Genomic DNA, 131,728 nt, shown 5'->3' with positions numbered 1-131,728 from the left:
CATAAAAGGGAACTATAAAGTTTGGAAAGCTCTAACAGACTTTAGCCAAATGGTCAAGGTCAACATCACCATTCTGATAGTATGCACCTGGAAGTGATGTGATGAAAATGGCACTTTACTTCTATGGTCTTCCTCCTAAAAACTCCTAACAACAACAACCAAACCATTTGAGCAAAACAGGAGATAAATTACAACAGAGCAGTATTCTACAAAATATCTGAACAATATTCCTCAAAACTTGTCAAGGTCATCGAAAACAAAGAAATTTTGAGAAACTGTCACAACCAAGGGGGGCAGAACTTAATGTAATGTTGTGTTCTGGATGAGATCTTGGAACAGAAAAGAGACATTAGGTAAAAACTAAGGAAACCTGAATAAAGTATGGACTTTAGTTAATGATGATATATTGATACTGGCTCATTGATTTTAACACATCATACTAATGTAAGATGTTACTACTAGGGGAAGCTTAGTGGGGAGTATATGGGAACTCTGTATTATTATCAAGTTTTCTGCAAATCAAACACTTTTCTAAAAAATAAAGCCCACTTTTTAAAAAAAACTATACAAAGATAGAATTTAAGTTAAAATTTAAAAAAATTTTAACATACAAAAGATCTAGTTTATTCAAAAATTTTAAAAGAACACAGGATTCCCTTGGCTAGAACTGATATATACTGAATATAAATCTTGCACTAACGATGTGTTTGGTTGTTGTAGATGACCAGATAGTGGTGAAAGTGAAAATGCGATTTGAGCTACTTGAGTGAAGCTGATAAGCAGACCTTTCTTGTGTGCTCCAGGAGCTGACCTGCCATCAGCTCAAAGACTTGAAGCTAAACCCAAGGAGAACTTAGCCCAAGGACAGAAAAATGAAAGTTTTAAAGAACCAAATCCCTAGAATTAAAATTTTCATATTAAGAGGGAACCTGTGCATATTTAACATTTATGTATTTCTACAAGAATTTTTTGGCCTATCAGAGCACTTCTACTAATTTAAAGCGTATGTAATTTAAAACTTATGATGATTTTAAGTTGAAATCTTACTAAATTTATGCTTAGCATCAAAACATTTAATCAAACTTTAAACTTACTGTATTGTAAGTTTAATTAGATTGGTAATAATTATTTTGTTCTTGGGAAAGGTACTTAAAAGAAATAATAAATGTAGTTTAAAATGTTGCAAGGTGTTCAATGTTGTAAATGAAATCAAAGGCCCCCTTAGCTTGGCGCCTGTAGCATAGCGGTTATAGCACCAGCCACATACACCGAGGTTGGAGGGTTCGAACCCAGCCCAGACCAGCTAAACAATAATGACAATTGCAACGAAAAAATAGCTGGGCATTGTGGTGGGCGCCTGTAGTCCCAGCTGCTTGGGAGGCTGAGGCAAGAGAATTGCTTATGCCCAAGAGTTTGAGGTTGCTGTGAGCTGTGACATCACAGCACTTTACCGAGGGTGACATAATGAGACACTGTCTCAAAAAAAAAAAAAAAAAAAGAAATCAAAGGCCCCTTAAAAGCAAATGATAGAATTTAGTAGACTTGCAACTTGTAATGGAATAATAAAGTCTTTAAGGCCAACTGGAAAGCTTAGAAGAGCATCCCTAGACCTTCACTACCCTGTGGCATACAGTGCTGAGACTCATCAAGCCTCCAAGAGCTTGGCATGGGGAAGCCCTAAGCCACCAGCCACTGCAGAAGAACCCAGCTTTCTACTCCACCCCATGCCATCTCTACGTTTCAGTGAGGGAAACAAATTTAACTCCTGGATGGGCCTAGGAATACCCCAGTGAATAAACAAGTATACTTAAGGTGATCATGTAACTTATTGTCTAAACCAGGACACATGTGAAAGTAAAAGGTGGCTGTATGGGAAGAAGGTAAAGGACTCAGCTTCCATCATAAGCAAGTGCTGAGTGTCAAGGCCTGGCACGGTGGCTCATGCTCATAATCCTAGCCCTCTGGGAGGCCGAGGCAGGTGGATTGCCTGAGCTCACAAGTTTGAGACTAGCCTGAGCAAGAGAGAGACCCCATCTCTAAAAATATCGGGTGTTGTGGCGGCACACGTAGTCCCACCTACTAGGGAGGCTGAGGCAAGAGAATCTCTTGAGCTCAGGAGTTTGAGATTGGTGTGAGCTATGATGACATGGCACAATACCGAGGGTGACAAAGTGAGACAATGTCTCAAAAAAAAAAAAGTGCCAAGTGTCAACAAAACACCAGATTCTTTAGTGTTCTATTGAAAAGTCCTAAATGCCTTTTCAAGTGTATGTTATCATAATACTGTCAGAGAGCCTTTTGTTAACTCAGGACTGCCCCTGTGTCTGAGGTTTCTTTATACTGGGGGTATCTGTCATGAGATGCTTTGTCCTCCACTGACTACAGGGAATTCTTAAGTGTCAGCTTACACCTGCATATAGAAGTCAACCTGTGGTTCTGAGTTAAGAAATGGAGGCTGATGGTTGCCTAGTTGCTGACTGGGTTCAGTTTTCCCCAAATGCAGATTCTCATAAATGATCAAGCCTTGTTTTATTTTATTTTATTTTTATTTATTTATTTATTTTTTTTTCTTTTTTTTTTTTTATTAAATCATAGCTGTGTACATTGATATGATCATGGGGCATCATTCACTAGCTTCACAGACTGTTTACCGAGTTTCACATATACCCTTGTAAGCTGCACTGCTGGTGTAATCCCACCAATCCCCTTCCCTCTACCCACCTCCCCCCTCCCTCCCCTCCCTTTCCCCCTTCCCCCTATTCTTAGGTTGTAACTGGCTTATAGCTTTCGTGTGAAAACCCTAAATTAGTCTCATAGTAGGGCTGAGTACATTGGGTACTTTCTCTTCCATTCTTGAGATACTTTACTAAGAAGAATATGTTCCAGCTCCATCCATGTAAACATGAAAGAGGTCAAGTCTTCATCTTTCTTTAAGGCTGCATAATATTCCATGGTGTACATGTACCACAATTTATTAATCCATTCATGGATCGATGGGCACCTGGGCTTCTTCCATGACTTAGCAATTATGAATTGGGCTGCAATGAACATTCTGGTACAAATATCTTTGTTATGATGTGATTTTTGGTCTTCTGGGTATATGCCCAGTAGAGGAATTACAGGATTGAATGGCAGATCTATTTTTAGATCTCTAAGTGTTCTCCATATATCTTTCCAAAAGGAATGTATTAATTTGCATTCCCACCAGCAGTGCAAAAGTGTTCCCTTTTCTCCACATCCGCGCCAACATCTCTGGTCTTGGGATTTTGTGATATAGGCTAGTCTCACTGGAGTTAGATGGTATCTCAAAGTAGTTTTGATTTGCATTTCTCTGATGATTAAAGATGATGAGCATTTTTTCATATGTCTGAAGGCCGCACGCCTGTCTTCTTCAGAGAAGTTTCTCTTCAAATCCCTTGCCCAGCCTGCGATGGGATCCCTTGTTCTATTCTTGCTAATGCGTTTGAGTTCTCTGTGGATTCTGGTTATTAAACCTTTGTCGGAGACAACCTGCAAACATCTTCTCCCATTCTGAGGGCTGTTTGCTTGCTTTACTTACTGTGTTCTTGGCTGTGCCGAAGATTTTTAGTTTGATCAAGTCCCAGTAATGTATTTTTGAAGCTGCTTCAATTGCCCGGGGGGTCCTCCTCATAAAATACTCGCCCATCCCGATTTCTTCAAGGGTTTTCCCTGCACTCTCCTCTAGTATTTTTATAGTTTCATGTCTTAAGTTTAAATCTTTGATCCAGTGAGAGTCTATCTTAGTTAATGGTGAAAGGTGTGGGTCCACTTTCAGTCTTTTACAGGTTGCCAGCCAGTTCACCCAGCACCATTTGTTAAATAGGGAATCTTTTTCCCACTGAATGTTTTTAATTGGCTTGTCAAAGATTAAATAACGGTAAGTAGCTGGATTCATCTCTTGATTCTCTATTCTATTCCAGACATCTACCTCTCTGTTTTTGTGCCAATACCATGCTGTTTTGATCACTATTGATTTGTAGTATAGTCTGAGGTCTGGTAGCATAATTCCTCCTGCTTTGTTTTTATTTCTGAGTAATGTCTTGGCTATTCAAGGTTTTTTCTGATTCCATATAAAACGAAGTATTGTTTTTTCCAGATCTTTAAAGTATGACAGTGGAGCTTTAATAGGGATTGCATTGAAATTATATATTGCTTTGGGTAGTATAGACATTTTAACTATGTTGATTCTTCCCAGCCATGAGCATGGTATGTTTTTCCATTTGTTAATATTTTCAGCTATTTCTTTTCTTAGAGTTTCATAGTTCTCTTTACAGAGATCTTTCACGTCCTTTGTTAGATAAATTCCCAAATATTTCATCTTCTTTGGCACTACTGTGAATGGGATAGAGTCCTTAACTGTTTTTTCAACTTGACTGTTGTTGGTATATATAAAGGCTACCGATTTATGAATGCTGATTTTGTAACCTGAGATGCTGCTGTATTCCTTGATCACTTCTAAGAGTTTTGTAGTAGAGTCCCTAGTGTTTTCCAGATATACTATCATATCATCCGCGAAGAGTGAAAGTTTGATCTCTTCTGACCCTATATGGATACCCTTGATCACCTTTTCTTCCCTAATTGCAGTGGCTAAAACTTCCATTACAATGTTAAAAAGCAATGGAGACAATGGGCAGCCTTGTCTGGTTCCTGATCTGAGTGGAAATGATTCCAATTTAACTCCATTCAATATGATATTGGCTGTGGGTTTGCTGTAGATGGTCTCTATCAGTTTAAGAAATGTCCCTTATGTACCAATTTTCTTAAGTGTTCTGATCATGAAGGGATGCTGGATATTATCAAAAGCTTTTTCTGCATCGATTGAGAGAATCATATGGTCTTTGTTTTTTAATTTGTTTATGTGCTGGATTACATTTATAGATTTACGTATATTGAACCAGCCTTGAGATCCTGGGATAAAACTGACTTGGTCATGCTGTACAATTTGTTTGATGTGTTGCTGGATTCTGTTTGTTAGGATCTTGTTGAATATTTTTGCATCTATGTTCATTAGTGATATCGGTCTATAATTTTCTTTTCTTGTTGGGTCTTTCCCTGGTTTGGGGATCAGGGTGATGTTTGCTTCATAGAACGTGTTGGGTAGTCTTCCTTCTTTTTCTACCTTTTGGAACAGGTTAAGTAATATAGGTACTAATTCCTCTTTAAAGGTTTGGTAGAATTCAGACGTGAAACCATCTGGTCCCGGGCTTTTCTTTTTAGGGCGGTTTTGTATGGTTGATGCTATTTCCGTACTTGATATGGGCCTGTTCAACATTTCCACTTGATTCTGGCTAAGTCTTGGAAGGTGACGTGCTTCCAAATATTGGTCAATTTCCTTCAGATTTTCATATTTCTGAGAATAAAGTTTCTTGTAATATTCATTAAGGATTTTTTGGATTTCTGAGGCGTCTGTTGTTATTTCGTCTTTGTGGTTTCTGATTGATGAGATTAGAGATTTTACTCTTTTTTCCTGATTAGGTTGGCCAAAGGTTTATCTATTTTATTGAGCTTTTCAAAAAACCAGCTTTTTGATTTATTGATCTGTTGTATCATTCTTTTGTTTTCAATTTCATTTAATTCTGCTCTAATTTTGGTTATTTCTTTTCTTCTACTGGGTTTGGGGTTGGAATATTCTTCCTTTTCCAGTTGCTTGAGATGTCCCATTAAGTTGTTGACTTCCTCTCTTTCCGTTCTCTTGAGGAAGGCTTGCAGTGCTATAAATTTCCCTCTTAGAACTGCCTTTGCGGTGTCCCAGAGGTTCTGATAGTTCATATCTTCATTGTTGTTTTGTTCCAAAAAATTGGCGATTTCTTTCTTAATCTCATCTCTGACCCAGCTATCATTCAGCATAAGGTTATTTAACTTCCATGTTTTTGTATGAGTATGCAGATTCCTGTTGTTACTCAGCTCAAGTTTTATTCCATGGTGGTCCGAGAAGATGCATGGAATAATTTCTATTCCTTTAAATTTACTGAGGTTAGACTTGTGACCTAAGATGTGAAAGATTTTGGAGTAAGTTCCATGGGCTGATGAGAAGTATGTGTATTCAGTTTTGTTGGGATGAAATGTTCTGTAGATGTCTGCTAAATCCAAATGTTGGATGGTTAGGTTTCAATCTAAGATTTCTTTGCTCAGCTTCTTGTTGGAGGATCGATCCAACACTGCCAAAGGAGTGTTGAAATCTCCGATGATTATGGAGCTGGAGGAAATCAAGTTGCTCATGTCTGTTAGAGTTTCTCTTATAAATTGAGATGCATTCTGGTTGGGTGCATAGATATTAATAATTGAGATCTCATCATAGTGAGTATTACCCTTAACAAATATGAAGTGACCGTTCTTGTCCTTCCTTACTTTTGTTGGTTTAAAGCCTATTGTATCCGCAAATAGAATTGCAACACCTGCTTTTTTCTGATTACCATTTGCCTGAAATATGGATGACCATCCTTTCACCCTGAGTCTGTATTTGTCTTTTAGGTTAAGATGTGACTCTTGTATGCAACAGATATCTGGCCTGAGTTTTTGAATCCAGTCAGCTAACCTATGCCTCTTTAGAGGACAGTTTAAGCCGTTCACATTAATGGAGAATATTGATAAGTCTGGTGAAGTTTTGGATATCGAGTTTTTCAAAAGTCCAGTGGCCATTTTTAATCCTTTCACCAGTGTGGAAATTGGAGTTTGATCCGAAGTTTCTGAGTGAGTTTACTTTTGTGATATAGGATTGGGTTGGTCATTATGGAGGATAGGTCTGAGAATATCCTGAAGAGCTGGTTTGGTTATGACAAATTTCTTCAACATATGAATGTCATTAAAGTATTTAATTTCTCCATCATAAATGAAACTCAGTTTAGCTGGATACAAGATCTGGGGTTGAAAGTTATTTTGCTTTAGGAGATTAAAAGTCAGTGACCACCCTCTTCTGGCTTGAAAAGTTTCAGCAGAGAGATCTGCAGTCATTCTAATATTCTTGCCTTTGAAGGTAATGGTTTTCTTTCTCCTGGCAGCTTTGAGGATTTTCTCCTTCATATTAACTTTAGTGAAGTTAATTATGATATGCCTTGGGGATGTCTTATTGGGGTTGAGTCGTGCTGGGGTTCTGAAGCTGTCTGCTATCTGAATTTCAGAATCTCTAGGCATGTCTGGAAAATTCTCTTTCATAATTTCATGCAGAAGGGCCTCTGTGCCCAGCGAGGCCACTTCATCTGTTTCTGGAACTCCTATGATTCGGATATTCACCTTCTTCAAATTATTCCAGAGCTCTCTGAGAGAGTGATCCATTTTTGCTCTCCATTTCTCTTCCTCTTTGAGAGTTTGGGAGCGTTCAAAGGCTTTATCTTCAATGTCAGAAATCCTTTCTTCTGCTTGCTCCATTCTGTTACTGAGGGATTCTACTGTATTTTTCATATCTTTGAGAGCTGCAAATTCTTGCTTCAGTGTGTCTGAGTCTTTGGTGGTTTTGTCTTTAAATTCGTTAAATTCTTGAGACAACTTTTGAATTTCTCCTCGAATTCCTAATTCCACTTTGTTAATCTTGTCTACAATCCAAATTCTGAATTTGATTTCTGACATCTCAGCCAGTTGTTTATGAATGGGATCTTTAATTGCATCTGCCATATCTTTCCTTGGGGGGTTGATCGATTCTGGTTATTCATGTTACCAGAGTTTTTCCGCTGATTCGGCCCCATAGTTGTTTTACTCCCTCTGATTTTTTCCCCTGGGGCTTTGTCGAGGGCCCGTACATTGTTGTAGCCTGAGAAACTGGGGCCCTGTCTGGTGTGGTGGGGCTAAATGGTTCTGCCTTGTTTTCAGCTGGTTTCTGTTCCACCCTAGTGAAACAGATACTTTGGATTGAAGTCTCAGATGTGGAGAAATAGCAGCAATTAAGTCACCCTGCCCCCCACCGGCAAACAATTGGAAAAGAAAAATCAAACCTTCCTACCACCGTGCACCTAGGGCACCACCTGATTTTTCCTCAGGTGATTGGTTCAGTTCAAAAATGTCCAAATCAATTGTCTCAGTCTGCACCTGTCTCGGGTGAGAGAGTTTAAGAGGTCTCTGGGAACTGGATCACAGGGGTCTGGTGACTACTCTGGTGTGGCTTGCTCCAGTGCTGCGTGGAGTCAGGAGAAGCCACCCAGCCTATAAATCAGTCTGGGAAGGTTGCTGCCTCCTTCCCCACCTTGCACCACTTCACACCCAGTCACTGATAGCCCTGCAGTTGGCTGACCCAGTTGCTTGTAGTGAATAGGTACTCTAGGAGTTTGTACCTGCCTGAATCACAAGGAAGTCTGCCAGGCCGCTGCGCTCTGCCTCTCTCCAGCAGGAGGAGGTGAGGCCTGACAACCTCGGGCACTAGATGAAGGTTGAGGGGTTTTCACTCAGGTCCAGTCTCGCCCCTGATTGTTACTGACAGAACAGAACAGAACAACTCTGTGTTTCCCCTGCAGAAGAGAAGCTGAATTGAGTTCCAAATCAGCTTGTCTTTGCTCTTGTATTGTCTATAGGCTGACGATCCCCTGCGGGCCAGGTACGTCTTAGGTTTAGTAAAGCGGACCTCTGGGTCAGCCCCGCCCTGGGAGTTTCCCCGGTTTGCAAGTTGGAGTAGCTTCAGGCAAATCCTATAGTCAGAGTCTCTGGTTGCCCAGGGAGACAGGGGGTATGGCTTCAGAATATTCTGTAGTGAGCCGTATTGCTAGCAAAAGAGGGCTGCTGCCTTATGGCTCAGGCAACCGTTGCTCTGGTGTAGCTCCCCTCCAGCCAACCGTCCTCTCTCCGCTCCCGTATCCCAGAGTCTGCACCGACCGGCTGAAGCCCAGCACTGTCTACACCCCTCGAGCAATTGCCCAAGAGTCTGGACCCCTGGGGAACAGGCCTCCAGAGGGGGGCGTGGGGGAGTGCTGGAAGCCTGGGGTTGCGGGCAGAGAACACACACAGCTTTACACAGTTTTATGCCTGGCCGTATTGTCACCAAAAGACAGCTGTTGCACTGTGCCTCAGGGAACTGCCACTCTGGTGCAGTTCCCTCTCCGCTGACCGACCGGGACTGGCCTCCAGACCCCAGTGTGAGTGAAGGGGAGCACTGGGAGCTCAGAATTCCAGGTAGAGACTATATACAGTTTATACAGTTTTATGCCTGGCAGGAGGATGCCGTGGCACCCTAGTAGGGGAGGTAGGTCCAGTTTTTAGAGGGTCTCTCCCGTGGAGTGTAGTGGGAGGACCTTTGAACTCTGCCCGGTTGTTTGTGGGGCACTCTGAGCCGTTCTCATGGGGGAGGGGACTCCCGTCCGCTTGGTGATGGATTTTGTACCTTTTGTTTGTATCCTTGTGGTCGCAGCTCGCCTCAGCGGGGTTGACGTGCATTCTACAACCTTCTCTCTTAGTGCAGCTCAAATCCACCAGGTTACTTGCTGAATTTTTGTCCTTTAACTCTCCTTCTGAATGGGAGCCTCTGTGGAAAGCTGGCTTCAGTCAGCCATCTTGTCTCCTCCCCCAATATTCAGTATATTCTTAACTGCTGCAGGATTCCTCATTTAAAAGTTGTATTATAACAATTGTTCTATCAATGAATAATTGTTTCCAATTTCCCAACAATGTAAATAATGCCTCATAATCTTGTGCACAGATTCCTTTAAATTTGTTAAGGTAGTTCTTCGTATTTCAATAATAATAGTATCCTTAAAACTTATTTCAAATTTAAATACTTCAAATAAACCTATCATGGTCACTGGGTAGGTGGAGGCAGCCGGGAAGGAAGGGACCTCCAAGCTTTGTTTTAAAGTCTGTCCGTGGTCTCTTACTACATACATGAGAGACCACAGGTAACTATTACTTATTACACCTGCATATGTACAAAGGCATCCTGAGTCTTCCTGGGTACCTTTTTCTCTGCAGACTGCCTGATACCACACACACATGGTGTGCCAAATTTGTGGCCATGGGTTTTTTTTATTTAATTTTTTTCAGTCAAACACAGTGGATTTTGGGCAGTTAATCCTATTCTGGTGTGCTTCTATGCTAACGGAAAACAGGGTACTGGAGAGATTTTGGCTCAGTACATCCCAGGGACTTGGCATCCATCTCAAGCCTGCCCACAGTGTTCACACCTGGCTTAGAAGCCCCATCAGAGCCTGTACACACAGCCCATGTCATTACAGCCGAGTGCTTCACCCCAGCTGCAGGACTCTGGTGTTTCAGCTATGGCCTGTTATCTGCAAAAGGGCTGCTAATTTGATGAGAGTTCCCCTGCCACCAATATTCCCTCCCCCCCCATGTAAAATTTCCTCAAGAGGGTTTCAAATTTTGATGTTAAGAAATAATTACAAGTGAAGTGACCCCACAGTACTAGAATTTCACTCACTCTTGTATGTGATCTTATGAGGCCATAGTTCCAGCAGCAAAGGATTCTACTGAATGGAGGGAGGGCTATGGATTTCCAAAATGGTACCCAAGACAATAGGTGACCAAAGATAGATGGGGGAGGGAGAAAGTCTAGTTTTCCCTTTTCTATCTAATGCTGCCTTCTAATTCATTTCTGTTTCAGATAAATTAGCAACCTTGTTCCAGGGAATCTGGTACCAAAAAGTTTGATTTTGTTCCCCTGAAAAATTCTGGAAATAAACAGCACAGTGGATCTCAGGAGGGTTGACTGGGTAGCTGTTGGCCACTCAACATTTTTTTAAAAATCTCCAGACTACTCTGGCAACCCAGTGAGCTGCCACCCAATGGGAGAGATGAATCAAAGCTGAGTTTCCTTAGCACTGATGCCTCATCCCAGCCACTGCAGAGGCCCCCTGCCAGACTCCCTCTTGGAAGAAACACAACAGAGACCAAGTGAGAAGTAGCTACAGTTTAATACAAACCTGCACCAGAACACAACGTGTTGGGCTGTTTTGTTTTTTGCCTCAAACAGGTGGCCAAAGCACAGGACCATGTGTCGTCTCGGGTGACACAATCTTAGCACCATGACATTTACAGAGGAGTGGGAAAATTGCCTGGGAGCTGGGGAGCAGGTGGCTCCCCACTGACCCCAGGCTGTGCCTGCCGCCTCAGCAGCTGGAGGGGCTTTGGGTTTCTGCGTGGTTCTGTGGCTTCAGGGTCAGTATCGGAAAAGCCCTCATCACGACACTGGCTTGACAGAGACCTACTGTGGACTCCTAGCACTACGCACACACACGCACACACACACACAGTAGCACAATTTTCTGGTAACTTAATCCCACAAACCTAGAGAGCAGCTAAGGCAAGAACAACAGTATTTATTCAGCAAGTACAAGACCAATTTGAGAGCTGCATTCAGTGCAACCAGAGACTCTTTTTATTCCAACCAGGAGCCAGTGATGGAGCTGGTGATGGAGCTGGCTGGAGCTCTGCATGGGCACGGAGTGGGTGGTGGGGGCTGACCGCTCATTTGGCTCCTTGAACCTCCTGATTTCCATCTAGAAGCTCCTGGGCAAAGGCAGGGTCTATGTAAGGACTAGGGGTGGATGAAGTGGAAGGTCTACAGAGGACCACGCCAAGACGTGGCCTCCCAGCGACACAGATCATGCATCTCTAGGGCGGAGGCACTCAGGGAAGGTAAAGCTTTCCTTGCCCAAGCAGGACGCTCTGCCCAGCTGGCAACCACCACTGCTTGGCTCTTTGGCATCTGCCCAAAGCTCATGACCCAGCAAGGGATGAAAGGGATAAAGATGATGTGCATTGCACCAGGAGTCAACGTCACGGTTTCCCTCATCCCCGGTGGCTTTCCCAGGCCCAGATCCCTATCCTCTTGTCCCCATGGCTGCCACATGCCATGAGCCCCTTCACTGTCTTCACTCCCTGGGTTGCCACCTCTGTCCTCTCAGCCCCTGAGTAAGGAAAGTGGGAGTGAAGGGAGAAGTAAGGGTGTGGATGCAGCTCAAACCACGTGGCAAGCCCCCAACTTGTGACTAGTCCTGGCTCGAACAGAGAATATGCATTAGTATGTTTACAATAAAGATGAGAAAACTCTATCTACCTGTGCAAAACAAAGCAGAACACCTACCAGGGAAGGTAAGTCTTCTAGCTGGTTAAACTCTCAAGTGGGATCTATAGTGGACACCCCCACACTTCCCTTCCATAGTGGGAGTAGACAGTATGGACACTTCTAGGGTCAGAGAGATCTAAACTTTCTGGGCTTCAGTTTCCTCATCTGTAAAATGGGAATAATACATGCTCCATTGTCATGAGGACCAAAAGGGAGGGCGTATATGAAAGTGGTCTGAAAAAACATGAAAATGCGCAGGGTATGATCATTAGTTAAGAGTCCAGGAGTGTTGTGCAAGCCTGGGGTGCTCAAATCAAATGTGCAACATGAAATCACTTCCCGAGGGGGAGACAAGGCTTCATTAACAAGTGCAGGCGCTGATCACTTGGGGTGGGTGGAGCTCACCCAGCCTCTAGTGTTTCTATGGAACTGTCTGTGGAGCTACAGAGACAGGGAGGGCCCAATTGGACTTGGAAGGAGATGAAGCCACAAGCTGCTGAGGGTGTGGAGCTGACCGCAGGAGACCACAGTGCCTGTGCAGCAATGCGGGCTCTGCCGCTAGGTCCTGTGGGCCTGAGGTCTCCCTCCTGGTGTCTGGCCAGTTCCCTTCCCACTCCTCATTCTCAGCAGGCACAGAGGAGCTCAGGTCTTCTGTCCAGCAGGGAAGTTATAGAAGTTGTGTGTGTGTTTATGTGTGTGTGTGTGTTGGGGGGGGGGGGAGTGTTAGTGCGGGCAGTGACCAGGGGCAGAGATGGGGAAAGTCACCTTGCTGCCTGAAGGGCCAGTGTCTTCAGGGCTAGCATTCCAGGCACACTCTTGGAACGCGGGGACCTAGACTGGGAAGGGAAGACAGGGGACAGGGCCTGGGCCAGAGTGTCTGGCAGCCTGGAGGACCCCAGGTGGGGAGAAGAGGGGCCTGTGAGGCCAGCCCCCACCGTCTCTGCTCTGTGCTGTCTGGCTGGTGTCGAGTGCAGCATCTCCTAAGGACCACATCTATTCCTGTTGCTATTCTATGCTAGTGACACGAAGCACCGTTATTTTTCACAGGATGCACAAACAAGTCAAACCAAACCACTGCGCAAACCAAACGTGCAAAACAAAACCATTTACACGCGCCTGGCACCAGCCTCACGCCCCGCCCAGCTACCCATCCGTCCCCTGTGACTCCCAGAGGGGGTGGGTGGGGAGTGGAGGAAGCTGGCAAGGGGCACCAGGGTATCCCAACCACACCCACACAGGGCCAGAGGTGAGGCAAGAGGACAGGACGTCCAGGGCATGGCTGGGAACCTGACACCTGTCTGACTTGGGAAATGTCACCATGGGGCCTACAGGAGTGGGTAGGAGGCCTTTACTTTTAAACATGTCTGCTAAAGTGCTCTGGACAACTGGCCAGTCAGCCAGGGGGCAGGGCACTAAATCTGGGCTTTCCCAAAGCCAGCACATGGAGGCAGGTGTGAGAGGAGGGGCTGGCCAGGGCTCTATGCTGTGGGCTCTGTGCATAGTGTGGGCTTCCTGGACCCCAGAAAGGCCTGCCAAGGCCAAGACAGGAAAGGACCAAGCAGGAGGAAAACATCTCAAAGTGCTTGTTAGGTAGGGTTGGCTCAAAGCACAGTGAATCACGTTTCAGACATGGGGAGGGCTCCTGGGGTCCTGGGGCCCCCTCAGGTGGTGTCCTGCCCAGCCCAGCCTCTCCTGCCCCCTGCAGCTGTGGCCGGAGGCTGTGCGGGCTGGTGGCAGCGGTGCATCCTCACGTGGGGGGCTAGGCAGTGCCTTTACCAAATGCCACTTGATCTGCCTCCGGGGGGAGCGAGGATCCGAGCCGAAGCTCGCTTTGGAACATGGTCATCAATCTGAGAACCTGCAGGGAAGGAAGCACAGAGGGTGAGCTGGGGTCTCCTGCCAGGGCATCAATCCTTCTCCTGGGGTCCACTACTTGCAGGGGCTGAGTTAAGCTATCCTGTCTAGTTTCATCCTCACAATACCATTCCTTTGTACACAGGAGACAACTAAGGCTTATCAGTGTTACAGTGTGCGAGTTACATTTGAACCCAGGTTTTCCTGACTCAGAGCCTACAATATTAACTGCCCCACCATGCCAACTTTACTGCCCCAAGCCTGGCACATGTTCTCTTGTCATGCACGTGCACCATGGACCAGCCTGTAAGCATGCAGGCCTTGCTACATATGCCTCAGTGAAGTAAGAGAAAAGGGAGGGCACTTTATTGTTTGGAAAATGAATGAACCATTTGTGAAAGGCTTCACATCTTGAAACCTCAAGACCTAGTAAGAAAGGGAGGGTATGGTGCTCCAGAGGAAATAGTGAGACTGAGACTTTCTTTAGCCTTTCCCACCAAGAACAGACAAGATTTGGGGTGGAGGGGAAGTGATAGACTGTGTAATGTTTCTGTGTCTGGGGTGGGGTTCTGTCCAGTCCTCACTCTTGGGTAGGAGAAGAGGCCACAGGCCAGCGAGTGCCCCTCGGCTCTGGGGTCTTGTTGCTGCTTATGGGGCTGGCTGCTGCAGGGAAGGACCATGTCCATTCTTGCTGGGCTGGCAAGGCCTGAGTGTCCACATGAGGGTCCCTTTGTGACTTCTAGCATTCAAGTCTCATTGCTGGTGGGAGTGGCAGTAGCCCTGGGGGGGGGGGCACTATTCAGCAGTGAGATTGGCTCTGAGGACCCCTCTCTGCAGGTTACCAGCACCTCCAATAGGAAACTCCTGTCTTCTGGACACACAGGAAGGTCACCAGGAAGGTCCTACACCCTCGGCACCCCATGGGTTAGCTCTCTGCCTCTCATGTGAGGAGAGTTTGTGGTTGGGTCTCCCCTCCTCTTCCCAGTACACTCCATGCTCCAGGTGGACAGACCTAGCTCCTGCTTCTCCCGGTGTGCCCGCTTGCACACAGCCCTTAGGGTGGACATTTGGTTCCTCTCTGGACTAGTCCTGAGAGCAGCCCAGCTGGTCTTCAGGGAGACCCAGGCTCCCTCTCCCTCCCATGTGGTGGTGACAGATTTCCACCAAAGGTGCCCGAAGGCCCTGGCCATCTTAATAGCCTCTTCTTGTTCTCCACTGAGGGTCACCACTTATGAGGCAATGACCCCTCACCCCTCAATTTCTGCAGAGAACCTGAGATGTGTGTTGAGACAATAATAAAATCCCCCCACACAGACAGCTGCCACCTATCGGAGCTGATGGCTGGGCGTGTTGGAGTTGGCCAGAGGGGCAGGAAACAGCAGATCTTGGCATTAAGAGCTGGGACAGGCCATTCCCAAGGAACCCAGAGATTCTGTAAATGGACTGGTGCCAGGACATGACCCAATGGACAGAAAGATAAGAAACTGGGAATCAGAGGTCAAGAGAGAAAATGTTTTACTCCAAGTTAATGAAGGCCCTATAATACAGTTCCTGGTGAAAAAGGTGAAGATGGGGCAAGAGCAGAGACAAGTGCGGAAAGGGAGGAGGGAGGACAGGAGATACAGAAATAGTAGGGTCCATGGACCACAAAACAGCTCAGCTCAGCTCAGGGGCACCCTGTGCACGTGACCCTTCAGATGTTCCAAGGGACAAGAAACCAGATGTTTCATGGTTTCTGCCCTTAGAAACCATGGAAGAGCCATGGTGCCCACGGACAAGGAGAGCCCACCCATCCTCACTAATATTGAAAGCAGCACTCATCATTGGACGTGAGGGAGGGATGAGATGCAGAGAAAAGCAGGCCCAAGTTTGCTGCCTCCCCCCACAACCTGCCTTCCTCCCACCAGGGCCCGGTTCTCACCAGAGAGGCTGAAGCTGGATTCATGAAGGTCCCGCATGCCCCCGTGTCGGGTGACTGGGCGGGTAGGAGTGTCTGCAAGAGGCGTTCCCATCTCTTTTTTCCCAGGATGCACAACAACAGCGACATCCCCCAGGTAGGGAGTGCGGTCCACTCCTCTCACCTTCAAGGTCTAGTGAAGGATGAAGAGCAAACGGAAAGGACAGCAACGTCAGAGCCGAGTGATAGCACTGCTGCCTCCTTGGTGGCTGACAGGACGTAGACGGTGCCACTCTGCTCAGGACTCAAGTCACTGCAGGTGACAAAGCCTTCTTACACCTTGAGCCCAGGGTCTGGAAAGTTCTTTTCTTGTATACATACCTCCTAAATAGCATGTGCATGTGTGTATCTGTGGGCATGTGTGTGTGCACCTGTAGAAAAGAGATACCCACTGGCTCCCACTTGACACTGGTGGACCCTTCCCAAGGTAGCAGGCAGGCTTCTGAGGTGCTCAGCCATAGCCAGCACCCCTCACACAGGGCAAAGTCATCTCCTCCCTCAGGCCCCAAGAGGCCACACCCTTCACTGTGATCTGACCACTTTGTGGGAACTGAAGCTAAATGTAGCTGACCTGGAGGCCAGAGTTCCCCAGGAGCAACTCTAGTGAAAGCAGGCAAGTTAGGACCCTATCTGTGCTCTGCGACCAGCCTGCCGGGGTTCCAATCCCAGCTCCGCCACTTGTAAGCAGTCCGACCCTGGTGAGTTACCTAACTTTTCTGTGGCCATTACCTTATTTGGACAATAACAGCACCTACACAAGGAGTTACTGTGAGACCACAAGTGAATTAATAATGAATATATAAAGCTCACAGAACTTCTCTGGCACATGAGAAACACAGAAGTCCCAGAGGTCGTGTGTGGTCCTGCACCATCTTACAAAGTGCAACTGCGAGCAGTGTACCCCTCGCTGGCACCCCTCAGGTTCACAGCCTCAACCTTGTTACTCAATGCTAATGGAAAATCTTGTTGAGAGAAACAACAGGTGCAGGCGATTTCTTGAAGGCTATTATCTATACATTCTTTCACGTTCTCTGACAACAGATCTGTCGTGAAGCTCCACCCTCATAACACCAAACCGAGTCTGAATTGCTTTGGCCTTTACCAGGCCACACTTCAGCATCCTGGTGAGGCCAGGTCCTGGTGGAGAGAGGCCAGAGCAGACCCTCCAGAGTGAGTGACGGTGGCACTTCCAAAAGCCCTATTACTTTATCCTGGCTTTATACGCCCAACCCTAAACTAGAGCTGTTCTCTTGCCTGATGGCCTCACTCTTGAGGGTTTACACATGTATAATTTTTGGAAAAATGAGGTTTGGGGATAGCTTTCTTTCCCTGCACGCATGTATTGTGCTATCTGAGGGCTGTAACAGAGAACAGGAGATATAACTGGTTGCTTCTTAGGAATCTGAAGTTGTCATTGTAAGTGCCTTAGATAAAAGGACTGGGTTGAATTTGTATCAGCCCAGTAGTGTACTCATTGGAACGTTCTTCCTAATTTTTTTCAATCAACTTGTTTCCTCATATTTTTTTCCTCTTAGAAATGGGGGAGAGAGTAATAGTAGCCACCATTTCTCAACCACTTATGGGCTAGATGCTGTTCTGAGGACTTCACATGGGCTAATACATTTAAGTCTCACACGACTTTATGAGGGAAGTGTTATTACTTCACATACAGAGGTGGAAGCTGAGGCCCAGAGGGGTTAATCAACTTGCCCAAGATCACACAGCTGCTAAATAGCAGAGCCAAGTGTCCAGTCCAACTCTAGGGCTTGCTGGCTCAACATTGTAATGCAGTTCATGACCTCCATATGCTACAGAAAGAAAGGAAGATTCTATTTATTATTGATTCCAAGGATAACTTAGCCTTTCCTCAAAGTTATTTTTCTTGTTTTTAATAAAATACCCTCCTCAACCATCTATAATCTTTTGACTTTGCCAAACTTTCTATATTGTGTTCTGCAAAAGTAACCCCATCTGCTTTAAAGACCTGAGTTCTTTTCTAGAAGCTGTAAGCACCAAGGCCAGAGAGATGATCCTGCTCTATCCTCTGGGCTTTCTCCATGAGGGAAGTGACTTGCTGCAGCTTCTGGGCAAGTATCACCTCAGTTTCGTCACCAGGAGGGCTTTCTTGCCTCCATTTCTTAGGACATTAAAATTTGCTTTAATACTTCTTTGAGGAAAAAAAAATCACACTTGTAGTGAATGAACAAGAAACATTTTTACACTATTATTTGTATCTACCATGCCATGAATTCACAGGGAAGAGGTTCCATAGCTCAGGGAGGCACTTTGCCATTGAATGTGACTAAGTGTTGATTGACTTTTGAATTTGTGGGAAATAGGTTCCAGCACCTTGTATCACTGTTACATAGGGGCTACTGGTATCCTGTGTGCTATGCTGTACACATATTATGCCATGAGCTCATGGGGAATAAATAGGTTCTTGCACCTAAACACATGGGTCCACTGTACTCCTGTGTGCTATGTTATATGCTTATTATGCCATGAATTCATAGGGAATGGGTTCTAGGAGCTCAGGCTCCTTTCCGTTGGTTCTCACAAAGTGGGCTTCTCTGGATGGTGCAGGCTGGTGCTTCAGTTGAACCCAGGTACCTTTCTCTTTGGCTTCCTTCTTTTTCTGATCATTTTCCTTCACACGTTTCAGGATGCTATCTAGGCTCTTGGAGTGCTTAATATGCTCAATACGAACCTTCATCCTCTTGGCAAGGATCTTGCCCTTAACTTGTTTGGTTACAACAATGCCAACAGCAGGCTGGGTAACATTGTAGACTCTTCCAGTTTTGCCATGGTAACATTTGAGTGGCATGCCTTTTTGAACAGTACCCATTCCCTTGATGTCTACAATATCACTTTTCTTGTAGATTCGCATATATGTGGCCAAAGGAACAACTCCATGTTTTCTAAAAGGCCTAGAGAACATGTATCGGGTGCCTCTCCTCTTTCCCTTTGTGTTTGTCATTTTGGTGAATTACTGGAAGATAGCGTCTCCGGCCGAAACGCCTCCATTTCTTTAGCAAATTCCCTTGGAAGTGCTCGGATTGGGTCAGCTTGAGTCACGTGCCCCAACCTGACCAGGTTGACTGGATGAAGATTAGAAATTGGTAGCTTCAGGGTGGTGCCTGTGGCTCAGTGAGTAGGGTGCCGGCCCCATATACTGAGGGTAGCGGGTTCAAACCTGGCCTCGGCCAAACTGCAACCAAACAATAGCCGGGCGTTGTGGCGGGCGCCTGTAGTCCCAGCTGCTCGGGAGGCTGAGGCAAGACAATCGAGTAAGCCCAAAAGCTGGAGGTTGCTGTGAGCCGTGTGACGTCATGGCACTCTACCTGAGGGTGGTAAAGTGGGAAGGAAGGAAGAAAGGAAGGAAGGAAGGAAGAAATTGGTAGCTTCACTATAACCCCGAGGTCAAAGTGGAGGAAAGAGGTGTTGCTCAAAAGGATGGAGACACTATTCATAGAGTAGGCAGGTTGCTGGGTAGACAAAACAGATGTTCAATCCAACCCCAATGGGATTAAGTTCAGGCTCCTTAAAGACCACTAAGGACTCACGGTCCAGCCAGGCTCTCTGTATTCAGTAACTGACTCTTGGCACTGCCCGGTCCTTAAGGCTCTCTTGGATTCATCTGAGAGCTGTATTCACGCGGGAATATCTCCAAGAACTACAGGTTTTCCCTTGTAGTATTTTTGGGAACAGATGTCCTCCAAGTGGGCAGGTTTCCTACCTTAGTGTGGGCTGCAAAGCACCGGCCTGTGCCTTTTCCTCCAACCACTCCTTGTTCTAAAGGCCACAAGCTCTGAGGGAAGCTTCCTTCCTCTGGGTTCTGGAGCTGTTGCACCCCCATTGGGAATGCCCAAGGTGGGGCCCCCTGGGAACTGGTATCTGCCTTACATTTCTGTGAGGTTGAATTTTGGAGGCTTGAATCACTTTCTCTGCCCTCTTTTGATCCTATTTCTGGACTGAAATATCTTTTGGGGATGGCCAGATTGTTGTCAGATATTCTTTTTTTTCAAACTGAGATAAAATCCACCATTTTAAAGTATACAATTCAGTGGTTTTGGGAATATTGACAAGATTGTATCACCATTACCAGTGTCTAATTCCAAAATTTTTTGCCACCCCAAAAGGAAACCTCATACTTACCAGCCCATCACTCTTGATTCTCCCCTCCCCCATCCCTAAGCTACAATTAATCTACTTCCTATCTATGGATTTGCCTCTTGTAGACATTATACATAAACGGAATCAGAAAATATATGGGCTCTGGCTTCTTTTACTAAGCATGTTTTCAAGGTTCATTCAAGTTGTATGTAGCATTTATTTGTACTTTATTTCTTTCTTGGCTGAATAATATGCAATTGTATGAATGTACCACCATCTGTTTGTTCAACAGATAGTGGACATTTGAGTTGCTTCCATTTCTAATGAGTAACGCTGCTGTGAACAATCATGTACAAGTTCATATATGTATAGACATATGTTTTCATTTCTCTTGGGTACATACCTGGAGATCGGAATTACTGTGTAATATAGTAACTATGTTTAACTGCCAAAGTGTTTTTCTAAGTGGTTGTACCATTTTACACTCCTTCCAGCAATGGATGAGGGCTTTAATTTCTCCATATCCTTGCCAACACTTGTTATTTTCCATGTGCTTTGATCAGATGTTCTTATGTGTGAATACGCTGCTATTACAGCTCCGTCTAACACATGAAGCCTCCTACATGTCGTCATCCACATCCAGGAGACCTGACCATTCACCTACCTGAGTGAGAGACCCTGGGTTTGCTTTTGAATTGAACAGTGTGGTAACTAAAGTCACACTTTCTTCAGGCAGCCCAAGTCTGCTCCCACAAGGCAGATCTGGCTCTAGACTGCTTCGAATATTGGCCTCTGGGAGAGAAGGGGCCTCAGTTTCTCTGAAAGCCCTGGGCCCTCACATGTGAAGGGATGCCGGCAGAGTGAGTCTTTTGTGTTAATACGCCTGCTTACTCCTGTGCTTCAGGTGATGGCTTTTCAAGCACCAGTTCTATTCCCCCTTACTTCAGCAAGAGTGGGAGGGAGCCAAGACTCCAGGGACACCCTCGAGCCTGTGTATCAAGAGGAACAAACTGAGTGGTCACAAACACACGCTCACATTCCCCTCTTGTGCCTTTAGGAACTCAGGACTCTGTTTGCTTGGTAATTTAAGATTCTATCTGGTAATGAAAGATGGGGACTAGAAACCAACATTTCTTTTTTCTTTTTTTTTTGGAGACAAGAGTCTCCCTCTGTTGCCCTCAGTAGAGTGCTGTGGCATCACAGCTCACAGCAACCTCAAACTCTTGGGCTCAAGTGTTTGGCCTTGAGCCTCAGCCTCCCAAGTAGCTGGGACTACAGGCAACCACCACAATGCCTGGCTAGTTTTTTTTTTTTTTTTTTTTTTTTTTCGGCCGGGGCTAGGTTTGAACCTGCCACCTCCGGCATATGGGACCGGCGCCCTACTCCTTCAGCCACAGGCGCCGCCCAATAATAATATAATCACTATCACTCTTATTTGGTTATGGGGGTTTTATGTACTTTTGTTTTTTTTTGGTTTTTGGCCAGGGCTGGGTTTGAACCCACCACCTCTGGCATATGGGACCGGCGCCCTACTCCTTGATCCACAGGCGCCACCCACCTGGCTAGTTTTTTTTCTTTTTTTTGGAGACAGAGTCTCAAGCTGTCACCCTGGGTAGAGTGCCATGGTATCACAGCTCACAGAACTCTCAAACTCTTGGGCTTAAGAGATTCTCTTGCCTCAGCCTCCCAAGTAGCTGGGACTGCAGGTACCTGCCACAATGCCCGGCTATATATTTTTGTTGTTGTTGTTGCAGTTGTCATTGTTGTTTTAGCTAGCCCGAGCTGGGTTTGAACCTGCCAGCCTCAGTGTATGAGGCTGGCACCCCACCCACTGAGCTATGCGCACTACCATGCGTGGCTAGTTTTAGAGACGTAGTCTTACTCTTGCTGAGGCTGGTCTCGAACTTGTAAGCTCAAGCAATCCACCAGCCTCGGCCTCCCAGAGTGCTAGGATTATAGGCATGAGCAAGCATGCCCCGCCCAAACCAGCATTTTCTGACTCTAGAATTTCCTTGCTCTGCCACATACCCCTCTCTCAACACTAGAGAGATGGCGATAGAATTCAGTAGAAAAAACAGAGTGACAAGTATCTTTTTGAGATTTAAAACAAAGAAGGTGCCAACTCCTGGCCTTACCTTCTCTCTCTGGACCAGCTTCTTGTAGACAGTGTCTGGGAAGGACCTCAGGGGACAGAACTTGCCTGTGCCCTCAGCACACATGAAGACACCATTCTCATACACGACACGCCCACGGCTAATGGTGACCAGTGGCACGCCGTGGCAGCGCATGTTCTCGTACAGGTTGAAGTCTCCTCCCTGTACCTGGGTGCTGGCTGAGATGGTCCTGTGGGGAAGCAATGGCGGAACAGAAAGCTCTGAGACTAGGCAAAGATGTCACAGCTCGATGGGAAGGAAAGCCCTGTAAAGGCTGACTGTCATGGGCTGAACTGGGTCCCCTGAAAATTCTTATGTTGAAGGCCCACCCCCAGTGCCTCAGAATGTGACTGCATTTGAAGATAAGGCCTTTAATGTGATCATTCAGGTAAAATGAGGTCATATAGGTGGGCCCTAATCAATCTGACTTATAGAAGAGGTGTCCTTAAAGGAAGAGGAGATTGAGACACCAGATGTGTGTGTGCAGACAGCTATCTGCAAGCCAGGATCAAACTTCTCCACGCTAGAAGCAGTGCAAAGATTATATGCTTTCGGAGTTCCATCAAACCCCAAGTCCCTCCAGCCCCAGAGATTAGAAGCAAATTTTACTTTGTGGCTTCTGGGTCCCACACGACCACGTCAGCATCGGCCCCGGGGATGACACGGCCCTTGCGGGGATACAGGTTGAGAATCTTAGCTGCGTTGGAACTGGTAACGGCCACAAAACGGTTCTCATCCATCTTTCCTCCAACCTGAAACATCGTGAAAGCGTCAAATCAACTAGGCTCTGGTGTGTACCACGCAGCCCCAGTCACCTCTGATGCTAGCCTGGGGCCTATTAGTTTAGATGGTCAGAACAACAGTCCTAAAGGGGCCAGTGCCATGGGTACTATCTCTGAGGAGCCAGTGTGCTTGGCTTGGCCCCCTGTGCTCACTTACTTACTCCTTTCTCCTTTTATCCAGCAACAGTGGTGAGTGGGCCCTTGTTCCAGAAGGCTGCCTACCTGGTGCGAATCTACCTCCTGTTTATAAAACCAGCTCTGCTCATGTGCCTGCTATGGATGAGTTAGGAGCCTCCCTTCATCTACAAAGGACTATATATTCCATGCCCTGGAAAAAATCTTATTGCCCCACCCAACCATGAGAGCACGTGGACTCTCTTCAAGGGGGATTTCCCCAGCCATCTCCTGGGCTTCCTGTGAGCTTAATCTTGAGGACTTCAAATCTCTTTGGGGCTCAGACTCTATGTTTAATCTAATCCATGCTAGATCAAGATCAAAAACACTTATTCATGGGCAGAACAGGTGGTGCTCAAATGAAGTTCCAATCTCTATCTTTTTGAAAGCAATTAGACAAAATATAGCAAGAGGCTTAAAAATACTCATATTCACTTGGGCCAAAAATCCACTTCTAAGAATCTGTCCTCAGGAAATAATTAGAAATGCTGACATACACTCATGAACAAAGTGGCTCTCCACAGCATCACTTGTAAGGATAAACATTTGAAATAGCCAAAAATTCCAAATATCAGGGAAGGATTAAATAAAGTATGATACTTCTATTGGAGGAAAATTTCAGCTGTCAAAAAAAGATAACCCCAGTTATTAACGTAGAGTATACAGAACTAGAAATAAATACACCAATATGTTAACATAGTTTAATTTCTAGGCATGGATTTATGAGAATTTTTTTCTTATATTTTTCTGTATTTTCCAAATGTCTTATTCCTTTCTAATGGGGGGGAGTCTTTTTCGTTTTATTTTTGGGTGAAGCAAAGAACTGGGGTTGAACCAGCCCTTCTAAGAATGCTCTCTGACAGGATCTGTGGAGTGAAGACTCCTGCTAGGGTTAGAGAGGACGCCGAGAACATACCACTCCCCTCTCCCAGATGACACTCATGCGGTCCTGCACGCCGCTCACTCCGTGTGGGATCTTGGTGAAATCCTCCTTGCCCATAGCCTTCTGCTTCGTGGTGAACGGCCGGTGATCTGATGCCACAATGTTCAGAGTGTCACTGGGTAGAGAGAAGGACATGGCCAGTAAGGTAAGGAGAGGCCAGGACCCCTGAGGGTGGGGACAGGCCCGGGGGAAAAGCCTTGGCTTGCGAGCAAGGCAAAGCTGATTCTGCCTTCGGTTCTGCCACCTAGTAGCTCTGTGACCTCTAGAGAGTTGCTCCACCTTTGTGAATCTGTTTGTTCATCCCCGAATGGCAATATTCGAGGAGTGTGGCACAGACTGTCCATGTCACAAGAGACTTCAGTGAGGAGAATCTTTGGGATGGCAAGTCTTGAGAGTTAAAACAGTGGGCAGAGAAAAACTGAACTTAGGGTTTAGCCAAAGTGAAATGGTGGAGGTGGTTTTACCATCATGAAATCACATGGCAACTCCCTCTCACTGGCTCCCCAAGTCCCACATGCTGGCCACGGGCATCACAGATTCTGTGAAGCTTTGCCAAGCAACTCAGATCCAGAGCCTTCCCTGGATGTGGGGGCTCTAATGGCCCTGAAGGGGAAGGAGGGACGAGACAAGCCAGATTTACTCTGCCAGTGTTGGGTGCAAGTCAGCTCACCCTATGCCATCCAGGACCGTGGTCCACAGATGGAAATTACAGCTGTGGGTGGACAAGGCACGGCTGGTCCCTTGTGGGGCTCCCAGCTCGCTAAGATTTGGCGCAGGACAGTGAGAGAAGGCACTTCGTGGCAGACCCTCTGCCAAAAGGAGGGAGGCAGGCAGCTGGCTCAGATTCAGAGACATCTGTAGCCAAGGGCTGCAGCAGTGATGGTCAGAGGACAGAGAATGCCCACTTAGCCAGGCCTGGGCCACCTCAGGAGGAGGAGCGCTTGGAGGGCAGGGAGGGGCTGGCTGGAGCAGGGGAGTCAGGTGGAAGGGGGCTCCGCGAGGTCTACAGAGAGGGAGCCCTGAGGGGCAGCGAGGAGTCATTTGAGTCTGCAGAAGATACCAAAGCCTTGTTGTGAGTGTGTGTAAGCCATCTAAGAGGCCTGCTTCAGAAGGACAATCTGGGAGCAGAAGGCACTATTTGACCTGGTGAGGAAGCATATTCTCAAGGCTCTCAAATGACAGCCAGTCAGGCCACACACAGAGCTGTCTCCACAGTGGCCTGGCAGGACTCAATAGTCACAGCTCTTGCCAAATGACTAGTGCCTTTGGCCAGACCTGTGGTCAGATGACTTAGCTCTGTGGAAGACAGTCTTCCAGAGACCCCAAGGGCTCCTATATTCTGGACCTGCAGACCCACCACAGATGGATGAGACCCCCAAGAACAGGCTCATCTCCCATTCTTTAACCACCAAGTCTCACTGAGCACCCAACTTTCTTTAGAAAAATCCCTACTCAGGCGGTGCCCGTGGCTCAAGGAGTAGGGCGCCGGTCCCATATGCCGGAGGTGGTGGGTTCAAACCCAGCCCCGGCCAAAAAAAAAAAAAAAAAGGAAAGTCCCTACTCAAGTAGGTGACCATTAAACAGGAGTGAGGGAACGTCACTCATCCCAGAGGGTGTCTCACAGCGCAGCCCTGCACCTGGGAGACAGGAACACCCATCCAAACTGTTTCAAGTTTAAAACATAACTGGCTTTGTCAACTACTTTAAAATTTTACATGTCCAAATAAAAAAACTTCTGGTCCATTTAATAAGTCAAATTTTAAATATAGGACAAATCCTTGTATCTACAGATTGTATATCTTATTCCTATATAGCCTAATAAACCACATCCCAAAGCAGCTCATATTTTCTTATTGAAATGGTAACTGGAGTCTGAGTTGCATTGTTTGCAGTCCCAGATACTTGGCTTGGGAGGGTGAGGTGAGAGAATCACTCAAACTCAGGGTTTAGACCAGCTGGGCAATACAGCAAGACCCCACCTCATCAGATAAATTATAAGCAACAATGTCTTATAAAAGCAAAACCATAATAATCATAAATTCCTATAAATAATTAAAATGTTAAAATTATGCTCCAAATCTTATAAAAGAGCACAAATTTACAATATGCTTTGATTAAAAAAGGGATTTAAAGGGGAGAGCAGAGAGAGAAAGGAGGAGGGAGGGGTGGGGAAAGGAAGAGAAAAAAAATCATGTAATAAAAACAGGACATGAAAGTATCATAAGCAAAAATAAATAATAAAGACAGAAAAAAAGGGATTTAAACTCTTCGAATAACACACGTACTTACAATTCTACTTAAATAAATAGAATTTAAATTGTGAAAATAAATTTGACAAAACAGGTTAGGTATAAAAATTTAAATTATTCGATCCATAATACTTTTTTCTCCTGCCATTTGAATTTGGGTGGGTTTGGGCATTTATTATCATTTTGTTCTTTTAGTAAATTTGCTTGTAATAAGCGGAGGTATTTCAAAAGATTATTTGACCTCAGAACCAAACCCCAATTATTATAGTGGCTTCTTGATAATTCTTTATTTTGTTATATTGATAGTGATGAAAAGGAGGTTGATTTTTCTCAAAAATGAGCATTTTTAAAAGTCAGAGCTGATCTAGCATTTCTTCCTTCATCTTTACCCTCCAAATTTATTTACATCTGTAAGGGCTGCTGTGGCTGCTTAGTATCACAGCAAAAGTACGGGACAGAATGTAATTACTGCCACCGTGCCATGACATGTACTGCTCCTCCACAGAGGCCACCTTTGCCCACGACCGTAGGGACTGCACTCTTCTGCAAAGCCCCAACACTCTACACTTCTCTTTAGGTTGTTAACAGTACATGAGTGGGAATTTTCCAGTTATTGGCAATCAGGACTAAAAGCCAAGCAGCCACAGCAGCCCTCATTATCTAGAGAAAGCTATCTTCAGTGGGGCCGGTCACTGCCCTCCACGGCCCCTGCCAGTTTAGAGGGAAGGGAGAACAAGGTGCCGGTGGATGGAGAGGGTCAGAAGTTTTTCCTTCCCTCCTCTGTCTTGAGTCTATACTCTTACCACCCCCAGTCAACCCAAGAGTAAGGAAAGCACATTTTAAGAGGTTCACTTGTGGAGAACAGAGGTGAGAGCAGTGGGTGGACCTTCCTCTGCGCCTCTGGGAGGGATGACCTGCTCTCCCACTGAGGGGACTGGAAAGGCAGTGTGAGCTTCCTTGGGGCCCTGGATGCTGCAGAAGGTGGCAAGGCTTAGGCTGCCTTTGCAAGGGTCTTTGCTGGTGCTGCCAGCTGGGGGGACATGTGATGCTTGGGTATGGAGAAGAATCCTCCCACTTTTTTCCCTAATCCCTCTACTCCAACCTGAGCTGAGCTGGGGATTGAGAGGGGAGGAGACTGACTCCTAAACTTCCTCACCAGGTCAAAAGTGAAGAGAATGCAATCACCCCTCCCTAAAATGTGACTAGGGGAGAAAAAGAAGCTGCCAGCAGTTATTGGGACAAAACAAAACCTTTCATGAGTGTGTCCCACCAAATTTAGACTGTTTATCAAAACATCTTCTTTAGATGAGGATCAAAGGCAGAAAAGAGGTGTCAAAAAGAGTAGGTGGAGAAAAGGAGATCTGGAGAGAGGGTGTGGGGGAAAAAGGGAGAAAGTGCAGAAGAAGGGAGGAGGGAAAGGAAAGAGGGAGAAACAGGAGTAGGGTGCACACAAGCAGAGGAAACGCGTGGGAGGCAAGAGAAGAGAGAGGGGTAAAGAAAAGAGAAAGGACCCTGTATATTCTAGGATAAATCAGAGGCCACATCCTGCAGCTCCTACTGGGCTTTAGGGTAAGAAATCAGTATCCTTAGAAGTGACTAATGTTTACAGTTTTTGTTTGAAACAGAGTCTTACTTTGTCACCCTGGGTAGAGTACCACGGCATCACAGCTCACAGCAATCTCAAACTCTTGGACTTAAGCGATTCTCTTGCCTCAGCCTCCAAAGTAGCTGGGACTACAGGCACTCGCCACAACACCTAGCTATTTTTTAGAGATGGGATCTCACTCTTGCTCAGGCTGGTTTCGAACTCTAGACCTCAAGTGATCCATGTGTTGGCCTCCCAGAGTGCTGGGATTAGAGGTGTGAGCCATCAAGCCCAGCCTGATCACAGTTTTCTATATGCTCTTTAGTTTCACATTTCAGAAGCTCTCACTCCAAATCAAATGATCAAGAAGCCTAACAGGACAGTGATTATCTCATGGGCTCTGAAGAAGGAGTAAAAGCAAGATTATCCTGTGGGCACAATGAAATCAATCCTGAGTCAGACTCGTTTCCTGGGGCCTCAATGACATGTCCTTAGAGATCTACACATTCCCTGAATGGCTGTGCCGTGGAGGCCACGGCAGTCCTGGTAAAATGCCTTACTTGGCCAGCAGGCTCATGAGGTAGGTTGAAGTGTTGGTGTCCAGTCTCAGGGGAGGCACCGTGACATAGGCAGCTGCATGGGACCAGTCCTGGTGGTAGTAGTGTAAGCCTGTCAGTGTGGCATGGGCAGTGGTGGTCTCAGCCAGTACAACCTTCCCTGGAAGAAGAAGGGTCAAAAACATAACTAGGAAGCCACTAATCCCAAGAGATCATTGGTCTGAGCCTCTCATTTTATGGGAGAAGGAGCTGAGGACAGAGATGGTAAGGGACTTGTCCAAGCTCACTGGGGCATTTGCGAGCACAGCTGGGCTCCCCTGCTGACTCCAGGCAAGGAGAAGAGAAGGCCCTGGGCACCGTGGCCAAGCAGTACCGAGTGGTGCTTCCAAGAGTCTGGTGTGGCCAGAGCACAGGTGCGTGCAGGGTGCTTGATAGTGGGTGAGAGAGTGGGAGATCGGGCTTGATAGTGGGTGAGCAGGCACGCAAGGTCAAGAACACCACGCTAACAAGCAGTCTGGGCTGGTTTCTGAACAGGCAGGTGCTGTGAGCAGCTTCGGGGAATCACCGGGGGTGGGCCCCACCACAGGGCAGGTGGGCAGAGAGACAAGGAGGTGAGAGCCCACTGGGCAGGCTGGAACAAGTCTGGGTGAGAGCCCAGTGAGGGGCTTTAGCAAGTGGTGAGATCTAGAGGATTACACAATATGAAGGCTGGGATGCCCTTGCTTCTCATTCATAGTCCCAGGTTTGTGACCGGGACTTTGTGTCTCCTGTTGCCAGGCCCTCACCAGCACCCTGGGCTGGGCTACAAGAAACCACAAAGCCTCCAGGAATTGCCAGGCAACCAGCAATAGAAGCCATACAAGTGCCTGAAGGGCTCACTCTCAGTTCCAGGGTAAAGGGAACATGGGCCCACATGCAGTTCTTTTTCCCAGACACCTCATGAAATGCCCAGTGGATCTGGTCCAGGATTTTATGTTAGGTGCCATGGCAACCACTAGTAAAACCTAAGAGGCTGAAAAGACACCAATTAATTAGTGAGTTTAAAAGTTGGTAAATTTTACCAGACTGAGGAGAGGTGACAGACAATTCTGCAAGCTGTTATGCAGAGAAAAAAGACCTTGGATCTAGCCAGGCCTGTGTAGGGGGACTCTGAGGAAGACAGTGGTAGAGCAAAGGGAAGGCCAGCTTAGGTCCTGGGCCTGGGAGCCAGGGCCAGGGATTGCGCACAGCTGGTGGGCCCTGTTGCCCCCCAGTCCCACCACATCATGTGCACTGCCCATCCAAGCCTAAGGACTCACCTTGCATCTTAGCAGCTGCGATAACATCACCAGCTGAGATGCTGGACACGTTAACCAGGTAGATCGGACAGTGAGTCTAAACATAGAAAACAGCAGGAAGTAGAGAGCATTGGCCCCAAAACTCAACAAGCACCAAAATAACCCTGGCAAAATCAGTCTCAGCATCAGCACCTTCCCCTGTGTGGCTCAACCCCACCCAGACAGTGACAATCTTATGCCGGGAACACAGGGCTGGCAGCCAGAGCACGGCGGCGGGCTGAGCAACTGCGCAAAGCAAGGTGGCGGCGAGCAGCATCCGCCACCAGAGCCCACCTGGAAGGCCAAGTGCTGAGCAATGATGGGCATCTGTTTGAACTAAAAACAAGGTGCTGACTTTTGTTGTTCAAGTCTTTCCTTACTCTGGGGTCAGTTTCCATTAAGGAAGTAACTGATAAAATAACTATGTCGTGAGAATAAAATAATGTCTTTGTCCAGCTTGGCGACCTATTAGGTGCTAATGGGAAATTCTGTTTCCCTAAATGTTATTCTGATTCCATCTTTGCTTAGGGCATTCCAGAGGAGAGATTCCCAAGCATTAGTGCTCATTACAACAACTGGGGGGCTTGTCAATACCATGTATGTAGCTTGCAGGGATTCATCCCTCGTTTCTGATTCAGCGGTTTTGCATGGGACTTAAGAATTTGCATTTGTTTCTATTTCTAATAAGTGATGTTGGTATTGCTGGTCCAAGGACCACATTTTGAAAACTATCTAGAGAAAGTAGTTCAGATTATCTGCATTAATCAAGCCTTTAATGATGATCTATATACAGCATTCTACCGTTTATAAAGTGCCTTCCTTCCCATAGCCCCTTTGATCCTCATAACCATCCGGTGAAAAGTGACACAGCAGTCCCCCCTTATCCATGGTTTCAGTTACCCACAGTCAACCCAGGTCTGAAAATATTAAATGAAAAATCAACAATTTGTAAGTTTTAAATTGTATGCTGTTCTGAGTAATGTGGAATTCTGTGCCATCTCACTCAGACCTCCCAGGATGTGAGGCCTCTCTTTGTCCAGCGTTATTTATACTGCACATGTTCCTTGACCATTGGCCACTTAGTAGCTACCTTGGTGATCAGACTGACCGGCATGGTATCACAGCACTTGTGTTCAGTAGCCCTTATTTTACTAAATAATGGACCCAAATTGCAGAGTAGTGATGCTGACATATTGTTATAATCACCCTCATTACTAGTTATTGTTTTTAACCTCTTACTCTGCCTGATTTATAAATTGAGCTTTATCATGGGTACGCACGTATAGAAAAAACTTATCGTGGGTATACACATATAAGAAAAATGTATCATGGGTATGCATTTATACAGTGTACATAGGGTTCTGGTACTATATGTGGTTTCAGGCATAGACTGGGGATCGTAGAATGTACCACCCATGGATAAGAGGGGTCTATCACTGCATTGTCATACAATAAAATATTGTTTTGAAGGGTTAAAGGATTTGCATGTGGTCACAAGCTTCCATCTGGTAAAGGCCAGAACATCCACGCCACATCTCTTGCTTGTTCCTCGACCACATTCCATCAACGCTCATCACCCTGAGGGAGTTTACCATGAACCATGCCAGGGAAAAAGGTGCGAGAACAATGGCCCAGGCCAGTGGCATAAGTTTAAATCATGGTTCTTTAGGCAAACAGATTCCAGTTGCATAAGGCTCTATGTCCCGCCACCTTCCCCTGCCTCCCCGGGGAGCCTTTTATACTTGAGTAAGCTCAGAGAGGTGGCATGGGGGGGGGGGCGTAAAACAGACAACGGGCAGCAAGAAGGGTGCTCTTTAGAACTGCAGAATAACAGCACTGGTTCAACAAACAGTCCAGGAGTCCTGTGGGCCAGGCATGGGGCTGGCACCACTGCAGAATGCGGTTGTACCGCAGAGGGTGGTTTCTGACCTCAGGGTGGACAGCGGGCTACTTACCCTGTTGGCAATGGTGATAACACGGTGAGTAGCTTCAGCTTCCAGCTGTTAGAAACAAAAAGTAGAAACTAAGATTCACCATCTCCTCCAAGCAAGCCCACATCTGCCTCAGAGCCCACAATGTAGAAAGTGCTGGAATATCTGCTACCGAGTGGGGGAGCCAATGGCACCCACAGCCGCTAGCTTGGGGCAAGGCTGGGCAGCAGCTCCAAGCTCCAACCACCTTGGCTCACCCTGAGAGAGAATCCCAGGGCTTAGAATACCGGGCACATCCTTGTTGAATGCTACTCAGGGCTTAACTAAAAGGCAATTGAAACAAGATGAAATAAATAAAAACCCAGAGTCACGTCTCTTTTCTGGTGCCTTCTCTCCATAGCCACCTCAGAACTGCAGCAAAGAAGCAACCGTGACTGATTAGAAGCTGGAAATTAGCCTAGATCAGGGTGTCTGTGCCCTGGCTCTACTGGCGTTTTGAGTAGCATCATTCTTTTGGGGGTGCTGTCTGTGCCCTGCAGCCACTCAGCAGCAGCCCTCGCCTCTGCCCACTAAATGCCACTAGTATCCTCCTCCCTAATGGGACAACCAAAATATCTCTCGACATTGCCAAATGTCCCCTGGGGAGCAAAATCTCCCCTGGCATAGACCCAGGACTCTCTACTTTAAGCTCCAGATGGTGATAACTATTGTTATGACTAGTGGTCTACAGCGAAGCCTTGCTCTCTCCCCTGTGTTACTTTACAAAGGAAGTCCAGGCCTGTGGCCACCGCCTGCTCACTCCTGTTCCACAGGCACGCCCTCAGTGTACTTGCTGGGTCTTTCTCTATCAATTTGGAGGTGCAAAACCCGACCTATCTTCCAGGGCTCTGACAGATGGGGACAGATCAGGGCAGGAGTAGGGGGACTCCCCTGCTGGCCCACTGTGGGCTAAAGTGGTTCCTGAGTGATGGCAGTGCCACCACATCCTGTGGCTCACTCTTGTCCCTCACAGACATCCAATCAATGCTCTGCATTTAAGGCTTTCCCCCTCAAATGGTAGAGAATGACTCAACAGAAAAGAAGGCATTACTTGTCCAGGGCAGAATTCTTTAGCAGGAGGGCTCTGGGGAGTTCATGTCAACAGCCTGCAAAACCCTATGCAAGAATAAACCCAGAGAGCAGAGGAGAATGGTAACTATATCGGCAATAAGGGGAAGGAACATGAACACGTATGTGTCTCCTGCTCCTGGTGGGAGGGGTTCAGAGTATTCCTCAGAAACTCAAAGGGACCTCATCCCTGAAATGCTGAGTTCCTGGTTTGGAATTCCTGCAGGCCTTCTAGTCTGTCTTTCCTTTTTCCTTTTTATTTTTAAACAAGGTCTTGCTCTCTTGCCCTCAGTTAAGTGAAGTGGTGTCATGATGACTCACTGGAACCCCAAACTCCTGGGCTCAAGGAATCCTCCTGTCTCAGCCTCCCAAGTAGCTAGGACTACAAGTGCACATCATGCCTGGCTATTTTTTTCTATTTTTAGTAGAGACTGAGTCCCGCTGTTGCTTATGCTGGTCTCAAACTTCTGATTTCAAATGATCCTCCCACCTCAACCTCCCGGAGTGCTAAGATTATAGGTGTGAGCCACTGTGCCCAGCCCTTCCAGTTTGTCTTTCGGGCAAAGTATCTGCTGGTATGCTGACATTGGCTCCCCCAGATCCTGGAAATCAGAATCAAATGGGTGGGTGTGAGTCCCCCTGTTTCCTCCAAGTTCAAGGCCAAGCTGGTCTCAGTGTGGAGGAGCTATTTCCTGGTAAGCTTCCAAATGGAAATTTTACCCATGGAGAAGGTGATACAACTTATATTTTTGGTGTCTCTGAGAATCTACATGAAAGTCACTGACAAAGGCCCAGGAAGTTTCTTACCTCCTCTGGACGGCTGATCTCGATCCCTTCTGGGCCTGTGATACCCAAATCTAGTGCCTCCTTAGCACCCTGAATAACAGCAACAGAAAGAAAATTGAGAGAATTATAGAGATAACTGTATAAGAAAATAGTGAACCCAAGGGTCAGTAAAATCTGCTAGACAAAGCCTGTTCCAACAGGCTTGCTACTCTTCTCAGTTCCATAATGTCTTCTAAAGCGGGCAGGACACACATGGCCTCCTGTGCGGTAGGGCTCCCCTGATTATCTCTTTTTTTTTTTTTTTTTGAGACAAAGTCTCACTCAGTCACCCTGGGGTTGAGTGCCATGGGGTCATAGCTCACAGCAACCTCAAACTCTTGGGCTTACATGATTCCCTTGTCTCAGCCTCCTGAGTAGCTGGGACTACAGGTGCCCACCACAATACCTGGCTATTTTTAGAGCCGAGGTCTCATTCTGGCTCAGACTGGTTTTGAACCTGTCAGCTCAGGCAATCCACCCACCTTGGCCTCCCAGAGTGCTAGGATTACAGGCGTGAGCCACCACACCCCTCCTGGGCTCTCCTGATTCTCATTTCAAAATGACTAGACTTATCTTTTTCTCTTAAATATACAGGTCAGTGACTAGCCAACAGGCGTGGGACACCAAAGACAGCACTCCTGATTGGTTTGAAAGTCAGAATTTCCTCAATGGAAACCTAGACAAGTCTCCAACTTCCAGCAAGTCCTAAGCCAGCCCTTGCCTCAACACCTAGGAGTACATAGAGCCTCATCTTTCTTGTTACCAGTGAACAGATGTTAGCATGTATGATATCTCAGCTCCTCTGAAGAAGTAAAGGAAAGTGGAAAGGTGACTGTGATTTATTCTGTATGCCAAATCCCATTTAAAATATTTCTAATAAGTGCTCCAAATTCTCTGCTATAATGGAATTTAAATATATCTTTAAGATTAAGACATTATCACCTAAGACCTAGAAATCTTTTTTTTTTTTTTGGTAGAGACAGAGTTTCACTTTATCTCCCTCGGTAGAGTGCTGTGGCGTCACACGGCTCACAGCAACCTCCAACTCCTGGGCTTAGGCGATTCTCTTGCCTCAGCCTCCCGAGCAGCTGGGACTACAGGTGCCCGCCACAACGCCCGGCTATTTTTTTGTTGCAGTTTGGCCGGGGCTGGGCTTGAACCCGCCACCCTCAGTATATGGGGCCGGCGCCTTACTCACTGAGCCACAGGCGCCGCCCGACCTAGAAATCTTTTTAAATCATAAAGAGTTTCCTTTTTTACAGAGAGTAGAAAAGTTTGAATTTTCTGACCAAGATTTGTTGTCTGGGGTGTTCATATCTTACACTTTGTTTTAGCTGAACCCTGTAGGATCAGTGATGAGTGGTTAGGAATCCTCTTGAGAATTGGCTCCATTGGATCCCCCCACCCAAATGACATTCTCCATTGCAGACTTGCCTCAGACACGAGTTCCCCATTTTCAGCATGGACTCGGGCGATTGCCCCAATGTCTTTGCAAGCGTGGAACACTTGGTATAGCTCACTGTCTCGAAGCATGTACAAGTCCTTATAGGTCATGAACATCTGGAAAGAGTTGACACCCTTTTCCCTCACCAGCGTCTCCATTTCTGCTTTCACCTGGGGAGCAAAGGCAAAGGCAATGACACGTAAGCACAGTCACTCAAGAGCTGGCTGACAGCCCAGCGGGAGGAGATGTGGGGCCCACCCCAGCTCAGTTGCTTGAGTCGCCATATGACCACCCACAACTTCTGTCTTTCCTCCCACCCTCCTCAGGGGTGAGGTCACCTGAGCAAATGGGTGCAGAAGTACTTTGAAAACTGTTGAGCTGACACAATTATAGGAACCATGTTGTTGCATTATAGGCATGTTTTTCCTGTCACATAGGCTTGTCCTTAATTTCTGCCTTCAAACCAGCCTTACTGATTAAAATAGGATTAATGTTTATTCCTCGGGCCTGCACCCCCAGCATCCAAATGGAAGCAGTATTACAAAGAACCGCCCTAATGCTAATAAACCAGAGAACCTAGAAAAGCAAATCATGAACGAAGCTATGGGACTAAGGATATTCACCCCGACATTACTTATCCTAGAGGGGAAAAAAATGGAAGCAACATTGGTTCGACAATAGGAAAATAATGTCGGGTTCATCTGTTTGACAGGACATTTGGTGGCCATTGCACGATGGCCATGAAGACCATGCAGCAGAACAGAAACGCTCATACGTAAGTGCAAAAGTCCTTCCGTGAAAGCATGTGTGAAAGAAACTGGGAAGAAGTTAAACTAACAATGGGGGTTGAGTTGGGTTACTGGATTATGTGCTTCCTTTCTTTTCTATTTTTAACATTTGTAATTAGAAAAATGTACTTGATTATTATAAAAAGGAACTTAAAATTCTAGACACATGGAAGTCTTATCACTTTTGGGAACTTAGGGATGGCTGGCCTAGCCTCTGTGTTGCCAGGAATCTGAGTGGATTCTCTACTCTAAGCCAACTCCAAGGGAAGGGAATGGAGAGGGGCTTGGGGGTAGGGGCCGCTCATCCAAGAGGGGGTCCCAAAAGGAGACCCCCATCTGAGTTAAGGAATGGCTGACATTCAGCACAATCTGCTACTCCAGTCTGGTACAGGAAGAGCGGCCTTCATGCTATGAGGGTTGGGAAGCTTGAAGGCCTTCTATAAGCGCCAGGTCAGGGAAAATGGAAGACAGTGGGCGAACCCCCAGCTCAAGGCCAAACTAAGGGAGTTAGGCCCATTAGAGCAGGGTTAACAACTAAAGAACTTTGTAAAACTTCCTGATCCTTGTTATTTTCATGATTCCAGGGTACCCACCAAAGTACTGGCACATGGGACTTAATGATTAATTGATGAAAGAATGAGTATCCAGGCTGCTTCTCAGGGTGATAAGCAGTAAAACTCTAGAAACAAAGCAAAATCTAAATGCCTATCTGTTTTCAGGAAGAGCAAGGAAGTAGGGACCCAGGGACAGGAGATGGATTCAGAACCTGGGCCTGCACAGGAGGAGGACAGGAAAGTCAAAGGCCAGGGCACAGACACAAAAAGAAGGCACAGGGGCTGAGTTGAGTAAGAGCTCTGTGGAAGCAGCCTCAGTCACAGACCAGGTCACCTCAGTACTTCTCAGAGCAGGAGCCGGGCTCCTGCAGGAAGGAGGCACACTTGGGGCCGTGAGTACCGGGTGGTACAGAGTTAGGACAGAGCCCTAGTTTGGAGAACTCGGCTCCGTGCTGCTCAGCAAGAATATGACAAGTCACTCTGCATCTGACCCTGCTCAACCTACTGCCCAGCAGCACTGTGACGAGGTTACATCTCATGTAAACATCAGGAGATGCTAAGAGCCTTGTGGTCAGAGCAAGGGCTGCCTCTGGCCTTGGACTCTCTGTTGCAGCGCAGGTCTCCACGTGTCTGCTTGAAAATGGGGTCCTTAAGCTAAGCAAGACAGGCCTACCCACCCCACTTATGGAAGGAAGCCTAGGTGATTTTTCTTTTGGCATTAGGGGGTGCAATGTTGGTAAGAAGGGTGCCCCACACAGGCAGGAACGCCCCACACTGCAGCTGGCTCAGACCAAACGGCCCCCCTACCTGAGAGATCCCTGAACCTTCTTTCATGGTTACCTTGGGTGCCCACCAGGTGATCCCCACATGGAGGGCGTAGTCACAGCAGACCTTGGGGTCGGCTAGCGCCCGACACTTCTCATAGGCATCCACGAGGGAGGTCTCTTTGTCAGGCAGGACGTGGCCGATGATCATGGTGGTGCCTCCAACAAGCGCTGCCTGAGGGAGATGAAAAAAGGCAGTCTTGTCACAGCTCTGCCTGCACCCAAGTCACTGATGTCATGAGACACGATCCTTGGGTGTATATTTGGGACAACCACAAACACTACCTCACAAGGGGCTACGGCAATGTTTGGGAAACTGTCAAGAGCTGTACAGAGGTGCAGGAGCCAGTATGTGACCTGTGCCATTACTGTGGGTCCACAAACCTGTTTGTTTCCCAGTTTGGGGTTCAGCTTGGCACTTCAGAAAAAACAGCATGTTACCAAGCCTAAGGCCAATCCTATTTTTCCAATGAGAAGATTCTCTCCCTAAGCAAATTTTAGCCAACTTGAATATACAGATGGCATATTAAAATGTCTATATGATCTAACATAATAATATAACATGGATGGCATAATCAAATGTCTAATTATAATATTTGTTAGTTGAGTTATACACATATACTTAAACCATAATGTATAAAATGTCAAATTAGATTTATTTCCACCTGTCTTGAGATAGAGCACTTTCTAGATGCATTTATTTAGTGAAAATTGGTCCTATTCACAATCTTCACAAGATACTTCTTCTTTTTTTTTTTTAATAAAGTATTATTTATTTATTTATTTATTTGCAATTTTTGGCCGAGGCTGGGTTTGAACCCGCCACCTCCGGCATATAGGGCTGGCGCCCTACTCCTTTGAGCCACAGGCGCCACCCCACAAGATACTTCTTTAGAAAAAAATCTTTAAAAGACCTCACTCAGAAAAATCAATAATCACAAAGTATACCTCCAGGAAAAATTAGTCTGTATTAAAGATCCTCCCCCCAACTTTTTCAAAACTGATTTGGCCAGGTGACTTCCATGAACTTCCAAAACTAGCATTGACCAAAGGCTATTTCAGGCTAATAAGATATTGTGTTGTTCCCAAACAAAACTTTGTCATTAAAATGAAAATCAATGAGAGAGTCTTTATGAGGCCTCTAATATAAAGTGACTTTTCTTCTGATGAAAAAAGTTGGAAATATCCTGTGATGAAAAAAGTTGGAAATATCTTGTCCTTCTATCTGAATCCTTACAGTGTGATTTGGAATCACTGCCCCGGTATCTCTTAGTTGGATAACCTTGAAACCAGGTTCCTGAACTTCACTGAGGTTACCCATCCTCTACCTACACACGTGGGACAGTTTCCGCCTTGGATAGCTGTGAGAGTCAAGTAAAATGTCGCTCATGGAATAGGTTTGGTAAAGTGTTGTCCTACCAGGTGTTTATCTGTTTTCTGCAGGAGAGGAAAAGAACACAATGAAATTATCTTAATGATTTCATGCTTCTCTCTTCAGTTCAGTCCTCAATCACAGATTAGAAATATCCTGGGTTATACAGGATTGCAAACAAATTTAGTTCAGGGGCCCGATGGCAAATTAAAATGAAAAATTTCCCAACCTTGACTTTCCACGATGGTGTCTGGGCCAGGGAGAAAACACCCTGGCTGGTTCCTGAGTACTCAGTGCTCTGGCTATTTGCATCACTTACAGCGACCAATAGAGGGTGGTGTTGTGCAGTTATGTGTAAAGACCTGATGGGGGCGGCAAGCGGAGGGAAGGGGAAGAGCAGCGCAGATTGTAGCTTTACTAGCAGCTTCTATTTCTGATTTTGCTGGATTGTGCCAGCCTGATTCATCCTCATAGCAGGTGGTTGTACTCTATTTTCTCCTGAAAAGCATTTCTTGCTTTTACATGTGCATATGGGGGCGTCTGGTATATTGGGGTTTTACACACTCAATTGTTTTATTTTTCTGTGGTTTTACATTGCTTTCCACCCCCTCAGTACATCTGCAGCCTTGGATTGAAAACGAGAACCTAGAAACAGCACAGTGTGATAAAAGAGCCAGGATGTTCTTGTAGGCCCCAGCAGGGCAGAGTAGAAAAGGAGGTTCAAGTGTTGAACCTCTAAATGTTTAAAAGTTCAAGCTAAGAAACTGTTACACAGAAAATATATCTTCATAATGACCAAGAGGGCCAGGCTTGAATCCAGAATTTTCAGGGTCTTTGCAATTCTGAGCCTCAGCCTCTGTGCCTGGCCCCAGCCCACACCCCCATGCTGAATTCATCCTGCAGTCTGAAGATCAAAACTCTGTCTGCCTCCAGCAAAATGCTGCCCCTAGACCTAATGTATTGGTGGTCTGTCCTCCAGGAGGGCAGATTCAAGTTTGTGTAGACCCTGGAAGTACTCAGGGTCATCTGTTAGGGAATTCCAGGCACCCAGAGTGTGGTCTAGGAGTGGGTGAGTGGGCTCTGGCCAGACACGACCCATAGGGCAGGGGTACAAGGTGATGGAAGGCCCAGGGAGGGTCTCCTAAAGTCCAGAGTCCAGGGCAGAGGCCCATCTTGCCTGGGTCTAAGGATGGGAAGTGAAAAGAGTTCTGGAAGGAGTCAGAAGCATCAGGTGGTAGTTTTGATTTTCCCACCTATGGTTTGTATCTAGGAACAGCCATCTGACTAAAGAGGGTCAGATGACAATGTGCATGAGAGCATCTGTGAGCTGGGAGGGGCACATAAGGATTCAGAATAATTATGACTATTGTCACCCTAGGCCTGAAAACAAAGAGTTTCACAGGATTAGCAAACTCTTCCAGCTGCAGGCTCCTGAGCCCACAGCAGACACTGGAAGCTCAGGCACCTGTTTGCTCTCAGGCAAGACACACAGTGAGCTGGCTTTTCCCATATGCACAGGGCCCACCCACGGGATGGAGCTGACAAGCTCAGCGCTCATGGGAACGTGATACCACAGATGTGACAGACCTCGTTAGCATCATACACACAAAACAGCCTTGTAGAAATCAGCAGCAGTGCACAGACTAATCTTGCTCCCAAGGTTTTCAAAAGGATTATGTTTAAGAACATGTGACTATTGCACATTCATGCCTTTTTATGCAAAAATAGTGTTGATGACTGGGGAAGATCTTTAACCGAAGTCAGTAAGAACGATGTTCCAAGATGCTAAGGCATAACATGGAAAAAGAGTTATACTGAAATGAATAAGGCATGTTTAAAGATGCTTAGAACTTGTTTAAACACACATATCCTCACATAATGAAAAGTAAATGGAAAGAAATAGACCAAAATATCAATAGTGCCTGGTTCAACCATCAAACAAATTTGGAACTCTTTTCCTGGAAGGGTCATCAGCACTGTTGTCGTACGAGGCCTGACAAGTTCACGAATGCATCCTAGAAAAAGTACTTTGAAGGCTGGACTAGGCCCTGTGTCTGTGTATAACTTCCTTTAAAGGTGAACATAGTGATTATTCAGCAATGAAGTAGCACTTTTTCTAAGATGAGTTCACAAACTTAATTATCTGATCTCATAAGCTTTCCCATTGTGTATGTGGGCATTTGTTTTTATCCTGAACATAGGATTTTTACACCACTCACTGTTAAATTAACAGAGACATTAGGACCATTGATTTAACCAACAGACGAAGCTCAATTTGGCAGAACACTAAACATAATTTTACTATTCCGAATGGTCATCATTAATTTTTTTTTATATTTTGACATATGCTGGGTAAATCTGGATTTATTTGATGCCCAGTAATGCCACCCTCATTTGTTCCCTAAGAAAACCCAGTATAGTTCATGGTAATCCATTTTATAATAGTTTCCAGGCATACATACACTTGGCAGAGGAGGAACCTATATTAGAACTCACCCGAAACCTTTTATAAGTGTCATCTTTATGTTTCAGAAGTTCATCAAACCCATGGGGCACACAGAGGTCTCCATACTGACTAGGGATCTGCTCAACAAGTTAGAAAGACATTTCAGATACTTGTGCCCATTAAGCTATTATTTATTTGCTGACATTTTAGTATTGGAGAGAACAATGTATTGGTCCTTCCTTGCTTTATTTTCTTTAATTTAAAAAAAAAATTTTGAGACAGAGTCTCCCTCTGTTGCCCAGGCTAGTGCCATGGTATTGTAGCTCACAGCCATTTCTGTCTCCTGGGCTCAACTGATCTTTCTGCCTCAGTCTCCTGAGTAACTGGGGCTGCAGGTGCCTGCCACAACACCTGGATAGTTTTCCTATTTTTAACAGAGATGGGGGTCTTTGCTCTTGCTCAGGCTGGTCTCCAACCAATGAGCTCAAGCAATCCTCCTGCCTTGGCTTCCCAGAGTGCTAGGATTACAGGTGTGAGTCACCATGCCCAGCCTCCTTCCTAGTTTTATAGGGACAAAAGTCTCTGAAGAGTCACTCTCCTACCATCTTCTACAGGACTGCAACTCTAATCATGTTTTTCTGTTTGCCCCAGCAATGGTTTTCCCCCAGCCCCTCACCCCCCACTTCACCTTCCCCATCCTCCCCTCCACTGTAATATTTGGCTTTTTTGCTCCAGGGCCAAGAACCAATTGGTCAAGATGCAAACTTTGTTTTCTGCTGGTAAGAACACACTTGGGCCAGAACCAATCCATGGGGTTTTTCACTGAGGAAGGGAGCGAGACTTCCCAGAAGATATAGATGCATAGAAAAAGGGTATGTATTTGAGGAAGTGACTGGAATTGGAAAGGTAAGACCTGCTACTACCTAGATGTGTATAAATTAAGGGCAATTCAATATTTAAAGAGGGAACAACACTGCACTGAGAATCAAATGACAAGTATTCAGATGCGTTTGTAAACCGGTAACTGCAGGGCAAACATTTCTGCATCTCCTAATGCTGCTGGGAAAGCCATCATTTGTTCATGGATCTGCTTCTCTTGGAATTGCTGAACTGCTTCCTTTTCTTTTCACTTTAAAATTATCTTCCATCTTTACTCACACCTTCCCCAAGTATAAGAGAGGAAATAAAAAAATAAATAAAAACCCAACCAGCTCAGTGGTTTCTCAATTCACCTTCAGGGCTCTGTCAGCTGCTTACTGGCCCTCTGGAAAGCCGGCTTTTCCACCACTATGCCTGGGGATGTAAGCGACCCCCCAAAAGAAGGGTCCTGGCATGTCATCAAGTGAGACGATTCATGTATGGTACTTGGAACCCGCCTGCCACACAGGAAACATCTTTCCCACCCTGAATCACAAGTCCACCAGCCAAGGCCACCAGCTCCATGGGCACGCGGCCTTAGCATTTGTGTTGGCTTTAATGTTCTGTTGTCATCGTGGAGAAATTCTTTTTTTTTTTAATAATCCTTGTATAATAGTTGAAGGTTTATTATCAAAGTATAATTCAGGAATGGCATGAATCCAGGTAGATAACATAATTTAAACGTTCTAGGACAGAACTTGTAGAAATTCTTAATAATTTTTTAACAAGGATCCCACATTTTCCTTTTGCAATAGGCCCTGCAAATTATGTGGCATTCTTGCTACCAGCTCATCACCTACGCTGGCCCGATCAGGCTAGGGGGAGATCAGGTTCTTAACAGACGACCTGAGGGGCTTCACTGTCATCTCAGCCAGCTCTGAGAACACTTGATCACTGACCCTTTCTCTGATGATTCCTCCAGAGGCTGCTTGAATGCTGACCACCACTCTATCCTCATTGAGTCTCAACACATTCTATCAAATGCCTCTTAAGATCCTTTTCTAGGGCATCCAAGTGGTGCATGATTAGTTCCTTGAGGCCAACCTCTCTGTCCTCTGGCTACATACACCCAAGCCTTATTCTGACTGGTAATCTGCAGCCTGTTGAGCTCATCCTGCAGCTGAGAGGTTTTCTCTAACTTGCACACTTGTAATTCATTGTGTTCTTTTTTTTTTTTTAATTCATTGTGTTCTTAAACTTCCTTTCACTTTCCACTCTTACCTTCTGGGTCCCCACATCACCTAGGGCATGGCCCACTTCCTGAACATACGATGCTCTTATTCTAGGTATTATTGTACCTAAAACTCACACTTCACTCTTTCAACTTTCTACAGAGGAAACAGGTAACATCTGATCCACAATATATTTAAGAAAATAACATTTTCTCATACTTAATGAGCCTGCTGTTTAAAGCACATTACTGCTATATTTAGAGGCAAAATAGTATAGTGACAAGAACCAGACTTTAAGACAGGCAAATGTTGGTTTAAATCCTAGCTCTGTGACTTCTTAGTTGTAAGGTCTTAAGAAAGTAATTTAGTCTCTTTGAGCTGGAGATAATGGAGTTACTATGACATTTAAATGAAAATATGCATGTAAAGGGCCCAGCCCAGTGCCCTGCACAAGAAGTAGCCCCAGTACACTGTCACAACTGATTGGCAACAAGCATGATGTGTTGGTCGAGCTGCCGTCCATAGTACATGTTCTCTGTTACATGTATCAGTTGCTCCAGAAGAACAAAGACATGTAATCACCTTAACGTGCTCAGAGTCCAACTGGCAAACAGGACAAGAAAAAAGTTCATTTTTAATAGAGAAAAGGAATGGGCGGTGCCTGTGGCTCAGTGAGTAGGGCGCCAGCCCCATATACTGAGGGTGGCAGGTTCGAACCCGGCCCCAGCCAAACTGCAACAAAAAAATAGCCAGGTGTTGGGGTGGGTGCCTGTAGTCCCAGCTACTCAGGAGGCTGAGGCAAGAGAATTACCTAAGCCCAAGAGCTGGAGGTTGCTGTGAGCTGTGACACCACAGCACTCTACTGAGGGTGACAAAGTGAGACTGTGTCTCTAAAAGAAAAAAAAAAGAAAGAAAAGAAAAAAGAAACTTCAAAATAATGAGACTACAAGGGAGCACAATATTTCTTGATGATGATGGAGAGCACCAAGTTCAAATGGAAAGAAAGGACATGTTAGGAAGGCTGTGAGTGGCAGATGGGCATGATATGACCAGGCCAGGACACTCCAGGGCAGGAAATGGTGAGGCAAAGTTGGGGATACAGTTAGAAGACAGAATAGACCTGTCTGGTTTGGGCCGAGGCAGGTCTGATTAGGACCAAACTGTGTGGACCTTGATTGTTTGGATTCCACCAGACTGGCAAAGTTTGTCAGCTCTGTGTGTGGAGGGGGTAGTAACGAGGGACTCTAGGAATGTGGGGCTCAAGAGAACATTTACATAGAGGACTCTGGCCACACTTACTTCCCTGGACATGCCAAAATCTTGGATGGAAGGTTTTGGGGAAATCAGGAGCGTCGGTCTGAGCCAGGATGAGGTTTAGTAACACTGCACGGGAAAGGCGCTGCAGGGTCAATAAAGAGGCAGTAACAGGGCTTGGCTGAGTTTCACACGGCATGGCAATGGGCAAGTTCTGCGAAGCCAGAAGACGGGACAAAGAAAGCAGCCTGAGAGTGGGTGCCCAGGGCCAGGGATGGCTGACAAAGGAGTCTAGGCGGAAGTTCAGCAGGCCCATAAAGTGGGGAGGGGTCTCGGGGCAGGCTGGGTTTGGACAGGGCTGAGTGACCCGTGCATACTTATGTTGGTTAGAAATGCAGTTCAGGGCTCAGTGCCCGTAGCACAGTGGTTATGGCGCCAGCCACATACAGCGAGGTTGGCGGGTTTGAACCTGGCCCAGGGCCAGCTAAACGACAACAACTACAACAAAAAATAGTTGGGCGTTGTGGTAGGCGACTGTAGTCCCAGCTACCTGGGAGGCTGAGGCAAGAGAATCACTTAAGCCCAAGAGTTTGAGGTTGCTGTGAGCTGTGATGCCACAGTACTCTACTGAGGGTGACATAATGAGACTCTGTCTCAAAAAAAAAACAACAAAAAAAGTACAGTTCAGTTCTCTGATGGTGCCTGGAGCAGGGGGCATGGGTGGGAGAAGCCTGCACTTTGGAGCCTGGCAGACCTGATTCGAGTTCTGACTGTATCACTTAGTAGTCTCTGGTCTTGAGCAAGGAAGTGCTGGCTTGGGTGGATGGGGTGTCACCCCCTGCAGCAGGAGAGAAGGGGGTGGGACAAGGAGCCCAGTAGTTGGTGTGTTAGGGCAGACCTTGGGGCATTCAAGGCCAGGTGTCTCCCTGGGAATGCACAGGGATCTGGGCTGTAGCTGCGAAGTAGGAGTCATTGGGAACATTACCCAGGAAGAGAGGGCGGGTAAGAGGTGGTACTCTGGAGAGGACCCTGACAGACAGCAACATAAGATGAAGACAACACTGGGAAGGAGACTGGAAAGGACCTGCCAAGAGGCAGGAGGAAGCCCAGGCTGGTGTGGTGTTACGGAAGCCAGGCTTGGAAACTCCCTGAGCTCACTGGCTTCAAGAAGCGAGCTGCCCTCAGAGCTTAAGATGCAGGACCTCCCTGGGAGACCTGTGACCGCTCCCCACAGGTGAGAAGACCAGGGCACCTTTTGCATCTCAGGGACAATGAACACGTCTCTCGGGAAGCCCCGATTTCAGCCTGTCCTGGCTCCTGCTCAACAGGTGGACAGATTCCAGGTGTGTATCATACTAGCGGCAGCAGCACTCGCTGCTGAGAAGTGACAGGTCTGTGGCTCTATCTGAAATGCCCACTTCCCCTCCTCCCTTCAGCCTCATCAATAAAGAGGAGGCCTGAGACCAGCGGCAGGGGCCAGGAAGGTCATGCAGGGGCCTGGAGGCCGTGGAGAGCTCCCACTGTCATAAATTCCTAAGTACAAAGAGGAGACCGTTCTCTCCAGGGCTGCATGGGCAGCTGCTGGTGGCAGAAATGCTGGCCAGAGGGAAGACTCATTGCAGAGGACCCCACGGGGCAAGATGGTTCCAAGGTCTGTGATTCTCAACCCTGGAGAAGTCCAAGGCAGTAAGGGGGTGCTCCCCTATAGAAGCTTTTAGATGAAACTAGACCCAGACAGAATTTCCTGCAAAGGGAGGGCTGCAAACCAGCCCAGGGACCTTGTCTTTTCTGCCCCTGGCAAGAAGTGGTCTAAGAGTGGTCATCGCACAGCAAAGCACTTTCCCACCCAGTCTTCATAACCATCACGCAGGGCAGACACTGACATCCTGTCAGCTGCTGAGAGATCAGCCAAAGCTGCAATTCAGGTTTTTTTTTAATTCCAAATCCCACACTCTTCTGGAATATTGAGAACAGGTCTGATGCTGCTGACATAGTAACTAAGCACAGAACTGGGGCAATCCCAACCCAGCTTTCAGATCTCCCAGAGGGTGTACTTAAAATAGACCACTGGTAAGGAAGTACATACATCAGCCCTAACATGTTTTTTCATTTTAAAACTAGGAATACATGAATACCAACTGGCAGGAGAGATGTAGAAGTGTGCATAATTTTCATGGTGAGACATCATGCACACTTCTATGGCTAAGACATTTCCTTTAAACCCTGGAATGAATTGTGTTAATCCTCAGACATGGCAGACCAGCAAATCCCAGGGGCAGAGAAGCAGCCTGCTAGTGAAAGTGACATCACTTTCAGGAAAGAAAGTACTGTTTACTGATGGCCTACTATGTGCAATGTTCTTAATATTTACCTTGTTAGATCTTTAGAATGACTCTGTAATGGAAAACAGGGACTCAAACAGATGTTTGTGTGCCCACATTCACAACATGCATAGCCAAAAGGTGGAAGTAACTCAAGTATTTATTGGCAGATGGATAAAGCAAAATGTGGTATATGCATACCAGGGAATTTATTAACCTTAAAAAGGAAGGAGATTCTGACACCTGCTACAATATGGATGGACCTGGAAGACGTTGTGCTAAGTGAAACAGGCCAGTCACAATAGGACAAATGCCGTATGAATCCACTTATAGGCAGGACCTAAAGTAGTCAAATTCAGTGACAGAAAGTAGAATGGGGCTGCCAGGGGCTGAGGGAGGGCAATGGGCAGTTAAGTGTTGAGGGGGTGCAGAGTTTCAGCTGGAGAAGATAGGAGATGGACGGTGGTGATAGTTGACAACAATCTGGAAGTATTTAATGCCATGGAACCGTACACTTAAAATGATCAAAACAGTACACGTTATGTTATATGTGTTTTTTCTTTTTTTTTTTTTTTTGGTTTTTGGCCGGGGCTGGGTTTGAACCCACCACCTCCGGCATATGGGACTGGCGCCCTACTCCTTGAGCCACAGGCGCCGCCCATGTTATATGTGTTTTATCACAATAAACTATTTTTAAAAATGACTCTGTAGAGTAGGAGTTACTTTTCCCATTTTACAGACAGGCAAACTGGGGCTCAGAGGAAATCCCACAGCCAGGCTGAAGGAGGTTCCATCTGCCCCTAAAGCCCTCGGGTTTTCTTTATTTTGTGCGGCTCCATCCAGAGCCTGGAGGAGCCATGGCCTGACCCAGGGGGGCCCCCCAGCATCAAGATCCCTCAAAGAACCAGAGAAAAGCCCAAGTGAAATTGGACCTAACTGCAGCTTAGAAACAGAGGAGTGGGTGTGACTTGGGCTTGAATTACAGTGCTAAAACTGAGAATTGTGCCAACATTTAAAATGATGAAATGAGGAGCTCCAAGGCTTCTCTCTAATCCAGAATGATTATCTTCACTGCCGAGCACCCAATTTAAATTCATTGTGTTTGATACAAAGCCACAGTACCCAGCCGGCTGTCTCCCGACATGCAGTTACCATGGAGACTGGAGATGATCCTCACAGGCACTGCGTGGCAGAGAGAATGTAGCTGCTGGCTTCTAAGGACCACTCCAAAATAGAGCTTCACAGAAAGGTCCTTTGTCACCTACCTCCTTAGCAAAGTGCCTCCTAACCCCAAAGTGGACCACGAGGATGTTTATTGCAAGTCCCAGGCTGCCCACAGATGTCAGAGAGGAGGGACTCATCAATAATCGAGCAATGAAACACATGCAACCCCACTCACTTTCATTCCAGAGTCAAGTGGTGACAGCACTATAAACCTGCTATAGGAGCTGCCAGGAGACCTCCCTGGAAAGGTGGTGTCACAGAACAGGGGCTGGAGGCAAGGGAAGCAGAGAGGCCCGCCCAGTACTCACTAGCTTGGCGAGTTATTTCTCCTCTCTGAGATCCAGCTTCCCACCTGCAAAGGAAGGATGACAAGCCTGCTTGAGGGGAGCTTCAAAGAACAAAAAGTGATTAATGGATACAGAAGTGCCCTGACAAGTGGGCTCAAGGACCGGGCCTGACAGCTCAGGTGTACCTGTTGCACAGGTGGTCATGGGGATGGAAACTGAACCTTAGGTCCTATGAAGCCAGGTGTTGCTGTGTGTGAGGTGGGGAGTTTGGGTCCCAGAGCCCATCTTGGGCTGAATGTGCCCCATTCTGAGCACTGTATTTTCCATGGCAGGAAAAATATACTCTTTGATGGCCACCAAGTTTAGGGCTTAGAGATTAGGGCACAGAGTGCTCTCCCAAACACAAGTCCTAGAGTATGCTATGCCTGGCAAACAGAGTCAAGGCACTCCACTAGCAAGGAGAAGCTACAGTCCAGCCCAGGTGCTAACAGTGGAAGCCACAAGGAATGGAAACCTGACAGAAGGAAAGGAAGAAGACGGCAGTGGCTCAGTGGTTAGAATTTCAGTCCAGGAAAAGTTTTATCCCAAACTAGTCTGCTCAGGATGGCCCAGCCTCCCCCTCTTCTCTACCGACTCTAAGTGTAAGGCAAAGTGGAAGCAGAATGAGATCTTCTCATGACATTGTCACAATTGACTTTAAATCAGACCTGGATTATGTAAAGATAGCACATTTACATCAATATTTATAATCACATCATAACATTTTTCCCTCTCCAAATAACCTGAGAAATTTTTTTTTTTTTTTTTTTTTTTTGGTTTTTGGCCAGGGCTAGGTTTGAACCCGCCACCTCCGGCATATGGGACCAGTGCCCTACTCCTTGAGCCACAGGCACCGCCCAACCTGAGAAATTTTTAAAGAGAATTCCTAACTTTTATCTAACAGAAAGGGACCATGCCAAAGTCAGGGGATGTTTATCAAGTGCTTGGTTAATACTTTGGTTTATAGTTCTCCAAGTTTGGGGTTCATAGTTCTTTAAGTTTTTGGTTTACAGCCTATATTAAGCATATTTGCTTCTAAGGACATAACACAACTTTGAAAAAGAAGAACAAAACTAGAAGATTTACACTGCCTGCTTTCAAGACTTATTGTAAAGTTATAATAATCAAGAGAGTGTGGTATTGGCATAAAAATAGACAAACAGATAAAACAGACAGAAAAGAGAGTCCAAAAGCAGACCTGCACACGTATGGTCGGTCAATTGATTTTTAGCAAGGAATAATCTTTTCAGCAAATGCTGCTGGAATAATTGGATAGCCATATGCAAGAAAAGTTGAACACAGAACCTTATGACATACCATTTATAAAAATTAATTTAAAATAGATCACAGACCTAATTATAAAAGCTAAAATTATAAAATATCTCAAAGAAAAATAGGAGAAAATCTTAGTGACCTTGGATTTCATAAGAATTTCTTGACTACAGCACAACAAATAGCATAGACCATAAAAGAAAAAAAAAATCAATAAATTAGACTTCAAAATTTTAAATGTATGCTTTTCAAAAAACACTATTAAAAAAATGAAAAGGAGCCAGGGACCCTTGTACAATCCTGCCACCAGATTGGCAGTGTTGTTTGGCTTTCTGCCATGTGACAATGCTTCCTTCATCTGTGAATACACTGGCCCAGTAAACCATCAACGGCAGGGCCTGATTCTGTAAGGTTTTGGCTTTTCATTCACAGAAGAAAATTTTTATAACTTACGACAAGGAGAGGGAAGGCTCTATCCTTTTCTTCTTATTTTTTTTGCCTATCCTAAGAATTTCTGTCAACTTGCTACTTAGGTAACTGCCTTTAAGCAACCCATACGAGAAAGAAGAAATGATGACCAACACTGTTGACCATCAAGTTAAAAAAGGAGGATGGGGGACGCAGGTCAAGTCCCAGAGAGAAAAGGAGTGATCAGGTCATGTCTGGGGTACTTGGCCAGCAACAAAGGCCTTTTGGTCCATTGCCCAAATGGCAGCAAGCCAGCAGCAAAGAGGGCTGAGAAAAAATGATAGTATCAACAGCTACTTCCTGTTGACTTGAGTTGGAAAATAAAAGGATTTTATTAAAAAATGAAAAGGTAAGTAACAGACTAGGAGAAAATAGCTACAAACATACATCTAACAAAGGACTTGTAACTCTTCTGTAAACAACTCTTCCAATCCAATACAAAGAATGCTAAAAACTCAATTAAAACAAAGGCAAAAGGTGTGAATAGTCACCAAAGACACACAGAAGGCAAATAAACACAGTTAAAGAGATTCAACATTAGTCATTAAGGAAACACAAATGAAAACTACACTGAGGTACCATTACACATCAATTAGAATGGCCCAAATTAAACAGACTGACCAAAACAAGTGGTGGCAACAACGTGGAGCAACTACCGGTAGGAATATAAGCTGTTATAGCCACTTTGGAAACCGGTTTTGCAATTTCTTAAAACACTAAATGTACACCTATCATGAGACAGAGACATTCCACTTCTAGGCAATTACCCAAAGCCTATGTCCACACAAATGTTCATGGTAGCTTTATCTGTAATAGCCCCAAACTTAATACTAAGAAACAAAAAAAGGAAGGCATACTGCATTATTCCATCTATACAGAAATGCTGGAAAATGCAAACTAACCCATAGTGACAGAAAACAGTGATCACCTGAGGAACACAAAGAAACTTTAGGGAGTGACGGACATATTTATTGTATTAATTGTGGTGGCTTTACTGTATATATACACATCAAAATGTATCAAACTGTATACTTTAAAATGTACAGCTTATTAGGGCGGCGCCTGTGGCTCAGTTGGTAAGGCGCCGGCCCCATATGCCGAGGGTGGCGGGTTCAAACCCGGCCCTGGCCAAACTGCAACCAAAAAATAGCCGGGCATTGTGGTGGGCTCCTGTAGTCCCAGCTACTCGGGAGGCTGAGGCAAGAGAATCGCTTAAGCCCAGGAGTTGGAGGTTGCTGTGAGCTGTGTGAGGCCACGGCACTCTACCGAGGGCCATAAAGTGAGACTCCGTCTCTACAAAAAAAAAAAAAAAAATGTACAGCTTATTGTGCGTCAGTTATACCTTTATCAAGTTTTTTTTTTAAGAAAAAAGGTAGCGTCCCAGGTTACCTAACCATGACCTTCTTTCTATGCATATGCTTCTTAAGAGTAGAGTTCACGAATGTATACCAAATTTAATTTCATTTAAAAATATTAACTGAGAATGCTGTGCAGAGTTTAAACCGTTAAGATGTTTATGGATTAGGAGTTGGATTCATTACTCTCTGGGTGCTTCCAGCTCTGAAATCACGTGTGTGTGAGGTGTGAGTATGAGAAAGTTTAAGTATGTGAATGTGTGTGTAGTCAGTAAAGTTCTTACGATAGTTGGCCCACAGTTTTATCTTTATGTAGTCCTACAGATCTCTATAGCTTTTGGTTTTAAAAAATTTTAGATTGTAAAAACAAAAAAATAATCAGAAGGAGAGAAAAATGTGGCTGGCTGCTGTGATAACCTTTGCGAACAATGAGGCAGAAACCACCCAGGGGAAAAGATAAAACACCTATACACATTTCTACCTGTTAATGAACATGGGAATGTGGCAACTTCAGAGGCAATCTCAGCGAGGTTTGGGGGAACAGATATTTTCAATTGAGATAAAGCCATATTCAAATTAAATATTTCTTGAAACATTAAAAAATTTAGGAAAAGGAGGAAGAAAAAAGAAAAAACATATGTCATTCCTGTACAATATGTATCACTGAAGTACATGTAGAGTATAGAATATATTTTGCTTCTGCCTTTTTTTCTTTTTTAAACTCCAGAGGATGAGGGTACCACGGAACCTTCTTAGACGAGGAGTGAAAGATTTCCAAGATGCTTGGGCTCAGTCATAGAAGGGGTATTTATTTCTATTCTGAACCAAAGGTTTTTAAAGTGCAATGGTCTCTGTGTTGATAAATTCTTTGCAAACAAAAACAATTCCAGGATGTGACTAGCCGGTTGGTCAACACAGGAGGTTTTTTTCTAACACTAGAAGTGCAAATTTAGGGCAGTGCCTGTGGCTCAAGGAGTAGGGTGCTGGCCCCATATACCAGGAGTGGCGGGTTCAAACCCGGCCCCAGCCAAAAACTGCAAAAAAAAAAGTGCAAATTTATAAGAAATTATAAATCTCCTCATTTTTAATACTAAAAATTCATAAGAAACAATAGATCTCCTTGCTTACATTTGTTCTCTGAAGGGTCAACCTGGCCTACATTTTGGTCTGCCAATTAGTATAGACATAGAATGAAAGTGGCCCGCAAGGTTTTGTTAAGTGAGATAGTTTGAAGCAGGACATCTTTAAATAGCTCCTGATGCCTGCAGAGTTTAGAACTGGCTATTTCTGCTTCTAAGAGAAAGAGAGAAGAGAGAAAATTATCTAGACTTTTTGGAAATCTAAAACACAAATAGTCAAGTCTAAGAGCAGAAATGAAATCCCACTTCGTAGTTCCTACTTCATACTTAACAGTTTAATATATATTCCCAAGAGGAAACTTTGCAAATGGATTTTCAAGGGGTCCATCTTTGATCAACATGCTCTGTTAACAAATACTCATAAGTTATGGTACTATTTTAAATTCTTTACAAATAGCAATCCAATGCACATAAAGTTCCATTATAACTGCCATTTTCCAGGTAAGGAAATAGAGACAGAGGCTGGGCACAGGCGCTCATGCCTGTAACTAGCACTCTGGGTGGCCACGGTGGGTGGATTGCTTGAGCTCAAGAGGTCGAGACCAGCCTGAGGAAGAGCAAGACCCTGCATCTATTAAAAATAGAAAAACTAGCCAGGTGTTGTGGTGGGTGCCTACAGTCCCAGCTACTTGGGAGGCTAAGGCAGGAAGATCACTTGAGCCCAAGAGTTTGAGATTGCTGTGAGTGCCATAGCACTCTAGGCTGGGTGATAAAGTGAGACTCGGTCTCAAAAAAAAAAAGGAAAAGAAAGGGGCGGGGCCTGTGGCTCAGTCGGTAGGGCGCTGGCCCCATATACTGAGGGTGGCGGGTTCAAACCCGGCCCCGGCCAAAACTGCAACCAAAAAATAGCTGGGCATTGTGGCGGGCGCCTGTAGTCCCAGCTACTCGGGAGGCTGAGGCAAGAGAATCGCTTGGGCGCAGGAGTTGGAGGTTGCTGTGAGCTGGGTGAGGCCATGGCACTCTACCAAGGGCCATAAAGTGAGACTCTGTCTCTACAAAAAAAAAAAAAAAAAAAAAAAGAAAGACAGAAAAAGAAACAGAGACACAGTAACTTGCCCAAATCTCCTAGCAAATAATCTTGGAGATGGGATTTAAGCATTCACAGCCCCCATCTGTGCTCATGATGACCATGCTCTGCTCACAATCATCTATTTCTTTGATGTCCTTGAAGGACATTATCTTCAATGGGCATGGGCTGCTCAGGTGAGCTCATAAAGGAGACAGATTTCTTCCTGGTAAAAGAGATTCTGGCCAGAAACTGGAACAAAAGACAGGATTTGGAGTAAGTCTGTTACTGGCTTTGAAAATGGAGGGTGCACATGGCAAGGTATGCAAGCAGCCCCCTAGGAGCTGTGATGTGCCCGAGGCTGAGGGCCGGCAAGGAAATGGGGACCTCAGTCCCTGAATTGCTGGGAACTTAATTCTGCTGTAGCCATATAAGCTGTGGAGGACCCTGAACTCCAGATGGGATTGCGGGCCAGCTGACACCTTGATGGTATCTCATGACATCCCGAGCAGAAGACCTAGTCACGATGTGCCCAGACTTCTACCTACAGAACTGTGAGCTAATAAGTGGGTGTTTTAAATGGCTAAGTCTGAGGCAATAGTCACAGCAGAAAACTAATATATCCCTGAAAGTGGACTAGGTCCCACTGGAGGGGTAGAAGGGATGTCCTCCAGGTGGCTGGGGAGGGGAAGCCCTCAGAGGGTTCTTTAGACTGCGTGTAATCCAGATAAGAAATTGGTCCAAGGAGCCCCGCTCTGCTCATCCCCACCAGCACAGCCAGGGCGGAGGGTGGCAGGGCAGCAGGAAGCACAGGCATAGAAAACAGGCTAGGGGTCAGGGCCAATTCCCAGGGAAGGCCAGCCGGGGTGTCCGGCTGGCAAAGCCCAGGGACACAGACAGCAAGGTCATTAGAATGGTGAAGCCAAAGTGAGCGGATCTTTTCTCAAGGAACCTGGGGGCCCAGAAGACGGAGCCAAGGCTAGACCTGGGATGGAAATAGGCAGTGCCAGCCTGAGGGCTGACATTTATTTATTGTATATTCTGGACCAGGCACTGGATGTGAAGTGTTTATTATGCACCACTTCAGTTAATTCTCACAATTACCATTTATATGTAGTACAGACTGTCCTGCTTTAAGTAACGTTGGAGCCCAAGGGTTACTTCTGCAGGGAGGAGTAGTGTTCCAGAGAGCAGCCGTTTTACGTAGGGAGAGAGCACACTCAGCTATGTGTGCCGTCAGTTCTGTGATGCCCTCCTCTGGTGTCGAGGGCAGAATTCGCCTGCAGTTGACCAAGAGGTCACAGGCTGTCTAAAAGTGGTGACTGCCCAGTCCTGGGCTTCCAGGAGACCCTGACTGGGGTGGTGAGATAGGCTTTGGACTGAGAAGCCTGCATTCCAGTCCAACTTTCTCTGGACTTGGGGAAACTCATTCATCCTGTCTGGGTCTCCTATCAATGGGAGGGTGGAACTAGATGATTTCTAAGGAACCATCTGGCTTTCTACAGGAATGAAGAAATATATGAACTCGGGAACATCAATTAATAAGCAAGACCATATGAGTCTGGATCCCCATGGGCAGGAAGTACTGTTCCACAGCTTACCAACTGGAAGATATTCTGTCCAGAACTAAACAGAAATGGACAGAATATTGGAGTCAAAGAAGAAGAAAAGAAGTGAGAAGCATTTAAAAGTTTAATCCTGGGCCAGGTTTGATGGCTCACGCCTATAATTCTAACATTCTGGGAGGCTGAGCAGGAAAATCACTTGAGGCCAGGAGTTCAAGTCCAGCCTGAGCAAAAGCAAGACCCCATCCTTACTAAAAATAGAAAAATTAGCCTGGTGTGGTACTTCCAGCTATCCAGGAGGCTGAGGCAGGAGGATCGCCTGAGCCTAGGAGTCTGAGGTTGCTGTGAGCTATAACAGTGCTACTGCACTCTGGCCAGGGCAACAGAACAAGGCCCTGCCTCAAAAATAAATAAATAAACAAATAAATAAAGGTTTAATTCCAAGAGAGCAAATTTCAAAGATAAAAATAGCAAAATGGATGACCAATGGATAAATGGGATTCTTGGCTGAGCACCAAAGGGAATTCATCTGTCTTAATCCAGCATCTCTCAGGGCTCTACTAGATAGAGTCCCAGCCTGCAGCAGGAGAGGGGAAGGGAGGGTCAGGACCCTCCATAGGGGCTGGGATGTGGCAGGCTATCCTAGTCAATGCCACTGAATGTCCCTGAGGTTGATCCCATGCTGGACAATCACTCTTCTGGTTAGGATTTGGCTTTCCCTGCACGTTGACTGTGGCAGTAAGGAAAGTTCTGCTGATGCTAATTTGGAGTTCACAAGAGGACTGTCTCTAAGACTGGTAGCCCCTGGCACAGATAAGAAAGAGTAAAAGAAGAGGGCCAGCCCCACTCGGACTTTTGTTTAATAACATCTCTACCAGTGCAACTTTTCTCCCACTGATGATTTCCATGAACTACAGATGGGGCAGGACACCAGGCCAGGGAATCTTAGCAAGCACAGGGGCTCTAGGCACTGGGCTGGGAGCCACCCCTGGACTGTAGGATGTGAATACATATGACCAACAATGGCAAGGCAAGATAGGCCCCAGCTTCCAGATGTCTGCCCTGGCATACAGGTCAGATGGGCAACAATAAGGCCAGGGTGCTGTGCCATTAAAACCCACCAAGAAAATCCCTTAATAATCTGCCTACCAGTGGTGCAGTGGTTAGAGTGGCCAGGGATGATGGAGAAGGGAGACAGACCCAGAGACATTGATTTAATTGGTCTGGGCTTTTAAAAATTCCCCAAGTTAGGGGAATGGAGTAGGGTGGTTCAGTGAGTAGGGCGCCAGCCCCATATGCCGAGGGTGATGGGTTCAAACCCAGCCCCGGCCAAACTGCAATAAAAATTCCCCAAGTGGTTCTAATGTAATTTTCTTCCAAAGAAGAAAATTGACCAAGTGACCGAAGTCACTCCAATTGACTTTTGGAGGAGATGGAGGCAGCAGAGACAGGCAGGAAGCTTTTTTCAGTCTCACATGCCTGTCCCCTTTATCAGCATCTTAGTGAAAGGGCTGGTGCCTGAAGTTTTAAAGATCTGATGTAGAATTTACACCTGGCTGTGGAGAACCATTTTTGGGTAGACCTCAAAAGCCTGTATGAACATTCTTTGCTCTGCAATACTAGATATGTACCAAAGAATAAATGTAACTTCTATGTAAATTAAGCAGAATATTTACAGAAGACCCCAGGAACTGATCAAAATCTTGGACCTTTACCGACACAGTTGGTGTCACTGGGCCTCCCTTCTTGCCACCAACCCACTACCCCTGAGGTGATAACATGGACTGGAGTCTATGTTATTAGCAAGCAGGTGGTCTGCGCACTTTCTAGAATCCCTGGCCTGAAGCCAGCAGGACCTGCAGATTGGAGGGTGTGTGTTAGGGGTAAGGTGGTGCCAGGGGAGAAGGGAGGAGGATCAGGTGACCTGGCTGTGAACATGGGAGCCAGGCGGAGCCTGCCACGGCTCTGAAAGAAGCTGAGACCAGTGAGGCGTTTGCTAAAGAAGTGCTAGAGAGAAATCCCTGTAGACCAAGTACAATGGAGACCCAGATGTTCTCAGAAAGGCCAGGCTGTCTACTGTTTTGTTTTTCTAGCCATAGCTGCTGCTGCCAAATCAACAGGCATGCGATAGCTGAGGGGGTGCAGGGTTCAAGGCCCTGTGATTTGTCTGACAAGAACAAAAAGATGCAACTTGATCTCTCCTCCTCTCTTGGTTAATCATTCCAGTGAGCTTTTCCTTGGGATTATTGTTCTATTATAAAGCCAGATGCTTAAAGTAAATCAACCTTTCTTAGAGTGTACTAAGTAGGTCAGTGGCGGTCTATCAGGGTGCACGGTCTCTGCATGAGCGCCGAAGGCAGTGTGAATAATTAAATCCACACGTCCCCGGATCAGTGTTTCAGTAGGAGAGCGTTTTCTCTCCTAGGAGGTTTTCAGGAACCAGAAGAAATAGGAAGCCAAAGCATTGCAGAGGGGAAATCCAGGCATGGAGGGAAGCAGGGGAAGGAAGCTTGTTCTTGGGAGGCTGGGAGGATGTACTACAGGGCTCCAGGCAGAACTGGGGCAGAGGCTCAAGATGAGGGCTGGGGCACAGGGACAAGGCATGGTCTTGCCAGAGCAGCACAAATATAACAAAATGTCATTTAGGTGATACCAGCAGTCAGGGAGCTTAGGGTCTGTGGACTATTAAATTCCCCACGACTAAAGCCTGACATGGACTGGGGTTCCGGAGGCAGACTAAACCTTCGGGAATGAGAGATCTGGGGCTTTTAACCACACAGGGGCCTTAAGATGCTTTCAGGAGGCAGCTGCCCCCGTAGATGTGATGCTTGGAAAAGATCAAGAGCTACTCACCTTGCACAAAGATCCACGAACAAGAGCTTCATCAGCTATAAAGAGCCGATGGCTCTCTGGGGAAAACCTGCCACTCTTGGCTAATGAGGCCCCAGCAGATGACAATGTGGAAAATAAGACAAAGAAGGCCAGTCTGCCATCCATGAAGTTGGAAGATAGCATTGTGACAGTGTGGCATCTGACCTTGTATGAAAAAGCTCCCAAGAGGAGGCACAGTAACTAGCAAGCTGCAATTTTTGGTGCAAGACCTAAGCATACTACAGAACGGCCCCAGCACGAATGGTGGGGTGATCGCTTACATTTGACGTTAAGTATTGTGGCCTTTCTTACTCTCCTGCGGGGAGGATAAATTGTTACCAGTCTGGAAAACTATGTGGCATCATTTATTAAAATGAACATACATGTACCTTGTAATTCCAAAATCCCAGGAATAAACCTAAAAATTGTGTATAGACGTGTTTGCCAAATACACGTATAAGAACATGTTCACAGGGACGGTGTTTGTAGTGGCCCCAAACTGGCAACTGCCCACATGCCCACTGAGAAGGAGGTATCACACAGTGGAATACCATAAAGGGAATGAATTACAACAATATGCAACCAAGAGTGGATTTTACTTTTTGAAAATTGGTTTAGAAGGTAAAATATGAATTTTTAAGCAAAAGAAGCCAACACAGGGGTACAAACTGCTTAATTTCATTGATATAAAGTGAAAGCCAATCTATGGTGAGTATACTAAAAATCACTGACTTGTACGCTCTAAATAGCTGAATTGTATGGTATGCGAATTATATCAATTAAGCTGTTATTTTTAAAAAGTCTATTAGAGGTCAGTTGCTGGTAATGTTTGGCTTCTTAACTCAAGAGCTGGTTATAAGTGTGCTCAGTTGAGACAATTCTGTATATGCACAATTTGTATACTTCTCTGTGCATATGCAATACTTCAATAAAAATGGCAATAGCAATAATGGCAAACAAAAGAGGCCTGGCCTGCTCTTGCCCGGCTCAGCGTATGGGGATGGTGGGCTAAATATGCTCACCCACTTAAGAAAGGTCCTAAGCAGAGTATCCTGCAAGAGGACCTTGAATTTACCATAATGGGGCTCCCCACTCCATTATCCAAGCATCGCTTATAGTGCCCAAGGAATTCTCAGAGGAGAAGTAGAGAGGGTCCACGTACCACCTGTCCTCCCTGGGCTCTGATAGAGTGGGCAGGTATAGCCAGATGCCGAGAGCATCCTTGCCTCAGCACAGGTCAGGCAGCGGCTACCGTGACTACTCACAGCCCAGTTTTCCAAGGGTCTAGTCTGTAGTCCCTAGATTGAGAAGGTGGTGATCTCTTCAAGGAGACCTTAACAGCCATCTGTGTGTGGTGGGCTGGCCCATCGAGCTGTGCCTCCAGGGCCAGCCTGTGCCTGCATATATACAGGACAGCTAGTCTAGTTCCAGGTTCATGCCAGGCTCTGAAAGCAGAAGAATATGGTCAACCTTGCCCTCAAGGAACAGTCTGATGTCCAGAGAGAAGCCTGTAAGTGACAGATAATTATAAGGAAGAGGAATGACAGTGACAACAGAGTTTCCTGGAGCAGAGAGGAAAGGTAAAAGATCCTGTTCATGGCTCTTTTTTGCAAAATGTACTTTCCTCCTAATTCATTTGTTCCACAGGTTGGAATTTTTGTTTCTGGCATTCAGAAACTTACAGTAGGTCAGGTCCAGCTTGGTAACTATTAAATATTGTCCATGATAACTCACTCTGAAAAGAGAATCCACCAACAGTACTTTTCAAGCTGTTTTTAAAGATAATGAACAAGCTAGGAGAGATAACAAAAGCTAGTCCATCAGCTAGAAGAGGAATATTTGTCTTTCGCAGTCTCCGGGGACTTAATTCAGCTTATCACACACAAAGGAGTCCATCAGATCAACCCCTCCCCTATACATTCGTAAACACCAGCTTATTCTCTTCTTCCTCGACGTGTCTGTTACATGACATAAAAACACAGAAATAAAATCAGTTCCCAGCCAGAATACATGTATAAGTGAGGTGATCAGCCGAACAGGCGTAAATGCTGCCTTTTCCATAACCATGGAAATCTATGACATTAAACCAGAAATAGCTTTTCTGGCTGCCATACTGGCCCCTTGAAATACCCTTCTTCTGAGAGCAACACAGTGGGAGCACTCAGCTCACATGGGTCTAGTATGCAGCAGCTTCAGAAGCAGAATAAAGAAGCCCAAGAGGAAGCCACCTTTGGCAAACAGGAGCATAATTACCTTGGTCCCATGGTAGAAGTCGTCCACACATGTGGCATTCATGAAGGTCTGGTGGAAGTGGGTGCTGGTGTCTATGCCTCCGGGGATCACCAGTTTCCCGGTGGCATCGATCACCTTGGCCCCTCCGGGGATCATGAGCTCACGGCCCACCTGCTGGATGATGCCGTTCTCAATGTAGACATCAGCCTCATGGGTGCAGTCATCGTTCACCACCTTGCCTCCCTTGATGAGAATCCGCACGCTGGCCGAATTGGCAAGCATGTTCCTACAGAAGGCGAGAGGGCACCAGTCAAGATCAAAGTGGCTTGCGCTGTTACCAAGGTCCCATCCCTTCCAATCAGAGTCCAAACTCCATGGTCAGGGTGAGTAAAGAAGGGGAGGAAGTTTCTCCATAGTCTGAAGAAATTGGTCCTGCAGCCAGCTCTGGTCCCAGTGGGTCCTGCTGGGAATCGGGACACAGAAGTAGTTGAAGGGGTAAGCTAGGGCCCACAGAAACATCATTTTTTACCCTTCCCCAAATGCCATGTGGGTTCTAAAGCATTTTCACATGTATTGTCTACTCTATTCTCAAAACAACCTAAGGAGGTGCAGTTTAGATATGAGAGAAAGCTATAGTCACTAAGGAATTTATGCTACCAAGTAGCCAAGTCAAACCCACATGTCTTGTATGACCAAAGTCCCCACTGCATTACATGGTGTCCTGAAGATACCAGAGGCTCCTGGGGTGTGTCTGAGAGAGCCAAATTCTCCAAGCCTCACAGCTGTTTAATTCATGGCATTCTTCCTCACAGTATTCTGCTTTGCCCATGCTCTGTGTTGCCTACCGAAGTTCACTGCGAACACTGACGCTCCATGCTGGATGCAGCTGTGCTCATCTGAGGAGCTTTTGAAAAGCACCTAAGCCCAAGCCCCGCCCCGAGAGTCAGGTTTATTTGGTCCAGATAGAGCCCTAAGCATCAACAGTTTTCAAAAGCTGCAGAAATCTACCGTACAGTTAAAGAAGAATTAACACCAATTTCATCCAGAGAACAGAAGAGAAGAAAACCCTTCCCAACTCATTTTATGAAGCCAGGACCAATCAGCCTGGTACCAAAGCTGAACAAAAATAGTACACAATACAAATAAAAATTAAAATTAAAAAAAGTACACAAAACAAAAACTCCAGAGCAATATCTCCCATGAATACAGATGCAAAAACCCTAAACAAAACATTAGCAAATAGAATTCAGCAAAAAGAATTATACACCACACAGGTGGCGTTCATTCCAGGGGTGCGAGGCTGGTTCAATATTTGAAAATTGATCAATGTAACCCACCATATTAACAGGTTCCTGGGAGCAGTGAGGAGCAAGTGGGCTTGAGGAGCATGTGGGAAATGAGGGGAGCCACTATGGGGGTGAAATGAGGGTGCACATGAGAAAAAGGGAGAGTGCCAAGGCAGCTCAGGTAGCCGTGGTCAGGGTCAGTGCATTAGAATTCCTTCTAGGGAGCACCTGGGTCTGGTCTGGAGCAGCTCTAGAAACAGAACAAAGAAACCAAAGAGGAAGCCACCTTCAGCAGGTCTCTTGACCCTTAGGTATCTAAACAGAAAACATCTGCATTTGGACTTGGAAAACGTAGCAGAACTGACCAGCAGAAGGGAGAGTACACCACTGCAGTGTGTTTCTGGGATCAAATAAAGCCCACCTTTCTACTCGGGAAACTTCTTATTCTTCAGGACCCAATTCAATTGACTCCTCCTCTGACTTCTTCTGTGCCTTCACAAGTCCCCATGCTTCCACCACATTAGACTCTCTCTCCGCCTCAAAGGTCCTCAAAGGCATAGTCACATCAGTCATCTTTGTCCTCAGCCATCCTCAGCCAGTATGGGACACTCAAAACTGGTGAATGGAGGCATGAACAGCCTCATCTACTTGTTGTGCTCTAACACAGTGAAAATGGCTTATGGCAGTGAGGAGACCAATTCCATATTCATTTTCTGGGCCATCTGGCAACTCTATGTCCAGAATAATACTCATCTCTCCTAATACAGCACATTAATATTAACAGAGGGAAGGAAGCAACATATTTTCTCCAGTCCAACTCATTTTATTTTGCCTGCCACCAGGATTTCCGGGATTGAAGAGGCCCCAGGATCTCCAGAAGGAGCACCTCTCGTGAGGACACATGTCAGCTGTCTGCGGGGCTTAGCCTGCTCCCCTGGACACAGCTGGTTTGTTGTTTGCCAAGCTGGCCAGGCTGAACAAAGCAGGATCTCAACACCCAGAAAGCTATGGTGCTGACTACGCCTCAACCACCAGGTTCTCCTGCTATGGGGGAAGGCTGCCCCTGAAGGGCTGCTGCTCGCAGGAGTGCTGGAACATAAATAAGGCAGGTGGCTGGAAGTGACAACTGTGCTCTGTGACCATCTGCTCCCTGCAGTGTATTATTCTGACCTCTTGGGAGAAGAGACCCTGCTCCCCTAGCATGGAAGGCACCAGGCAGTGGGAAGGAGTTGGGCTGCAGAGACTGGATGATGGGACAGCTACAGCCACAAGTCAGTGTCAGGATCTGGGATGAAGCTGAACATGTTTCAGGAATCTATTGCCCTAAAATCTGAAACTGGGGTTTTAATTTCATATGCAATAATGAGGATATAGGTTAGGCTCTAAGGTAATGGCTACAGCCACCGGGCCAAAGAGAGCCTGGCAAGTCTGGGGGATCTCTTTCTTTCTCTCTCTCTCTCATTACAAAGCCAAGCTCACAGGCCCAAGTATGACTATGAAAAGAGAGGTCCAAGTTCTCCACATTAGAAGAGGGAAATGATGGTGGTGGTAAGTTTTGCAGAAAGAAGACACCCACCTAATCCTCTGTGCAAATCCTCACCTTTTAAAGTAGCTTAAAGAGAAAAAATAGGAATATTTATGCTGGAGAATTGCTCACAGTCTTTACGTCAGTGTTGCAAGCTGGTTTGCCCACGTGCTCACGGCACATGCCTGGAAGGTAGAGAACCTGGAAGGGTAGGTGATAGTGACCTACTGGGTTTTCTTGCCTGATCTTTGATGCTGGAACAAAGCCAAGGACATCGTCTTTACTAGAAATAAGAGCTCTCGGTAAATAACACTCTGTGCCTGGCACTTTACAAACATTTAATCTACACAACCAGACCAGAAAGTGGGAAAAACGTAGGAAATATTAGCTCCAACTTAGGAGGAGGAAACAGAGGCTTTGAAAATAACACATAGCCCATTAAAGGTCACACCACTTTTTAAATTTGAAAATGTATGTTCAAAATCTTTTTCTTTAAGCTAAAAAGAAGCCAGAAGGAATCCAGTGTGACTCTTCATTTGGGTGCAGCTGGCTCAGTCCCTCCCTCTGCCATTAGGGAGGGGGAGACCACCGGCTCTGACATTTACTCCCTTTCTCTACAACCACCACCACTCAACCTGTCTTTTTCCACTTTCTTGCTGGAAATCTCTGAAGGCTAACCTGGCTCTGAAGGGACCTGGGTCAGTCCTAGAAACCAGGCTAGAATGTGCTCCTAGGGCCACTATACAGGGAATACATTCTCAGAACTTAGAGGACCCTACTAATAATGTCAACTAACTACTATATACTAGGCCTGTCATATACATCATTTTATTTAATCCTGACAATAACGCCCTGAGATAGGTTCATTATGGAAGAGTGTGCTACTTATGTAACAGAGTAGAGATTGATCACCAGTTTGCCTTTAAAGTTATTATGGGGGTTTGGTGCCCGCAGCACAGTGGTTATGGCACCAGCCACATGCACTGAGGCTGGTGGGTTCGAACCCGGCCCGGGCCAGCTAGGCAACAATTATAACTGCAACAACAAAAAAACAGCTGGGCATTGTGGCGGACACCTGTAATCCCAGCTACTCAGGATGCTGAGGCAAGAGAATCACTTAAGCCCAAGAGTTGGAGGTTGCTGTGAGCTGTGACAGCTGGCAATCTACTGAGGGGGACACAGTTAGACTCTGTCTCAAACAAACAAACAAAAAATATAGTTATTATGGGCTAAAATTTTGTGCCCCCAAAATGTATATACTGAATCCTTAACTGACAGTGTGGTTGGATTTGGTGATGTGGGCTCCAAGGAAGCTTGTAGTCATAAGGCAGTCATAAGGGTAGGGTCCTGATCCCATAGCATTAGTGTCTTTGTGAAAGGAGATCCCACAGAGCTCTCTTTCCTTCTCTGTGCACGTGAACAAAAGGAAGGCAACCCTTTATCAGCCAGGAAAGAGCTCTCACTAGAACCTGACCTGATCAGGATGCTGGCACCCTGATCTTGGACTTCAAGCTTCCAGAACTATGAGAAAGTAAGTTTCTCTTGTTTAAGCCACTAGTCCCTGGTATTTTGTTATGGCAGCCTGGGAAGACTGGTATAGGTGGCTACACTCCTAGCCTTGAGCCGCATGTCAATACAGAAAGGGGGGTGAGCCAGACCCCAGGTCTGACACCGCTGGGTAGAGCCACTTCAGTGTAAATGATGGCTCAGACTTGAGGCGGGATCTTTAAAATTTTTCACAGCACACCCAAGTTCTTCTCATGGCACACAGCTGAAAATCATTGCTCTATGGGCTACCAAAACCTTGGGACACTCTAGGCCTGCAATGCCTTGCTTGGAGGATAATATAGCACAGCTGCTTAACACAGTCCTTACCTATGATGCTTGTGGAGAATATGTTTTTAAAATAAATGTGTGCACCAAAATATTTTGTAACTTTTCTCCTTTCCTCTGGAGATAACTCTGAAAAAGACATAGGCCCTGCTCTTAAGAAACTCAGTCTAGTGGGTGAGAGAGATGCAAAGACTTGCTTTACAAAGTGACTAAAGCAAAGGGAACATTTCTTGCCTAAAAACTAATTTCACAGGTATTGGTTTTAACTGGGTGTCTTTCACCCTACAGCAGAGAGCAGAGCTAAAACAGGTGAAACCAGCTGTGAGGTGATGGCAGGAAGCTTGTTACATCAATGTCTTCCCCACACATTTATTTCCACACTTCCAAGTGGTATAAATCACCAAGATGCTTAATCCCTTCCAATCCCCTCTGCTGCTGACTCCTGACATTCATTACCATTCACTTCCCCCAGTAACCTCATTAGCACCTCATTCCTACAGCTTCCTCTGCTAAACTAAAGGAAGATGTGACCAGAAATTCTCTCTGCAGCACACCTGTTGTCTGTGTGCACATGTGGGGAGTGGGGTGGATAGCCTGGATCTCATAGGAGAGCAATGTTGTAATATAGGCTCTCAGGTGCTTAATGCCACTGGCCGTGACTCTCTTTCCCTCTGTGCTGGTTAAGGCAGCATATCCAGAGAGCATTCTTGTCAGAGTTTGTGGTCAAAAAGAAGTATAAGCCCAACAGAAGGTCGGTCTCAGTTTTACTTATCTGCGTCCATCTTTCAAACCACCCAGTTTGTTACAAAACACAGTAACTGTGTAGACAATGTCATTATCTAGCCCACTGGCTTACTACATGCTATGAGCTGAATATTTGTGTCCCATTCATATGTTGAAACTCCAATCCCCAATGTGATGGTACCTGAAGGTGTGTCCTTTGGGAGGCAAGTAGGTTATGAGGGTGGAGCCCCCATGAATGGGATTAGTGCCCTTATAAGAAGAGACAGGAGGGAGCCATCTCTCTCTCCACCATGTAAGCCAGGAAAAGGGCCCTCATCAGGAACCACATCAGCTGGCACCTGATCTTGGACTTCCTAGTCCTCAGAACTGTGAGTGATAAATTTCTGTTGTCTAAGCCACACAGTCTATTTGTTTCCCTCATACTAGCCCAAACTGACTAAGACATTACACTAGATGGAAATGAGCGTTACTACGCATAATCAGATTGTCATGAAGTAACAAATGGGCCTTAAAATAAATGTCACCTCCTTTAAAGACTTCTGGCTTTATCCCACATGTCCATATGTTTTGCCAAAAACTTTGATCATCTTGCTATTTTATCTATGCAAACGAAAGAATTCAAAACACGTCTGTCCTCTCTGGCAGAAATGGAAAAATTCCAGATAGTTAAATGCTATTAGAAAGAATAAATCAGAAGTACAGAATTCTAGAGCTGCATAAATTATCAAGTTTACACCAACTTTCACTCCAGCCCCTGGACTTTATCAACAGTGACCTTGAACTGAAAGGAACCTGTCCAGGACTAATGCAATGGTGTGACACTGGAAATACACGGATCTTGGGAATTTTGCAATATCTGGGGAAGTAATGATGTCATTCACAGTAAGTGGTTAGGTACCTTTAATGCCCTAAGATGTGTCCAATTGCACAGGGCTTGTCTCTCCCAGTTTCTGATTCTGTAGCATGGATTCCTTATGTTCTGGAACTAGTTATGGATCAGAGATAAGGTGATGTGCAAACTGGGAAAAGGAACTTCTGGGTAAGGGGTGAGTGGCAGGATGACACCGTAACTAGGAAGCACAGTCTTTCATGAGAAAGCTTCTTTATGTTTAAAATAGTAACAGTTATTGCTATTCCAACAACTGTCTTACCAGAAAACAAAAACATCCCCCTGTAACCGACCCCCATCGTTTTTCACTACAGCTGAGTAATTCCAATGCAGAACTGCTCAGGAAGCATCTTGCTAGGTGGACAGACAAGGTTATGGCAGCTGCTGCTTCTTGTTCATGAAATGCACACACCCTATACTCCTAGAAGGCATACAGTGTTAGTACTGCCAAGGAAATGCCAAGCCCAACACTGTGTTTTGGAATTGTCTGCTTCTGTCATCACCTTCCCCAGCTCCGCTGAGCCTTTAGAGAGGTGTGAGACAAGGAGCCTGCGCAGTCTGTCCCGCACAGCTGCCCCTGCCAGCAGCTCAGCTGGAGGGCACTGGGGGCCTCTGGGACTTGGCACAGACACTTAGGGCCAGAATGTGGCAAAGGGGATCCTTCTTGCATAAATGAACTTGATAAGTATTATAGTTAAGACAGGTATTTTGAGACAGAATCTCACTTTGTCATCCTGGGTAGAGTGCTGTGGCATCATAGCTCACAGCAACCTCAAACTCTTGGGCTCAAGCGATCCTCTTGAATCAGCCTCTAGAGTAGCTGGGACTACAGGCGCCCACCACAATGCCTGGCTTGGGTTTTTTTCCTGTTTTTTTTTTTTAGTAGAGACGAGGTCTTGCTTTGCTCAGGCTGATCTTAAACTCCTGAGCTCAAGCAATCCACCCTCCTCGGTCTTTCAGAGTGCTAGTCTTACAGGTGTGAGCCAGCGCGCCAGCCATATTTCTTATTTTTAATGAGCACTAGTTCAACACTCACATTTCCTCTTTTGATAGAATCCACAGAAAAGTACATGATTTTACAGATAACCAGTCACTGTGATAATCAAAGATACACAAGAGGAGGCTATACACTGCCCTGTGACATGAAGGATCAGTGGCATTTACACCAACCCTAATGGAACCTCAAGGGGCAAGTGAGGCCAGCTCAGGTCACGGAGGACACAAGTGGGCAAGCAGGGCTCTTCCCTTGCTCCAGGCAGATATCATTTGTTAAAAGATCAAAGGCAACACCCTGAAGTTGTTTGGAAAGGAAAATGAAAACCAGCAGCTTTTTTCTTCTGATCAGCACAAAGGAAAGAGAAACAGAGGGCTGGCATTTCACAGCCTTCTCAATGGGAGAGCCATCCCTGAAATGGGCGAGGTGAGGTGCTGGTCACTCAGAGAAAGGATTCTCTGTGAGCTGAAACATGACAAATCCACTGGTCACAGAACATCAAAGCCAAAGGGATGTTTGAGGTGAGTGGGAAATGCCAAGGGTTTAAGTTAATAAATTTAATTTTTAAAAGAGTAAATTGCTTTCTCAATAGTAATACTTCACTAATATTTATTTATTTATTTATTTATTTATTTTTTTTTTTTTGAGAAAAAGCCTCAAGCTGTCACCCTGGGTAGAGTGCCGTGGCATCACAGCTCACAGCAACCTCCAACTCCTGGGCTCAAGCGAGTCTCCTGCCTCCGCCTCCCAAGTAGCTGGGACTACAGGCACCTGGCACAGTGCCCGGCTATTTTTTGGTTGCAGCCATCACTGTTGTTTGGTGGCCTGGGCTGGATTTGAACCCACCAGCTCAGGTGTATGTGGCTGGCGCCTTAGTCACTTGAGCCACAGGCGCTGAGCCCTTCACTAATATTTAAATGGGTATAATTTTATGATTAATTCTTAATTGTTTTGATCAATTATTGAGTAGATTTAAAATAATATTTATGATATATCTGTAAGGTATACAGAGCAGTGATACAGAGACCTGTGACCTCAGCATGTCATTACTGTTCAGGTTCCTGCACCTCATTTGACCCCACATCCTCCTTCTCAAAGGTAGCCACTTCCCTAGCCCATTTGTATGAATTAATGACTACTAAGAATTAGGTGACAGGTGAAAAAAAGAGATCAAGCTGTTTTTGCCTGTCCCAACACCTCTCAATGAAACTTCACCTGCCCTGTGACTAAGTTCTTTACTTTCCCCAGTTCTCTGCTTTCTGGAGTCAGAAAATTATTCCATGCTAATAAGGGAAGTGGGGCACTTTATAATTATCATTCCTAGGCTCACTAGACCATTCTACTGGGATGTTCCATGGACAGCACAAACACAACCTGTCCAAAACCAACTCCCTCACCCCAGTCACCGCATCCAGAAACCTGGGACACTTCCTAGATTCCTCCCCAACACGGGCCAGTATGGATGTCCAGAGGGCTGGTCTGAATGGTGGACCTGATTTGGGTCCCCTGGGAGTTTTCTGCAAAATGTTTTGAGGGACTTTGGAAGTGGAACCAGCCTTAGGAAGAGTGAAAAGGCAGGTCCCCCATCTTTCATCTGGGGCTCAGGCATCTCCAAGGGCTAATGCTGGAAGTGGACAGAAGGGACCTGCGTAGGAAGACGGACCAGTCAGGTGGAAGACAGCATGTGAAGGCAGACACCCTGGATCCTGGTCCATAGCCATAAACAGATTTCTACACCAAACTGGCTGCTAAGGAGGCCTCCAAATATCCCAGCAGGCCTCACTTCCCTTAACGCAGGAGCTGGGCAGGGTTGACTCCACAGAGGGCAAGTGTCATTTTAGGGGAGGGCTGGCTTGGGGTGTGGCAACTGAGGCCCATCTGTACCCAACCATGAAGCATGTGCAGCTGGAAAACTGCCACCACCTTTGTCACTGAACAGTGGAGAAGGTAGGACCAAGGAGGGCAGGACTGTAGGTCGGAGCCCAGTACCAGGCAGGAGGAGAAAGGAAAAGGAGCCACGATCCCAACCTGCCAAGGCAGGACGTGTGAAACTGGTGACTGAGGGCTTGGTCCCAAGAAAGCCTAAAGAAAGAGCTACTGTGAGTGAAGATCAAGAGACAGTCATCTCTTGAGTCCAACCCAAGCAGGAGTTGAATGAAAGAAATAGATTCTGGGAAGGTGTAGGTATTAACAAATTCATAGAAGTGCATCCTTAACTGGCTAAAATCAAATAAGAGGTTTTAATCTCGTGGGTTGATCTGAAGTGAGCTGGCCCAGTGTGGCTGGACTTAATGAGCAAGCATTAGTGTGCGGTGGGTGAATGCCAAATTCCAAAGGATTAGCCGTGAGAGGGTGGTAAGAAATAGAGCTGCTGACCACTTGTTCAACGAGATTAGCTCCAAGGCAAGGCAGAGAAATGGGGCAGATGTTGGGAGTTGGAGCTGAGTGCCCATGGGTATGGGCCTTGTGGGGAGAGGATGAGCTTAACTGTGTGTTGATGCAAGTGTGCCCATGTGTGCCTCCCAGCTCAGGGGGTGCACCGGGGAGTCCTGGATGCTTGGGTAGAACCTCCTTGTGAGTGCTTGCTTACTCCCTGGGGTCTGCAGCTTAGAGAGGCCGAGGACCAGCAATAGTTAAGTATGAGTAAATCTCACCTCCAGGAGCCCAGCTCCTCCCTGGAAGGGCGACAGAGGTGTGACACACTGGAAACAAGGCTTCCTGTCTCCTGACTGGGGCTTTAACCAGAAAAGACCAAGCATCTGAGGAGCGGTGATGTCACCACCATCATACCACCTCACCTGGCCCCCAGCAGACTGCTCAGCCCAGCTGTGCTTTTCAGGCTGTGCTTTCTTTCCATGCTCTTGCCAGCTGTCTTCAGGCCCCAGAAATAAGTCCATCAGCCCCCTTGGAAGGACAGCAGCTGTGGCTAAAGGGCCTCCTGCAGCCCACAGGAGACTGTTTCCTAGAACACAGGCCACATGGTGGAAGGAGGCCAGCACCCCACTGCTAGGAAACAGGGGGGGCGGACCAAGGACTCTTCCTAGTTTGAGACCCCAGGTGGGGGTTGGGAAAGTCACAAGCAGGATGAAGGAACGCCTCTTCCTGACTATAAAAGTATCACAAACCTGGGCTACCAGATAAAATCTAGATTTGGGATAGAAATTGAGCAGGAATATAAAACTACTTTTTTCTCTTTTAAACTGAAAATTAATACACAACATCTTCTGCACAATAATTGAGGAAAAGAAGCGAACATAAAAGTAAATACAGTAGATTTCATTCATATAACAAAAATAGGCAAAAGTGAATTATAGCATTTGCATCTAGTGGCAAAATCAAGAAGAAAAACCAAGGAAACGTGATCAGAAAGGTCCACAGAGTGGTTATCTCTGGCAGGGAAGGAGGGGCTGTCTTTTGGGGAGGGGTCCGTGACAGAAGGGAGCTTCTTGTGGTCTGCAAACCTAATCTTTTACCTGGGTGGGAGTTACAAAAGTATTTGCTCCGAATTATTCATTAAATTGCACAAATATTTTCTGCACTCTTCTGTATTTCGTCAAACATTTAAAAATAACTTACAGTGACACAAGTATACAAATAATATATGACAAATATTATCACAACCAAAATACGCACCCAAAAACAGACCAGAAAGGAATGAACATTGGTTTGTTTTGTGAGATGATAGGTATTCCCCCTTCCAATTTCCCCACCTTTCTATATAATACGATATTGCTTTCATAATTTAAAAATATTGTGCTTTACATTGATGCAAGTATTTTTATATTGTTTTTGAAAAAATTGAAACAAGGTGAAAAATGTTCCTGCTGCTTTTCAGAAGCTCTGCCCTCATCATGCCACCTTCTGGAACATTTCCCCAAAGGGCCAGGTTTTAGGACAAACCAGTCCTCTTTATTTCGACTCTTGAAATTAACAAGATCTCAGAAGGGCACAAGCTATTCCCATTTTTCCCTAAGATGTAAGACTTCTTCAAAGAGGTACTAGGTATTTCGTCTTGTGCTGAAGATGTTTCCAGCATTGGTTGGGAAAATGTTCCCAGCTGAAGCTGCTTTTACCTGCCATTGACTTAACGCCAATCATCTGTCTGCCCGATCAAAGGCGGCCCTCCCCCCTCCTCCTGTGCCTACTTCCGCCAGCGCCTTTCTCACAGAGCTGGTGCACCTCTTATCACTGAGGCAGGTAGGTAGTTACACTCCAGTTCAGACTTCCTGAGCCCAAGAAACAAATCTCATCGGTGCTTCTGGAAATATGTGACTAATGGCACTGGGCTTGGACAGGAAGGGCAGCGAGGTGGGTGAGCCACTGTGAGCTTGATTCTGTGGCCCCCAGGCATATGCAGGAAGCACTGTGCCCACCAGGAGTGACAGAGCAGTCGGCCCTCTTAGGAGGCTAAAGAAATGCCTGGGGGTGAAAACGACTAACTTCTCCTTTCCTAGGGCAATGAAGCCACTTGGCTGATTGAGTCTGGATTGCGAGGCCCTGTTAGGAGAGAAACAAACCCGGCAGTGAGTGGGGATGCAGCGGGGGTGTGAGGAGAAGAGGGAGGAACCACGGGTGGGGCAGTGCCCTGCGACTGCAGGCAGTCCTCACTGCTCCAGGCCTGTTTTCTTGGCTGTAAATGGGCGTAACACTGTCGACACTGCACAGTGGCTCTCAAGCTTCCGTACAATTTCAAATAAGTCTTACAGCAGCCCCATGAGGTAATGTAACATCACTGCCCCGGTTTCACGGCTGAGGAAGCTGTGGGCTGGAATCGTGCCTATTAGAGCAGAGCTCCCTGAGAGCCGAGCCTAAGCCTTACTTCATCCTTCTACGGGGTTGGCACATAGAGGCGGCTCATTAAGTGCTGGCTGAAGGAAGGCTTGAGCCTTCCTTTGTGAGGATCAAGGAGGCGGTATGAGCTCTGCACACACGTGTACAAAGCGCTAGCCCCAGGAACGGGTTATGAGCCACCAGTGATGGGAAGGAAGTCTCTCAAAAGAGACCTCTGTGCTGGCTGCGGGTATTTGGTACAAGGACTGGGCAGAGGAACAAAGCAGGCATTCTCTGTGATGCAGAAAAAGGAGCAGAGGTAAGCCGATGTGGGCTGAGAATGGCAGGCAGATGACTGCCTTGGGGCCAAGAGGTAAGGCAGGGATGAGGATGCAGGCTCAGAGTCAGAGTAGAAAGTCAAGGGCTTGAGCAAGAGACTGAGGTTCTAATTGAGATGTAGGCACCTCAGATGGCCTGGCACAGCTGGAGCAGGAGCTGAGCATGGTCAGAAAAAAACTTAGCTGGAGTAAAGCATCACAAGAATGGAGAAGCATGAATCCTATGTACTCAATTTTGATATGAGGACAATTAATGACAGTTAAGGTTATGGGGGGGAGGAAAAGCAGAAAGAGGGAGGGAGGGGGGTGGGGCCTTGGTGTGTGTCACACTTTATGGGGGCAAGACATGATTGCAAGAGGGACTTTACCTAACAATTGCAATCAGTGTGACCTGGCTTATTGTACCCTCAATGAATCCCCAACAATAAAAAAAAAAAGAAAAGAAAAGTGAGCTGGGGGCTGGTGTTTCTGCTTCTTTACCTGGCACTGGCTGACCAGAGGCAGGGAGGGCAGCAGCAGTGGAGAGCCAGAAATAAAGGTGCAATTAGATGGTGCTCATGGCACATAAACAGAAGGAGCAGAGCTGAGAATGGATGATGCTGGGGGCACAAAGAATGGCAGCATGGTCAGCAGAGCAGAGCAAGAAAGCCAGTGTGAACAGGTATCCAGGTGAGGGCCAGCCGTCCAGGGCACACCCATGGCTTGTGGAAACCCAAAAATTAAAGCCGATTTTGCCTTCTCTCTGTAGGCATCCCTTCGATCAGTCAGCAGGTGACAACTGACCCAAGCAGCACCCAGGTAAAGGGTGGTGGACCCCTCACTGAGAACTACATGCAACAAGGGTCCTTAACACATGGCATGTCCTGGAAACCACTGCATAACTGGCTTTGGAGGTAGAAACTAACTTCATTTGACAGATGATAACATGGAGGTAATGACTAGGCAAGGTCACCCAGCTTCATAGAAGGGAGGAGAAGGATAATTATAAACAGAAAATAATCCAAGAATCCAAAGGACAGGGCTAATGGGTTAAGATGTTGATTTTTCCTGTGTGTTGAAGGTTTGGGAAACCTCTCAAGCAAAACACTGCTCAAGCACTGTCAGTTCTATCTACTAAACCTGTGTCTGTCTCTTCCTTGGTCCTCTTTCTCCAAACCCACTGCTCAGTCCGGGCCTTTATCCTCTACCCGGACTCTGACATCACTACTACATGTGAACTTCTAATTCAGCGGTTCTCAACCCACAGGAACTGTATTAAAGGGCCGCGGCATTAGGAAGGTTGAGAACCCTGATCTAATTGGTCTCCTGGCCAAATGCTAAAATGCACATCGGACCAGAAGCTGGTGTGCATTTTAGCATTAAGGATAGAATCTACTACATGGCACAGTACTAGGTGCCACGTACTAGACTGACTCTCAAGTAGCTTACAAGTTTGTAGTGGAAAGAACAACATTTCACCAGGAGACAGGGAGCTGGAAGGGCAGGGAAGCACTTGATTTGGACTATAATGGAGGAATGCTTCTCAGAGGTGCCTTGGAGGTGAGCCTTAGTGGCTGCCTGGAAGTTCACTGGGGGTGGGAAAGAAGCTGGGCAAGGGCATTTCCCATAGAAGCCATGTGGTATGAACTAGCTTGGTGTATTTGATGCATGAGGGTGGAAAGTGAGCAGGGGCCGAATCCTCCAAGGCCTGATGGCACAAGCCAGGCAGAGAGTGACGGCATGCTGAGTCAGCAGCGAGGCTTGCTGGTATCTCAAGCAAAGGGGTGGCATCCTTAGACTTGCATTTTATGTAAAAAATAAAAGTATAAACTACCAGAAGAAAACAGAAGAAAATGTTTATACCCTTTGGTTGGGCCAGGCACGGTGGCTCACGCCTATAATCCCAGCACTTGGGAGGCTGAGGTGGGTGGATTGCCTGAGCTCACAGGTTCGAGGCCAGCCTGAGCCAGAGCTAGACTCTGTCTCTAAAAAATAGCCCGGCATTGTGGCGGGTGCCTGTAGTCCCAGCTACTCAGGAGGCCAAGGCAAGATAATCACTTGAACCCAAGCATTTGAGGTTGTTGTAAGCTAAGATGCCACAGCATTCTACCAAGGGTGACCAAGTGAGACACTGTCTCAAAAATAAATAAATAAACAAATAAATAAACTTTGGTTGAATTAGTGTTTTCTTAGCATAATCCAAAGATAGAAATTTTAAAAAATAAGAATGATTTAGATATGATTATATAATAGCAAAAAATGTGATACAGCAAGTGATACCATAAATCACTTTCAATGAAGACAAAATAAAAACCGGTATGACATGTTTGCAACATATACCCAAGGGTTAATATCTGTGATATATAAGAGCACTTATAGTCTGGGCACAGTGCGTCACACCTGTAATCCTAGCACTTTGGGACGCCAAGGCAGATAGATTGTCTGAGCTCACAGGTTCAAGACCAGCCTGAGCTCAAGTGAGACCTCATCTCTAAAAATAGCCCAGTGTTGTGTAGTCCCAGCTACTTGGGAGGCTGAGGCAAGAGAATCACTTGAGCCTAAGAGTTCGAGGTTGCTTTGAGCCATGACGCTATAGCATTCAACCAAGGGTGACAAAGTGAGACTCAAAAAAATAATAATAATAATAATAAATAAAGCACTTGTAAAACTTAAAAGAAAAAAAGACAAAGAATATGAATAGGCACCCCACAGGGGAAGGGGGATATAAATAGCTAATAAGTCAATGAAAAGATATTTGCCTTTATTAATATTTAAAGAAATGCAAATCAAAACGAGATTATATTTTTCAAAATCCACAATAGCACAGATAAAAGAGACAATGACCAAAGTGAGTGAGAAGAGAAAGCACTCTTATTCACTGTTGACAGCAGTTCAGACTGGTACAGTCTTACCAGAAGGAAATCCAAACATCTACATGGAAACTTAAAATGTGCATTTCATGTCTAAGAAGTTCTTCTAAAGAGATAATTGGACTGCTGTATAAAGACTTATTGTGAGGATGATCTGTTGCATTGTTTTTACATACAATGGTGCATAGTTTGAGATCAAGCTTAAATTTTGACAATAGGAAGACTATTTAAGTAAATAGAAGTTATATTCACCAGAGAGCCACGAAAAGGATTATGTAGATCTCTAAGTATTGACGTGGAAGGTTCTCCATGATATGGCACTAAGTGAAGAAAACTGGTCACAGAACAGAACCCGCAGCATTGTGTATTCATATAAGTGATATTTCATATATATGTGAATATGAAATCTCACTTACATAATTGAACTTTTTGCATAAAATACCAAACTATTAACTGCAGTTGTCCCAGAGAAAGGGAAGTGCAGTGGGACTCAATCTTGGTACCATTTAATTTCTAAAATAATGTTATAATAAAGTGGCTGTTAAAAGCCAGAGTACATGCTGAGGACACTGGTGCCAGGGCAGGCAAATGAACTACCAGCTAGCATCTCTTGAACATTTATTAAACAGCCATTAATCTGTACATCTAACGGCCTATTGGATCTTTCAACTTCGATATCTTGCTGGCCCTTCAAACTTACATCTACAACTAAGCCTATCATGCTCTGTCTCCACCTGGCTCCTCTTCCAGTGTCTCCATCTCAGAGAAGGACACCCCTACCCCAGCCTACTCTGAGATCAAGCCAGCAGCAAGGGCATCATCTTCAAGAAAGGAGCAAATAATAGGGCCCCTCCCTCCCTTCTGTTCACTGGGGACCTAGACAAGGCAGCATCTCAGAGAGCGGTGAAATAGGGTCAAAGATAAGGCCTTATAAGAGATGAACTGATTATTTGGGGTTCAAAAGGCTTTTCCTGGTGGTTAGATTTGAAAAAGTGCAAATGCATCCATTCACTTAAATAAAAAGAGGTAATGAGCCTTTGAGATGATGCTGGGCTGTGCAGCACCTGCTGAATACCTTCCAGTAAAAGAGATGAATGCGTCTACTTCCCTTAAAAGCAAGTAATAGAAGGCTGGTTTTCTGTCCAAAATTCACCCAGAATGCCAGCATTTCCTCTTTTGCTTGTTTGCCTGCTCCTACTAGGAAGGGTAGAATTGGAACTGATGACAGACACCAAAATTATTTTTATAAACACAATTTAATCTCTCTTCTATTCCCAGAAGGGCCAACCATTTTCCTTTGTTTGGTTCCTGGTGTCTGGCAGCCTCCTTCCCTCCCCCAGACCAGGCCAAGAACTAAATTCTGAAGGCGAGTTTAGAATCTAACACAATGAGACTACAGGTTGGGACACGTGCCTCTGGACAAGCCCTGACTCTGTGTTCCAGTTCTTTTGTCGATGAGGATTATACCCCAGACTCCACATCAGATACCGATTCCCTGAGCCCAAGCTCTGTCTATAAAGGGCCTCACGTTTCTTTCCCAGCTGGCTGGCATAACCTTCTCTTTTGCTGCCCATCACTTCTCCAGGGAGTTGAGGCCTGCCCCTCTCTGTCTGTATCCCCCCCTCCCATTGCACACTTCCCTGACAATACCTGTTTGCCTGCCCATTACTTGTGCCTGTGCCCCTACCACTGACCTCTACCTGCCTGTGTTCATGCCAAATGCTGGCCTGGGTTACCCATCGTTTTGCCCAGTGGAATGCAGGTGCTCCAGTGTCTGTGATAAGATGTCCCCTTGCCCCACTACACTCTTTTCAGCCTAGCCTTTCCCAATCCACCTTATTGCTTTGTAGTTAATCAAGTGATCCACTGTTTTTCTGAGAACTGGTAGAATGAGGTGGCTTACAATGTTAAAACATATTTATCTCATTTATAAGGCATCAAAAACCAGGATGAATTAACCAGAATAGATGCAAAACCTGTACAATGAAAACTATACAACACTGTTGAGAGAAATTGGAGAATTAAATAAACAAAATATTCTGTGTTCATGAACTGGAAGACTCAAGGTCAAAATGTCAATTCTTCCCAGTTGTACCCAACTGCAATCAAAATCACAATAGGCCTTTTTATAGACACTGATAAGTTGATTCTCAATTTGTATAAAAATGCGTAGAACCTAAAATAAGCAAAACAGTTTTGAAAAAAGAACAAAATTGGAATCAAGGCCAGAAATCCATAGCCACACCTTTCACCACCTCCCAGAACACAGGTCTCCCTGCAGGGCTGGGCCTCCTGGGATACCTGGAAGGTGTGAGTCAGATGCCTCTAGCTTTTTTTTTTAATCTGATTTCAAGACTTACTATAAAGTTACAGTAACCAAGACAGTGTGGTATTGATGTAAGAACAGACAATAATATGGATGGTACAGAATAGAAAGCCAAGAAATAACAACCTATCAATTGATCTTTGGTAAAGGTACCAAGGTAATTCAGGGAAAGAAAGAGTAGTCTTTCACAAACAAATGATAGAACAAGTGGATATCTGTGTAGGAAAAAAGTAAACTCAAAATGGATCATCGTCTAAACACAGATGCTAAACTATGAGCTTGTAGAAGAAAATAACGGAGAAGGTCTGTAGGATCTTAGGAGAAGACAAAAAAGCATGAACCCTAAGAGAGAAAATTGATGAATGGAACTTTATCAAAATTTAAAAACTTTGCTTTTCAAATGATACTGTTAAGAAAATGAAAAGACAAGCCATAGATTAGGAGAAATATCTGCAAAGCATGCATCTGGGGGAATAAATGCATGTGTCTGATAAAAAAAATTGGGGGGAGGGGGATTTTTTTCTTTCTTTCTTTTTTTTTTTTTTTTTGAGACAGAGTCTCACTGTGTCACCCTGGGTAGAGTGCTGTGGCATCACAGCTCACAGCAACCTCCAACTCCTGGGCTCAGGCAATTCTCTTGCCTCAGTCTCCCAAGTAGCGGGGACTACAGGCGTCCACCATAACACATGGCTAATTTTTGGTGCAGTTTGGCCGGGGCCTAGTTTGAACCCACCACCCTTGGTATATGGGGCCAATGCTCTACTCACTGAGCCACAAGCACCGCCCAGATAAAGAATTTTTTTTAAACACACATATAGATCTGATAAAAGATTTATATCCAGAATATAAGGAGAAATCTTACACCTCAAAAAGGCAATACAATAAAAAATGAGCAAAAGATTCGAAGTGACACTTCACAAAAAAGATACAAAGGGCAAATAAGCACATGAAAAGATATTGAACACCATTGATTATCAGGGAAATACAAATTAAAACCATAATCAAATTCGACTCGATGCCCACAGGTGTAATGGTTAATTTTATTTCTCAATAAAACCTTTTGGGCTAAGGGGTACCTAGATAGCTGGTTATATATTATTTCTGGGTGTGTCTGTGAGGATGCTTCTGGAAAAGATCAGCATTTCAATCACTAGACTGATTACAGAAGATTCACCCTCACGAATGTGGGCAGGCATCATCCAGTTCATTTAGGGACAGAACATTGGTTATGAAATATTATTCTTCTGTTTTTTTCAACCATTTAAATATGTGAAAACCATTTGTAGCTTATTGGCTGTATAAAAATAGGCAAGAAGGCTGGATTCGGCCTGTAGACCATCATTTGCAGACCCCATCTGTATCTATGGCAGGGTTTCTCAATCTTGGCACTATTGAAATTTTTTGGCCAGTTAGTTCTTTGTTCTGAGGAACTATGCTGTGCATTGTAGGATGTTATACAGCACTCCTGGCCTCTACCCGCCAGATGCCAGTAGCACCTGCCCAGTTGTGACAACCTAAAATGTCCCCAGACCACTAGTGCCAATATGTCTTCTGAGGGGGACTGATCTATAGTGACAGATCACTGGTTGCCTGAGGAGGTGGGATTTAGAGGATGGAGGTGGTGATGGAGAAGGAGGAGGATTGACTAGAAAGAGGTAATTTGGGGGATGACGGAAATATTGTGTCTTGATTATGGTGGTGATTTCATAGGCTCCAAACTCTGAAGTATATACTGAAATTGTGTTTATTATATATAAATCACACTTCAACAATGTTGAATTAAAAACAACAAAAACACATTTAAGAAAGAATTGTTCATGAGAAATCAGAAAATACAGAAATACAATTTAGTAAGAATTACATTTAGCACTAAACTTCCTGGAACTCCAAGCAAATGATTTGAAACTCTTATTATTCCTGGATCAAAGGCGGGGCTCAGATTCACCCACCACAAAATGTCAAAAATGTCAAATTGTCAAAAAGAGATTTCAGAAAGAATATTTTAGAGAAAGCAAATCTGCTCTAAATATAGATAAAAATTCTAGAAGGAACTTACTGGATTAATCTTTAAGTAAAATAAACACATATTTGACTGTAGTTTTGCAGAAGGTGCAGAAATATTTTTCCAATGGCCTTTTTAAATGCAGAGTAAACATCAATAAAAACTGAGAAAATAACATTACATTAACTTAGCGATGATACTTCTGTGGAACAATACAGTCCAAGTATAAGTTTGCATCTGATGCTCTAGCCCACATCATCTAAGCCAATTTCATGCTCTCTGCTCTCCTCTACCCTCAGCCCAGTATGCTAAAACTGAGGAACATATGTACGGTGATTTCAGGAGGCGCATGTGTCTGGACTTACAGGACACTGAACCATCTGAGAAGGCAGTGCCCTTCAGTTCTCTTTCCACACGTCTGATTACATCAAGGAAAACATCTCAGCTCCTGGGGATGTATCTTCTAATACCTACCACTGGCTAATTTCCCTTTTTAGCAAAGGAAAGAGCAAGGTCTAGTTTGTAATTAGAATTTAATAATATTGTTCGTTTCCATTGTTTTTATGTTTTTAGTTATTTATTTATGGCACATATTCCCGTTTATGGTATTGGATATGACTTTTCCTTTAAAAGTTTAACTTAAAAAGGTAAATCTATTTAAACAGTAGAATTAAGCAAACAATCTTGTAGATGGCATTCTATGGAAAACTGATTAGGAGGTATATGCAAATGACCTCAAGTCAGGAGACAATAATGAAGGTTCAATCAAACTTTTATAAAAGGCCAGATAGTAAAGGTGGAGCAAGATGGCGGCCAAGTAACAGCTTCGGTGCAACTGGGCACGGTGAGTCTGGGGAGATAAGACTCCAGGCATCTCTGGCTGGTGGGATCTGCCTATAATCATCCCTTTGAGGATACAGGGAGTCAGCAAGGGACCCCAAGAGGAGGACAAAAACAGTGGAAAACTGGCAAGTGGTTGCGTGTGTTCGACCGACCTAATCCCACCGGCAGCCGTAAGTACAAGCAACAGTGAGACTGCAAACTGGAAAAGCCTTACCTGTGAACTGTTTTGGTGGTTTTGGACTTTGCACTCAGTTGAACTGCCTGGGGGAGAGCTTGAGCAGGAGTGCGGAGAACTTTGGGCATTGTCTAGGGCCCCACACTGAGCTGCGGAGCTGGACGGAGCTAATAGTGTTGGGCAGTGGACCGCAGGGAGCCATTGTGACAGAACTGCCCCGGCAAGCTCCACCCTCAGGGTCGCAGAGCAAGGATCAGGTGGGAGCTAGTAACCGAATGACTGAGCAGCCTCAAGGCAGGGACTGAGCTGCCTTACAGCCTTAACCCTCAGGGGCAGAGTGAGACTGGTTTTGGCACACTGGAACCTCGGGCTGTTGCCCTATGTAGAGTGCCATGGCGTCACAGTTCATAACAACCTTAAACTCCTGAGCTTGGCACCACCCGGACCTCCATAAAAGCTGCACTGTAACCCCCGAGCCTGCTGGGCCTCCACATGCCCTGACCAGGAACTGCAGGAGCCACGCAACCCTGCATCCTCCCTCCTGTACCCTCCCTGCCTCCACACCGGCCTGCTCGTCTGGCCAGGGACTCTGGTAGCCGCGTGCCCTCTGGAGCCCTCCCTGCCTCTGCGCAGAGTCCTGCTCCTAGCCAGAGACTGCTGGAGCCTTGGGCTCTCTGTGCTAAAGTCACTGGGGCCAGGAACTTCCAGAACCATGCGCACCACCTCCCGCCCTGTTGCTGGATCGAGGTGTGTCACACTCCAGAGCTGCTTCAACAACTAGAACTCCCTGGCTGGGGAAGCCCCGGAGGAACTACACAAGGTCACTCCCTACAAAGATCCAGCAACAATAGAGTGATTCCGCTGGGGTCTAATCTTGGAGAGACACCTCCCCAACTCTAAGGATGGCCAGAAGCAATGGGGAAAAACAATCATGAGGTGAAATCAACAGAAAAACTCTGGCAATATGAATAGTCAGAGTAGATCAACTCCCCCAAGGATCAATGGGACAGACACAGCACAAGATCCCATGCACAAACAAATAGCTGAAATGTCAGAAATCGAATTCAGAATCTGCATAGCAAATAAGATCGAATTAGAATTCCAAGCAGTAACCCAAAAGATATCTCAAGAATTCAACAAATTCAAAGACCAAATGACCAAAGATTTGGATACATTGAGACAAGAAGTTGCAGCCCTCAAAGATCTGAGAAACACAGTTGAACCCCTCAATAACAGAATGGAGCAAGCAGAAGAAAGGATTTCTGACATTGAAGACAAAGCTTTCGAATGCTCCCAAACTCTCAAAGAGGAAGAGAAATGGAGGGCAAAAACAGATCACTCTCTCAGAGAGCTCTGGGATAATTTGAAGAAAACTAATATTCGTCTTATAAGGATCCCTGAAAGCAACAAAGTGGCTTCACAAGGCACAGAGTCTCTTCTCCATGAGATTATGAAGGAGAACTTTCCACACATGCCAAGAGATTCTGAAATTCAGATAGCAGACAGTTTCAGAACTCCAGCATGACTCAACCCAAATAAGATATCCCCCAGGCACATCATAATCAAACTAAAGTTAATATGAAGGAGAAAATTCTGAAAGCAGCCAGACAAAAGAAAACCATCACCTACAAGGGCAAGAATGTTAGAATAACTGCAGATCTCTCTGCTGAAACCTTTCAAGCCAGAAGAGGATGGTCATCGACTTTTAATCTCCTAAAACAAAATAACTTTCAACCCAGGATCCTGTACCCAGCTAAACTGAGTTTCATTTATGATGGAGAAATTAAATACTTCAATGACATTCACATGTTGAAGAAATTTGCCATAACTAAACCAGCTCTCCAGGATATTCTCAGACCTATCCTCCATAAAGACCAGCATAATCCTCCACCACAAAAGTAAACCCACCCAGAAAATTTTGATCAAATTCCAACTTCCACAGTCGCGAAAGGATTAAAAATGTCCACTGGACTCTCGAAAGGCTTATCAATATTCTCAATTAATGTGAATGGTTTAAATTGTCCTCTAAAGAGGCACAGGTTGGTTGATTGGATACAAAAAATCAAGCCAGATATCTGCTGCATACAAGAATCGCATCTTACATTAAAAGACAAATATAGACTCAAGGTGAAGGGATGGTCATCTATACTCCAGGCAAATGGAAAGCAGAAAAAAGCAGGCATTGCAATCCTATTCCCAGATGCAATATGCTTTAAACCAACTGAAATAAGGAAGAATAAGAATGGACACTTCATATTTGTTAAAGGTAATATTCAGTACGATGAGATTTCAATTATTAATATTTGTGCACCCAACCAGAATGCACCTCAATTTATAAGAGAAACTCTAACAGACATGAGCAACTTGATTTCCTCCAGTTCCATAGTAGTTGGAGATTTTAACACCCCTTTAGCAGTGCTGGATAGATCCTCCACAAAGAAGCTAAGCAAAGAAATTTTAGATTTAAACTTAACCATTCAACATCTGGACTTAACAGATATCTACAGAACATTTTGTCCCAACAAAACTGAATACACATTCTTCTCATCAGCCCACAGAACATACTCCAAAACTGACCACATCCTAGGCCACAATTCCAACCTTAGCAAATTTTTAAAAAATAGAAATTATTCCTTACATCTTCTCAGACCATCATGGAATAAAAGTCGAATTCAATAACAACAGGAACCTGCATACCCATACAAAAATATGGAAGCTAAACAACCTTATGCTGAAGGATAGATGAGTTATAGACAAGATTAAGAAGGAAATCACCAAATCACCAAATTTTTGGAACAAAACAACAAAGGCAGTCCTAAGAGGGAAATTTATAGCACTGCAAGTCTTCCTCAAGAAAATGGAAAGAGAGGAAATTAATAAATTAATGGGACATCTCAAGCAACTGGAGAAGGAAGAACACTCCAACCCCAAACCCAGCAGAAGAAAATAAATAACCAAAATCAGAGCAGAATTAAATGAAATTGAAAACAAAAAGAACTATACAACAGATCAATAAATCCAAAAGTTGGTTTTTTGAAAAGATCAATAAAATAGATAAATCTTTGGCCAACCTAACCAGGAAAAAAAGAGTAAAATTTCTAATCTCATCAATCAGAAATGACAAAGATGAAATAACAACAGACCCCTCAGAAATTCAAAAAATCCTTAACGAATACTACCAGAAACTCTACTCTCAGAAATATGAAAATCTGAAAGAAATCAACCAATATCTGGAAGTACGCCACCTACCAAGACTTAGCCAGAATGAAGTGGAAATGTTGAACAGGCCTATATTGAGTTCTGAAATAGCATCAACTATACAAAATCTCTCTAAAAAGAAAAGCCCAGGACCAGATGGCTTTACATCAGAATTCTACCAAACCTTTAAAGAAGAACTAGTACCTATATTATTAAACCTCTTCCAAAATATAGAAAAAGGAATATTACCGAACACATTCTACAAAGCAAACATCACCTTGATCCCCAAACCAGGGAAAGACCCAACAAGAAAAGAAAATTATAGACCAAAATCACTAATGAATATTGATGCTAAAATACTCAATAAGATCCTAACAAACAGAATCCAACACCACATCAAAAAAATTATACACCACAACCAAGTGCTATTTATCCCAGGGTCTCAAGGCTGGTTCAATATATGTAAATCTATAAATGTAATTCAGCACATAAACAAACTAAAAAATAAGGACCATATGATTCTTTCAATTGATGCAGAAAAAGCTTTTGATAATATTCAGCATCCCTTCATGACCAGAACACTTACGAAAGAAGTGTTCTGGTATAGAAGGGACATTTCTTAAACTAATAGAGGCCACCTACAGCAAACCCACAGCCAATATCATATTGAATGGAGTTAAATTGAAATCATTTCCACTTAGATCAGGAACCAGGCAAGGATGCCCATTGTCTCCATTGCTCTTTAACATTGTAATGGAAGTCTTAGCCATTGCAATTAGGGAAGAAAAGTCAATCAAGGGTATCCACATAGGGTCAGAAAAGATAAAACTTTCACTCTTCGCAGATGATATGATCATATATCTGGAAGACACTAGGGATTCTACTACAAAACTTTTAGAAGTAATCAAGGAATACAGCAATGTCTCAGGCTACAAAATCAACACCCATAAATCTGTAGCCTTTATATATACCAACAATAACCAAGCCGAACAAACAGTCAAGGACTCTATTCCTTTCACAGTAGTGCCAAAGAAGATGAAATATTTGGGAGTATACCTAACAAAGGACATGAAAGATCTCTACAAAGAGAACTGTGAAACTTTAAGAAAAGAAATAGCTGAAGATGTTAACAAATGGAAAAACATACCATGCTTACGGCTGGGAAGAATCAACATTGTTAAAATGTCTATACTACCCAAAGCAATATATAATTTTAATGCAATTCCTATTAAAGGTCCATTGTCATATTTTAAAGATCTTGAAAAAATAATACTTCATTTTATATGGAATCAGAAAAAAACCTCGAATAGCCAAAACATTACTCAGCAATAAAAACAAAGCAGGAGGAATCATACTACCAGACCTGAGACTGTACTATAAATTGATAGTGATCAAAACAACATGGTATTGGGCGGCGCCTGTGGCTCAGTGAGTAAGGCGCCGGCCCCATATGCAGAGGGTGGCGGGTTCAAACCCAGCCCCGGCCAAACTGCAACAAAAAAATAGCCGGGCGTTGTGGCGGGCGCCTGTAGTCCCAGCTGCTCAGGAGGCTGAGGCAAGAGAATCGCGTAAGCCCAAGAGTTGGAGGTTGCTGTGAGCCGTGTGACGCCACGGCACTCTACCGAGGGCCATAAAGTGAGACTCTGTCTCTACAAAAAAAAACAAAAAAAAAACATGGTATTGGCACAAAAACAGAGAAGTAGATGTCTGGAACAGAATAGAGAACCAAGAGATGAATCCAGCTACTTACCGTTATTTGATCTTTGACAAGCCAATTAAAAACATTCAGTGGGGAAAAGATTCCCTATTTAACAAATGGTGCTGGGTGAACTGGCTGGCAACCTGTACAGGATTGAAACTGGACCCACACCTTTCACCATTAACTAAGATAGACTCTCACTGGATAAAAGATTTAAACTTAAGACATGAAACTATAAAAATACTTGAAGAAAGTGCAGGGAAAACTCTTGTAGGAATCAGCCTGGGTGAATATTTTATGAGGAGGACTCCCCAGGCGATAAAAAAAAAAGAAAAAAAGGCCAGACAGTAAATATTTCGGGGGCTCTGTCACATGTTTGCTTTTTCTTTTAAGTAATCCATTAAAACTGTAAAGAACATTCTTGGCTCACCACACCATACAAAAACTCCACTGACTCTGCTCTAAAAGCTGTTCAATGTGGTGTTCAATGTGGTGGCCACTTGGCTTGTGTGGCTACTAAGCACTTGAAAGGTGGCTTCTGTGACTATAAGGTACAGCTCTAGCCAATGATTAAGGAAATACATTATTAATTACTACATAACAGGCATAAAAGAGTAACATGAATGGGAAGGTAACTCCCTCTCAACCTTGTAGTTTTGACTCTGTCTCTACCAGTTCATCAGATACTACAGTTTGACCTGGTAGTGTTTATCCCATAAGACAAGGACAATTAATGATCATGGACATTAGCAACATAATTTTTTACATCAACGAATCAATGGAGAAAAACCAATCAAATAAATAAAAGCTAAAAAAAAAACATTTGATAAAATGCTACTCTCCTCGCACCTAAAATTCTAAGAACCGTGGAACAGAATAAAATACGCTCAAGTATAATAAAGACAGGTCATCAAAAATCAACAGCAAGTATCATTCTAGATGGATGGGTGAGGTTGGCTCATGCCTGTAATCCTAGCACTCTGGGAAGCCAAGGTGGGTGGATTGCTTAAACTCAGGAGTTTGAGACCAGCCTGAGCAAAAGCAAGACCCTGTCTCTACTAAAAATAGAAAAACGAGTTAGGCATGGTGGTGCATCCCAGTAATCCCAGCTACTTGGGAGGCTGAGGCAAGAGGATTGCTCATGCCCAAGAGTTTGAGGTTTTTGTGAGCAATGACACCATGGGACTCTACCCAGGGTGACAGAGTGAGACTCTGTCTCAAAAAACAAAAAAAACAGGGCAGTGTCTGTGGCTCAGTTGATAGGGCGCCAGCCCCATATACTGAGGGTGGCGGGTTCAAACCCGGCCCTGGCTGAACTGCAACAAAAAAATACCCGGGTGTTGTGGCAGGCACCTGTAGTCCCAGCTACTCAGAAGGCTGAGGCAAGAGAATCACCTAAGCCCAGGAGTTGGAGGTTGGTGTGAGCTGTGACACAATGGCACTCTATTGAGGGTGGTAAAGTGAGACTCTGTCTCTACAAAAAAAAACCAAAAAAGTCATTCTAAAGGGTGAAACACTAAAGTCATTGTCATTATAACTAGAAATAAAGCAGGGATGCCTTCCCTGACCACTATAATTAAGCAATGTTCAGAAATTACTAGAAAATGCAATAAGAAAATTAAATCCTCAGGATAAACATGGGGAAAAAAGTTCAGGAAAAGGCAAATCAATATAGAGAGTATTTTCTCTATTTTGAGTAGTGGCTACCTAGGGCTGGGGGCAGAAATGGGAAGTGACTGAAAATGGGCTCAAAGTTCTTTTTGAGGTGATGGAAATTTTCTAAAATACATCATGATGGCCATACAATGCTATAAAAGCAAGTTATCAGTGAATTGTACTCTTTAAATGGGTGAATGGTATGGTACGTAAATTACACCTCAATACAGCTTTACCAAAAAATAAAAAAGAAGGCAAAGAGATTGCTATAGAACTTCTGATAGTGTAAAAAATAAGTACCAAACAAAATGAAACAAATATATTCTTAGTTGGGAAGACCTAATATGTCAACGTACCCCCTATTAAGATCTAAATGTAATGCAATTCTATTAGAATTCCCAATTCGTTTATTCTGGAATAGAAAATAATGAAATTGAAAGAGAGTCAAGAAAATTACAAACAGGAATAGCATGAAGTAGGTGAAGAACTTCCTTAGTAGAAATTAAAATACATTACATGAAATCTCTGTGGTTATTAATAAACTGTGTGGTAATGATAGGCGATTAGACAAATTGACAAGTGGAGCAGAATAGAGTGTTTGGCAGCGCTTTTCAATTAAATCCAACAAAAGTGATATTTCAATTCAGGGGAAAAAATGATTCATGCAATAAATGATGTTGGCACAGCTAGCTATTCCTCCAGAAGAAAATTAAATTAGTTTCCTATCTTACAGCATATATCGAAATCTGTAATCCATCTGGATTTATTTTAAAATACTAGAAGACAACCCAGGAAACGGGCACCACCAAGGAGTAGGGGAGACATTTTAACTCAGTCTGGAAACCCAGAAACCAGAAAAGAAAAGATGCATTTCTGACTTTATAAAACTTTTAAAATTTGGTAAAGTGAGAGATAACATAGAAATAAAGTCAATAGATACAGGATAAATGGCCTGGGGAAACGTGTGCAGTGCAGTGCATATGACAGTTGGGAGCGCTTACACACTGACTGGGAAAACACAGACAGCCAAGAGGAAGACGGGGGCACAGGGTATCGATAAGAGATACACAGACAAGCAAATCTAAGTGACCAATAACAGATGAAAAGACGTTCAGGCTCTGTAGTAGTTCAAGGGAATGCAAATGAAAGTGATAATAAGGTATCACTTTACATCCATTGGATGGCAAAAATTCAAGAGGGACTTGAATTGACAGGACTTGCATAATGTCAAAGGCACGGAGCAGGTGGGCAGTGGTTACAAGGGCAGTCCATACACATTGCTGATGGAAATAAGCATCATTACACCCTTCTGGAAAAGACTGGAGAGACCTTTATTGAATTTTTAAAAGGACCTCTGACCAGTCCTTTGAAAATTTCTTCAACTCACTCCTAGGACTCTGTCCACAGAAATAAAAGCAATAGAGCATAAGGAGACAGGTGCGGAGATGTCCACTGAAGCACTGTGGGTAGCTGGAAACAAACTGAATGCTCATCAATAGAGAAGGGGGACTAAACTGTGGCATTACCCATGCTGCAGAATATGATGCCATTTTTAAAAGTTAGATCTGGCTTGGCGCCTGTGGCTCAAGCGGCTAAGGCACCAGCCACATACACCTGACCTGGAGAAAAAAGAAAGCAAATTTAAAAAAGAAGGAATTTCAATAGCTACAAAAAATCTTGGCTTGAAAGAAATATATCAGAAAGTATGCATGAAATTAAATCCAGTCTAAAAGGCTAAGATTAAAATGTCACTGGGCTACCCTTTTCATTGACATGTAAGTGGTCAATTACAACATCTACGAACTTGGAACCAAGATATCTTTATATTAACTCTTTGCCTTGGACAAGTCACTCAGATAATAGCAGAATTAGGAAGTTTGAGAACCACTGGCTTAGAGCCTGACAGGGCTGCAATGAAGATGTTGGATGGGCTGTGTTCTCATCTGGAGATCTGACCATGGAAGGACTTGCTTCCACGCTTGCTCAGATTGTTGGCAAAATTCATTTCCACATGGTTGTAGGCTTTCAGCTAGAAGCCACCCTCAGTTCCCAGAGGCCACCAAATTCTTGCCAAGTGGGCTCTCCCAAAGTAATCACTTCATCAAGCTAGCAAGGAATGTTTCTAGAGTGAGTGTGTCTTACCCAACACAACTACACAAATGACATCCCCTCACCTTGGCTAGAGCCTATTGGTTAAAAACAAGTCACAGATCCTGTCCACACTCAAGGGTGTGAATACCAGGAACTGGGTATCAAGCCAGGGGGCAGGGGATGAGTTTGTCTTCACAGTCCTCAGGAAACAGGTCCACAAGTGACCAAAACACAAGGCAACGCAGAACACTCTACGTGAGGAAGTCTCCTCTACAGGAGGGCCAGAAGCCATCTTAACCTCTTAACCCATCATCCAAGACCAAAGAGGGCAAAACTCACCAGATATTCTCTGATACAGCTCACTGAAAGTTAAGGTGCCCTAGAGGTTCCTCCTCTGTGATATAACTAACGGTAGGTGTCTGGCAGGCACCTGCTGCCTGAAGGAAGGAATGCACAAATGCTCACATGATTGTGACAAGGTCCATGATGCCCAGTTAGCATTTCTCATCCTCTACATCCTACGATTTAAAGCAGATCTTCCCCTGAATAAAAATGACTAAATAAAAGGGAAAATATTGGAAATATTTTTTGTTAATCAGCAGTGATAGGCCGTACGCACTTTCTGATCCCAGAGCCTTTCTTTTTTGAGAGCATAGTTAAGAAAGCAGTCTGTTCCTTCAGTAGGCCTGAAAACCCAACTTTGCATGTTTGGGTCTTATTTCAAAAGTCTGCAGCAGGGATCCCATTTTATTTATTTATTTTTTATTTTTTTGAGAGAGAGTCTCACTATGTCACCCTCGAGGCATCACAGCTCACAGCAACCTCAAACTCTTGGACGTAAGCGATTCTTTTGCATCAACCTCCCAAGTCACTGGGATTATAGGCGCCTACCACATGCCTGGTTTTTTTTTTGTTGGAATTGTCATTTTTGCTTTAGCTGGTCCAAGCTGGGTTCAACCCCGCCAATCTTGGTGTATGTGGCCAGTGCCCTACCCATTGAGCTATGGGCACCAGCTGGCAGCCCATTTTAGAAGTTAAGCCATAAGCCTACCCCAAGAACTTCATCCTCCTCCAGTTTTCTTGAGTCTCTGACAGGGTGAACCAGAGGCAGCCAATTATTATTAATGTTCAGCCAATTATTATTATTGTTCAACACATACATGACAAACATTTATTTATTTATTTATTGAGATAGAGTCTCGCTCTGTCACCCTTGGTAGAGTCCTGTGGCATCATAAGTCACAGCAACCTCAAATTCTTGGGCTCAAGCAATCCTCCTCAGCCTCTTACATAACTGGGACTGCAGGTGCCTGCCACAAAGCCCAGCTAATTTTTCTATTTTTAGTAGAGACTGGGTCTTTTGCTCACGCTTGTTTTGAACTCTTTGAGCTTCGGTGATCCACCTACCTTGGCCTCCCAGAGTGCTAGGATTACAGGTGTGAGTCACCAGGCCCAGCCCCTCGATAAACAAAAAACCACGTAAATTTTGAGTTTTCCCAGCCCCTCCAGAGACAAGCACCATAGTCGGTTGTTGTATTTCCTCCCCTGGATGGTTTATACATATTTAAGCATACATGTATACATATTGTAGTCCATAATGTATTACATTAAGGACACCTGCATTAAATATTGTTCTGCACTGTTTTCTTCCCAGTCAAGGATATATATGAGAGATTGTGCTAGATCTGAACAGAACAGTTTCCTTATTCTTTTTAATGGCTGTATAATATTCCTTTGTGAGGATGTAACACATGTATTTAATTTGTTCTCCAATAATGGGCACTTAGATATGTCTAATTTTTTACTAGTAGGAATAATGCTGCAATAATTGCCCTTCACATTCTTCATCACGCACAAGTGCCTGTATATCTTCAGGATAAATTCCTAGTAGTGGAACGGCTGGGTTACAAGGGATATGCAGTTTTAATTTTGACAGACAGTGCCAAACAGCAAATCTGCCAGTTTTCACTGGTAAGGAATTGTGACAGCTCATCAGCAACACGAGGTGTCTGTCATAAAATATCAAAGCTGTCAGACAACAGCTAGCCTGCATCTCCTGATTTTACAGACCTGGGAGGGGAGATATTTTGATAAACTTCTCTTTGTATGTTATTACCTCAGCACCAATTATTGCATGGTACAGCTCACTGTCATTAGACAATTATGCACCTTTGATAGTGTTTACCCACCTTTCCATATCTCAAAGCTCCTAGCTTAGCACTGAGACAACACCATTAGCTCTACTCACTAAGTTCTTACCATGCACCCACCACAGTTGGCACACCTTATCCCATCAGTCCTCCTAGAAGCCTATGAGGATGACATTACCAACCCTTTAACTCACAACGAAACTGAGGCTTGGGGAGATGAAATGACTTTGCCCAAGGTCTCTTGTGCCTGGAATGTAGCAGTCAGAATTCTAGGCCCATCTCTCTCCCAGCTCTTTCCTGGAAATCACACTGCCCACTGCAGGCACTCGTGAAATATGTGCAGATTTGAGAGGAGGTTCGACCCTATCTGAAATAACAGTCCATCACACTCAATGGCACAGTTATCGGACAGCTGCTAAACCCCCTCTCACTCGCCAGGCAGTGCCAACGTTTGTTTCCATTTCTGGCTATTTGCACTCTATTCCCAGATATTCGGCACTTAACTAAGCATGCATTGGTTGTCCCTCGTAACTGTTTCATCTTTTCACCACATGGAGATCATTTAATTTCTCTCACAAGGACCAAATCCTGGTGCTATCAGCCTCTAAGAGATGGCACAATTTTACAGAATTTACTGACGAAAATCCGCTTCACTTGAAATCTTTCGCCCTCCAAATTATTATTGCAGGTCCTATTAATGACTGATTATCTCAGACAATTTAATTCCTACTCTTACACAAATTCTTTGATGACCAACTTGCCAACTAAAGCTGATTAGGAAGCATCGTTGATCAAGGAACTTTGTGAATTTGAGTCAAGGAATTAACACATATTACTGTACTTCTCTGTAACGTGAAAACTATCAGGCACTTTGGGTAAAATGCACCCCTCACCCCGAAAAGAATTGTTTAAAAGAAACAATCTCTGTTCTTAAAAACATTATCAGCTGGATAATAACATTATGCACATGATGTTCACAAAGATATGAACAAGGATTTTCAGGTTTGTACTATCTAAAATAATTAAAAACTGGGCAGCGCCTGTGGCTCAGTGAGTAGGGCGCTGGCCCCATATACTGAGGGTGGCAGGTTTGAACCCAGCCCCGGCCAAACTGCAACCAAAAAATAGTCGGGCATTGTGGTGGGCACCCATAGTCCCAGCTACTCGGGAGGCTGTGGCAAGAGAATCACCTAAGCCCAGGAGTTGGGGGTTGCTGTGAGCTGTGTGACACCACGGCACTCTACCAAGGGCGATAAAGTGAGACTGTCTCTAAAAAAAATAATAATAATAAAATAAAATAATTAAAAACTTGTATGTAATCTTAATGTTCTTAATGTTCATCAATAAGTAAATGTTTAAATAGAATCTAATACATCCCAACAGAACAGTAGGCTGCCATTGAAAAGTTTATATTTGGAAATTAGGTAGAGAGTGAAATAGGTTTTCTAACATTGTATAAAAGGACAGAATATGATCTAGTAGCCATATTGCAAAAATTAGATAAATATACAGATAAGCGCTTCAATGGAACAAGCAAAAGTTACATTAGCTGGAGGAGCAAGATGGTCTATGGGTGGTTCATAATTGATTAAACACTTTTGTCTTTTCTTGAAACACAGCCTCACTCTGTCATCGTGGATAGAGGGTGCTAGAGTCATAGATCACAGCAACATCAAATTCCTGGGCTCAAGCGATTCTCTCTTTTTTTTTGAAACAGTCTCATTTTGTCGTCTTTAGTAGAGTGCTGTGGTGTCACATCTCACAGCAACCTTTAACTCTTGGGTTTAAGCCATTCTCTTGTCTCAGCCTCCCAAGTAGCTGGGACTACAGGCGCCAGCCACAATGCCCGGCTATTTATTTTAGAGACAAGGTCCCGCTCTGGCTCAGGCTGGAAAACTCATGAGCTTAAGCAATCCACCAGCCTCAGCCACCCAGAGTGCTAGGATTACAGATGTGAGACACCACACCCGGCCTTCAAGTGATTCTCTTGCCTCAGCCTCCCAAGTAGCTGGGACTACAGGTGCCTGCCACCACACTCAGCTAATTTTTCTATTTTTAGTAGAGACTGGGTATCACTCTTGCTCAGGCTAGTCTCGAACCCCTAAGCTCGAGCAATCCACCCGCCTTTGCCTCCTAGAGTGCTAGGATTACAGGCATGAGCCACTGCACCCAGTCCATAATTAATTAAATATTGGAGTATTAGGTTTATATGTTTTAAAGTACTACACAAAATTAAATCCTATATTATAAAAGATATGAAATATCTAAGAGGTTAAGGGACTCAGTTTAAGCAGTAAATCTAGGTTTTAAAGATACGTTAAGTCTGAGTTTGCTTGCTTGTTTGTACGAAGATAAACACCAAACATGGTAGGCCATAGGATAAAAAAATCTTGGACATAATCTGAGCTGTGGCAGGTCTCACAAGGAAAATTCAGCCTGGTAAGGAATTTGTGACTGCCACGTTGGGTTCCTTGGGGTGCACGTGCTGCATTACCATCATCCTATAACTGTCCTTGATCCACACTGGCCTGGACCACACCTTGAAGACTAGTCTGGAACGCAGGACGGGTTCCTCTCATACCCACAATCTGAAGGTCAGCGCTCATGTCTTTATGCCTCATCTATGGTTTTTTATTAGTTGCACAAGTTCTTTCCATTATAATCCAACTGCAAAAACCATGTCCATTTTAAGTCTTTTCAGAAACCCCCCCACAATTGGATATATGTTATAATTCTATTGCCAAGTAAGAGATCTGAATGAACTCTGTGATTCTAAGCTGACACTTGTGAGGACGTATTTAAGTCACAGAAATCACACAATACAAAATAGTCATTTGGCTCTATAAAAAATACAAAATAGTTAATAATAAAAACTATTTGTTAAGGCTGGGTGCAGTGGCTCAGGCCTGTAATCCTAGCACTCTGGGAGGCTGAGGCAGGTGGATTGCTTGAGCTTTAGGAGTTCGAGACCAGTCTGAGCAAGAGCGAGACCCAGTCTCTGCTAAAAATAGAAAAACTAGCCAGGTGTTGTGGCAGGTACCTGTAGTCCCAGCTACTCAGGAAGCTGAGGCAAGAGGATCAAGGATAGCTTGAGCCCAAGAGTTTGAGGTTGCTGTGAGCTATGATGCCACGCACTCTACTGAGGGCAACAAAGTAATGCTCAATCTCAAAAAAAAAAAAAAAAAATAGAAAGAAAAAGAAAGAAAGAAAGAAACCACTCGTTAATCTCACCCAAGACCGTCAGGATATCTCTGGCATGATCTCTAGACCAGTGTTGCAAATATATTCTGATTCTTTTCCCTAAGAAACAAAGTTAAGAAAACTGCTGTAGCAGGACTAAGGCTGATGTACACCCAGCCCATCAACTGGTTGCTTTATGGATGATTCCTGAAAACTGGACTAAAGCACACTATATGAATTTTTTAAACTGATAGGCTACTGTGGAGTCAGAGACACAGCTTAAAATTCTACTTTTTGCTAAAGAATAAGAGTTTGAAACCAACCTCCAAACAACCCATAATATCACACCAGTCTTTAGGATTTCTAAAAACAGTTTAATCACAGCACTGCATACCTGGGAGGACTTTTTAAAAATTTCCTTAGTCTTACTGTTTGGTACAATCTGCTAAAACAAAACACATGGGTGTTCTCGGCCCAGTAATTCTACTCCTAGGTATACACCAAACAGAAATGCACATACGTTCACCAAAAGACATCTATCTACTAGAACTGTTCACAGCAGCACTGTTCATGAAAGCTCCAAACTAGAAACTCCCAAATACCCATTAACAACATAATTATTAAATATATTTGGAATGCTATATAGCAATGAAAACGAGCAAATTAAAAACAAAAGGAATCTCACAAATATAACATTGAGCAAAAGAAGCCGCTGACAAAAGAATATCTACTGTATGATTCCTTTTGTAAAATGTTCAAAAATAGACAAAGCTGATCTATATGGTAAAGAGTCAGGGAGGGCAGGAAAAGTGGGAACTGGGAGGGACTCAGGGGGCTACTGGATTCTGGAATTCTTCCGGGTTTTGATTTGGTGCTGAGTACATGGGTATGTTTCGTTTACAAAAAAATCATCAAGCTAAACATTTACATTTTGTATGCCTTTCTTTTTATCTGTTATATTTCATTAAAAAGTTAAAAAAAAAAGTACATCCTTAACCCCTCTACCCGAAAGTCACCATTTTATGTATGTATATTGCCACCTGGCAACATGGCAAAATTAAAACAACCCAAGTAACTTCCTTAAAGTTCAAAGGGTTTCACATCTGTTGTAAACAAGTGCTAAGAGACATTACATTAAAAAAAAACAACTTTTAAAAAATTTTATAATAGAATACATGAAATCACAAGGACAGAAATCTGTTTGAAGCAGTAAAAAAAAAAAAAAGAAAGAGAGAGAAAGGAAGCAACTTCTGTATAAATGACAGATCTTGCTCTGCAGGACAAAGGGAAAGATAGGACCAGACAAAAGAAGAGGGAATAAAGACCTGAGGCCTAAGAAATTAGAGCCAGCCCATGCAGATTTGAAATCAACAAAGGGACAGCCTGGAAATGCACACTGGAGTGACACAAAGATGGTCTGATTGAGAACTGGGCACTGCTAATGTGTGGCACAGGCTCATTCACAAGGGGTCCAGGCAGTGACAGACCCAAAGAACTTGGTGGAGCCAGTGAAAATGGACAGATGTTGGGTGGTGACAGTGACACCCACTTAATTCAGAATGCAAAAATTCTCCTTTTATTTTACAAGAGAATCTAGTCATTCACAAAGCCTCACTCAATCTTACTAGGGCCAGATAACTCTAAATTTAAATGTAAAGCCAGAGGTCTCAGTGGCTGGAAAATTCTGCAAAATAGGCGTGCAATCTAAATTCATTTAGTCAGCCATTCTTCCAATATTACCTGTTGAATGTTTACTGTGAACAACATATTGTGCTAGAAGCTACACGCCTGTAGCTGAAAAAAGAGGTCCACGCCTGTAGTCCCAGCTACTCGGGAGGCTGAGGCAGGAGAATCGCCTAAGCCCAGGAGTTGGAGGTTGCTGTGAGCTGTGTGACACCCTGGCACTCTACCAAGGGCGATAAAGTGAGACTCTGTCTCTACGGAAAAAAAAAAAAAGAGGTCCAAATTCTATTTAAAAAGGTAAGGCAAACCATTTTATAATAGGATAGCCCATTGCCAAATTCTTTGGCTTATTATAAATTTTACACCGGACTCATAAGGTTCTCAGCTTAGGATAGTGTTTAAAGGCACCGATCCTATGATGGTTTTGGTTTTGGTTTGTTTTGTCCACTTGGCTAGGCTATATTATGCAGTGATTCAATCAAGTGTTGCTGTGAAGATATGGTTAACATCTACTATCAATTGACTTTAAGTAAAGGAGATTTTCCTTGACAATGTGCGTGACCTTCATGCAATCAAATAAACGGCCTTAAGAAGAAAACTGAGTTTTCCCTGAGAAAGAAGAAATTCCAGCTTGAGACTGTACCATAAGCTCCTGCCTATGAGTTTCCAGCCTGCCCTGCTGAAATTGGAAAAGCCAATACCTGATATTGACATAAGCTAATCCTATTGGTTCTGTTTTCCTGGAGACCTTCAGCTGATACCAGACCCTAATCAGATGCTTTGGACTTGAGACTGGGCCCTGTCACTTCCCTATCTGGGTGATTACCTCATCTGTAAAATGGGGATTAAAATAGTACCTAACTCATAGGAATTACTACCACCCCCATCACAAAGTGTTCTGAAAGTGTTTGTGAAATAAATATGTGGTGCCAATTGTATGAAATTCTGTATTTCTTAGCTGGAAAACCTGAGATATCTTTATTCCCAACAATATGCCATCAACCAAACACAATCCTTCTTCCTCATGCCAAGAAGAAAGAGAACAAGTTTGGTATGACAGCTCCTTACCAGTCATAGGCGCACAGCTGTTCCTTTACATGGTGTAGGAAGGAGCCCAGTGCGATGTGGGGCTAACCCCATACAGAGGGATGACTCAGCAAAACTGAGGTTAGAGCACCTCTGGAACATTCTTAACTCTCCACATTCTCAGCTGCTAAAAACAGCTGTGCTTAAAAAGGCTACTGGTGAAGTTTCAGCACAGAGCTATTACTACTATTTGCAAGAGTGGGAGTTTCAGAAGGGAATCCTAATCAGTCCTCTGTTCCCACGGTTGATCCCTTATGGCAACCTGCTCTGGCCCCCTGGGATGAAAGATTAAACAGAGAATCAAAATGTTGTTTTTGTGGCACACACAATGGTGATAGCCATGATGACTAACATTTATGGAAGACTTCCTTGATGCCAGACCTTGCTGCTGGTTCTGTACACTATGTATTACATATGTATTAACTTACAGAAACCTCAGAACAACCCTAAGGGTAGATACTACAACAATCCTCATTGTATTGAAGAAGAAACTGAGTCCCCAAGAGACAGGTAGAGACAAGTAGCTCTGGTAAGAACAGAAGTAGAATTTGAACCCAGGCCTTCTGGCTCAGAGCCCAGACTCTCCCTCCCAGCCTAGACTGTAAAGAGGGGGCCCAGTGGGAAGCAAGGGAACAAGTACAAACTGGCCTGTGATTGTTGGGAACACTTGATAGGCTCTGGTTAAATTAATTTATTTTAAGTAAAACAAGTTCCAAAGACTGAAGTAGAACAAATCACAAACCACGTTCCTTCAAGTATATAAACTGTGCCCACTTTTATACATAAATATCAAAGTTCGTAAAAGATTCATACTATAGAATTTGAACCTTTCGTCTGCATATAAAAAAATTTAAGGCAAAGTGATTTTGAAATTATCTCTAAATGATTCACTAGTGGTGCAATAAAATCAAACACTTAGCTTACTTGAGAAATGATAAAACATACTTATTCTATTTGCCTCCATATTACACCAATTTCTCCCTACAGGATTTTACATTGCCAGCTATGTTCTGCATGTGACTGTTCTCCTACAGGATTTTGTGAACTAAGTCTTAGAAGATGTTTCTGAAATGTTTTCTTTTCTTTTCTTTCTTTTTTTTTTTTTTTTTTTGAGACAGAGTCTCACTTTGTTGCTCTGGATAGATCACCGTGGCATCATAGCTCACAGCAACCTCAAATTCCTGAGCCTAAGATCCTCTTATCTCAGCCATCCAAGTAGCTGAGACTACAGGCACTGGCCACAATGTACAGTTAATTTTTCTATTTTTAGTAGAGGCAGGTCTCACTCTTGCTCAGGCTGGTCTCCAACTCCTGAGCTCAAGGAACCCACCTGCCTCAGCCTTCCAGAGTGTTAGGATTATAGGTCTGAGCTACCATGCCAGCCCTGAAATATTTTCTTATAGCTCAGTAAACAAAAAGGACACACAAGATCCAATTCTATTAGATTGAAACCAGTAAGTTTTTACATCAGAAACACTGGGTCTCAGGTATTATCTAATACTGACTTCTCTGGCTCTCCATATTATTCTAAGCCCTAATTTAAAAGACTTGCCATGTCATGATGTCCTTTGGCCTATGGTGCCCTGGAGCTAAGGCAGGATCACATTGGTTAGAAGTGCCATCAGATATCCATGCCAGAAGATAGGTAGAGATACCTCAAATGAAGTCTACACAAGTCCCTAAACCTATTTTTGACCAATTGTGTAAACCTGCCCTGCTATATAGCTGTTTCCAGAGATAGAATTATATAGCACATTGAAAATAATGCCAGTCTTCATGGCCCATGACCTTGGTGTATTAGCAGAACTGCCCAAGCTCAGGGAGACAGAGTTAAGAATGGCACCCCAGAATTCTAGGGACATAAAGTCCTTTTTTCTGGCCACCTGCCTCTTTCCTCCCACCTTCTGAGCAGCCCCAGCAGAAGGTGGGAAGGGAGTGCTGCTTTCCATCCATCTTCCCTGCAAACACCAGTGGGTCATCCGGCATCCCTCATCTGTGGACTCCCCACATGAGAACAGATGGGGCTGGATGTTCACAGAATACTTTAAAAGGGATTACGCCCTTTTAAAAAATAGTAAAATCACTACAAAAAGAATAAACCAACAAAACACTCATTCCTGGAACTTTTCCCTTTGGGTAATGACACAAGAACATGTCTCTCATTAGAGCTTTTTCACAAGAAAAAAACCTTCATTATCAAATTTCTGGCTTTCAAGGTTAGGATTCCTTGTTTTTATGTACTCTGGATGGATGCATGTGATCGGATAGATGTGTGTGTGTGTATAACTTGGTTTCCAGCTAGTCCTTCTAGACCAGTGGTTCTCAACCTTCCTAATGCCCTAAACCTTTAATACAGTCCAAAGGGGTCAGGATCCACAGGTTGAGGACCGCTGTTCTAGACCAGTTTGGTAAATTCTGAGAGGCAACTCCTCAAAGGACCATCCATTAAAACCAGCAAGACACAGCCTACTGCAGATTTCCTGGGGACAGTCAAGACACCCAGACACCCAGAGGTCTTCAAGTTGGCAACTACTATCTGTCCTGGGCAAGAGCCAACAGTAATATCACATTCCCTCATCTAATGCACCAACCTGGTTAAGAAAGAAAATTCTGAGGTTTAAGAAAGCCAAGAGAGTCATCAGCTAACTCCATGGCAAAGGTAAGGGACATCGATTAGCTCTGTTATGATCAGTCATTTAGCCAAGTTTTCTCCAGTCTTAGAACAAAAATGCTGTCTTGCCTTTTTTTTTTTTTTTTAACGAATAACAATTTAGAATAATAAACCTTATGCTAAAGATTCACCTTTAACTTACCGGCTAAACAATTATCAAAACAAACGTGTAAAACAAAATTTTGGCCTGGGTGTCGGTTCACTGCAGCTCTGACTTGCAAGGTGTTTGGACAGCGGACAAGAGACTTGAGTACATAGAAAGCTCTTCTGAATTCCCATTTTTGCTTCAATTCTGTTCATCTGCTTTCCCAGGGGCAAGCAGTCACCACCTACCACAGAAGCCACCCCCTTCTTAGGTCAGCAGACAATACGAGCGAAATCTGCAAAGGACGCACTGGCTTGGGTGTGGTCACTGGCAAAGGGAAGCATTGGTCCCCGGCTGCAGGCTCTAAAACCAACAGCCGCACCCGCTTCCCCCCAGCCCTGACCACTCCCGCTAGTAACACACTGCAGACCCCAGACGTCCGCCAGCTGGGCAGACAAAGCCGGCTGCTCGGGAGAACCCGCTCCGCGCTGAGGGCACCCAGGCGACCTCCGGCCACTGGGACTTGTGTGCACGCCTGGCCGCCCCGCGCCACCAAACACGCCACGTCTCCGCTGCCGGTCAACAGCATGGGGCAAGCGGTGGCGCTACAGCCGGCGGCTATCTGCAGACCCATAGGCTGGGGACCGCGCGACTCCCACCTGGAATCCCCGGCGGGGCGGGGTGCCCCAATGCAAACCCCAAAGAGACAGCACGTGCTCGGAGGTTTCTCCGCGAGTATTCTCGGCACCAGAAAACTCAACTCTTGCGTTCCAGGAGGCCCTGGCTCGTAGTCTGGCGGACACCAGGGTCGGCTATTGTTCTCCGTGTCTTCCCGGCGGGAAGTGTCCCCCATTCCGCCTCCCCGGCAGCATCTGCTGCTGGGCAAAGCCTTTCAGCTCCTCGAGAAAAGGGCGTGCCTCGGACGCTGCGGATGATCACAAATTCCTAAACGAGTTCCTGTGGGCTTATTTCAAACCCGAGACAAAGCTCTTCCCGAGGCCAGCCCAGCTGGGTCTGGATCCGCCATCCTGGGTCCCTCCAGTGGTCGTAGGACCACGCCCAGCCGGTCACCTGGGCCGCGGGGCCCTGGCCTAGGGCTGAGGGTCTGGAGGCCAGAGACACGCCCCTCAGCCGCCAGCCCCTTCCTCCGCAGGAGCCCCCTCCCCCGCACGGCGCAGGTCTCCTCCTTCTCTGGTCTTCCCTCCTTAAGGCCAGGCAGGCTCCACCCGCTGCAGCTCCCTCCCCTCCCCATTCTTCACCCAGCCTCGCCTCGCGCCACCTGCACCCAGCTCTTTACGTAGCTCTTCAGACCCGCCCCCATTACCCCCCAAACCCTAATTTCCACTTCACCCTCCCCCAGATCCAGTCACCTGTCCCCACCCAGCTTCCCCAGCCTTCCCCGTCTTTGCTCAAACCGAGGCTTTCGCCTCTCCCTTTCCCGGTTTCGCTCCAGCTCCCTTCCCCAGGCCACAGGCAGTCGACACAGAGGTCGATGCTGCCGGGCGAGCTCGGAGCTAGGTTCCAGCGAAGGGACCCAGCTCGGCGCCGGCTCTGGCCAGGCAGCATCAGGCGGCCTTTGTGGTTCGAGCAGGTGTCTCGGAGGCAGCAGGCGTCCTCCGCAGGCGTCTGCTCTGTTCTCTGGGAGGGTGGAACCAACCGCTGGGTCTGGTTCAGGGTGGGCAGAGACCAGCTGCAAGAGAGATGGACGGAAGGTGTGTGTCTGGGTAGCTTGTAGGCACCGCGGACAGCGCCGATCCGGAGACCCGGCAGGACAGGCCGGCGGCCAGAAAGCAGCACCCGCCGAGCCTTACAGCGGTTCACTGCTGCTGGCAGCTTGGTTAGTGCGCCGACAGTGTGGTAGGCGCGAAACCCCTTCAACCAAGCTGCTTCTTCATCCTAGTTCTTTGCAATCCCAGGAGCACATATTAAACTCCTACTGTGAGCAAGGCACCACACGGCGCCTGTTGGACATACAAAAAGGACGGGATTGGCGCCCCAGCTTGGCCCTGAAGGCTACCTCCCAATCCCAAACCACACATTCCGCCGCGTCGCCTGTAGCTGGGCCCCTACGCGCACTCGGATCCCCGCCCTTTTGTGCGCCTCTCGGAGAAACAGAAAGGGGGAGAAATGAATGTTTCAGCCCGGGGAGGGTAAGCCCCCCGCCCCCACTGCCATCACCCACTCTTCCAGGATGCTGAGGCTGCAGGGTCCGCCGATCGGTCAGTCTCTCCGTCTCGCCGCGGCGCCGGAGCTGCGGGTGCTCGGGGCGGCGGCGGCAGCTGCAAGCGCACTTGCTTGGGTGGCCGCCTCAGCGCGCCCAGAGCCGGAGTCCGAAGTGGCGAGCGGGGGAGGGGAAACGGGTGGGGGCTGGGAGCGGCCTCCGCCAATCACGGATCGGACTGCTCCTCCCCAGCGCTCCCCACTTCGAGCTAGCAGGTTAGGGGGAGGCGGGGACAGGAGGTGCCCCGCATCCTCCACGCCCCGCGCGTTGCCACCTTGGGACTACAACTCCCGACAGGCCCTGCTGCAGGGCCGGGGTCCGAGAGGGGACAGAGGGCGCGGCTGGAGAATACGCTGACACCTCTCGCGCCCCTCTCTGCGTTCCCTTGGGTTTCCATGGTGATTCGCCACACTTCACAAAGGCCCAAAGCGCTGCCGGACTGGTCCCCACGGAGGGCTACGGGGCGGGTTCTGAGGCCACACTGCCTCCCCTCCCCCCCTGCAGGATCCCACCCCAGGGACTGAGACAACAAAGCCTCGGCCGCCTCTCCCAGGCTGCCTCCAAACCTGCCCTTCACGACGGGACCAGGCTGAGGCCGCCTGGCTCGCGCCTAAACCTGGTCCGACGCTGGTGAGATTACAGGATGGAGAGGGAGGCGGTGGCCCTTATAGGAAAACTCTTCTCAAGTACGAACTGGACCAGCCACCGAGGGCCACCTCAGTTCGCATCTGCCCCCTCTGAGATCTCTGAACACAGAGTTGGTTTTTTCGACGGCGAAGGTTTTGCCCAGCGCTGCGCTGGGGGCTCTACGTCCAGAGCTCTTGGGCCAGGTGCCCGTCCTATTTCCGGCATATACTTTCAGGGAACAGTGAAGCCTCTGGAAATGTTTTATAACCAGTGTACATTAGCTTCACCGTTTTCTTGACGTTTGAAATATATACATAATTTACCCAAAACAACAAATCTGAAAAAGGAGAGGGAGGATCATCATCTTACCTCCCTAGGTAATCCTAGCTCGAGCCTTTGCGGTAGATCTATGTTATTCTCTGTAATTGTAATAATAGTTTAGATACCGTTTAGGAATTTGCCTCTTAACATCACTCCTAAAGGTTGGCGATATGGCGTTAAAGAACACCATGGAGTTCTGGCCTCCAGCCCATCCTGGGTTCCCTCACCAGCTGCTGCTGAAGGCCCTTTCTTCCTGGGTTCCCCCGTGTCCGGTGCAGGGGGTCGAGAAATACCGCCTCTACACACGGCCACGGTCCGGTGAGGTGGTTCTCTCTGTAGGGTACTTTAAAGCAAAATGGTACTTCGCTACTCCGGGAGACCCCATCTTCCCACCTTGCAAAATCTACACCAGCGCGGGACCCACAGAGCCTGCTAAGGCGGAGTCCCCGTGGGCGGTATTCTCTGCCGTCCTTCCCCGCCCAGAGTGGCATATGGGGTTTGCAATCTTGGATTCCCCTACTGGGTCTGCACTTGTTCTGTCCTCCTTCACTCTGCCCCACAGGGTGTGAGCGTACGCAGGGAGCCCCCAGGTGAGCCCAGGGCCCATCCGACAGCATCCCCAACCCAGAGGATCCAGGGATGTGGCTGTGAAAACATGCAGTTTGGGTCACTGCTCCCTGGATTCCCTAGGCTGATCAGGCTCTGCCCCCACCAGGGATCGAGGCAAAATGGATTGAGTCTCCGAAAGATGGGCGGAGCGCCAAGCCGGCTCCTGGTAGCCGAGTTCGCTATAGCTCTCGGGCGGTGCTGCACTTTTTGTCTAAGGGAGAGGGAGCCCTCTAATGGCAGTAAGCGTTTTCTGCAGCGTTTAATAGGCCACGAATTTGGATTCTTGTTGCTTTGCTTTCTTAGGATACCTCCCAAGATGAGACTAAGGCTTGCCTTGCGATTGACCTGGGGACATTACTCTGTCACTCAGGCTGAAGTGTAGTGGGGCAATCATAACTCGTTGTAACTTCAAACTCCTTGGCTTCAGTGATCTTTCCACCTTAGTAGGTAGGACTACAGGCACAGGCCATCATGCCTAAGCTGATTTTTTTTTGAGATGAGGCTACTCAGACTGGTCTTTTAACTCCTGACCTCATGCAGTCCTCCTGCCTCAGCCTCCCAAAGTGCTGGGATTACAAGCATAAGCAAATTCACCTGATGGCCTGGGTCATTGATAAAGGTTGCACATAAACCTGAGATTGTATATGTCCTCAGTACTCAATTTTAGTAGTATTTTTGTCGGTTTTTAAAATTTAGGCTCTCTTCTGGGAAGTAGAAAGAGCACAGAGCTTGGAGTCACACATCTCAGCCTTGGAGTCCTTGCTCCCCCACTTTCTGGCTACTTTACCTTGGAAAAGGGACTTACTCCATCTGACCTTTGCTCCCCTCAGAACATGGGGATCATAATACATTCTTTTAACCTGTGAAGATTACTTGACAAAATGCATATAAAGGGCATAGCACATTGCCTGGCATATAGCATGCAGTCAACAAATGTAGCTATTGTTATTATTCATTTTCTTGACAGAAAATAGTTATTAGTGTGATGGATATAAGAATATGTGACACTCCCTACAATAACAGCCTCAAAAATCGATATATTGTGACTTTTATTATAAAGCTTCTATTCCGAGGTCAGGTGGAGTAGGAATTCAAATGAAAGAGAAATTAGTTCTGGACAGATATCAGAGAATGGAGGAGCTAAAATGTGAATTTCACTTAGATGATGGACAATTCTAAGCAGAGGTCTGAGATTCCAGGATGAAGGAGTAAAAAATTGTTGGTAGGGAAGTAGAGAGCTGTTTGGAAGACAATTGAGGATGACACCATGTCTTAAAAGTCAAGTCCATGAATGGTGGTGGTGAAAAGAGAAAGGGGATTGTAAGGTAGACAGGAGTTGGGGTCAGACCTCACAAAGCCCACGGCTACTAGTTTCTATGAGTGAATGTATCTGGGCTCCAAATAGCCTTAACAAATGTCAGAATAAGGGACAAAGTAAGGGTTTCCACGAAGGAGGAGTGAAGGAAACCATGCTTTCTGAATTGCTACTATGAGCCAGGGCCTATTCTGTGTTTTTCGACACATCATTTAATCCTTACAACTCCACCCTACCTGTTACCTTCTCTCCACCCTACCTGTTGTCTCCTTACCCTACCTCCAAAAGGTAGCACTGTTCACTTCTTACACATAAGGATCTTCAGACTTAAAACTGGTTAAATAACTTGCCTGGAAAGTCAGGCTGCTCTAGAGAGGGTTAAATAACTTGCCTGGAAAGTCACATTGTTCTAAGTACCAGAACCAAATGACTTCTGCCTGATCCAAAGCCAAGGCCTTCCTGCTCCAGCAGGCCCCTCCCTATGACCTTCCAGAAGGCTGAATCTCCAGTGCAGAGAAAGACTGTGAAGGTGACCAGCTCTCAGGGAGAGCCTACTGCCAAGTCACGGGCACCTAGACAGTCCTATCTCTGCAGTTGCAACCTGCTGCTCTCCTAGCACCCTCCAGGACAGGAGCTTTCCAATATTCTGGGAGCTTTGTATTAAGTTTCCCCTTCAGTCTCCTTATTTTACCTTTTTTCTCTTCATACTTCTCAATGATAATGCCGTGTGGGGACTACATTCTGAAGTTTACTCAGCTATTAAAACTAAATTGGGCGTGGTGACTCAAGCCTATAATCCTAACACTCTGGAAGGCTGAAGCAGGAGGATCTCCTGAGCTCGGGAGTTTGAGACCAGGCTGAGCAACAGTGAGATGCTGTCTGTACTAAAAGCAAAATTAGCTGGGTGCGGTGGTGCATGTCTGTAGTCTCAGCTGTTCACGAGGCTGGGGCAAGAGGATCACTTGAGCCCAGGAGTTTGAGGTTGCTGTGAGCTAGGCTGACTCCACTGCACTCTAGCCCGGGAACGAGATTCCATAGAAAAAAAGAAAGAAAAATTAAATTGTGAGCTAGTAGTTAAACCAGTTAAATCTCTATAGTCAGGGCAGTGCCACAGAACAGAAGCCAAAAACGGAGCAAGAATACAAACAGCTGGGTTCCGTGGCTCACATCTGTAATCCTAGCACCCTGGGTGGCCAAGGCAGGTGGATTGCCTGAGCTCACAGGTTAGAGACCAGCCTGAGCCAGAGAGAGACCTTATCTCTAAAAAAACAAACAAACAAAAAAATAGCTGGGTGTTGTGGTGGGTGCCTGTAGTCCCAGCTACTTGGGAGGCTGAAGCCAGAGAATTGCTTGAGCCCAAAAGTCTGAGGTTGCTGTGAGCTTATGACGCCATCACACTCTAGCGAGGGTGACCGAGTGAAACTCTGTCTCAAAAAAAAAAAAAAAAAGAATACAGACAAATGGACATGGGGGGAGAGAGAGAGAGAGAGGAGACAACAGAAGGATGAAGATCTAAAGATATAGAGAGATCAAGTTTACAAACAGGAACAGCCAGGGAATGACATGGGGAGGGGTCCAGATCCCAGAGTTGTCGCCACCCAGCCCAGCAGAGAAGACAGAGGGGAGGGGAGCTGACAAGAGTGGGAGGGGGCCCTGCTTTTGAAAACATCAAAGTAAATTCCAGTGGCTTATCATTACCCTTGAAATGCTGATGAGCTCTCCAAAAATTTAAATCATTCCTTGTGGTCTAGGGAAGCATTTCTTTTTTCTTTTCTCCTTTTATTTTTAAATTTCAAAGTTTCATTTTGAAATAAAAGTTTATCTTCTCTAGGAACTAGAATAGCCACAAACCATCATAAAGGAGGAATTGCTAGATGATTCCAGCTGCCCTGCCCTCATAGCAGAAATCTACAACTTTAAATTTGCGTTTATTTCACACACATATAGAAATTCTTTAAGCTAAAAGGACCTAGAAACTGCATAGTCCCACAACGCAGAACGCCAACATTATACTGATGAGGATAATGAGGCTTTGTTTTAAACCCTTTTTTCCCTGACAAATAAAATTCATCTGAGTATTAGGAAGAATAATAATGAGGACAAGAAACACAACTCAAATATAAACAATCACCTTCAGAGAACAAAAGAGTTACTTTAAGAGCCAGATCTTTAATCATCTTTTTGTTCCCACCTGGCACGCTGGGCAGCACAGCCTGCTTTATTAAACCCCTACTGGTGGGAGGAGCTGAGAACCCTGGAAAGAATACCCTAACCATGCCCCCAAGTTGGGTTTTTATTTATAAAATGAATCTAAGGAAATAAGACTGTAAGAAATACCTATTTCAAACTTTACCTGATTTTTTCTGGTATTCTTTCATGAAGCCAGCCCTTCTATTGAGCTCATGTTCTTTGCATTAATCAGAGCTTATCTCAATAAGAATTAAATCCAACGTTTACTGAGCATTTCATGCATACTTTATGTACTTGATTCATCAGCACACCTTTGAAAAAGATACCATGATATTCATTCTATGGGAGAGAGAAACAAGATCTTGAAGTAACTTGTCCAAATATCTCAAGGGGGCAGAGCCAAGATCAAAAGCCCAATTTGACTCCACGTCCCATGTTTATTCCATTAGAATGCCCTGCCTGCTACTGAACATTATTCAGTTTACATTTGTCCTTTTCTCAAGTCTTCTGTGGTTATTTTAAATTCGTATGGTTATTTTCAGGAAGGTGACCACCCCATCAGCCAGCTTGGCGATTTTGTTGAATCTGATTAGTTTGCCTCCCTACTTTGAGGCAAAAAGGGTATCCAGGGAGCCAGGTTTCCCACTGTCTAACCCTCCAGTGTCTTAGAGCACTCAGCCAGTGTGGGGCCAAGTGGGGCAAGTGCCAGCGTGACCTTGATGTGCCATTCACCACGGTAGGGCAGTGACCACCAACGCTGCTGCTACAAGTGTCAAATGAGACAGGATGACGGCCCAGCACATGGAGCCTGTGGGCCACAATTTAACACCTGCCTGAATCACTCAGCTCCTGAATCTGGTTAGGTTAAGCTGCCTCTCTACATCTCATTTCCTCCTCTGTGAAAGGACAGCTCAGCACCTACTCATGGGTGGCTGTAGGGAGTACACTAAATGTCCTTGTATGCTCGGTGGTCAATCAATGATTTATAATTAAGAAGTTAGCTTTTGAGGCCGGCACAGTGGCTCATGCCTGTAATCCTAGCACTCTGAGAGGCCAAGGCAAGTGAATTGCCTAAGCTCACAGGTTCAAGACCAGCCTGAGCAAGAGGGAGACACAGGTCTCTAAAAATAGCTGGGTGTTGTGGCAGACGCCTGTAGTTCCAGCTACTTGGGAGGCTGAAGCAAGTGAAATGCTTGAGCCCAAGAGTTGGAGGTTGCTGTGAGCTATGACACCCCACAGCACTCTACCAAGAATGACAAAGTAAGACTCTCTCAAAAAAAAAAAAAAAAGTTAGCTTTCTGCTTTCAGCTCAGAGAAGGCCAAGCTGCAACTTTCTTCATTCATCCCCAATCTGAGTTCATCAGACCCCAGACTCCTCCACCATGCTACTTAAGTTCAACCACAACAAAATCAAAGTCATGTGTCTGAAGTACCCCAGTGGTAAATTTCGTGCCACCAACATTAGCCCCCTGAGTCTGTCTCTAAAAAATGTTAGTGATGACATCACCAAGGCAAGTGATGACTAGAAGTGTCTGGGGATTACAGTGAAACTGACTATTCAGAACAGACAGGTCCAGATTGATGCAGTACCTTCTGCCTCTGCCCTGATCATCAAAGCCCTCAAGGAACCACCAAGAGACAGAAAGAAACAGAAAAACATTCAACACAATGAAAATATCGTTTTTGATGAGATTGTCAACATTGCCAGACAGATGTGGCACTGATCTTAGGCCAGAGAATTCTCTGGAACCAATAGAGATCCCACGGACTGCCCAGTTTGTGGGCTGCAATGTTAACAGCTACCACCCTCATGACCTCATAGATAACACCAACAGTGGTGCTGTGGAATACCCAGCTAGTTAACATGAAGGGAAATATTTTAATAAAGGGTCATTTGATACCCAGAAACAAACCCAAAAGTTAAAAATTTGACCATGTAAAGTACCATGCAGTTGAAGTGTACTTCTAGAGCAGAGCACCTACTTTTAGAAGTGTTATGTGAACTAATAACTCAGATGTGTCCTAGAAGTGCTAAAACCGTAGCAATTATAATTATAATCAATATTATTGGCTCAGCGCCCGTAGCACAGTGGTTATGGCGCCAGCCACATACAACAAAGCTGGTGGGTTTGAAACCGGCCAGGGCCAGCTAAACAACTGCAACAAAAAAAATAGCCGGGTGTTGTGGCAGGCGCCTGTAGTCCCAGCTGCTAGGGAGGCTAAGGCAAGGGAATCGCTTGAGTCCAAGAATTTGAGGTGGCTGTGAGCTGTGATACCACAGCACTCTATCCAGGGTAGTTATAGTGAAAGAAAAGCAGGCCTAACTCCATTTTGTTGTAACTCTTATTCCTGAGAATCAGTGGGGAGGCAAAGCAGGCCTGACTCCATTCTGTTATTTTGTTACATTTTATTGCTTAAAAAAAAAAAAAAAACAGGTTCCATTGGCTCTCCTCCCATTGCATGTGACAACCCTCCTCCTGATTATGTTAAGGTGGTCTTCATACCATCCACATATGATATTGAAATGTTAAAAGAACAAGCTTGACTCCATTTTACTATTTACTCCCTTTTACCTTCAAAACTAGTTCCTCTTGTTTGCGGTCCCATTGTGTAACTGTAAATGTATTTACTTGTGATTGTGGCCTTAGTGATTATAGCTTTTTATGATCATGCCCTTTATGATGCTACCTATAAGTTCCCCTCCCTGCATTTTCCACCTAGGACATTGTGGTTTGTACCTATTTTGTAAAGAAGAAAAATCATTATTCGCTCTAGTGGTCATAGCATTGTGTAAAATGACTAACTACTCTACCCTGGTGATTTCCCCTACCCCTTTAACTACTATTTTCGCTTCTGTAATAATGCTTGCTTGTGATACATCTCTTCCCCTGATGTTTAGCTTTGGGTCTGTGGGAACCTGTGCGAGTTCAACTTGCATATCGAGAAGTGTTATTTCTGTTCGGGGCCAATCTACCCTGGCCACAGCATGATGTTCGTCCGCAACAATTGCAAGGTGTTCAGATTTTGTAAATGCAAATGTCATAAAAACTTTAAATTAAAGAAGTGCAATCCTCGCAAGGTCAGGTGGACTAAAGCATTCCGGAAAGCAGCTGGTAAAGAGCTTACAGTGGATAATTCATTTGAATTTGAGAAACGTAGAAACGAACTTGTCAAATACCAGAGAGAGCTATGGAATAAAACTATTGATGCAATGAACAGAGTTGAAGAGATCAAACAGAAACGCCAAGCTAAATTTATAATGAACAGACTGAAGAAAAATAAAGAGCTACAGAAAGTCCAGGACATCAAGGAGGTCAAGCAAAACATCCATCTTATCCGAGCCCCTCTTGCAGGCAAAGGAAAGAAGTTGGAAGAGAAAATGGTACAGCAATTACAAGAGGACGTGGACATGGAAGATGTTTCCTAAAAATATTACTGTCTGTAACCATTTCTATGTGTACATTTGAGAATGTTTTTTGGAGACTAGAGCTTATAAGTTATTGATTTTATTTTTTATATAAGATCACTTAAATGAAAGCGGATTAAAAATATCTTACCTACATTGCAGTCTGCAAAAAAAAGCACATAGTATGGATGTTTGATTGCATCTCAGTGTTAAACCTTCACTATAGATGTGCTTATGTAAATTATGAAAGTTCTGTTTGTAAAGACGGAAGTGAATTGTGTGCATACAATGGTCATGCCATTTGGATAACGGCCCTGGACAGGTCCCATTATGTAATAACTAAGGACAAAAGTTCTGGCTAGTGATATGTGAAACTAAAATTTCCTTTACAGTAAAATAATCCCTTTATTAATTTTTGTGGATGGGAGATACAGCAAGGAACTAACAATTTGTGACTATTAGTTTCCAATAATATCTTTTATTTTGATCAGTCTTTCCTGTTTTTAGCATCTTTCAAGACCATAATAGCCTTATATCATAAAGCCTAGACTGAACTATTTGGCTGGGTTTAACTGTTCTAAAAGCTAGTTACGGATGTTGGGGATGAAGGCTGAATAATCTTTCCCTGAAATGGCACTGTATAATTTCCACTTAGGGAATACTCAGTTCTAACTTGTGATTCCTGGCAGAATAAGCTTTATTTTTCTAGCCCAGTGGTGATCTAGAAGGAGAGGAATCCATTGCCTTTTAAAGTTTGTTCTGTGATTTTCTTTATAAAAGTTCCTAATTGTTTTTGGAAAGTAGAATTTATGGGTAGAACACCTGCCCATTAGTTGCACAAAAAATAAAACCATTTTTAAAGTAAAAAAAAAAAAAAAAAAGCTTGCTTGCCCCCCAGAAAAGTTTTGCCCCCATGAAAACCAGAGCCACAGACAACTCAGGGCTGCTCTCAGAGACCCCATGGTGGGACACTGAGGCAGTCGCCGGCTGGCTCTTCAGTAAAAGGACTCCTCTTTAAATTCGACTTGTCTGGTGGTGTGGTCTTTGAGAGACTCCTGGGCATAACAAGGGTAACATAGTGAGACACTGTCTCAAAAAAAAAAAAAAGAAAGAAAGAAAAATCATTATTATCTGTTCAGTGAAACAAAAGTCCATAAAGTATGAGATTATAGTAGACAGATCATAGTCTCAGTAGAAATAAAAGAACTCTACTTGGCTTTATCATATACCAGATGGAAATAGTCTTTGAGATCCTTGTCATCCCCTGCCTAGGAATCTTTTTTTTTTTTTTTGAGACAATCTCACTTTGTCACCCTCAGTAGAGAGTTATGGCATCACAGCTCACAGCAACCTCAAACTCTTGGGTTCAAGTGATTCTCTTGCCTCATCCTCCCAATTAGATGGGACTACAGGTGCCCACCACAATGCCTGGTTATTTTTAGAGAGGGGTGTTTCACTCTTGCTCAGTCTGGTCTCTAGACTCGGCCTCTTAGAGTGCTAGGATTACAGGCGTGAGCCACCCTACCAGCCCTGCCTAGGAATCTTGACCCTCCGAACTTGCTAGATATTTTGCCAGATTCTTAACAAAATCTATCCAGTTGTAATTGGGCTGAAGTCCATCAAATGAGCTGTGGAAGTTTTGTTCTGTGTGTCCAGAACCTGAAAATAGAGCCCCACCTGTCTCCCTCTCCTATTCCTTTCTGACATGGATACCACAAGCTAAGACCACACTCCCCAAGAGGGCTGGGCCACCTACAGCTAGGCAGACTCCCATGGGAGAGATGACAACAATGGCTCTTATCCACACACCTGGAGTGCCAGAGCCAGAGGGTGTATAAACACATTCTCCCCCACCTCCCCCTAGCTTTTTTCTCTTGGGGAGGACAGCCTATGCTCGGGCTGGCTACAATTCAAGTATTATTTGAGACATGTCAGAAAAAGTTTGTGGTGGGAATTGAGCTCACTTGAGACCAGGCAAAGTGCCTAAAGATCAGACAATGCCTTAGGACACCTGACCAACTGAGATAACATTTTAAAAATTGCCCAGCTTTTTTTTTCTTTTTTGCAGTTATTGGCCAGGGGCTGGGTTTGAACCCGCTACCTCTGATATATGGGGCCAGCACCCCACCCCTTGAGCCACAGGCGCCGCCCCCAGCTTTTTTTTTCCCTTTGGATCTTCTTGCTAAGAGTTGTATTTCCCATTTTTTTGTTGAATTGAATGTAAGTCATCATATCAATGACTATTATTATTGTCGTTATGATTTGATCTGAGGCCTAAAGCGTCACCAAGTTTGGCTCTCTTTTTTGGCTGGCAGGGTCAGGCAATAGAGGATGGCCAATCTATATTTATGATGCAAAGAACCATCTTTTTGCCCTTCTCCTTGTGGAGATAGAAGTTCTGCAGGAGGGCCCAGCCTTTTTTTTTTTACTTCTGCCACACATTGGAAGAATAAGAGTTGACTTGGGCCACACATTAAATACACAAACACTAATGAAAGCTGATAGGCAAAAAATAAAAAAAAGTTTGTGCATATTTCTTGTGATATTCAAGACCCGGATAAACAACAAAAGTCCTCATAAAATTAGCATAGGCTGCAGTTAGACACCCCTGTTCTAGAGTTTCTGACTTGTATCTTCTCAAAATCCCTGGTAAGGGAGAACAAAGACAGATGTAGAACTGTCCAAATTTCTAGTGCTGAAACTTAGGTATAGTTCTTAGAGTAAATGAGGAAAATCAAATTAGAATTTACCATAATATGAACAGCATCTCGATCTGGATAACAAACAGAGAGAGGCTTCTAACAGAAAAAGATACATTTGAGAGTAGAGCATTGCAATGAGAGTGCATGTGAACTATGTGCGTGTTCAGGAAGGTAAGGGAAGATAAAGGGTTTAAAGAAAAAATCGATGAGGATTACATAATTGTTTTGAAATTCTTCTTTTTTTTTGAGACAGAGTTTCACTATGTTGCTCTTGCTTGAGTGCCATGGCATCACAGCTCACAGCAACCTCAAACTCTTGGGCTTAAGTGATTCTCTTGCCTCAGCATCCCAAGTAGCTGGAATTACAGGCGCTCGCCACAACACCCAGCTATTTTGTTGTTGTTGTAGTTGTCGTTGTTGTTTAGCAGGCCTGGGCTGGGTTCAAACCCTCCATCCCCAGTGTATGTGGCTGGCACCTTAACCATCTGAGCAACAGGTGCTGAACCTGTTTTGAAATTATTCTTGGCTACAAAGATCAATAATACGGGTAAAGTGGTGCCTGTAGCTCAGTGAGTAGGGCGCCGGCCCCATATACCAAGGGTGGCAGGTTCAAACCCCGCCCCTGCCAAACTGCAACAAGAAAAATAGCTGGGCATTGTGGCTGGCGCCTGTAGTCGCAGCTACTCGGGAGGCTGAGGCAAGAGAATTGCCTAAGCCCAAGAGCTGGAGGTGGCTGTGAGCTGTGATGCCACAGTACTCTACCGAGGGCCATGAAGTAAGATTCTGTCTCTAAAAAAAAATAAAAAATAAAAAAATAACAAGGGTAATGCCAGTCTTAGGTTGGACAGGCAGTTGCTGGGTAGATGTCCTTGCAGAAGTATTTTTGGTATAAGATTCAAATGACCTTTTGCTGTCATTTCTGATAGTTTTTATTAAAAGGCGTACAAGCGTGAGAACTTCTTCATGGCCTTCCCTGGATCAATTTGCCAGGGATTTCTTTTTTTGTTTATATCTTTTTTTTTTTTTAACATTAGTGACTCCATTATGATTCTAATAACTTTCACAGAAAAAGCCTAATCTTGTGTGTAGAAGGCTTTATATACCTAATAAATCTTGTGATTTTATTCAACTCTTTAGGTAATTCCCGCAGACAAATGGAATCCCTCCACCAACAGCTAGCATGGACAGGTGGCATTCACACTGCAAGCTGCCGCTGGTGGCTTGCTCTCTTGAAGAAATGCATTTACATTAGGCTCTGTCGACTTACCCCGGGAAAAGCCCACATGTTCTATGTAGGTTCCTCAGCCTAGTGCCTGGACCAGCATAAAGAGATTCCTCTGTGCCTTTTTTGTGGCTTAATAATGCCTTTCTTTCTTATAACTGATTAATATTTCATTGTATGGGTATAACACAGCTTGCGTATCCATTCATTATTGAAGGACATCTTGGTTGCTTCAGGGTTTTGGAGTTTATGATTAAAGCTGTTATAAACATTCTTGCGCAGGCTTTTGTGTGACATGTTTTCTTACCCACTTAATTGAATAAAACCCAGGAGTACAACTGGGTTCATGAAGTAAGACCCTTTAGCCTTGTCTATCAAACTGTCTTCCGAAGTGACTGTACCATTTTGCACTCCCACCAGCAAGGAATGAGTCTCTGTTGCTCTACATCCTCACCAGCATTTGGTATTTTAAGTTCTTTGTGTTATAGTCATTCTAATAGGTATGTAGTGATGTCTTATTGTTTTAACTTATAATTTTCCTATCATATATGATGTTGGTATCTCTCTCTCTCTTTTTGAGACAGAGTACTCAGAGACACTCTACTCACGCTGGGTAGAGTGCCACAGCATCATCGTAACTCACAAGCAACCTCAAACTCTTAGGCTCAAGCAATCCTCACACTTCAGTTTTCTGAGTAGCTGGGACTACAGGTGCCCACTATAACACCAGCCTAATTTCCTTACCTTTTTAGTAGAAAGGAGGTCTTGCTCTTGCTCAGGCTGGTCTCAAACTCTTGAGATCAAGGATCCACCCACCTTAGGCTCCCAGAGTGCTGGGATTACATGCGTGAGCCACTGAGGCTGGCTCAGTCATTTTTACTTTAAATATTTCTGCCACTTCATTCTCTATTTTCTTCTGGTATTCCCGTTATGTACATGTACCTTTTATAATTGTCCCACTGTTCTTAGATGTTCTTTTTCTTTTTTAGTTTTTTTCTTTGCATTTTATTCTGCAAATTGCTTCTGACATTTTTACAAGTGTGTTGATTTTTTCCTCAGCTGTGTTCAATCTACTGATGAGCCCATCAAAGGCATTCTTCATTTTTGTTACAGTGGGGTTTTTTCCTAGTATTTCCTTTTGATTCTTTCTTAGAGTTTCCATCTTTTTGCTTATACGACCCATCTGTTTTTCTTTGTTTATAATATTTTTTTCATTAGAGCCTTACCATATTAAACATAGTTATTTGAAATTCCCTGATAGTTCTCCATGAGAGAGATTTTGTCATGTCTGAGTCTTGTTCTGAGGCTTGCTTTGTCTCTTCAGGCTGTTATTATTTTTTTTCTTGCCTTTTAGCATGCCTTATAATTATTTTTTGTGGATAACCAGCCATAACGTGTCCTGCAAGAGGAACTGAGGTAATTAGGTTTTTCGGGTGACGCTAGGAGCTGAGCTATGATTAATGCTTGCTATAGCTGAGGATCCCAGAGGCTTTTTTCTTCTAGTTCCTTGTTTTTTGGATATCGTTGAAGTTGTTGTTTTTCTCCTCTGTTGTCTTTGAGGTCCCCCTAAGAACTACTTAAACGCATCTGTGATTTTTAGCACCCTCTGTTTGTAATCACTGTCATTATTATTCTGGAGCCTTGCTGATGGGGAGATGAGGTGTTAGGGCAAATGTTCTATAATTTTATGATTAATTTTTTTTAAGTGCGACCTTCTGAATGAACTCTGTTACTGACTATGCTCCGGTTTGATCCCGCACTTGAGGAGACTCAGCCCAAACTGAGGCTGAACCTCAGGGGCTCCGCATAGTCTTCTGTTTTTTTACAAAGCACCTCCTTGTGGTAGGAACCCGCAGGCCTTTCTTGCCCTCATGTGTAGTGTTTCTGTTCCCCAGCTGGCCTCAATTTTCTACCCTTGTATCCCTATTTATGATCTACACATTCATAGGCTTTAGTAAATTAAATGCTTGTCCAAAGAGCAATAAATTTGTTTCTTTTTAAATTGTTTTTCTGACTGATATTTACCGAGAATTTATGAGTCAGGTGCTATACTAAACACTTTACCTGTGTTTATTCAGGTAATCTTTGTAATCAGTGGCTACTCTTACCACCACTCATTTAGAGATGAGGGATCTGAGGTCCAGAGAAGCAATGTAACGCCCCAAATTGAGCTAAGTGGCAAAGTTGGACTTGAACTCAAATCTACTTCACTCCCGATGCTATTCGTGTTTAAGTCACTGTCCCTTAGCATTTTGAAGCAAGTTGCAAAGTTGACGAGCTGACAGTGTCTTACCTTTGCCACGGATCACTCACTCTGTAAAGATTTCCAGCCCCAAACCAAACTTTCATTCCAATGGGGGAGAGTTCTCCTGGGCAGAATACAAACAGCTGCTCCATCAGCTGGCAGCATGTCCAGGCACACCCCTGGTGTCTCTCAGCACTCATTCAGCAATCTCAGATCAAGTTCCCACCGAGCACATCAAATGCCAGAACAGGCTGGTGGAGGTGACAACTCAAGCCAAGACCAGACAGGTAGATGTGAATAACGACTATAGAGGAGTCTTCTTTGAGACTCTGTCTCAAAAACAAAAACAAAAACAAAAACAAAAAACCCCAACAATTCCATATATCACTGAGCAAGGGAGATGAATAGAACCTTCTCCAAATAAGACAGATGAATGGCTAACAAACATGAAAAAATGCTCCTCATCCCTAATCATCAGGGAAAGCAAATCAAAACTACCCTGAGATATCACCTAACCTTAGCAAGAATGGTCCACATCACAAAGTCTCAAAGTTGCAGAGGCTGGGGGGATGTGGAGAGAAGGGAACACTTTATACTGCTGGTGGGACTGTAAACTAAAACAACATTTTCGGAAGGAAGTGTGGAGAATCCTCAAAGATTTCAAATTAGACCTCCCATTGGATCCTGCAATCTATCTACCTAGAAGAAAAAAATCCTTTTGTCATAAGGACATTTGCACTAGACTGTTTATCGCAGCTCAATGTACAATTGACAAAATGTGGAAACAGCCTAAACGCCTACAAACCCAGAAATGGATTAACAAGCTGTGGTATATGTACACCATGGAATACTATTCAGCCACTAAAAAAGATGGAGATTTTACATCTTTTGTATTAACCTGGATGGAGGTGGAACACATTCTTCTTAGTAAAGCGTCACAAGAATGGAGAAGCAAGAATCCTATGTACTCAATTTAATATGAAGGCGGTAGATGAGCTAATACAAGGAGGGGTAGGGGAATGAGCAAGTGGGGAGAGGGGAGGAGAGGAGGATTGGGGGTCACAGGGTATGGCACACCTCTTGGGGGCAGGACACTATTATAAGAGGGACTTAATCTAACAAATGCAATCAGTGTGACCTAATTCTTTGTACCCTCAATGAATCCCAAACAATAAAAAAAAGAGCAGGGCGGCACCTGTGGCTCAAAGGAGAAGGCACCGGTCCTATATGCCGTAGGTGGAGGATTCAAACCCAGCCCCAGCCAGAAACTGCAAACAAACAAACAAACAATAAAAAAAAAAGTAAAAATAAATCAATAAAGTTAGATTTTATTGATTTATTTTTATTATAGAAGTAGGACATATTTGCTGTGGCCAATTAGAGGATAAATAAGAAGAAAGAATGAAAAAAGTCTTCCACAATTTCACTATACAGTGAGAATCACAGTAAATATTTTAACATATACCTCTCAAAAAATGTTTAGCACAATTTTTTTCCATAAAAAATTAGATACTAAAAATGGCATTTTTGGCAGGGTATGGTGGCTTACGCCTGTAATCCTAGCACTCTGGGAGGCTGAGGTGGGAGGATCATTTGAGTTCAAGAGTTAATTCGAGACTAGCCTGAGCAAAAGCAAGACCTCATCTCTACTAAAAATAGAAAAATTAGGGTGTCGCCTGGGGCTCAAAGGAGTAGGGTGCAGGTCCCATATACCGGAGGTGGCCGGTTCAAACCCAGCCCTGAACAAAAACTGCAAAAAAAAAGAAAAGAAAAATTAACCAGGTATGGTGGCACAGGCCTATAATCCCAGTTACTTGGGAGGCTGAGCTAAGAGGATTGCTTGAACCCAGGAGTTTGAGACTGCTGTGAGCTAGGGTGATGCCCTGGCACTCTGGTGTGGGACAGTAGAACGAGACTCTGTCTCAAAACAAACAAACAAACAAAAAAATAACTAAAAAGACATTTTTTAGCTTAAGAAAACTTTCTGTATTAGTTCATGTCATTATGTTTATCAGGACAAAATTATGAACGACTTTGAAGTGGGCAAAATAATTACTGGGTATCCTTCTGCTGGCATGCTGGACAATGCAGTGCCCTGTCCAACAAGCAGTCCACTCACCACATATGGCCACTGACTACATGACTGTTTGAACTATGACTAGTCTGATATGTGCTAGTACCAAAAAAATACCCAGAATGTAAAGTAAATCATTATTTTTAATATTGATTGCATATTGATATGATATTAGTTTGGAGATATTGAATTCAATAAAATATACTATCAAAATTAATTTCATCTGTTTCTTTTGACTTTTAAAAAATATAGGCCACTAGAAAATTTGTGATTATGTTTGTGATATATTTACATTATATTTCTTTTCTTTCTTTCTTTTTTAAATGACAGGGTCTTTCTCCACTGCCCAGTACAGTGGCATAATTATAGCTCACTACAGCCTTAAACTCCTGGGCTCAAGAAAAACCCCTACCTCAGGCTAGACATAGTGGCTCACACCTGTAATCCTAGCACTCTGGGAGGCCGAGGCCTGTGGATTGCCTGAGCTCAGGAGTTTGAGACCAGTCTGAGCAAGAATAAGACCCTGTCTCTAAAGCCGGGCATTGTGGCAGGTGCCTATAGTCCCAGGTACTTGGGAGGGTGAGGCAAGAGGATCACTTGAGCCCAAGAGTTTGAGGTTGCTGTGAGCTATGACACCATGGCACTCTACTGAGGGTGACAAAGTTAGGCTCTATCAAGAAAAGAAAAGCCTCTCAAGTAGCTGGAACTACAGGTGTACTCACCCACATCCAGCTTATATTTTTATATTTTGTGGAGACAAGATTGCATGATGTTGCCCAGGCTGACCTTTAGCTCCTGGTCTCAAGCAATCCTCCTGCCTCAGCATTCCAAAGTGTGGGATTACAGGCATGAGCCTGCCCCTGGTCCCTGCATTCTATTTCTACTGAGATTTCTAAAGGATCCTTTCTGGGTTGTCTGACACTATAGGGGTCTGCATCAATCATTGTCTTTGAATATCTTGCAACTCTGCAGATAAAAGAAGTTAACTTGTGGAAGGCTGAAAGAGTGATGCAAATGATTACTGTTTATAGGAAGGCAAGTGGATTTTATCTGGCAAAGATGAAACTGATTTCTGTCTTGTGTCAGAAGCCAGTCTTGCTCTATTAGAAAGCTATTTTCAGCATTCCCAATAGTCTGTGTATGTTCTGTTCTTTGGAGTCTTCTTTTAACCAATTTTCACAAATTATGGGTTCTCTCGTAAATGAGTTAAATCTTGCATACACATTTATTCTATATTAGTATGAAGTAATCATGAGAATTATGATTTTACCATTAAAACAGATTATCCTTCTACTACAAAAAAAAAAAAAAAAAAGATTATCCTTTCGTAGTTTTGGAGGTTCCCCCAGAATCCCCCTGACTTCACCTTACAGAGGCAGGTGACTCATTGCCAGAGAAGCTCACCTCATGGCTGATGCCTTTTCTTGGCTTTCAGAGTGACCCCTAAGTGGCAAAAGAACTTCATTGTACTTTTCTATTCTGTGTCCCAACCCCACACCCCTTTACTGATTTTGTATTTTGCTTTTGTTTCTGGTATGGACTTAGTCAATGTTATTCCCTTAGTAGCAGCAATGATTAGAAATTTGGATTTATGGTCTGAGCATTTAGGAATCTCTATACATGGATGACAGAAATTACTCTCTACTGGGTGAGAGATGACAGAATTTTTTGTTTATGTATTTATTTTGAGCTCAAGCCAATTAAGAGTATCATGCCCACTGGGAAGAAGAACAATTCTTTGAGATTAAAATTAGTGAGTTTTTGTGTTTACTCTTGATCTTCAACAAAAGCTGCAGAACAGATGCTACAGGCTCTTTGTGAGTCTGTGAGTCTATGGTGTCTGCAATTCTGACTTATTTTCATATTAACAATAATTATATTTTATAGTATGTCATCTTGAAATTAATCACCAAAATATTTGGGCAACTTGGACTAAAACCAAATTGAGTTAATTGATAACCATTGGACACTTAATTTCCAAATGAGATGGTATACTGAAACATTGATCACTGAGTTAATTTTACATTTAAATACTTGTGCTTGTTATTTTTACATGCTACATGCTACATGTTTTTTTTTTTTGTAGAGACAGAGTCTCACTTTATGGCCCTCGGTAGAGTGCCGTGCCATCAGACAGCTCACAGCAACCTCCAACTCCTGGGCTTAAGTGATTCTCTTGCCTCAGCCTCCCAAGTAGCTGGGACTACAGGGGCCCGCCACAACGCCCGGCTATTTTTTTGGTTGCAGTTTGGCCGGGGCCGGGTTTGAACCCGCCACCCTCGGTATATGGGGCCGGCGCCCTACCGACTGAGCTACAGGCGCCGCCCCATGCTACATGTTTTATGTTTTGTATGTTATAGAGAGGCTATATCTTTGGGGCCTGTTAATAAGGATGTTCAGTTTTACCACTTTAGATAGGTATAAAAGGTATATACCTAGCTATAGAAAGTTGTGTCATATATATTCAGAATTGTTTGGGTCAGGCTCAGTGGCTCACTACTGTAATCCTAGCCCTCCGGGAGGTGGAGGCAGAGGCAAGAGGATCCCTTGAACTCAGAAGTTTGAGGCCAGGCTGAACAAGAGTGAGACCTCTGCATCAACTAAAAATGAAAAAATAGCTGGCATTATGGGGGGCTGAGGCAAGAGGATCTCTTGAGCCCAAGAATTTGAGGTTGATGTGAGCTATGATGATGCCATGGCACTCTACCCAGAGCAATGGAGTGAGACTCTGTCTCAAAATAAATAAATAAACAGAATTTTGTTTGTTGGCAAAAATATCTGTATGACAAATTATCTAGCCCTAAATTTTATTCATGAAATAGAAGTTAGTTACTTTGGTTAAAAATTATAATTAAGACCAGGCATTGTGGCTCACGCCTGTAATCCTAGCACTCTGGGAGGCTGAGGAGGGTGGATTGTCCTGAGCTCACAGGTTTGAGACCAGCCTGAGCCAGAGTGAGACCCCGCCTCTAAAAATAGCCAGGCTTCGTGGCAGGTGCCTGTAGCTCTAGCTACTTGAGATACTGAGGCAAAAGAATCGCTTGAGCCCAAGAGTTTGAGGTTGCTGTGAGCTATGACACCGAGGGTGACAAAATGAGACTCTGTCTCAAAAAAAAGAAAAAATTATAATTAATAGGTATAGTTGAGACTATTCTGAGAGCAACAGTAAAGGAGAACTATAACTGTGCATGTGCTTTTGTTTTTCCAGGAAAGACGCAGTTCTCAAACTTTTTTTTTTTTTTTATTGTTGGGGATTCACTGAGAGTACCATAAGCCAGGTTACACTAATTGCAATTGTTAGGTAAAGTCCCTCTTGCAATCATGTCTTCCCCCATAAAGTGTGACACACACCAAGGCCCCACCCCCCTCCCTCCGTCCCTCTTTCTACCTCTCCCCCCCATAACCTTAATTGTCATTAATTGTCCTCATATCAAAATTGAGTACATAGGATTCATGCTTCTCCATTCTCGTGATGCTTTACTAAGAATAATGTCTTCCACTTCCATCCAGGTTAATACGAAGGATGTAAAGTCTCCATTTTTTTTAATGGCTGAATAGTATTCCATGGTATATATATACCACAGCTTGTTAATCCATTCCTGGGTTGGTGGGCATTAGTTCTCAAACTTTTTGATCCCAGTACCCCTTTACATACATAAATAATTACTGAAGACACCAAAGGGTTTCTGCTTATATAGGTTTCATCTATTAATAATCCCCACCCAGAAAATTAAAACACAATTTATACTTATTTATTTCTTTGAAATAAGCAGTAATGAAATTGTTGCATGTCAAATCATTTTTGTGAAAAATAATTATATTTTCCCTCCAAAAGATGAGAAAAGTGGCATCATTTTGTATTTGCAAACCTCTTTGGTGTCTGGCTGAATGAAGACAGCTGGAGCCTCCTAGCTGCTTCTGCCTTCAATCTCTTGCCATGTCACATGTCATATAGTTTCAGCAAAAGGAGAGGGAAGAAAAAAATGTCTTAGTATGACTGTGGAAATAGTTTGATGTCAGGAACTGCCTAAAACAGTCTTGAGGCTTCATGAGAGTCCCTCACACCACACTTGGAGAACTGATGTCTTAAAGTGTGAGTTTGAAAAAAAAAAAGTATGAGTTTGTTCCAGAATATGAAAGACCATAATGAAAGACAAAATTCAGAAAGTGACTTCCATTTGCCTTATATACAACAGCTGAGTCTAAAGAAGTTACAGAAATATATTAAATGCATTAGCATATAAAATATATTAAAGTTGGGCAAAATTATTGTTTTCTTAGTTTTGCTTACTTGATTTACTATTTAATACCTTCACATATAAGAAAAAAATGTAATTCCTTTTTTATTTTTGCAGTGTTTGGCCGGGGCTGGGCTTGAACCCGCCAGCTCCAGCATATGGGGCAAGCGCCCTACTCCTTTGAGCCACAGGTGCCACCCAAATGTAATTCTTTATCTCCGTGAAATCTACCTACATGTAAGGGATTCTGTGTCTTACCGTATAATTTTTGGTGCTTTATGTTGACTTTATTATGTCCTTGAATATTTAAAGATAAGGAAAAAAACATAAAGAACAAAGTTTTCTCATTTGTGAAAGAGGTAAGAGTCTTTACAGTTGTTCCTTACAATTGCATTGACATCTATATTTATTTTTCTTTATTTGTTTGTTTGTTTGTTTATTTATTTATTGAGACAGTGTCTCAAGCTGTGGCCCTCTGTAGAGCACTGTGATGTCACAGCTCACAGCAACCTCAGACTCTTGGGCTTAAGTGATTCTCTTGCCTCAGCCTCCCAAGTAGCTGGGACTACAGGCTATTTTTTTTGTTGCAATTGTCATTGTTGTTTTAGCAGGTTTGGGCTATTTTTTTTGTTGCAGTTGTCATTGTTGTTTTAGCAGGTTTGGGCTGGTTTCGAACCTGCCAGCCCCGATGTATGTGGCTGGCGTCCTTACCCCTGAGCTACAGGTGTCACCCTTTTTTATTTTATTTTTTATTTATTTATTTATTTTTATTGAGACAGAGTCTCAAGCTGTCACCCTGGGTAGAGTGCCATGGTGTGGGATAGCTCACAGCAACCTCCAACTCTTGGGCTCAAAGGTCCCCTGGCCTCAGTTTTTCTATTTTTTTATTTTTTATTTTTTTGCAGTTTTTATTTTGTTATTATTATTTTTTGTAGAGACAGAGTCTCGCTTTACCGCCCTGGGTAGAGTGCCATGACGTCACAGGACTCACAGCAACCTCCAGCTCTTGAGCTTACGTAATTCTCCTGCCTCAGCCTCCCAAGCAGCTGGGACTACAGGCGCCTGCCACAATGCCCGGCTATTTTTTTGTTGCAGTTTGGCCAGGGCTGGGTTTGAACCCGCCACCCTCTGTATAGGGGGCCGGCGCCCTACTCACTGAGCCACAGGTGCTGCCCAGTTTTTCTATTTTTAATAGAGATGGGGTCTTGATTTTGATCAGGCTGGTCTTGAACTTGTGAGCTCAAGCAATCCACCCAGTTCAGCCTCCCAGAGTACCAGGATTACAGGTGTGAGCCACTGTGCCCGCCCCCCCCATATTTATTTTTAAATATTTTATTGTTACTTTGCTTTGATTATGTAGGTAACCAAGCATAGTTTCCTAGTCACTTATGATGCTAGGTTAATCATGTACCCAGATTTCCTCTGACATCTCTTGAGTTTTTTGCCTTCCTAAATCATACCCTAAATTTAGAAAACAACAAAATAAGATTTTCAGGATATCTCTTATACCTAAAACTATCTTTGGGATTTCCCACAGGGCACCCTGCAAAGTCATGAAAAAATTGTCTGACTTTCAGCTTATGAAAAAAGAAGTGCTAAAAATAATTAGGTTTGTTTGATGTGCTACTATTCTGAGTTGCATGAGAAATGTATAAATATTTTAGAAACTGGTATTCTTTTTTGTTTTTTTAAGACATAGTCTCATTCTATTGCATAGGCCAGAGTGCCATGGCCTCAGCCTAGCTCACAGCAACCTCAAACCCCTGGGTTCCAGCAATCCTCTTGCCTCAGCCCCCCAGGACTCTGGGGCCACAGGGACCTGCCACAATGTCTGGTTAATTTTTCTATTTTTAGTAGAGACAGGTCTTGCTCTTGCTCAGGCTGGTCTTGAACTCCTGAGTTCAAGGGATCATCGCACCTTGGCCTCAGTGCTAGGATTATAGACATGAGCCACCATACCTGGCCAGAAATTGGTATCATTATTATTTTTTTTTTTTTTTGAGACAGAGTCTCATTATGTTGCCCTCGATAGAGTGCTGGGGCATCACAGCTCACAGCAACCTCAGACTATCGGGCTTAAGCAATTCGTTTGCCACAGCCTCCCAAGTAGCTGGGACTACAGGCGCCCGGCTCTTTTGTTGCTGCTGTCGTCATTGTTGTTTAGCTGGGCCGGGTTCAAACCCTCCAGCCTTGGTATACGTGGCTGGCGCTGTAACCACTGTGCTACGGGCACCAAGCCAGAAATTGGTATTCTTTAGAGGAAGTTTCTGGAAAATTTTCAGCGCTCTCATTGTCCACAATATTGCTTTTATCCTCAGGAAAAACACTGATCAAAACTCTTGTGGATAGTTAAGTACTATATTTCATAGAGAATTTTACTCTGCTCCATTCTGACCTTATAATAAAGTAGCCACGGCCATTAAGAGACTGCCATTTATAAATAGGTTTTGTTTTGTTCTGATGCTTTGATGATTTTTGAAGGCTCAGCTATAAGCCACAGGCCAGAGTCCATGTCTCCAACAAAAGACAGACTTAGAGCCTTGTGGAAAAGAACTGTACCAGCTGCTTTAAACTACTGATATTTCAAAGAATAGACTCTTGGGTACCCACTGCATTGAGACGCCTGAGAGAACCTTGAAACTATGTTCGGAGGCAATGCTTACAATACTCTCCCAGGAATCCTAGCTTGTACCTGCCCCATAGGGTCCCAGCCCTACAGGTGAGGAAGATCACTTGTAAGCCAAGACTTAGCAGATTTTGGGACCTTGAGAAGAGGAATTCATCTAAAGTTATATGCACTATAGGTAAAATGTAGTGGAAAAATTGAGGGGGATCCTACCCTCAGGTGAACGAGACATAGAGCCTTTTTTAAAAGTCCAGTCTTGGGGCGGCACCTGTGGCTTAGTCAGTAGGGTGCCCGCCCCATATACCGAGGGTGGCGGGTTCAAACCCGGCCCCGGCCGAACTGCAAAAACAAAAACAAAAAAAAAATAGCCAGGTGTTGTGGCGGGCACCTGTAGTCCCAGCTACTTGGGAGGCTGGGACAAGAGAATCACTCAAGCCCAAGAGTTGGAGGTTGCTGTGAGCTATGTGATGCCACGGCACTCTACCTAGGCCATAAAGTGAAACTCTGTCTCTACAAAAAAAAATCCAGTCTTGGATTCCCAGTGAAAACTTTCAGACAGAAGTTAATTTTATGATTATAGATATTAATCAATACTGTATATCTCTAGATTTGCAAAGCAAACTCCAAGAAGCTGATGTAATTAATTAACACTTGTATTGCACCTATGTAAATAATCAGCCCACATCCAATGAGACTAAAGTTTTGTGTGTTGCCTTTAGGAAGAATCTCGGAAATTATTGTGATCACAAGAGGGTGGGGAAAGGCTGTCAAGAAAACTATGAAAGATTTCTTTTTTTTCAAGACAGTCTGACTATGTTGCCTTCAGTAAAGTACAGTGGCATCACAGCTCACAGCAACCTCAAACTCTTGGGCTTAAGTGATTCTCTTGCCTCAGCCTCCCTAGTAGCTGGGACTACAGGCACCTGCCACAACACCTGGCTATTATTTTTTTTGTTTGTTTGTTTAGCAGTCCCTAGTTGGGTTTGAACCCACCAGCTCCAGTGCATGTGGCCGGCACCCTAACCACTGAGCTACAGGTGCCAAACCTGAAACATTTTTTTAAATAGACAAAAAGATTACTGGGTGTCTTTTGTCAAATTCAATTTACTGGGGGCTGGATGTGGTGACTGACACCTGTAATCCTAACACTCTGGGAGGCCGAGGTGGGTGGATTGCCTGAGCTCAGGAGTTGAAGACCAGCCTGAGCTAGAATGAGACCTGGGTATTGTGGTGGGTGCCTGTAGTCCCAGCTACTCGGGAGGCTGAGGCAAGAGAGTTGCTTAAGCCCAAGAGTTTGAGGTTGCTGTGAGCTATGACACCACGGCACTCTACCCAGGGCTACAAAGTAAGACTCTGGACTCTGTCTAAAAAAAAAAAATTAAGTTTAGCCTAAAACTGTGTCCTTTTATGCAGTATTTTAAGTTCAGCTTAAAGGTTTTTTGGTACATTGTGAACTGTAGCCTAATGGATGTGTAAGCAGACTGGAGCCCACACAGTGTACCAAGCCCAGAGGTTTGCCCAATCACAGGTAGCCAACAGTTCAAACCATATTCAAGTAAGGCAAACCCCAAGCTGCAGACAATCCAGCTGTTTCTGTGCTTCACTTCCGCTTTATGTCTATAAATATTATCTGACCACGTGGCAGCTGCGGAGTTGGTCTAAACCTATTCTGCCTGATTTGCAAATTGTTTGTTGCTTAATTAAACTCTGTTAAATTTTTTTTTTTTTTTTTGTAGAGACAGAGTCTCACTTTATGGCCCTTGGTAGAGTGCCGTGGCCTCACACAGCTCACAGCAACCTCCAACTCCTGGGCTTAAGCGATTCTCTTGCCTCAGCCTCCCGAGTAGCTGGGACTACAGGCGCCCGCCACAACGCCCGGCTATTTTTTGGTTGCAGTTTGGCCGGGGCTGGGTTTGAACCCGTCACCCTCGGTATATGGGGCCGGCGCCCTACCGACTGAGCCACAGGCGCCGCCCTAAACTCTGTTAAATTTAATTTGCCTTAAATTTTCCTGTTGATACTATTATAGCTTAAATTGTGTCACTTCCAATAGATATGCTGAAGTTCTAACCTTCAGTACTGTGGGTGTGACCTTTTTGGAAACAGGGTCTTTGAAGATTTTTTTTTTTTTTTGAGACAGAGACTCAAGCTGTCGCCCTGGGTAGAGTGCTCTGAGATCACAGCTCACAGCAACCTTCAATTCCTGGGCTCAAGTGAGTCTCCTGCCTCTGCCTCCCAAGAAGCTGGGACTACAGGCACCCGCCATAACACCTGGCTATTTTTTGGTTGCAGCCGTCATTGTTGTTTGGTGGGCCTGGGCTGGATTCAAACCCGCCAGCTCAGGTGTGTGTGGCTGGTGCCTTAGCCGCTTGAGCCACAGGCGCCGAGCCAGGGTCTTTTGAAGATTTAATCAAGTTAAGACGAGGTCATTAGGATGGGCTTAACCAAAATGACCTATGTACTAACTAACAAGAGGGAAATGTGGACATAGACCCAGAGTAACAATGCATGGGACTATGGAGATTGGAGTGATGGATCTATAAGCCTCTAAAAAAAGGTCAAGGATCGCTGGAAACCAGCGGGAGCTGCAAGAGGCAAAGAAGGGTTGCTCCCTAGAGTCTGGAGAGAACATAACCCTGTCGATGAAGCCAGAAAAGCAGCCTACAAGATGGAGTCTGAGAAGCTAAACTGAAGCAGGACCGCTGACATTCTCTCCCTCACCCCCAGTGATTATCTAGTTAAGATTTCACTATAAGTGTGAGCATGCTTATCTCAGGAGACTCTAAGCAGGTAGTCACACCTAGATGACAGGTGTTGTGATATTGATAGAGTAAAGGTTCCTTTGATGAGATGATGTTTTCTCTGAGTCCCTTAGATATTTTGTTAAAATGAAAATCACCTTTCTGTTGTTTAATCATTTTGCATTGTTAGAATGGAGATACTTGATGTTACTTCTTATCGGATAAAGTTAAAGTTTTCTAGGTTGGTTCCCTTGAATTTCATTATTAAAGTTATTAGAATTGTCACTGAGGCAGAACAGAATTGAGAAGCTACTCTCACTATTCTCCAGAATCGCTGGACTTCTGACAAATAAAGCTTTTTAGACCTAAACCACGTCTCTGTGTATTGGCTGGACAGTGACAAGTGGCCAGACCCTCTTCATTTGGTAACATCAACACCTTGATTTTGGATGTTGAACCTCCAGAACTGTGAGACAACACATTTCTGTTGTTTTAGAACACCCAGTCTGCAATGTGATACTCAGCCATGGAAAATGAATATAGTATCTTTTGGAACAAGTATCTTGTGGAACAAGACTTGGACAGTTTTAGGTTATCTGATTCTACAGTGTCTGTACTTTTTATTGTCTATGATTGCAAATCATTCCTGTTTATAGACATGTAAATATATTTCCATTGAAGATGCAACTCATTTCATTCAGTGAAAGAGACCATCTCTTAGCAAGGCGCTTCCGTATTTCTAGTTGTCTATATATATTTGTTCTTCGGCTCTCCTTGGAAACAGTTTTTGTATCTTACTGGTTCTCTCAGCAGTTGAGTTAAATAAAATCTTTAATTTGTGTGGTGTTCATTCTGTATCAGTATGAGCCATGATTTTACCTTTCTGAAAAAATTATCAGTAGGCATAGAGTATAAAGAGATATTATTTTTAAGTGTCTGTTTCATATCTCCGTGGTTCTTCCCTGGTGTGAACCAGGACAGTCTCCACTCATTGCCCCCAGGAAAGGGATGAAGACACCGGGGAAAGCAGAGACAAAAGGAGTTAATTCCTGCCTTTTGAGTTCCAAAAGCCTAGCCCTGGAGGAGAGCAGAAAGAGCTCAGGCATAATCGTTAGCTTTGGAAGGCTGAGTCTGTCTGAGCAAGTCGACATGCTAGGGGAGGGGTTGCAGATAAAGGTTTGCTTACAGGGCTAGAAGAGAGCAAGGGCTGGAAAGAGGAGGGCACAGCACAGCCATTGTGGATACCAGGAGAGGGAGCCCTGGACCTTTCCCTGCCCAAACCCACCATGGCTGGGACAACAGACCGCCTGAATAAAATGAGCCAATTTAGAGCTGAGGGCATTTGCTGTTGCCCTATGTAAGCCCCTGGAATTTGTGGGCTTTGTGGAGGACCACAAACTCCATAAAATTAATTTGCCAAAGATACTCCCAGTCCAGCTGAATGACTATTTGGAATAAAAATCAAGTTCCATTTGAATAGTCATTTGTAGATTTAGATTCCACCCCCTTATAATAATTTCCCACTTGTGTTCAAGTATCACAATTTATTGTACCGATTTCCGAATTCAGTGTGCATTTGTTAATCTTTTTGGCATCTCAAAATCCCAAGTCCCTTTCTGTGTGAGGGGGAGGCCAAGACAGCCAATCCCGCAAGGAGCTGAAAGTCCCAAGCCAGTTTCCTGCCTCTTTTGCCACTGGCAGACAAGCTTGGGGCCCAGACCCTGTCCTCAGCATGCCCCCACCCCAGGCCTAAAACTAGGAGCTGGTGGCACAACAGCAGAGGGGCCCTAGAGGATCCCAGTCTGGCAGAGTCCCTGGGGCAGTTGGTGGCAGGGGAGCTGGTGGCAATGAGCCAGGGTTTGGCACCTGAAGTGTTGCAAGTATTTACCACGAGGGCAGGAGTGAGTCTACTGACTGCTACCTTAGCAAAGCAAACTGTCCTGCCTGTCTTTTCAGGCACCTGCTGGATCTTGGCTGCACAAATTAAAGCTCTGTCAAAAAAAAAAATAAATAAATAAAGCTCTGTCCTACCCTTTTATTTTCTTATTTTATTTTAAAATTTTTAGAGAGTTTCACTCTGTCACCCTTGGTAGAGTTTGTATTTTTTTTTTTTTTGTAGAGACAGAGTCTCACTTTATGGCCCTTGGTAGAGTGCCGTGGCCTCACACAGCTCACAGCAACCTCCAACTCCTGGGTTTAAGCGATTCTCTTGCCTCAGCCTCCCGAGCAGCTGGGACTACAGGCGTCCACCACAACGCCCAGCTATTTTTTGGTTGCAGTTTGGCCGGGGCTGGGTTTGAACCCGTCACCCTTGGTATATGGGGCCGGCGCCCTACCGACTGAGCCACAGGCACCGCCCTGTATTTTTTTTTTTTTTAAACCAGAGTTTTACTATGTCACCCTTAGAAGAGTGCTATGGTGTCACAGCTCACAGCAACCTCAAATTCTTGGGCTCAAGTGATTTTCTTGCCTCAGCCTCCCAAGTAGCTGGGACTACAGGCGCCCACCACAATGCCGAGCTATTTTTTGGTTACAGTTGTCATTGTTGTTTAGCAGGTCTGGTCTGGGCTTGAACCTGCCGGCTTTGGTGTATGTAGCCAGCGCCCTACTCACTGAGCTACAGGTGCCGAGACAGAGTTTGTCTTTTTAGTAGAGACGGGGTCTCACTTTTGCTCAGGCTAGTCTCAAACTCCTAAGCTCAAACAATTCATCCGCCATGACCTCCCAGAGTGTTAGCATTACAGGTGTGAGCCACTGTGCCTGGCCCATTCTATCCTTAATTAATTTATTTATTTGAGACAGAGTCTCACTGTGTTACCCTTGGCTGAGTGCTGTGCCATCACAGCTCACAGCAACCTCAAACTCTTGGGCTTAAGCGATTTTCTTGCCTCACCCTCCTGAGTAGCTGGCACTACAGGCACCCACAATGCCCAGCTATTTTTTTGTTGCAGTTGTCATTGTTGTTCAGCTGGCCCAGGCCAGGTTCGAACCTGCCACCCTTG

General features: G+C 44.6%; 2 protein-coding genes across 3 annotated transcripts; one reads left to right on the top strand and one right to left on the bottom strand.

Moving 5' to 3' along the window:
• Positions 1–10,846: 10,846 nt before the first annotated feature.
• On the bottom strand, positions 10,847–102,507 carry DPYSL5 (dihydropyrimidinase like 5). 2 transcript variants are annotated; one of them, XM_053589627.1, is made up of 13 exons: positions 102,372–102,507; positions 60,138–60,402; positions 37,192–37,350; positions 35,000–35,179; positions 33,548–33,616; positions 31,658–31,702; positions 29,685–29,760; positions 28,390–28,546; positions 23,969–24,110; positions 22,706–22,848; positions 22,079–22,286; positions 15,795–15,963; positions 10,847–13,877 (listed from the first exon to the last, which is right to left on the bottom strand). In XM_053589627.1, the coding sequence occupies exons 2-13, from the start codon at positions 60,396–60,398 to the stop codon at positions 13,792–13,794; spliced, it is 1,695 nt and encodes a 564-aa protein (XP_053445602.1). In that variant the 5' UTR covers positions 60,399–60,402; positions 102,372–102,507; the 3' UTR covers positions 10,847–13,791. The 2 variants fall into 2 exon arrangements, with proteins under 2 accessions (XP_053445602.1, XP_053445603.1); XM_053589628.1 differs by lacking the exon at positions 102,372–102,507 and adding an exon at positions 100,849–100,909.
• A 1,021-nt stretch (positions 102,508–103,528) lies between these two features.
• On the top strand, positions 103,529–110,899 carry LOC128584273 (uncharacterized). The gene is made up of 5 exons (XM_053589317.1): positions 103,529–103,813; positions 103,921–103,948; positions 104,074–104,162; positions 108,134–108,208; positions 110,372–110,899. The coding sequence occupies exons 1-5, from the start codon at positions 103,529–103,531 to the stop codon at positions 110,897–110,899; spliced, it is 1,005 nt and encodes a 334-aa protein (XP_053445292.1).
• Positions 110,900–131,728: the final 20,829 nt, after the last annotated feature.

This window comes from Nycticebus coucang, chromosome 4 (assembly GCF_027406575.1).
Source record: "Nycticebus coucang isolate mNycCou1 chromosome 4, mNycCou1.pri, whole genome shotgun sequence".
In the NCBI taxonomy this organism is placed as follows: Eukaryota; Metazoa; Chordata; class Mammalia; order Primates; family Lorisidae; genus Nycticebus; species Nycticebus coucang.
Note: the sequence above shows the minus strand (reverse complement) of the source record. Positions and strands in the feature narration are given on the sequence as shown.

Excerpts from the sequence above, each read along its gene's own strand:
- DPYSL5 (XM_053589627.1), bottom strand. The coding sequence starts at position 60,398 with ATGCTTGCCAATTCGGCCAGCGTGCGGATTCTCATCAAGGGAGGCAAG. Across the intron at positions 37,351-60,137 it reads ACTTCTACCATGGGACCAAG|GCAGCGCTTGTTGGAGGCAC; the intron begins GTAATTATGCTC and ends CATCTCCCTCAG. Across the intron at positions 13,878-15,794 it reads ATCCAGCTTCAGCCTCTCTG|GTTCTCAGATTGATGACCAT; the intron begins GTGAGAACCGGG and ends CCTTCCCTGCAG.
- LOC128584273 (XM_053589317.1), top strand. The coding sequence starts at position 103,529 with ATGGCGTTAAAGAACACCATGGAGTTCTGGCCTCCAGCCCATCCTGGG. Across the intron at positions 104,163-108,133 it reads TTCGCTATAGCTCTCGGGCG|TGTCTTAGAGCACTCAGCCA; the intron begins GTGCTGCACTTT and ends CTAACCCTCCAG. Across the intron at positions 108,209-110,371 it reads TTGATGTGCCATTCACCACG|CTTTGGGTCTGTGGGAACCT; the intron begins GTAGGGCAGTGA and ends CCTGATGTTTAG.